This window comes from Taurulus bubalis (genome assembly GCF_910589615.1).
Source record: "Taurulus bubalis genome assembly, chromosome: 2".
In the NCBI taxonomy this organism is placed as follows: Eukaryota; Metazoa; Chordata; class Actinopteri; order Perciformes; family Cottidae; genus Taurulus; species Taurulus bubalis.
The window spans coordinates 35,800,286-35,923,779 of record NC_136590.1 but is presented as its reverse complement, the minus strand read 5'-3'; the positions used below and the strand labels follow the sequence as shown (position 1 = coordinate 35,923,779).

The 123,494-nt window shown below is 40.0% G+C and overlaps 6 protein-coding genes across 7 annotated transcripts; 3 read left to right on the top strand and 3 right to left on the bottom strand.

Moving 5' to 3' along the window:
* Nucleotides 1–42,935: 42,935 nt before the first annotated feature.
* Nucleotides 42,936–50,802, top strand: adad2 (adenosine deaminase domain containing 2; the record flags this gene model as incomplete). Its single annotated transcript, XM_079237880.1, has 10 exons — nucleotides 42,936–43,087; nucleotides 44,329–44,461; nucleotides 44,978–45,107; nucleotides 46,020–46,148; nucleotides 46,716–46,863; nucleotides 47,053–47,223; nucleotides 47,353–47,564; nucleotides 48,506–48,734; nucleotides 50,415–50,547; nucleotides 50,692–50,802. The coding sequence occupies 10 exons, from the start codon at nucleotides 42,936–42,938 to the stop codon at nucleotides 50,800–50,802; spliced, it is 1,548 nt and encodes a 515-aa protein (XP_079094006.1).
* Nucleotides 50,803–52,658: 1,856 nt separating this feature from the next.
* adgrg4b (adhesion G protein-coupled receptor G4b) lies at nucleotides 52,659–65,635 on the bottom strand (the record flags this gene model as incomplete). The annotated part of the gene is made up of 25 exons (XM_079237879.1): nucleotides 52,659–52,795; nucleotides 53,294–53,458; nucleotides 53,633–53,734; nucleotides 54,216–54,417; nucleotides 54,547–54,625; nucleotides 54,967–55,081; nucleotides 55,259–55,527; nucleotides 55,759–55,880; nucleotides 56,807–56,932; nucleotides 57,071–57,217; nucleotides 57,342–57,507; nucleotides 57,582–57,786; nucleotides 58,024–58,124; nucleotides 60,861–60,928; nucleotides 61,015–61,088; nucleotides 61,188–61,352; nucleotides 61,448–61,602; nucleotides 62,111–62,136; nucleotides 62,380–62,428; nucleotides 62,534–62,595; nucleotides 62,850–62,947; nucleotides 63,632–63,901; nucleotides 64,380–64,620; nucleotides 64,713–64,843; nucleotides 65,626–65,635. 25 exons carry the CDS (start codon nucleotides 65,633–65,635, stop codon nucleotides 52,659–52,661), a joined length of 3,285 nt encoding a protein of 1,094 aa, XP_079094005.1.
* A 3,255-nt stretch (nucleotides 65,636–68,890) lies between these two features.
* LOC306750069 (four and a half LIM domains protein 1-like) lies at nucleotides 68,891–81,324 on the bottom strand. The gene is made up of 6 exons (XM_079233459.1): nucleotides 81,249–81,324; nucleotides 71,260–71,440; nucleotides 70,978–71,152; nucleotides 70,523–70,692; nucleotides 70,216–70,402; nucleotides 68,891–70,040 (listed from the first exon to the last, which is right to left on the bottom strand). The coding sequence occupies exons 2-6, from the start codon at nucleotides 71,413–71,415 to the stop codon at nucleotides 69,889–69,891; spliced, it is 840 nt and encodes a 279-aa protein (XP_079089585.1). The 5' UTR covers nucleotides 71,416–71,440; nucleotides 81,249–81,324; the 3' UTR covers nucleotides 68,891–69,888.
* Nucleotides 81,325–84,310: 2,986 nt separating this feature from the next.
* On the bottom strand, nucleotides 84,311–92,306 carry LOC306753161 (sodium/hydrogen exchanger 6-like; the record flags this gene model as incomplete). Its single annotated transcript, XM_079237014.1, has 16 exons — nucleotides 84,311–84,613; nucleotides 84,981–85,086; nucleotides 85,337–85,425; nucleotides 85,559–85,589; nucleotides 85,695–85,848; nucleotides 86,405–86,516; nucleotides 86,881–86,994; nucleotides 87,339–87,427; nucleotides 87,612–87,727; nucleotides 88,053–88,196; nucleotides 89,916–90,021; nucleotides 90,152–90,264; nucleotides 90,401–90,477; nucleotides 90,741–90,818; nucleotides 91,088–91,287; nucleotides 92,030–92,306. 16 exons carry the CDS (start codon nucleotides 92,304–92,306, stop codon nucleotides 84,311–84,313), a joined length of 2,109 nt encoding a protein of 702 aa, XP_079093140.1.
* Nucleotides 92,307–100,498: 8,192 nt separating this feature from the next.
* LOC306753965 (cytokine receptor common subunit gamma-like) lies at nucleotides 100,499–104,073 on the top strand (the record flags this gene model as incomplete). Its single annotated transcript, XM_079237878.1, has 8 exons — nucleotides 100,499–100,562; nucleotides 101,213–101,303; nucleotides 101,500–101,675; nucleotides 101,966–102,099; nucleotides 102,210–102,375; nucleotides 102,594–102,699; nucleotides 103,051–103,111; nucleotides 103,255–104,073. The coding sequence occupies 8 exons, from the start codon at nucleotides 100,499–100,501 to the stop codon at nucleotides 103,456–103,458; spliced, it is 1,002 nt and encodes a 333-aa protein (XP_079094004.1). The 3' UTR covers nucleotides 103,459–104,073.
* A 1,487-nt stretch (nucleotides 104,074–105,560) lies between these two features.
* Nucleotides 105,561–110,883, top strand: LOC306752314 (sorting nexin-12). 2 transcript variants are annotated; one of them, XM_079236064.1, is made up of 5 exons: nucleotides 105,561–105,854; nucleotides 107,295–107,390; nucleotides 107,791–107,915; nucleotides 108,662–108,752; nucleotides 109,998–110,883. In XM_079236064.1, exons 1-5 carry the CDS (start codon nucleotides 105,690–105,692, stop codon nucleotides 110,130–110,132), a joined length of 612 nt encoding a protein of 203 aa, XP_079092190.1. In that variant the 5' UTR covers nucleotides 105,561–105,689; the 3' UTR covers nucleotides 110,133–110,883. The 2 variants fall into 2 exon arrangements, with proteins under 2 accessions (XP_079092190.1, XP_079092189.1); XM_079236063.1 differs by lacking the exon at nucleotides 109,998–110,883 and adding an exon at nucleotides 109,218–109,333.
* The last annotated feature ends 12,611 nt before the right edge of the window (nucleotides 110,884–123,494 follow it).

Sequence of the window (123,494 nt, the reverse complement as noted above, 5' to 3'; positions counted from 1 at the left end):
CTTCGACCTCGGCGACGTCTTTGTCGAGATCCTTTCCTCGGTTTGAAAGCAAGGCGGTGTCCTTGAAAAAAAACAACGAGTGCGTCAGGCAAAATCTTTTCAGCGGCGATTTGATAGCTGACTCGTAACAGTGCAGTCGGTCAGCTCTTTTTTTTCCCTCTCTCGCTCTCTCGCTCTCTCTCTTTCTCTCTCACACTCTCTCTCTCTCTCTTCTCCTGACGTGTCCTGCCTGCTCAATGACACAGCTCTCTATATGCTACCCCTGATCTGGACTGGGTGATCAACGAGCTTTGTTAACGTGGCAATGACTGAAATATATCCGGCCGCGGTTCTCTCACAAGCCTTATTCGATCGGTGTCATTTTTTTTTTGTTTGATTTTCAGGATATTCTCTCGCTAACTGTCTTTCCTACAGAGCCGGCCGATTCCTGTGTGCGCTTCCTTGACTGCCCCTCTCTCCTGAAACCGACCGTGGCCGAATGACAGCGACTGTCAGCGAGAAATCAGCCGAGACACACTTCCGCTTCTAGCACTACCCTCTACGCCGTGGCCACGCCCCCCAAGAACCACACCTCGGTATGTGATTGGTCGGTCGACCGGCAGCTCGCCTGATTTCTACCACATTTAAAGGGCATGCACCAATAATACACCCATGCCAGCCATAAGTACTGCCCACTGAGGTCAGATATGATTTTTTTAAAGAGCGAGAGAAGAACAAAAATCCTCTCGTGAGCACAGCCCTGTCTTTTCAAGATGTAGCCGGTATCAGGTCGTGAGAAAACAGAGAACCCCAACCCCCCTCTTCGAAAGGATGCAATGCCTCCGAAAAAAGAGTATCCTTTGGCCAAGCTTATTGATCATGCTCCTTCATTGGAAATGTGGAAATGAAACAGGAAGGTATGATACATTTTAGCTGTTTTTTAATCTATGTGCTGGACTGAATTATATTCAGAGGTGATATTATATTCAGAGGTGTTATATGTGTTATCTGATATTCAGCCTCTTTCATGCAAATGTGAAGGACAAAGGATTAAAAACACCTATCAATATAATGTTGTCAACACAAAGCTTCAACACCACCTTTAACCATGACCTCAATAATAAACAAATTATAATGTACACATTTTGAACAATGTCAAGAGACAAACAGGACATATGAGCTCGCAAAGATAGATGTTGTGGCAGGACTATAATATTGGATTGCATGAGATTGAAGGACCTCCTCTTGTATTTAAAAATGCTACCCATTTCAACTATTCCCTGCACGCACCATATTCTCTTATATAATAGTGTTAATCTTAATCTCTTCCAGTTCGTGCAGTTTCTGTCCAGTATATCACAACCCATGCGTCTGCTTTTCTCCACTCTGCCAGATGTCTGGCCGTCCAACCCTTTTCCCCTCATCTCATTCCGCCCACACCATTCCCCATGTTTCTTTTTCTCCCTCTCCGTCCTCCTCTGTGTCCTTTTCTCCTGTACGGTCATTATCACTTCGAGGTCATCAAACGGCTTTGACTCTGTCAGTCTTGCTGACCCTCAACTGGCAGTGTTACATGCAGCAGCAAATGGCTATCTAATAAATCTGTCATTTCAAGTCCAGCTGGGAAAGAGTGATACATTAGGGAATCTGTAGTGTTGTGCATTATTTTGTATGTACAGAAAGGATGAGCAGGTGCTGGGAGGTGGGTGATGGCAGGTATTGGCAGGGTTAGGGAGTGACCAGATAAAAGTAATCCGATTAAAAAAATAGATTACAGATGTCTGATAGTAACACATTAAGCGTTCAAACTGGTGAGACCTGTGCAAATATTCTCACAATAGAATTTGGAAGTCTCATTAGTGAATTGGAGTCAATTATTTTGGTATAATTTGATGCTAACAATTATTAAATGCAAGCTCTCTGTGTACCTAAAAGCGAAAAATAAATGTCAAACTCTCCCTACTTTTACGGTTCATTTAATTTTTCAGTTCCTTTTAATTGTAATGTGTGGCACATGTTCTTAATGTCCTGCATTAGAACATATTGAATTTAGAGTTCAGAATATTCTGCCCTCTTTTTCTCTTCTGGAATAACATAATCGGTCCTCTAATATCAAGCAAGGCATCTCTGTCTGTCCGTGTGTTCCTCACATATCTCAAGAACCGTTCATCTGATCTACTTCACACTTGGTGGGTGCATCGCTGGGGACCCAGGGGAATGATGCAATTTAGACATGCAGCACTTTCAATACAAGCGGATAGCCGACAGGAACAGCACCACTCTGCCATTGCAACTCAAATTGTGTACGTTTTTCTCATACTAACTTCTAACACTGATAACGTTACCGCTAGCAAAATACCTCGAGGGCCCGGCCGACTGTGAGTCCCCTGGTTGTCTTTGAAATCGCATACGTAGGGCTACTGCATACTACATAGTTAATCAGAGTGTCCTGCATTAATGAATGATTAAGTATGATTTTACCAGCAGACTGTGCATACCACGGGTTCATAACGTATGCAAAGCAACAATGCCGGTTTCAGGGCACCTGTAGTTCATCTCCCATCTCCGATAACGATTCCTGACAGACGCTATTTGAATAAATTGACCGTATTGGGAATCTAAATGGTTACTTTACTAGTAACTAGTAAAACTATTAATACTGCAATTTTTACTTCAAGTAAAGAGTAAAAGAGGCATTGTCAGCACAATGTACTTACATGTACTTAACGTCTGTTCAAGGTGGAGCTCTCAATGTATAATGCTGGATAATTACATGAATAAATAATGTATCATATATTCATTATTATATACTTTGTGAGTAAAATCCTAATTTGGAATGTAACCAGTCTATCTGTCAGGCAATTATACTACTATGTTTTCTTCTGTAGTAGTTGAGTTGCATTTTTGTGGTTTGGGGGCCTTTTGTATGTTAATTTGGGTTACAATGAGTTAGAACAGGAGCATAATTCAATATTTTTCATATCTAAACATCATAATGAATCTATAACCGTTAGAGCCCAGGTCTGCCTTCTGCCGTCTCATGTAAGGTTCTGCTCCTGAACTAGTGTTTGTCACCAGTGTTTCTGAATGTGAATAGACACAACTTGGTGTATTGTTCAGGACCCAAGGAAGCACAGTGTTTAGTGTAAAGTTCTATAAGAAAGCTGAAAACAGCGGTATCCCTGCATTGCTTTTTAATCAATGTAATAAGTCCAACGCCAGCCAAACACTTGCTTTGTGCAATTCTATTATATATTGTAATTTTCTATCTATGACCTCCACTCCCTTTCCTCATTTTCCAATCTCCATTTTGTTCCACAACCGAAAGTGTTCAAGTGAAATCTTAATCATACGCTGTAGGGCAAGAATCACCAGGAGAAAGGAGTAATGTTTGATGGTTGTAAATGTGCTTCAGCTTTACATTTCTCTTGCGGAGGGTAGAGTATTCCTCTCACAGCGGGGTGGATGTTTAGGCAGCGAGCTCGGCACAGCTGAAGGGTTTCTAGGTTTCTACAGAATAACCGGTCTTACAGGCCGCACTCGGGAGACAACACCCGCTCCTCCTTCTTCCACTTTCTCTGTCTGTCTTTCACTCTCTGTCACATCATTATTAAATTCCCCATGTTCAAAGCAACATAAAAACAAAGCATACATATTTGTTAAATGATTTATGGAATCTATATGTTTACACAGTTTTAGCCCAAAATATTACTGTGTGCAAAGCTACTGAGCAGTGCGATTCATCTACTGTATGAAATAGCTAATAGACAGTTTTTCTGGCAAATGTTTTGTGTGTTCTCGGCCACATCCAAGACTGGATAGGTGCTATGAATAAAACATTGACTCCATTAAAAAATTAATCGCCTTTTACCTTAGGCATAATTATGGTGTAATTCCTCCCTACGTGCATGTGAATGTGTGTGCGTGTGCGTGCGTTTGTGTGAGCACAAGTGCTCATTTGTATGTGTGCACAGAGGTGCTGAGTTCAAATGTGCACATGCTAATTTCATAACTCCAATGTTGATTATTTAGATAATGTTGTTCCCATTTTGAAACAGTGTCCTCCTGCTCTGATGGGAGAGGAAAGTCCTTTCCCTTCAGCATGTTTTCCAAGTTGACATTTGGGAAACAGGGACTTCTTGTACTGCTTTTGGGATAGGGGATAGGGGGAAAATATCACAATTCCATTTTTTAAATTTGATTTAGTGTCAGGACCCAGTGATGTGTACAGAATAAACCTTGCTGTGGAAGACAATGATCTGTGGTCCCACAGTGTGTGAACAATCTAACATAGCCATCTATTTCAGTTCCAATACACCACTATTTATACCTATGCTCGTGACCTATTGTGCTTTTTTATCATTACCAGTAGAATAGAGACTGCATGTGTTGGCATGGGAAACAACATCTTTGTTGTTTCAGAGAGAATAGTGAACTATGGCGGAGGCAGACTTACATAGTAAAGCTATAATTACACGTCTCATATCTATAATAGGTTGTGAACTTTAGTGGCCTAGTCATGTGGTATGAACCTCCCGGTCCCCATTTGGAAAATGATTTTGTATTTGTGTAAATTATGTAGATGTTTGACAGATAGATGGTCTTTGAATGATGTAACGAAGCCTCACGATGTGCTGTCGTAGGGTTGTGTTTGTGTCCTATGAAATATTCAGTGAGTGTTCATGCTGCTAACAAAACGGTGTGGACGTGCTCCTGGGTGACTTTGGGACACAACAAGGACCTCTGGGTAAAGGGCGGAGGTGGGGCAAATATAAAAGAGGAATTTATAAGGATAAAAGAGCTGTGGGACTGATGCAGAATCAAACCATGTGTGTATAAACAAGGATTTTAGTTGCTTTGCATTGATTTTGAACCCAAAGACGACTTGATAGATGTGGCAGAGCCCAATTCTGTTTTTCAATATTTGTACCATAGTCATATTGATTTGGTTACAATAACTTGAAATATAAATACAAACACATCAATGTTCTTCATTTTCTATATTAAAGAGCAACACATCATTCATCCATTCACAGTATTTTGCCCTATTGTTCCCTCCCTGGGGACTCTATACTAATTAAGCCAAAAGGGTCTCTGTTGGTATACGCCACAACGACTGTTTGTAAAAGACACATGGACTGAGAGAGTGAGTGAGTGAATAAGTGTGTGTGTGCGTGTGTGTGTGTGTGTGTGTGTGTGTGTGTGTGTGTGTGTGTGTGTGTGTGTGTGTGTGTGTGTGTGTGTGTGTGTCGCAAAGGCCAGGCTGATTTCATGACTCCACTGGGTACAGACAGGATAATAAATTACAACAGAGCAGCAGCTGGGGGCCTGTGATGTGATTGTCAATGTGTGTGTGTGTGTGTGTGTGTGTGTGTGTGTGTGTGTGTGTGTGTGTGTGTGTGTGTGTGTGTGTGTGTGTGTGTGTGTGTGTGTGTGTGTGTGTGTTTGGGCATACTAGATTGAGAAAATATGTTGTTAAGTGCGTTAACACACATTTCAAAATTCAACATCTTTCACTGCAAAACTGGAAAATCTGCACTTTGACTCATTTTTCATTCCTCATTTGTATCTGCTCATACTGTTCCCATATTAATAACGGAAAATATGTCTTTTTTAAAAAGTGCTTCAAAAATTTATGAAAAAAGAAAAGAAGAGAACATTTAAAGATTAGCATCATTACTATAACTGGCATAGAAAATGAGTACCGGTGGATTACCCGCTTTTGCCCTGGTGGTATTGTGATAATCAAATGAGTGTTGTGCAATATAATGCCAAAAAGTTTCACAAATAAGTGGGACTGAACACAGTGTCGTGGTTTAGTAAACGTGTTCTTGATCCTTGTGGATGAATTGGGTCAACAATGTACTGAGAAGTTATAATTGTGTTTGTGTATCTTTTTTATCTTTCACTCTGTACCTTGAGTGATTCTTGTACTATATGTGGCAGTCTGCAATGTGTGAATTGGTTGTTGCCATGGAAATGTCGAATTTGGGCTACTTGTTTATTCATTCACTGTTGGTGAACTGTTGGTGATTTTTTTTTTAATGAAGAAATAAGAAAAAATATTTAGAAACAAGTATCAGTCTGCCAACGTGTGTGCGTGTGTGTGTGTGTGTGTGTGTGTGTGTGTGTGTTTAGGTGTGTGTGTGTGTGTGTGTGTGTGTGTGTGTGTGTGTGTGTGTGTGTGTGTGTGTGTGTGTGTGTGTGTGTGAGAGTATTAATCAAGAATGTGCACAGATGTGCGTGAAATCAATCGAAGGAGTGGTTTCATTTACCTTCTGGGCACTTCTCCATGGCTGATGAGTCTGGCTGGGTGACCGGCTGAAAGGAGCCAGGACAACAGACGCTGGATGAATGCAGTGGCCAGCTTCATAAGAATCTCCCAATTTGATCATTTTCAATGTTTTCTTTTTAATCACATGATGTTCAGTTCACAGATCAAGTCTCACGATGAGCCGTTTATCCAGAAGTGTTGTAATTTGGATTTGACAATTTGGAGTTTCCTCAAATTTCAAATCCAGCAATTTGGCTTATAACCAAATACTTTCAAAAGTAATGTAATTCCCATCAAATGTACTGTTGAGTGCAATTAGCCAATGTTAGCATGCTAGACTAAGATGGTGAACTTGGTAAACATTAGACCTTCTTCTGATGTTAGCATCGATGGATAGTGAATAATGATGTGTATCAGAGAAATAATTGTAAATATATTTTTGGCAGAAGTTCAGAAATAATTTTTAATTAACTCACTCAATTCTGTATGTGTTCATATATCAGATTATATTTAAGTCAAACTGCCAGTAATGGTTGATTTGGAGCTATTTCGCCACAATGTCTTGAAACTTCTGTAGTTTTTTTCTTTTGCCAAGCAGGAGACATTGTTGCCCTCATATATTCTCCAACTCTCCGACTGGAATTAACAACTCGGCAGCTGACATTCCCACTTGCTGCTAGCCAACTTGTTTGTCAATGTTGCAGCTCCTTCTCTCACTCAAAACAATATGGTTTGTATGGAGGTTAGAGGATGGAGTTGGTTCATGTCGAAAAGTCTGTTTGTTGTCCACTGACCTGCTAGTTGTACACCGACTCTGGCTATGCCTCTTGTAAGGTCTGTCTGCAATGGGTTCATTGTGTGTGTTTGTCTTTCCCTTGTTTTGTCTTTCCTGTGTGTTTGTACACACACACACACACACCACTTCCCACACCACACACACACACACACACACACACACACACACACACACACACACACACACAGTGCTGACAGAGGCTAAAAGAAAGACCAATGGACAGAGGAATGCTGAGTCAAGCAGACCTGAGCCACTCACTGACCCAATAAAGGTACAGAGCATGTGGCCTCATCAATAATGAAAAGTCCTCCTTAAAGCCCTGAAAGTCACTGATATATGTGTGTGTGTGTGTGTGTGTGTGTGTGTGTGTGTGTGTGTGTGTGTGTGTGTGTGTGTGTGTGTGTGTGTGTGTGTGTGTGTCAAGTCAGTCAGTCAGTCAGTCAGTAAACGAAAAAGAAAAATAATGCCTGTTTGAGTCACATTTGCTTATTAAGACATCAGGCTATAGTCCATGTGTCTCGGTGGTCAGGAGAGGGACATGGTTCGGTTTATGGTATTTCCAGATCACTTTAACTGCGAGGTGGAGCTCCATGTGTCTCTTATCAGTCGACACAGCTGTACCTCAGAGGATACTGTGATGTGTGTGTCAGCCAGCAGATGTAGTGAAAGCCAGTCTGAAGGATGTGCAATACTGTGACTATCAGCCGGAGGTTTCCAGACATGAACACACGTAGCTCCCTCCAGCAACTCTGTAATCCCTCAAATCTCCATTCCTTTAACTGTGAACTGAGAATTAAGGAATTGTTGGTCAAAGGCTGAACCTCATTGCATTTTGAATTGCTTTGATCTTAAGTCATCACTTACATTAATTGTGTGTGTTTTGTGTGCATCCAAGTATCTGGGCCAATTTAGTATTTATTGGAAACATATTCTCTTCTTAAAATATATTCTGCATTTTAATTTGTCCAAACACTATTTTAAAGCAGACCAATAATATGTATATAAACATCTTGACATTCTTTAGCGATTGAGCCAGTCGAAGTCCACCGTTTTTGTTTTGCAGGTAAAGTAATGATAGCCTTAATGGTGTTGGTCCTTCAATTGAAAGGGTGTTCAAAAGATTTGACATTTTTGGTATCCTCACAGCTTGGAGAATTTTGTTTTGTTTGGAGATGTTTTCACATGGAATTATGTTCTTTATGTTCACATTCTATGAAGTGCAGTAAATAAGGTGGGCTTAAGTTTGGAGAGTTTTTGAAGTTATGCCTCTCAAGCCACAAGCAGAAATGTCTCAGGGAGGAGAGAGGAGCCGCCACTGAACTCCAAGAGGTTCTTAACTGGCACTGGCACACGGGGCCCACGAGTCGCTGATGAGCTCAGGTGTTTCCACTCAACTGACGACCCTCTGCCACGCCCACCTGAGATACCTGCAAGGAAAGCAGCCACACACACAAAGTAGCAGGCAGACAGGGCAGAGAAGGTCATCCCAGTGAGTTGACTTGCAGGTGGAGTTTTGGGATGAAAACTTGAGGCATAAAGAAGACATATTTCATCAAGGCTATAGTTGAGTGTGAATCTCAGGCCTGCAACGTTTTCATTTAAAAACTGTAAAAACTATTAGAGTATTCTCAATGGACTGGTGTCAACCCAAATTTGTTTTTCCCGAAAAAGACAATATGCCATTTTGGGGATTGGACTGGTTCCCAGACGATCATTGGAGACTCCATAATATCCTGATAATTATTTCACATAGTATTTAACTATTCGTTTAAGGCACCTCACACATAACTACTTTTATTCTACCCCGTCTATTTGTTCTATTAAATAAATGTAATTGCCTGCATGCCCTCTATCGCATGAGGATATCCTATATGTCAGTTTAAGTTTCTGCTATCTATGAAATTATGCAATGCACTACCGATAATATCACTGCTGGTGAATTCACAAATGCATATTGCGGTTATTGCAAGCCTGCTGAGAAATATTAATGTTATGGGTTTTATCAGGTTCATTTGGCATGCTCTTCTATATTAGGAATCAGTGGGAGTTGGGAGCCTTCGAAAAGAATAAGTGATTCCTCCCTGTCCTTGATTTATATTCTTATGTTCAGATACTTCATGATTACTCCTACAGATGTTTCTATCATGTAGTCCCTTTAGACCTAAACACTTTCTCAGCCAAAAGCTAACTGAGGTTACCATAGTCATAGTGTACTGAGGCGTCGTTCTCTTTCATTTTAAACTTTTTTGGGAAAAACAAATGGTTTAAACCACAGTTCAATACATTGTTTTGGCCTGAGCTTGCACCAAAAGGGAAGTACTTAGCTATGCTTTACTGGATGCACATGTGAGGGCAGAGTTACATAACATGACATACTCCATAATTTCTTAATCTCCAGTCAAAAAAATCTGATCTGAAGCAACATCTCAAGACTTTGAGGTTTCAAACAGATCTGAGGACGGACTACGGTAAAGGGAAGGTCACAGATGAACAGGAGGTCACAGGAGTTTGCAGGATTTCACTAATCTGTTTTTTTAATGTCTGGGCAGGTTATGATTGCTGTACGAGCTGCGTTATTAACAAGCAGAAAGACTTTGTGACCTTTCCAGTGAGCGACAATGCAAGAAGGGGTCCTTCAGTAAAGCGATTGATCCCTCCCGCCCTAAACCCTCAGGGCCCCCCAGGATCCGTTGTGTTTATTGACCTCAGCTTGCAGAGTTCACAATCTGACCCATTGGTAGTTAGAGCCATTGATTGGAGTATAACACATAGATTATCAATCTGTTAAAATCACACAGGCTGGGAGCTCAGACAGTCACCAGCCTCTGGGGTCATGGGAGGCACACAGCCATGTGACTGGTCACGGGAGTTGTTTTGCAAACAAAAAAGCATTTTGTGCGCATTCATGCATATCTGTTCATCATACTTTCATAGATATGTGTGCACTGTGTAAACATACATTAATCATGAATATTCTATATACACTGTCTACACACACACCATGCAATCCCTCAAAAGATTCATAACAAACGGTTATACAATATAGGGTATTCTTTGATCATGTGCAGTGCTGCTCCCAGCCTTTTAAAGCAGATAAATGGATGGCGAATATCAAAGTATTCTTTCTTCTCTTACACACTTTACACTTGTTGACATCCTGCGATGGCTCAGGTCATGTCTTTCTGTCTGTCGGACGGTTAACTACCATGTTCAGACCAAAACATCTTGTTTTCAACGGCTGGATGGATTGCCATGAACTGAACTGAGCAGACTTATACTAAAGCTGTATCTGACTTGGTATAGATGCTCTTGCATAAAGGCCCCTGTGTCCCACAGGAATCATTTCCATATAATTTGCTCAATAATTTGGTTAATTAATAAATAACTGTAAAAATAATTACATTCCCAACAATATTTAGTACTAATTAGCAAATGTTAGCATACTAACACACATAATTGGCTCTGTAAAGTTTACGGAGGTGAGTTGTACATCAAATAAGTACATAATAATGCTTTTCACTGGTGCAAAAGGAGAGTTTGGTAGGTGCATTTGGGTATTTACTATGCCACGGCTATTTATCTAGCACTTTATCAAAGGGTTTTACATATATAATACATGCAAAATTATATTATGTATTTGTCATATGCAAACATTTCATATCAGGGTCTTCCGTACTAAATCTTAATTCAATCATACATTCAATGACGAGGGGTCACTTCTCTGTAATGCTGCTTACACAATGACGTGCTAGCATTTTGATCTTTTTCTTTTCACAGTTGTCTGTGTTCGTGCCGTCTGCTGTGACCCAGTCTCTTTGCGTCTCTCTTCCTCTTAGCCAGCAGTAGTGGACAGATGGTAGGATCAAACCCCATCAAACATTTACAACCTCACAGACGCAAGCCTCATCACACTCCCTCCCTGACATCAGAGAGGCTCACCCATACCACCCCCACATGTACATACACACACCTGCCCCAGCCGCAAGCTTGCTATTATTTTCAAGTTAAGAGTTTGATAGTGCTTTGACAGAAGTCTGAGTGGTACAGTAGCTCTTCTTCTCAATGACCAACTCAATGTTTCAGCAAAAAGAATCCTATATGCTCTGCCTTACTTCATCTTAACGCCATACATTTGTTATGTTGGTAAAATTTTGGTCAAGGACTTTCATTATGACATATTGAATTCATCAGACTTTTTTTTACTGCAGCCTTGAGTCCCCCGGGGTCCTGTATCTCAAACAAAAGGAGAAGGACGGTAGAGAGGGAGGGAGGACAAGGATGATGAGTCAAGGGAGAGAGAGAAAGAGAGTAAGAGGAGGAGGAGGTGGAGGAGGAGGATGACTGTGTTGAGGAGGATAGGAAGAGAGAAACACAGATGATTAGCAGACAGGGGAGATAGAGGAGGAGTGGTGAAGGTGGAGGAGGAGGCACGGGAACTAAAATGGATAGCTGCATTGCTGTCATGCTACAATGTCCTTCAGGCTTTCAATGAAACAACAAGCACCCACTGACTGATGACGATAACATGCAGCAAATGCTCTTACACAGAAGAACTCAAGTCGACATGACTTGCAAAACCACAAATGTATGTTCAGCTTCGTAAACATGATTTTCTACATGCGGAGCTGCATGGAATAATGATATTTAGCCTATATACTGTATACATACATTTCACCCATTCCTCTGGTCAGAAAAAGATCATTTAGAAATGCATGTTCAAACAAACATGATGCATACTTACATGGAGACAAACGCATGAGTTAAAATTGTGTAATAATGATCAGTCTGTTTCTGTCCCAACAACCCCACAGAGATTTGGTTGCCAAGTCAACCACAGCCACCTCGATGACAACCGATCATCAGCAGTAGTCAGCTTGTCTTTTCCTCTATTCCATATTCATCTTAATCACTCATGCTGCTTTTCTCATCATTAATTTGTATTTTGCCTCTCTTGCTTTGGGGATCATTACAAGTTGGTATGTTTAAGACACTGACGTTCATTATGAGATTAAACTGCATGCTCAGTCTTCATTGTACCTTTTGTGATCCATCACTCGCCGTTTGGCTTAAACTGCCGAGGAGCTTTCAAGAATCTGTTAAACAATGACTACAGGGTTGAAGAGAACTCCCCAAATGTCAGTAGCACACCGGTCTAACCATGCAGCAAGAACAGCACTGGATGGAGCAGTGAATTAGCACAGTGGCTACAGTTACAAATCAGAAAAAGAGAAAGCTTCAATCTGCAAAGGGCAAAGTTCATGACTGAGTGGTGCACATTGTGAGGCATTTAGCAGATAAAGAGACATATATCTCCCTCATGAGTTGTTGGAGTCCAAAGCAAAGCTAAAATCTCAATGTCATCTTAATCCAACATTTGTGGGATGGGCTGGCGAGTTCAGGTAGCGTGTACACGTGTAGGAACAAGGAAGCAAACCAGGAAGAGAGAAAACCTTCTTGGCCCACGCACTGGATGAGCAACTTTCACTGTAATGAATGTGCGGCATCTTGGAAAACCACTTTTCGCAATCAATCTATGTGTCCAACTGATCATTGGAATACAATAACAGCGAGAGCCACAGTAATTATTGTGGTTCACAAGGAAGCTGTGGTATTGTGGGAATGTCTGCTGACTGATTATTTCACAGGATCTTGACAAGATGCACCATGGCGAAGAAAATCTGCCATAGAATTCAGCACTACTGGAGCGATGCCTAGCTGAGCTTACTGCGGGATAGTAACACATACTACCAAATGAGGGGAGCTTGAAAATCAAACACTAAATCAATGAGGATGTGTGTGGAGATTCTACTCTAAAAATTCCATATGATGTCAGAAATGTTTGATATGTTACACACTTAAGGAGAGACAGGGTATGTTAGCAACCCATCTGTTTTTATTGTGGTAAACAAGGTCAATATATTTAGAGACACTTTTTTTTTTTACAGCAGCCCATCTTAATGATTTAGACCAATAAGGAGAGAGTGTGTTTACACTAAAATCAAAATATAATTAATTGATAATTGATTGCCCTGGAGTCTCCGAAAGTGAACTATTTAAGACATAAAAGGTTTTCCACTGGCAGTAACAAACATTGGTATACAGGCGGGCTGCTGCATGATCTGCAAGTCCCAAGTCATGCATAAACTACAGAGAAAACATTTGCTTGCTCATACTTGCATGGATTCACTCACTCACTGACCCACAGACAGCTTCGCTGTCCATGCTGCTTCTTGTCACACCTTGGTCTATAATAAGCTGTGTGAGTCATGCCATTTTACACAGGCAATTACCCATAATGACTCTGGGCATGCAGGCCACCAGAACGAAGGTGCAGAATAAAACAAAGGTCACGATAACACAATAGCCTTAATGCCAGTCAGTGTGTCATTAGGGACACTGTGCATATTAAGTTCATCTTTAATTTGAGGTCAGTTATAAAGATAGACCAAACAATATCTCTCTTATCACACACACACACACACACACACACACACACACACACACACACACACACACACACACACACACACACACACACACACACACACACACACACACACACACACAAACACCTAGAGCCAGAGCCAGTGATGAGTCTGAAAGCTCTCCTAGTGTTGACAGTGCTTGACTCATTCTGCAGTGTGCCTGCAGTCATTGAGATGCATAGCGAGGTCTAAACAGAGTTGTGCCAAGTTGTAGGCAGCTATTTAACCACCACTAGCACACACACCCACACACACACACACACACACACACACACACACACACACACGCACACACACAACACGCACACATGCAGACATAGATGCAGAGGCAGAGACACAGTCAGGATCACGTGAAAAGGCAATTAACTACATCCCTTAATTTTTTTTAAAGAGGAAGTAATTGAATTGTGTTAGCATGAACATTGCAGAGGTTACTCTTTAATGTTCAGATGTGGCTACTCCCCACTAACATTGGTACACATTAAAGCTAGCAGCTCTGTGATGCTAATGTCACAATGCTAAGATGTTTAGCAAGGTATAATGTCAATAATAGTCTTGTAGTATTAGCACTACAAAGCAATATTCTGCAGGTTTTCTGTGCTGCTGCTTTGAAAAGATAACTGGTGCTGCTCCCGCAAGAAGAGCATCAGTCAAGGTTGGATCAGGAGATGACGAAACAATGCAAAAACCATTCAACACGCTTCTTGAAAGTGCAGGTTAAAAACAAGGCCATGAGGAGCTGTATGAGCTTTGTCAGTGTGAGTCTGCCATCCAAGTTGTTAATGTTATTGTGTTCACCTCTTCAGCTCTAATGTAAACATCTATTAAGTGATTCACCTTTTGGTCAGGACTGAATTACCAACTGAACAACTATTGGATGCATTAGCATGACATTTGGTACAGATATTCATGGTTCCCACGATTAATTTAAAGGAAATGGACATTTTCATCTAATACATTGGTTTGTGACCAACTATTGAAAATATAAAAATACATTCTCATTAACCTCAGCTGTACTTAGTGAGTAATGCTTATTAGCTTATATTAGCGAGCTAACATGCAAAACTATGGCAAACTTGGTAAATATCATGAGGTAGACATCAACATGTACCACTGCCACTGCCAGTGTGTGTATTTGCCACGTGATTGGGATTTGATTCTATTTGTTTTCATTAAAATCAGGCCAGTATTTCCTCCGTAATCCTGCTGGCAAACCAACAAACCAAACAGAAAACATAACCTCCTCTGCAAAGATCATTATCCCTGGTTGGCCATTTCTTTGCTGTAAAAATATTGCTCAAACAGCCCAAAAGAAGAGGACATTTATAAAATGTGTTATTGATCTATATATTTAAATTTCTCTATTGACATCCCTGCCCTCTTGTCACCAGATGCAGTTAGCTAGTCACACCTCAGATGTTGCTGGTAAAGCTGCTGTTGAACTCAGTGAACTCTCTGTGAAACACCACTAATTTAAATCCAACCCGATGTGGCACACATAGAAAGAAAAAGAAAGCGTGGACTCAAACATATATTTAGTTGAAAAGCAGGTGCATTTCGAACCAAAAGCACAAAGCAACACCCTGATCTGTAATCTGTAAAGAGCATTTAGTGGAGCAAAGGTCACAAGGCAGCAGTTTATCTGTATGCATGTTTGGGGGAAGGGTTGGCACGATGAAGGGATGATCAGCTAGCCAGCAGAAGGTGATTTAAACTAATCATTTAGCATATTTACTCAGCAACGTTCTCATAGTGTTTGAATTACACGTCAGAATGTTTAAAGAGGAACAATCATCCACTATGAATATAGTACAAGCATGTATGTTGTTAGTCACCCTGCATGATGTTGCAAAAACTACTAGCCAAAATACCATGGAATTAGTAGGATTATTTAGGATATTCATGATCCCCAGAGGATGGATTTAAATGTATAGTGAGATCTGACCTTTCATGTCATTGAGTCACGTCATGTTCTTTCCTCTCGCATCATTCTTCGGACACACCACCAGTCAGTATGTTGTTTGTTTAATCCAATAGTTAGCCGATATATTATGGGTGATGGTCATTCCAGCTTCTATCAGGGCCGTAGAAGCTATTACATAGATTCAATACATTAAAGGCAGTGGTTTAAAATGATAACTCATTCTAAGAAGGGATCCTTTATTTTTTTTTTAAAAACTGAGATGTTGATTGTAGGTGACTTTCTTGTGATTAGTATTTGCATTTTAATTTGCATATGTCCCTTCCTTCTGGGCATTCACTTGAGCTTTGCCAATACATTTTTTTTTAAATGGTATATTCGCTGTTGTGTGTTTTGCACAAGAGCATTTGAGGAAGACACAAACTGCTATTGCATCAGTGTGAAGGAATTACCTTTTTTTTCTCACTGTGTCCAAAATTATTCAGTCAATTACCATTCATCTCTGCATGCAAACCTCACAGCAGAGAAGACATCCAACTCTCTTTTTTTTTTAAGAAAAAGGATAATCACCTGATCCTGCTGTTATAATTGGGGTCAAGGAGAACTCATCATTTATGAAGAAATATCCCCATTCTCATCCCTTTCTCTGCCTTAGCCTCTCCATTTACTTCATCATCTTCTGGGGAGGGTGTCATGGCACCCGGAAAAAAACTGTGACCTTGCTGTTCCACTCCAATTGATATCCAATTGTGTGTGTGTGTGTGTGTGTGTGTGTGTGTGTGTGTGTGTGTGTGTGTGTGTGTGTGTGTGTGTGTGCGTGTGTGTGTGTGTGTCGTCATCTAAAAAGGCCTCATAGGAGATTTTTGTCCCACATAGGGCACCTGACAGAAATGTCTCCCTAATAACTAGACCACAGACGCCATACACATTCACACTTGCACAAAATGAATACACAGACACCTGAGGGCAGAAACAAAGGGAGGAAGAGGTCTGTATCAGAGAGAGAGAACTGCATTGTCAGTATAAATCCAGCCTCATTTTCTGGAAAGCTCTACAGTAATTCCTCAATGAAAGGGAAACTGCAGCGTCACTCCAAACAGGGATGCCATTTTGTTTCAGAGGCAGTGCAGCACGAGAGCATCAGGACTCGTGTGTTGTACACATGCAGGTTTGTCTCAGCCTGTCCGTCTCTCTCATTGTTGAGTTTCGCTCTGACAATTTGACCATTTTGTGCATGTTTGCATACTGTTTTTGTTATCTTTGTCTCAAACATGCATTTTTCTGTCACACCCGCTCTTATCTTTACCGCACTCTCTCTCTTTATTCTCAGTTTTTGGTGTCCTGATGCCATCAGATAAAATTACGAGATTACCATGACAACATGAGAAAGAGAAGTTGGGGTTATTTCTGAGGCCACGCAAACTTCATGACACTGATGAATCATCAAGAGAAGCAGGACCAGTAGCTCCTGCTTATCCAGTATGCATGTATGCATGTTGTTTACATGGTAAACTATAGGAGTTGAGCTGCTACAGTCATTTCTAATGTAAATTATGTCAGGATGGTGTTTTCAGTATTCATGGTCTTTATCTGCATGATGTTGACACACAACACTGCTCAATGGCACCTTGTTTGCGGTTGTCAAGGGAGGGTAGAGCACCAGTTCAATTTCCTCCCGCAGATTTTCAGTAAAGCTCGACTGCATTTCCCTCTTTAACCTTCACAAACACCTTCCTCATCTTCACACCCCGTACCTGACTGGTTTTCTTTCACCTTTCTTCCTCCTTCTATTGTTCTCCACCTACTGCTGTGACCTGTTCCATTTCCTTTCGTATTCCTCCTCCTGTTCATCACCACCATTACTCAGCCCTTCGCCTTTCTGTCTACTGTGGCGGTGGTTTCCCAAATGCAGTCCTCCATTTTCGCACCCACAGCCTCGCCATAGCAACAGAAGTGACTGTGTGACTGCCTGCATATCAAGAAAGGGAAAAGACGGAGGAGAAGAGAAGAGAGGAAAGGAGAGGAGGAGAGGGATGAGTTGCAGTTACATTTGTCTGCTTAAAGAAAGATAGTGAGGGGAAACGCCACGCATTGCTCTCCAAAAAGATAAGTAGGTCAGTCCTAATCTGGGGTTGAGTTTAGCATATAAATAAATAATGAAGTCAGCTTCACAGTAAAAACACCAACTAGGTGGAAAACACTCTAAATATGAAAGCCCACAGAATTGCATTATGCAACCTATCCTCACACACGTTTCAACTACTTGGTTAAGTTTGAGAAAACACAGTGATTTGTTACGTAAAATAACTGTTTGTTCCGTGACTTACGTAGGTGACGTTTCTTAAGTATGTAAGTTACGTAGCAGGACTAAGATAAAGTCAGTCAACGTTGACTTTTGGTTTTACACGAGTCACAAAGAGTGGTATCTTGAGTGAAATAACTGTGTGTTTGACTCCTCCATCCACCACGACCTTTGTCTTTCTTTAAACGACATCATCTGACTTCCTTATCGGCAGCTCTGCATTTCTTGGCTCACAATTACATGGGTTATATATAAATTACAGCGCATTACTTATCAAAGCTAAAAGTACAGACAGTGAATGAGAACAGCCTGCACTCTGATACACATGGTTACCTGGTTCACATCACCGTAAAGCATCATAGTGATGAATGGTCAGTTGGACGTGGAGTGATAGAGGCAGATGTGGCCTGAAGAAGCTGGCAGTAAGACAGCTGAGATACAGTAGATAATGAGAAGGTAATCAGTAGCAAATTGTGTGTGTGTGTGTGTCTGTGTGTCTGTGTGTGTGTAGGTGTGTGTGTGTGTGTGTGTGTGTGTGCGTGTAAGAGAGAGAGAGAGAGAGAGAGAGAGAGAGAGAGAGAGAGAGAGAGAGAGAGTGCCTGGACCTTGTTGGGGAGAAGGGCCTGTTGGAGATATGAGGTGCATTAGACAGATGGGGCATGTGATAGGTCACATCTGGTGATGGGTGGAGAAGAGGACAAAACAAAGGGTGGTTAGATTTTATTTGCCTTTCTGTTCTTTTCAGGGGGGAAACTATTCATACATACACACTATATATGTTAACACTAGGATAAGAGGGAAACAGCTAGCCTAGCTCTGTCCGACATTAAAAACAATACACATACTGTAATGTAATGTAATGTACCAGCACCTTGAAAGCTGAATAATTTATACAATGTATATCATGTTTTTTTTCTTTCATAAACAGAAATTCAAAAACATGCTTACCTAGTGAGTTAGTTAGATCTCACTCTCAGACAGAAAATGCATACACTTGAACTGTTCCTTAAATACAAATATACAAACTGAGAGAAGAGCTTGAGGCCATTTCCTTCACTCTCTGCCCCCAAGCAGTCCAACTTCCATCTGCGCATGGTGCCAACAATGTCTTCTGCTTTTGGGTGTTGTATCTGTCCTTTTCTACCCAAAAACCTTTGTACTTATCGTTTGTAGACAGTTCAACCAAACCACCTATGGCAGTTCAAATATATGTACCCTTTTCATGAACTTTCAAGGTAGTTTTTTTCCCAGGCACTTGTCTTGACCCTGGTGTCAATGCACAGCTTTGTTTAATAACCTGCATCTTGTTCTAAGGAACAACACTTGACCCTGTGCTGATATGTGGGACACCACTGTGCCGCCTGACACACTTCTTTGTCACCATCAAACTGCACTGATTGGATCTATTTTCCTTTGCCCTAATAGGGTGATATAAAGCCATCTTTCATTTCTCTGTAAGCTGAAAAGGGACAGATGGAACAAAGACTGCAGTGGACTCAGCCATCATCTTCCCTGCTGGCATCAGGCTCTAGTTTCCTAATCTCGCTTTGCAGTGGCTCAGTCGTTTTGTTTACCCCATTCACACTGAAATTTCAATCACCAGGTATATGTTGGTATTGACCCTGAATGTATAGGTTGTCTCCTGGAACACTTGTGCATGGAAAAAAAGTGCTAGTCTGCATAACCTCCACCTCAATGGTGTTTGTGCTTTTACATGCAATTCAACAACTTGTGCATTTAAACAACAAAGAAGTGGTCCAACTCTTGTTATTTTGTCCTTTGTCCTGCCTACAACGGAAGTGAAAATGTTTTAGCACATAAGTAGCTCAGTCTTAGATGACAAACATCAACTGCTATTTAAAGAGCAGCGCTAATGAAGTAAGTTCTCTTGCACAGAGTCGGGAACAGCTGGTGATGTTACTGTTATGATGGTGACAGCGCAGAATGTATTGGGTATTTGTGTTATAATACCATCATCAGTCAATCATATTATTGTGTAACAAGCTTATTGTTTCAATCTATAGCAGTAATACAATAAACATTATGTCATATAGTTGGGTGAAAAGATTTGATTCCAGACCAACAGAGTAAAAATCAGGACAGAGACAGTTTAAGAAGAATGCAAATATTGTTAAGCTGCATCATCATACTGATATTAATTATAGCCAGTTAAGTTAAAAATCAAAAGGGGAACTGAAATAAACTAAAAGGGGGTGACCTATATTCTGACAAAATGTTACTTGGAAATGATTTTTAAAACCTGAGATTTCACACATTTTGGGGAACTCTTCCACTTGTGGCTCTACATTATAAAACCATTGAGAACGCGTGGACTGGTTTGGGTTTTCCCGGTGCGATGGATAAATGCACCGGATCACACGCTGGCTGCAATGGGTGATCTGATTTCCCAGGACAATGGGTGACCTCACCATGTGATTGAACACCAACACTGGTATCTCTGGTTACCGTCGTCGTAGCAACAAACGCTAATGCTGCATGTCCTGATCTGTGTTGATGATGACAGCCTGGTTTGGACAGTTAATCCCTCCTATCAGCAGAATCTTCCTTTTTTGGGCTTTCCATTAACTCTCCCAACCCCTCATCCTCCTCTCTTCATCTGTTTCTAAACCTACATCACTGCTTTATTTTTCACAAAAAATAAGGATGATAGCAGCGATATTGTCTTTTTCGGCTAGGCTTATTAAAATATGCTTAAAGGTGAAACAAAACAAATACTGAACACATCTTTGCTGCCAGTACCAGCAGGGTGGTTTTTATCATCTCTGCCGATTCCTCCCATGGGCTGTGACAATGCTTTCTTTACATTGTGTAAAACTGCAAAACAGTAGTTCATGCTACTGAAATGAGCACCAAAAGCAGAAAGCAGATCAAAGATCCACACACAGAACAGGTCTGGTGATATTTTATATTTGTCATTGTCAACTAATCTCATGAAAAGATCAGAACCATCAATACATTGATCTGCTAACACGTATTGTCAACCGTTACACTGTGTTTCTTCATTACTAGGAACATGGGCACTGTTCTGAGGTGATCCACACACACCGTCCTGCTGCCGTAAATACTCACAAATCATGACTAATGCACCAAATCCACTGCTGGTATTAGTCTCCTCAATAAGTGCACTATTTACTCCTGTTGGAAAGTAAAAACACATTTGCTAAAAACCACAGTGCCCTCAATTAATGTTGTGATGTAAAAAACATGTTTTGTACATGCATACAAATATACATGTATGGATGTGTCCTGTATGTGCATGAACATGTGATGTTTATGTGTAGATGTATGTCTATATATATATATATATATATATATATATATATATATATATATATATATATATATATATATATATATATTGCAGTTACAATGCAATATAATGCAGAAAAGAAAAGTTTGCCTGTTTGAGGCAATTATTAGGCCATTCAAAAATAATAGTATGTATTTGTGACTTGTTTTTATTTATTTATCTCTTCAGTAGCAACCAATTTGCTTCAGGCTGAGTTGCACAGACAGCTGGTTTTGGTCTTTTAATGGGATCTGTTGACAATAAGAAAAATATAGAATATCAACAGACTAAACCAATAACAGCAGCACTACAACACTCTCTGATACACCCCAAACGGACAAAAGGTGCCTTTATAAAAGATAAATCTACTGTAACGTAACAACGTTTCAAAAGCCAGCGGATCTGATCTGTCTGGACTTCAGCATAGCAGCGCTTAGTCTCTGATTTGCAGTAGGATGACAAACCAAAACAAAGTGTCAATCTGTTGGCAACTAAGATTAAATATCAGAGGATCAGCAAAGTCATTGTGACTCATCGCCGTGATGAATATCTGAACCAAATTTGATGCCAATCCATCGAGATGTTATATATTTCACAGGATAGATGTAGACCTGCCAATCAACAGACATTGCCACCCCTATGGAGCACTACTGCTAGTGTGGCTTTACATTCAGGGAAATGCGTGTATAAAACAAAGCCCCCATGGCTTTCATCACGTTGAGTGTCTTTTCCTGCTGCACTCTGTCACCTCAGAGTAAGTTTCATAAGAGCTTGACGGTAGACTGCGCTGTGTGGTCTGACCGAGCACAGCTGCTCTTTATGATCTCCTGTTGTTATTCCTGCCCCATTAGGACACCAGAGAGCAGCTGAGTGAAACAACAAAGGATCACACGCTGGATGTGTGAATACTGGAAGATCACCAGATCAACTTAAAAGGTGGTACTGTGCCGGTCTTGTACTTAGAGCTTGTTGTGCTGCCCTGAAGTGGAAAAAACACCCACAAAAGTAGTAAAACTAGCAGCTCAACCACACAAATGTATGTTAAAAACATATGTATAGCTTTGCTATGCAACATGTAATTGGATATTTTCATTCTTCTTAGTGAGAAAAGAGCAAAACATTTTGGAAAACACAGTCCACAGTAAAACCCTGATAAGAAGAATCCTAATGCGTTATAACACACCTTTAACAATTGCAGGCCTCAGCGTGTTATTCTATCGATCGACCTCTTTCTGTCCCTCTCTTCGCTCCTATCATATACTGTGACTCAGAGATGTTGTTTTCACAGACACCTGTGACCTTCCCTCCTCTCCTTTCACTTGCCTCCTCCTCCTCTTCTTTTCGGTCGCTCTTGGCCTCTGACATTCTGCCCACCTCCTTCATCTCTCTGCAGCCATTTTCCCCTCCGCCTCTTCTCTCTGGACATTGTAGTTGAAGTCCGACAAGAGCAAAGAGATAAAGCCGGCAGATACTCGGACAGAGAAACGGGCAGAAGGGCGATCTGCTTCTGAGACGCATACAGAGGTGTGTATAGTTCAAGATACATCACATTTGTCCAAAGAAAATCATTATCTGTTTTTTTTTTAAACTCATTCAAACTTCAGACAGGCAGTGCAAAAGGGAAATAATTACCCTTCAACAAAAGACTATAGCACACCTCAAAATGATTATTTTGCACTATATGTCTTGAAATATCCAGATCTTTAGGTCAGGATGCTTTGTTTTGATTACAGTGTGTGTGACAATATCATGGGTCTCAATTTCTGGTCTGATCAAGTCAATTCAATTTGATATCTATAGCCCAACATGTCAAAAATAGTCTCAAAGGGCTTCGGTGTACCTCTCCTTAGAAACTCAATTTGGATAAAGTAAGGAATAAGATCTCAAATGCACCCAAATGCCTATTCTATTGATGTTGATGTCTATGACTGTTACTTACAACTCAGGGAAATCGATTTGTTGGTATCTTTAAATTGCAAAAGATAAGAATTGCGATGCTTGTGTGAATCATTTTTTTTTCTCTCTCTCGCTCTCTCATTCCTGCCAGTTTGTCACACACGCTTTCTGTGATACATCTGTAGACTCCAAGCCCTAAACTAAGATAACCCTGATGACACCACTGTGATAATGTGCTGTAGTGTTTTGTCGTCATCCTTGTTGCAGTCTGCTTAGCACACTGTGCCACAGTGTGGGATTACGCTTTCAGTCATGCACTGGAGGAAGTTGATTAGCAACTGCTTGGATACGTCGTGTATTTTTAGCTTCCTGAGGTAGTTTCAGGACTGATGGGCTTCACACATAATTTAAAGGGTATTAGTAATCCATGAAAAAGTACTTGATGATGTGTACTCGAGAACTTACAACTGCAAAGCCATTGAGACAAGAATCTCTTGAATCTCCCTTGAATTTGGAATTATTGTGTCCGATGATTCATTATCGTTCCACGTCCGTCAGATTGGGTCCTTTTTAGGCCGATTTAATGCAAACTGATCCGGCATAAAGTTAACCCAGGTTTTTATTTGAGTCTATCGGTTTTGCATTTTTATCCAAATATTTAAAAAAATATATAAATATTTCATCATAAACTTCCCCATGACATTTTATTTAACACGGAATTACACTGTCACGCCTCGTACTTCCTGTCAGGCAAACAGCAAAGAGACCAGTCACACAGAAGCACACTTACAGTCCTGTTTCCGTGAGCACACTCACACACACACACACACACACACACACACACACACACTCACTCACACACACACACACACTCACACACTCTCACACACTCACACACACACACACACACACACACACACACACACACACACACACACACACACACACACACACACACACACACTCACTCACACACACACACACACACTCACACGCTCACACACACACACACACACACACATACTCACACACACACACACACACACACACACACACACACACACACACACACACACACACACACACAGGATTGTTGTGTGAAGCAGTTCACCAGGCCTCAAGCAGCAGCACATGGTGAGCCCATGTGACCTTATCCATGTGACCATCTCTCTCTCTCTCTCTCTCTCTCTCTCTCTCTCTCTCTCTCTCTCTCTCTCTCTCTCTCTCCCTCTCTGGGGCACATCTGCAGCATTACAGGCTTGAGGATACAGAACATCTGATAAACACATATGACACACATGTACTGTATAGTGCTGTAAACGCAACACATATACAGTTCTGCTAATAGGGACATGTGGCTCACAAATACACAGAAAACCCCCATGGGAGATCACTCTGATAAACATTGACGTGAGCTGTGCACACACATGTACGCTTCGTTGGCCAGAGATTCCAGTGACACTGATCACATAACCAACTGTCACTCAGTCAAAGGAGACTGAACTCCGCAAAGACAGCTCATAAGGCGTTGTCTTGGAAACAAGCCAAATGACCATCTGTAAACACGTTTTAACAAGATAATTATTGTCCTCCTAAACAAGCCAAACGTCATAATGTTTCATCTCCACTCCACCAGCCAGGTGCGACAGGGAACTTCACAGTTGTGTTAAAAACACAGGGGCAGAGCCATTGTAGCAAATTGCAGAAATACATTCCAGTCATGAAGATTCCAGTCAAACAAGCCTGAATGCTAATTGTTAGGGAACACAGTTATCACCTGTAACGTGAGGTTGTGAAATGTTGCTATATTTAGTCGTGTTAAATCATGTGTGAAAGAAGCTATAATTAAGAAGAATGGTGGATAACCAAAGAAAAAGGAACAAAAAGTCCCAGTTTATTTCTTATCTTAGAGAAATGTAGCAATAATAGCTTATATGGGATAATGTTCATGAACACACTTTTTGAGATGTTTTCAGGTTTCTAATCCTTTTGTGACATTTATTCCAATCGAGCACATTTTGTATCTGCATTGTCTGGAGAGAGCCAAAGTCATGAGATCATGTCAGGCCGGCCTCTGTTTCACGAGCTTCTGTAACTCTGCCGTCTTCTCACATTTCTCTTTCGTCGGTCTCTTCGAAAAATGTAAATGTCGTCCTGGGATTTACTTTTCAAATTCTAATACAAATTGGCATCAACCAAAGCAGTCTCCCTGACCACCTAAGGGCAGCTCAGATACTCTTTTAAGACTAGCCTAAAAACCTTTTTATTATTATTATTTTTACCTTGTGTTGATTCATTGTTAGCTATTATTTTATTTTATTTTTTATTATGGGTGGCTTTAACTATATTTTAACAATGTTTTAATTTGTTTTACTATGCATTGGCTCTGTGGCACTCTGAGTTTCTTTTGAAAGAAAAGTGTGTTTAAAAATGAAATGTATTATTATTTATTAGAAACCATTTACTTGTTCAAGGTTTTAGGCAAAAGTTCACTAAAACGTCAAATGTCTTTGTCTTTCCTGTAGTATTTATCAATCCAGAGTGTTTTGGTGTAGGTTGCAGATTGTTGGAGATATTGGGCGTAGGGATGTCTGCATTCTCTATAATGGAACTAGATGGCACTCTGCTTCTAGTGCTTAGAGCGACAGTTAAAATATATTTGGAAAACTCAACAGTAGTTGAGAAAGAAACAGCAATTTCCTGAAATCATGACCCTGTTACTTAAGATAACTCACAGACCTTGTTTTGAGCAGTTTCATGAAGGAACTATCTCCTTTGACAACCGTATCACCATGCAGAGGGAAGTGTATGCACTTTAACGACAACAGCTCCCATGAAAACAATGGGTACCAGTGTGGGTTAATTTGTCACAATATTATCTGCTCAATCTTTTGCTGCTCCAGACACCACTCACCTGAGAACTATGCTGTTTCCTGCTCCTACTGTTTGTATAGCATTTGACAAGCCCCACGCCCTGCACCCCAGTACTCACCTGGAGGCTCTGTAGGAGTTATTATCACCACTCCCTGCTGGGCTCAACTTGGAGCATCCTTGTGGGGAGTGATGAGGTCAGAGCCTCAATACTAAATATCAGTGCTGTATATATTCTTCAGTCACGTAATCTTCTATTTCATGCCAGCTGGCTAACTGAACTGTTTGCTGTCTGTACCCCCAGAAAATGAATCTCCCTGTTCCTTCCACAGTGCACCGTGGTTAATGCAATGAAAACATAATAATAATAATACCCGCTGATTTGAGTTTAAAAGTTTAGAAAAATAGGCCATACCTCACGCCTACACAGAGGTAAGGTAACATATAATATTAAAATTGTCTCCAAGCTACTCTAGCCTTCACTTATTTTATTTGTCAGTTTAATTGAAATCCATGTGTAAATAATGCAATTTTTTTACAATATATGGGAAAGGCCTTAAGTCAGGAGGCAGCACACAGTTAGTCTATATAGATCACACTTACCACATACCACATGACAGGGTGTAGCTGCAGAGAGTGTGTGTGTGTGTGTGTGTGTGTGTGTGTGTGTGTGTGTGTGTGTGTGTGTGTGTGTGTGTGTGTGTGTGCACTGTGTTTGTGAGGATCCTCTGTGCACTTATAGAGCATGTGAAGAATGAAAGAAAGGGATCTCTGCTTATCTCAGGACCTCAGGGTCTCCTCGTCCCCAGACCCTTTTCTGCCTCTGCTCGCTTCCACAATGATGTGTTAGAGTGTGTTTGTGTGAGTCAAAGGAGATCTACCTAGGGCTTGTCCTCGAAACAACTGTAAAGGCTGACATGTGCCCTGTATGGATAATGTAATTTGCTGCATATGTATGTGGATTAGCAGTTTAGCAGAGGGACGGGTGTAGGATGTAAGAAGGGAGAAGGTCAAGAAAGAGGGAAAGGAGAGTAAATGAAGGATGACAAAATGGCAGGATAGAAGAAGGAAGCTACAGCTCTAGCCATGTGTCCTGACCAGCAAGACTTAATTGACTGAGACAGCTCACTTCCAGTAATTCAGCTGATGAAGCGTTTCACTCTCAGGACTGCTGGCTGGACACAAACAAACTCACGAGCAGAGCAGGGCAGCACAGCAACGGAGACGAAGATAAGGGAGCAGAGAGAGGGGGATGCACGGTGTTTTGTTAACACGTCGACCCACAATCAGCCCCCTCTACACACACACACACACACGCCACCATCACGACAACTGAGGGGAGACAAAGTGCTGATAGTGCTGTTCCCATTCCAGGGTTGGTGAAGACACATGCATGGCTGGCTGGAGCTGTGAAGATAATGTGGAATGCTCGGCAGTAGACAGTCCTCCTGGTGGTGCATAGGAATGTTGTCTGACCCTGTTGGGTCTACATTTTTTTAAGACTAACACAGTCTGAGCTCTTTCAACTTGATTCAAATGATCTAATCTAGTATGTAGCCGGTGCAAATCCAGCCTAACATGTCCAACAATCAGCCCAAATCAGCTCAGTCCAGCCCAGCCTCAACCCAACCAAATTCAGGCATCAGCAGCAGTATGCAGGCAGATTATAGACCTGTGCTTTCCTGTGAAGGCAGCCCTGCACTTCTCAACCCTCCCCTCCTCCCCTGGAGGCTCTCCCAATCCCTGCCTCGTTCTCAGCCTGGCTGCCGCATGTGCATGTGTGCCATAAATAGCATCAGCGAGGCTACAGAGGGAGATCTGTAGATGAGAGACTCATGGCCCTAAGATTACACCTTCTACCGCAGTCTCCCTTGCAGCCAAAATCTACTCCAATGTTTTGGATTATTCACTGATTGAGGCGAAGGAAAGGAAAGAGAAACGAAGGGTGTAGAATAGGAGGGTAGTGGAGAGGACAAAATAGGATTAGAAATCCCCTATCATATCTGGGACTGGTTTTCTGGTGAGGTTTCCCAAGCTTCTTGATAGATATGACACTGATATTTCATCATTGCACACTACAGTAGATTAGATTTCTGTCCTTAAATCCCTTTTCATACTTGAGCATGAAATGTCTCTGGTATTAGTTGGAAAGCAATAATCTTCCTCTGTGTGAAAGCTACATTGGACAGATTCATGAAACAAAGCGAGAGAGGAGAAAGAGAGGGAGGTGATAGAGGGATTGGCAGAGGAAGGTGTGTCTGCTTTAACCTTGTTGTTCTGATGGAGGTCTGTATGAGTGAGTTAGTGAGCAAACATTATAAAGTGCATTTAGATTTGTGCAAAGGACTCTTTGTTTTAGCCAGGCAGGATATATTATTGCTGGCTGATATCATTCTAAAGAGTTGAATGCACAGTTATATGACCTATGAGTGGAGGAATGAAATGAATGAATGAAATAAAGTAAGAGTAAGATAAGTACAGTCTACAGTACTGATGTAAGCAGGTTTAATGTGTCCCATGTTCAGCTTCACCGTCTTAGCTTCGCTTGTTAGAATCCTAACATTTCAAAGTTCAGTACTAAACACTGAGGCTGATGGGAATGTCATTGGCTTTGTAGGTTGTAGGTCAACGTATTGCATAAATACACATGTTAAATGCTATACAAATACAAAAGACCTAACCCAAACAGAACGACTCCTTCATATTAGATCAAATGTTACATGGAGGCTACATTTATCAGAACGACACAAACATTTTGGATCTACGGTAGCACAAAGGTGTACAGCAGATATAGATATTCAATTCAATTTTTTTTTTGTGAAGCCCCAAAACACAAAGGCTTTACAGTCTTTACCTCCCCCCCCCCCCTTAAATATTACATAAAAGGCTCTGGAAGACATTCTTCAAATCTAGCTGGCGACCCTAATTTGAACCAACTGTGGGACCCGGCCTGGTCTTTGGGGGTGACTGCAGAGACAAAACGTCAGGGGATTCATTAGAAGCATGAATGTCTGCCCAACATTACACGGCAATGCATATAGATGTCATAATATTTGAGTATATTTAGAGTTAGTGTGGCTCTGGCACTAAAAAATTATTAAATATTACTAACATCATTTTTTTTTTCTGCCAAAATTGCTATCTCTCTCAACAGTGATGCAACAACTGGGGGAAAATGCTGCTATGCTGTATATAAACAGTAACATAACAGCTATCCAAATAAACAGTGACACAATCTTCACACAGATATATGTGTCTGGAATCAGTCTTTACATCGCATTACCACCATAATAAGTATATGTTTATATATCTATATTATCAGCCATATATATCACCCTCTTCTTACTTAATATCTTCTCTATTGGGACTTTTTGGACTCTACTACAATACTAGTGGGTGCCTAATACATTGAAAGTCAAAGCATTTGGATAGTTGACACATTTAGAGATTGCATTCAATACTACATGCGTCATCCTAAATTAAAATGTGTTATTATTTAATATGATAATTATAAACACAACTGACAAAGACGTTGCAGGGCCAAATCTGTCACTCAAGGCCCATTGATCTCAAGTAATGAAACAGTGGAAGAGACCACCACAAGGCCATTGTGTCATAGTAATCACAAGGAAGGATAGCTCAATTAAATGGGAGGCGAAAGGGAGCAGTTTGGAAGTAGAGTGGAAGATACATTTTCATCCGGGAGTATTGGCTTTATTGTTAAAAAGTTCTGGTTATACACTCTAGATTTCAGAACTTCTATTCATATGTAACCTGTCTGTAATGTTTCAACATTGGAATGGAATGCAATGACGATATCATTAATAGATTGAACAATGTATCTACTTATTCTTTTTGCCTACCTCTCACTTTAGCTTTGGATTTTAATGGAAATTAAAATGACCTTGAAGGGTACGAAGGCAGAGGTCAGTGAATCACAAGGCCAAATACAAAAGAAATAAATGTGGCAAAGAGAACAGTGTTTAAAACTGCTAAATTATGTTAATAACTATTTTTTTTAGAGTAGCAGCACTGGAAAACTGTTTTATATCCAAATATCTAAAAGGCAGAGCCTGGGGCACAGATTGCACCATCTAGACCTCCGAGCAACAGAAAACAGTGATATGGTCTGATGAGGTCTTTGAAACTCTCATTTGGAGAATACCAAATCAGTCAGCCCACCACGTTTGCTGCAACAAGATGGTGGATCTGAACCAATATGGCAGAAATCTCATGAGAGTCATTAGCTCCAGTGATTGCTCTGCATGGGAGTAGAGGGAATATGAGGCTTTATTACACGAGCAACAGATTCTATTATCATGCAAATACTGTTTCCTCACAATGTTTGCATATTCAAAGTGTCCCATGTGTACACCTTGGATGCCCTCCCAGTTCACCTCAGTTCATCGCTGCACGTTTATTATGAATACTGCAAGACAAAGTGAGGTTAGTTCTTCAGTCCCCGTATCTCTCTCAATACTGTACGAGGGGAAAATCAATTGAAGGCACTCTGAAGACGAAATACAGCTTCATTTTTCCCCAGGGACATGAAATCTACATAGTGGTATGGGCAATGTCAGTCAGTCCAGACTAAAAAATTCTAACAACTGGATTTCCATGAAATTTGAGACGGACAATTATAGTTGCAATTACAGTTATAGAGGATACATCTTTATGACTTTGGTGAACCCCTGACTTTTCTTCATAGCGCCTTCCTGAGGTAAAAGATGTACTTGTTCAATACCTTTGGTGAATGCTAGTACTGTATACTACTGTATGTATTTATTTGTTGTCATTGTGAGCATGTTAGCATGCAGATGTTAGCTTGAATTATTGCCGTCTCTAAGTACAGACTCACAAAGCTGCTAGCATGGCTGTCGACGCTTGTTAATTATTACAGAGTCGACATGAGAAATGTGACGCCTACGTCAATCAGACAATCTTTGTATTTAGCAGTCATTTTTCAAAAGTTGCCACCGGGCGGATTTTTTTCTGTCAAATGCTTGTCCAGAGCAATCCATGTACTAAAATATTATTTCATGAAGAAGTAAAACCACTTCTGGTTCACAGTGTGAATTGTGTATATACGCAACTACAGAATGCCAAAAAGAATACACTGCTGTGGGTAATTGATGTTGTTTTACGTCCCAATTTCCTGAAATGTTTTAAAAACTGTATACAGTTAAATGATGAAACCTGATGCAGATTTAAGTATCAGGTCATGTCGCCTGACAGAGATTAAAACACGTGACTGAATGAGGCACTAATATCACATCGTTTGAAATTAAAAACTTTATTATGTAAATGTCCCAGCAACTTGCACAAAAACAAAATCTACCATAAATCAGGTATTCAACATTTTTGAAGATTAGCATTTTATCATAATTATATTACTTTTCTGCGGCAATCCAGTTAATGTGATTAAAAAGATAAACATGAGTTGATTTCGCCCTGTTGCTAAACACATCTTTAGCTGTGAAATTGGGCCAAAGGCAGGGACATATACACCACCATGCAGCACAATAATTAACCTCAGAGAAGACAATGTTCTGAGCCAGATCTTTATTCAAACTCTGAACTGGTGAATACAAATACATGGCACACTCAAAGGGTACCCTTTACATCGGTTTACACATGCAATGCAGTAGGAATAGATCTGTGTGATAACTAGGCTTCACAGACTTGCAACATGTCAGACAGAAGCTATGTGACAGTAGAGGGAGACACATAAGTGGGCACAGCGGGAGTTTGTCAGACGATCCAAGGCAGGGATTGAAGGAAGAAGAGATCCTGACACTCAAGGGGGCAGAAAGAAAACAGGGAGGTAGGATGGCAGACAACATATTGGTCTCCCCTCATTACATTGTCACTATGAGCGCCCAATCTGGGACTAGTTGGCATAAATACAGCCTGATCCCACCGTGAATGCGTGTGTTTGCATATGTGTGTGTGTGTGTGTGTGTGTGTGTGTGTGTGTGTGTGTGTGTGTGTGTGTGTGTGTGTGTGTGTGTAGGCTAAATGACTTTGTCCTAGTGAAACCAGGCCATGGCAACATCTCCTTTGGGAAAATAGGCAGAGCTTAGGTCTGGATTCATATTAAACCAAGGATTACACTAATATAAAGCCACCGGGTTGGGCAGTGGAGTGCGTGTTTCTGTCCATACAGTATCTCTCTGTGTGCGGCCATGAGTCTGCCGTACACACGCATGGATGGTTGCTCATATGTGCTTTTGTCCATGCTGGTGGTGCACATATGTGCATGCGTAGTGCATCCACTGTATGGGTGGGTGACCGGGCCACGTCCAGCCATGCTAATGCATGTGTGTGTCAGAGCATCGTGCTGTTGCTGAGGGAGGCTGCCATTTGTTTGCCCTTGGCCCGCAGAGGACGATCGGCTGCCAAGGACCGGCTCAGTGGAGTGGTGGAAAAGAGGCATGGAGGAGAAGAGGACGAGATTGAAATGAGGATAAGAAGGATGACGGGACATTTCTTTTATGAGGCTTTCATTTAGGTGAACTGAAATTAAAGAGCCAGTTCACCTAAATTACAAAAAATCATTCTCATTTACCTCTAATGGTCAATAAACTAATCCAATTTGGTTTTATGTAGAAGAAAGTCCCAAGAGGAATTCTACATTTCACAAACCAAACTAACGATACACATGACAACATCTCTCAAATTCAAATGTTTCAAATTAAACCAATCTCTGTGGCAGATATAACCAGACTCTTGTTTAGAGATCTAACTAAAGGTGGCTGCCAGTTATTGTAATTATTTGAAAATAAAATGGAGAAGATTTTAAGCTATTGTAATGTGCACAGAGACAATAACAAACACTGAATAATGACATTCTTAGTTTACTGTCCTTGGGTGTTCACAGAAAAATATTTTAAATTAAAAACAGAAAAGAAAGGAGAACACAAACAGAGACACAAAAAATACAAATAAATTAGATTGGCACAAAAAATTATATTATAAAAATACAGAGAGAAAGACAATGAGGGGAAGAGTAATACCAAAGGCCGCATTCATAAAAAGGGAGGACAGGAAATAGGAAAGGACAAAGGGAAAGAAAATAGGATGGAACAAAAGAAACAAAGACACACAAACATAAACACACAAAAAGTGGTACAGACCATGATCACTTATTCATTCAGACCTGGAGAGAGAGCTGGATAGATCAGGTTGCCTAATGACTAATACACACACACACACACACACACACACACACACACACACACACACACACACACACACACACACACACCCACAAACACCCACAGGCAGTGAGTCCCACAGGCCAAGGCTCGCCAACTCAATTGAATTACTGTTATCGTACACCCAGGACTGAGACTGGGACCCTGTCTGCCCACTAACCACACCCTCTTCGTTTGCCCTGCACTGGAGGACACACACACACACACACACGCACACACACACACACACACACACACACACACACACACACACACACACACACACACACACACACACACACACAACCAAATACCAGTACTATATCCACTCCTCACTCACACAGGCTCCATCCACATCACTACTGAAATGACCCACCACAGGCCTGGTCCCATTATAGCCATCATTTACAGTCAGTATCGATTACTGCTCTGGCTGCAGCTCTCACATGCACATATGAAGACATGAACGAAAAAGGAACACATATTTGAATAGACATGCAAGTTTATGTATTCACATGCATACTGCACAAATACACATATACACACATGTGCTCACATGCTCATAGAGTACACACTTACACATACACTCCCAAGATGTTAGATCTCAGTGTATTGATTTCTACCGGGAATGGAAATCACTCCTCTAGATTACACTGCTCTATTTGCTCCCACCCGTCTGTTCTTTTTGTTTTCCTACTGACGCATGTTGTTTCATTGTTCAAACTAAATAGAAATAAGCAGATGAATAGCCTGATGAATGATGAAGATCAATGAGAAGAAATACAAAACAAAAGCCCCACTTAACAGACACGGAGTAAAAACTCCAATGAATGGGGAATTAAAGCGCAGCCAGAGAAGCTAAATTGGAAGTACTGTGGGTTTGGTGTTGCATAGAAATGCACTTGTCGGTACTAGAATACCGTCCACACAAACGTCACCAATTCAAAAAAAATAAAAGCATCCAACACTAAAAATCTGATAATGAAAACCCATACAAAGTGTGTGGATTTCTCTTTATTTATATATTTATAGAAATATGTATATCAAAGTGAGAACAACAACAAAGGTCAAATTAATCGGTGATAAGGGAATCTACTGTACAGTATTTATGGAGGAATCGTGGGATTGCATTGTGGCGATATGTGTAACATCTCCGTAATTTCCATAACTCGATGCCAGAGACGAGAGCGGCTGGCCGGGGACCAACTGTGCCACGTAAATGAAGGCTAGTGGCCTGCTTACTGTGGTAGGAGAGAGAGAGAGAGAGAGAGAGGGAAGAGGAAGAGAGGCAGAAGGATGAAAGACAGAAATATAGGGAGAAAGAGGGAGAGAAAAATATGGGCATAGAGAAAGACAGAGCAAGAAAGAGGGTAGGAAGAGGGAGAGATTTAGAGGGCTGATGTTGCTGCCATGGTAACCGGCGTCACCTTGGAGAGGAACAGAACCGCTCAGGGGAAAGACCCAGTGTGCACACACACACACACACACACACACACACACACACACACACACACACACACACACACACACACACACACACACGCCAAACTCATCAAACAATCACTTATTCATTTCTGTTTAATCGACAGCCCTATTTTTGGACGTGAAGTCTTGGTTGAATGCGTGAATTCTTGCTGGGTTTCACATCCGTAGGTGCAGTGCCGTCCGTGCAGTGATGCCCCGCTGGCCATTGATGTTTAATTGATAGGTTTGAGCCAGGGCAATGTCTTATGGATGCCCTTGCCTCCATGACTCTCTTCATCGACTGCTCTTTTGTGCACTATGAGAATTCCCAAAGCCCAATATCGACCAGCTTCTGTTTCATATGGATTTTATACTATGGTCGCGTATATTTTTTAAACACCAAATATCCTTGAGTTTAACCTCAGTGCAGTGCCTGCGCTTGGAAAGCCACTATATGCGTACTGTACACCATACTGTACGCATTCCTAGCCATCTGAATATGCATACTGCATATCCCCTGCTGTGGAGTTCCCATCCCCCCACATTTCATCCGAAGAGTAATGTGAGTCTGTTCTGCATATGCGTGGAAGATTTCCCCCATTCTGTAATGTTATATTCCATTCTATTAATTGTATGGGCATATAATTAGATGTTTGATTAGCTGTGCCTTCTATTAACTAAGTATCATATTGCTCTCTTCCCTTCTGATTGTAATGCCATCGGGTGAGACAAAGATCAGTCTCAGTGATGGCAAAACCACTTTACATGTTACACGGAGCACTATCCTGTCACGCATCATATACTGCATGCAGTATATGTACAGGGAAGTATCTGTAAAAAAAAACAAAAGGCATCTATGCTCAACATCTAGGGCAGCAACTAATGATTATATTCTTTATGAATTCATATGCCGACTATCTTTTACAATTAGTCGATTATTTAATTTAGATACTAATTAAAAATGTCCATGATGGCTTCAGAGAGCCCAAATTGATATCTGCAAATTGTTTGTTTTGTCTAACCAATGGTTCAAAAATACATAAATATAACGTATCCGATTATCAATAATACAAACAGAGTGAAAAGAGCAAATCCTCACATTTGAGAAGCTGGAACCAGGCATTATTCAGATTAGTTTTTCTTGTAAATTACTTTACTTTCACATTTTCTTTAAATCAACTAACATTGTACTGTAAATGTAAGCGTCTTTGAGCATTTAGAAAAGCACTATATAAATTAAAAGTATTATTATTATTATTATTATTATTATTATTATTATTATTATTAAATGAACCTGCATGTCCTCTGTGTAGAATGGTGCAGTAGTTTCAAAGCACCAAATTCCTTTCAGATGCCCTTTTTGCTATTTATAGCACATCATGGGCCAGATGCAATGGGTGTAACAAGGACACATAGCAAGTAGAGAAGATGAAGACAGTGATGCTTCAGGACAAGGCCTGAAATATATGCCTGTTATACAGTATGTGGAGACGGGGCTGGATGGGATGAACACAGAACAAGATTAGCCTGTAATGCTGGACTAAATGCTCAGATCATATAAGCTTTGTTTACTTCCCCATCTAAATTTAGCTTGTGAGCGTGCCAGTTAGCGCTAAACACAAAGTACAGCTGAGGCTGACAGGAATTAGATTTGAAGATATTTGAGACAAAACTATGGTGTTAGATGAAAAGTCTGGTGATCAATACAATCTTTAGAATTCATCCTGCCTGTCTCCCCAAAACGTCATGACAATCCAATCCCACAGTTTTTGAGGTAGGTTTCTTTTTTTTGTTTTACTCAATGTGGCACTACAGTAAAAGTGAGAGCATGTCCAACGTCAATGGATTACAAAATGTCCTGACAATCCATCCAATACTGTCGCTGTTGAGATATTTCAGTCTCGACCAAAGTGGTGGACTGACCAACAGATCGCCATTACCGCCCCAGAGCCGTGCTGCAAGCGTGGCTAAAAGCTGGCAAGGTGCCCTCTCAGGTTGGCACAACCTGCGAGCACATAGGTCCATGTTTGTTACCTATCTTAACAGAAAGACCCAGCTTGGACTGGCAACAGGGAATACAGGTGATGAACAAAGTATCTAGTGTTTTAAGTGTCACATCATTTGTTGTTTACTGGGAATACAGACAAACACCTTTGTACTTTTCCTTAATTGAGATGGCAACAGAGTGGGCTGGTTTTTATCTCAAGCACATAATGTTGTTTCATAAGTGGGAGTCACTTCACCCTTTAATTTGATTCCTGGATTCCTGGCAGTGTCTCTGGTCAGTAATGTGTTGGTCCTACCTACACAGACGCATCTATCATCTTAAATGTGATAAAACAAGGTCAGCATCTGTTGACCATATGCTTTGTGGGGAGTATTGGGATCATGGGATAGGTATCTACACACCTCTCCTGCAATATTGATTCCATTAAGGCACTTAAAAGGCACATGCATAGAGTCTTAACCGTGGTGGCCATCATGTCTGTGATATGTAAACCTCATACCTCCATTTACATGTGTTTGCTTAAACTGAAAGGGTTAAGAAAGTTCCGCAATCTCTCCAATTGATGAAACCTCATTATTTAATGCCCAAAATGTTTTATCATCAAGAACAATTAATCATGTCCATTCCTCATAGATCCTACAAAAAAAGTACATTTTGGAGATAAGAGGTTTCTCCTGGCACGGATTATATGTAAAATGATACACTATGACTTGCAACCGGATATTCTGCTAATGCACAGATCATATAGTTTACTGCACGGGCTCCTGCATATCTGATGTCAGTTCTTACTCTCTCATGTCTGCCCTGTAACTGCAGCTGAAAGCAAAGATACATTTAGCAAACATGTTTTGTGTAACATATAATGTGTGCATATTCTCACCCTTCCTTCTTATTCTCTAAGGTATATTTTCTACAACATTCTCTGCAAATGTGCGCTTTGCCGGCTGTCATCTGTTCCCCTTTTGCACCAGTTATTTCCCCGTTTGAAGGTATGCAGAATGTGTTTGCAATTTGTAAAGACTGTGATGTGGCTAATGAATGGGAGAGATGCTGTAGTTGACAAATAAATGGCTTGAGCATAAGGAGAGGAGTTGGAGGAGACAAGGATTGGAAAGGAAGTGAAAGGTGTATTTGAGAGGAAAGAAGAGTAGGATGGAAAAGTAAAAAAATGAGGGGGAGGTAGGGGGAGGTCAACAGAAGGAGAAGCAGATGCTTGTGCCGCGGATGCCTGTGTGTGAATAATTATCCTGATGAGAATCACCGAGAGCGACACGATAATGCAAAGGATTTGGGGAATACCGCACGACACCGGGGAAAAAAGGCAGACAAAGGATGATTACGTTTTATATAAACATAATGTGGGGGAGTGTGTTTTATGGTATGTGGGTTAGGCACCTACTGTTTCTCCCTCCTCGTCATACATGGCGTGAGAAAGTGGAGCCTCCCTCTCATCTTTTAAAGATGCATGAAGCAGCAGCTACTGAGAGTCAGGCTGAGGCTGTAAAGGAGAGAAAGATAGGAGAAGCACTGAGCACCATCGACATGTAACAAACCTAAAGCTTCCAATAAACTTTCAACCCTTCAGAAAAAAGACGAGTGGAAGGACAACTAAACTAAGTGCATAATAATTGTTTTGTCTCCCTCTACCCTGATTAAATGTAGATGCCAGCCCAGTGTCAGGGATAGCTTTCTGTTTCTAGTGTAGCTGATATTTGGACCGCTGTGTGCATCCTAATATCAGTAGCTGACACCTTTTTGAGATTCTGCCCGACACAGTTGGATGGCAGCACATCAAAAACGGACTCAACACCAGTCTCTTTCTTCATGCACTGGTGAAAGAGCTTGATCTGTGTCTCTCTACAATCCACTGCTTTTCCTGAGATTAAAAGACAACACCTGTCTAGTTTTATACACACAGTCACAAACCACCTCCAGACAAAAAAGTTTACCACCATCCTCTTTGTTTCGGGAGTTAGCATGCTAACATTTTCTAATGAGCACTAAAGTACAGTTGAGACTGCTGGAGTAGCCCTAGTGATGACCTAATGATGGTGCTAAATAAAACATTGAGGGATCATCAAAGTTTTTACAAATCAGCCTGACGGGGATATGAATGTGGGTACCAATTTTTATAGCATTCCATGCAACACTTGGCGAGACATTTCGAACAAGACCATAGGAAAAGTCTGGGAATCATTAAAGTCATCAGGATAAACATAATAACCAAAGTGTGGGGGATGTTGCAATAATCCAGCAAGTATGTTGAGCTTCCATCACATTTCCACTATCTTTTTAGAAATATTATTATGCTGCTCTTACAGGCACTCTGAAGAACCATGAATTGGAAATCAATTGTGGCCATTTTTCTTTCTTTTTTTTTAAGTTTTCTACATAGGATGTCACATTTTATCATTATCTAGATTATTTCATTATGTGGAATATCCTCTTGTTGTCCTATGATGTTTGATAAAAGTCCTAAATAGTAACTTAATTAATGAATTCATAACTGGCCAATCCTTTCATATCCTTGGAAATTATATTTTTTTGATTAGCAATATTATCCAGTACAATTGCAATACTATGAAGAAAAAGGAGGATAGTTTCAGGAGAAAGCAGTCATTCTCTCTGTTCCCTCTCATGCCCGATGCTGCTGATTTGTAGGTCATGTGTGAGTTTTAGAAATAAACCAAGAGAGTGAGTGAGCGAAGGACTTTTACCCTCTAGTGGTGAGCCTGGGGAAAGGACTGTCAAATACATTTAGGGAAAAAATATGAATGTCCAATTATCCCTGTTCAGTTGTGCATGGAGGCAGTGACCCAGTTGAAAATCAGTTTTAGATTTCCAAATTTCATATTTTATTCACCAGCAAGTCTGATACAGTCACTCGAGAATGAGAAGCTTCTGCTGGACAAGTATGTCAAAGTTGTGTTTTCAGAATAAAAGGAGCAGACCAAATCGATTGCAGCTGCACATAATGCATTACAAAGATGTTAGCGACGTAGAAATGGTACCCTCTTAAGAACAGCGATTCATAAAAAATCTCAAAAGGCTTATATGCTTTTAAAATGTTCACCAAGCATGACTTTCAGATATTCATGACATCTCTGTGCAGTTACTTGTGCCATACATAATAAAACATATACATTCGGATTCATCCTGTATACAGTCTCGCCTACTGCGTATATATTTACATTTCAGTATGAATAATGAATACACACACACACACACACACACACACAAACTTATATCCAAGTAATAAATTAAAGAAGACATTTTGTCTTCAAAAACAAATCCATAAAATATCTCACTACATTTGACAGGTATATGTCAAATATGCCTATATTTATAGGCCAAAAGGGAAAGAACAATATTGATGGGTACAATGGTATAATATTCATAATTTAATCAATACAGATATTTCTACCATCCTTGAAATAAATCCTGACTGAAAAATATATTTCAGTTATTTACTCTTTAGACCAAAAGCTAAAATGAAAGGGTCCTCTGCATATACTTAAGTGTGCGGATATCTATTCGACCAGTTATTTACTCTGCAAAATCTAAAATAAATCTTGATTTCATATGCAAATGCTGCTAATGTTGCCAAACTAACATTGTAACAGCTGTTGCATTGGGTATTTTGTCATATAATGACAGTCTTTTATGTACAGCATAACCACAGTAAACACACAATATGGAACACACTGCAGCAGCTGCACGTGCTGGACACCAGAGGGAAAATCTAGTTGGTCGAAATTCAGGTTTTCATTTCCAGTGTTAATTTGCATAAATTAATACATCGCAGTGTTATTTATCCCTGACAGTCCTGCATCAATACCAACGTTCAACAACTGCTTCTTTTTTTTAAAGATAAACACAAACACATGCAAGCACACCAACACTATCACACGTTCACACATATGCACTCAATGACATATGTTTAGAAGAATTGGCAATGGGCTCAATATTTCACAGTTTTGGCTGTCCATGTTCCAATACAAAAACTGTGACAGTGTATTTGGGAAACACTGTCCCTGAGCAGAAAATGTTTTTTATTGAGCTGATTTCTTTTCTGCAAAAAAAAGGGAGAAAAAACAGGGAAATCTCTCAGCCTGTGAGAAAGCATGTGGGTGTGAAAGCAAAAAAGTGGAAGAAAGAATGATATAGATAGGGAGAGAATAGGGAATATAAAGAGACAAAGAGAGGGGAGAAAAGGGAGGGAATAAGTGTTATTTAAAATGAAGATGATACATGGGATAGTTTTCCATTGCACCTGAGCAGGCTCTCTTGAGATGGGAGGAACTTAACATTTCAGAGTCTAATGTGAAACACAGACACACTGTGACACACACACACACACACACACACACACACACACACACACACACACACACACACACACACACACACACACACACACACACACACACACATATACTGTATATATGCTCACATGAAAGCTTCATGTGGCTCATGAGAGACCGATATGAAGGTTTTCTCTTGAGGTGAAGAGAATGGAAATAGAGTTCATTCTAGAGCTGCACAATGATCAGGGGAACATTTACTCTACTGCAAATAATGCCACTTATCGGTAGCTTAGTAAAAGTGTGTGCGTGTGTGTGATTTATAACTGCAAACTCATTTCATCATGGGAGCTTTTCAGCACATGGATTTGGTGTTTATATTGGTATGAGTGTGTATGTGTGGGCTGCACTACAGATTTAAAATTCATAGAAATCACCAAACCATTCTGTACCCATTTGCTTATTTATGCCATCTATACATAAAACATGACTGACCCGCTCTTTCGTTTCCTCCCATTTCCCACATTCAATCTAAATTCCAAACCCAAAAGGTGACATCCACACATATCTCACTGTGTAAATAGAGATTTGAAACTATTATATTTACCCAACCAACATGAGCAGACGTCCCCTGATTTCATCATGTGTATTTTGAGTTGATGCCTCAGTTGCAGTATTTGTCTAATTGACAGTCCTTTTACAAATACCATGTAAGTGCATTATTCACTACACATCCAAAAGATTATAGACACATACTTTTGGTCTGAGCTTTAACCAGCCCTTTAGTTCCAATTTAGGGAAATGTAAACGCCTTTAGCATACAGTGATATTTTGTGATATCTTAAACTGTGGCAGCAGATCCAATCAGTGCCCGACCAAAGTCCAAAAACTGGTCCAATGTCTCAATAGAAAAGGTTATTCCAGCATAATGTTAATGCCCGTGGTTTAGAAATAACATATTCAACAATCACAGCTAAGGTTGTTGTTGTAAGAGTCAAGATGGAACTATTAGGCTGCAGATGTGTTAATATCATCGTATAAACACGCAGCTTATTGCAGAAGCACCAGATGTATCGAAACGTCCTTTCTATTCCCTCCTCCACTTGACCTGTGACCTCCGAGGCTGCCGGCGTCACCTCCCCACGACCTGGAACCAGACACGTGGACGTTAGCTCGTCCCACTCGGCTCGGAGGGTCGCCTGAAGGTAAACTTGGACCGATATGTACAATGTATTTGTTTGTTTGTTTTTCTCGGACTGGAGGCGTTAACTGTTGGAGCAGGAATGGCGTCGACGAAGTCCGCCATGTTTGTTTCGTTTGGATCAGCAAGCTAACGGTCACGTTAGCTTCGTTGCTAACTAGGTGTCGCATTTAATGTCGTCCAACTTTGCTGACTGCGTTAAATGTATTAAACTAACGTTATATAACATTACACTCATATTGGGCATATTACAGGTTATTTTGTGACCGGCTAAGCTTTTTCGATTAGGCTGGTTTAAAGTTAACAATGGCACAAAGTACTGAGGAAAAACAATAATGTTCGTGCTAATTACAGTTATAAACCCAGTGTCCCACCTGTCCTATTATCTAAATAGACTATTTATGAATAATACAAATCGTCATGATTGAGAAGCTGGACACTAAAAGAGGCTAGACACATGTTTCATTAAATAGCCTTACAGGAAACACTTATTGAAACTAAACATGTTGTTTATTGTGTTGAATTCTCTATAACTGTAAAATTGCAGAAACATAATTTGAGTGTATATTATCTCTTTCATCTGACATCCGTTTATAAATAAAAATATGCATAAATAAGAAAGGCTCGTTTCAGTTCACCCAGTTGTTGTATGGAATCAGTTTGGTCAAATCCAAAAATTATCAAATTATCTGGCAATTGTGGAGTTTGAAGTTGTTTTGAAAATGATCTATTTCAGATTTGTAAAGATTTTTTTAAGTTGCATGTTTTTTCTGTTGTAATGTAATTTATGTATGTAAACAATGTTAGGCGTGTGGATTATTTTAAGTATTCTTGTGATTGTGTTACATTTGGCCTTTTGACACAGTTTAAAGCTGTAACCCAAACATATATAAAATATATATTTTTGTCTACAGGCTTTATGAAAATCATGGCGGATCAGGAAGGATTGAAGTACAGTCCAAACAAGACTGCTGCTTGTTTTCAGTGTCTTCCAGACTTTGACTCAAGTTTGCACCTTCGCCATCCTCGGGTACAGCTGACAGACGACGTGTCGGTTTATCGTGGTGCTGCTGGACTGAGGTAAGGAAAAAAATTGGCAGTGTTAGGTAAAGTAAGGCAAGCTTTATTTATTGTACATGTTCTACCCAGGGGGATGCACAATGTGTTTTACATGACGATTAGGAATAAAAATAAGAGGTGTAACGAGAAAAGACAACAAGAAAAACTAGAGTGAGATGCCTCCAAAAGGACTTATAGGTCATAGTCGATCAGACGTTGGATAAAGAAAAGGAAGGAAAATGTCAAAAATCGTGGTTGGCACTGGCAAGCATGGTGATAAATGCAGTGATATTACCATTTTGGGCATGAAGCAACGTTCCGTTTATTTTTTTATGTAAAGAAATAAATACATATATACAGTATATAAGATATTATAACATTCTGGTACCATCCTGGTTTCCCAATTTTTCAGAGCATGCCTTGATGTTTGAGCACATGTCAATAGTGACACATTAACCTTGTTTTTAAATATGACTCACTTTTGTATTTGGTCTGACTTGACCCTGTTTCACTTCACGTTTTCAGGAGTGCCCTCAGGAGTGCATGATTTAACCAAGCTGTCATCAGTAATTTAACTTTTGTTTTGTTGTGGCTGCTTGTTACTACGGTTTCAGATGGGGCCGGTAAGGAGCCTGTTGGCGAGTGTGTCCAAATTGGGCAAACAAACACTGTCAGTTCCTGTAGCTCATTAATGAGAGTACCCATAGTCACAGGAGACAATCCAGTAGCTCATCTGGTTGTGACACATGTCAAATTCAAATTGGTTTGAATCTTTGGTCCCTTAGTCATCTTGTTTCTCTCTTTTGTTTTTTTCCTTTTCTGTCAGCTATAACATTGGAAACCAAAAAACTACCTTGAATTACAGATCAAAATATCCCCAAAAAGTTTTTCATCTGAAACATAAAAGAAGCAGTGTGATCTCATGTGTGAGTCCACAGGCTATTCCTTCACACTTCCACTTACTACTCACGACATGCAAGTAAGGAAAAGGGTTTATGAGGCAATCGTGAGCCTTGTAATGATGCTTTGCTCTTGAGCCTCACCCTCTTTCCAACGCAGCCAAAATCTGTTCAGAACTGTAGCTGCTATTGATTGAAAATATGTTAGCAGCCATATTTCATTTTAAATATTATCTAACTGTTGAGCCAGCGTTGTGATATTTTGGGATGTGCAAATGTTCGTTTACAATCATTTAGACATTTTGAAGGATGAGCTGCTATATTTAATATTACATCTTTTCTTGTTTTATGTTATCACCATAGGAAGGATCTCCATGCTTCCGTAGACCCTGAGCTCCTACTTTCCGAAAAAGGTTGCGGACCCAGAATTGAGAGTGCTTTTATCCCCAAACTCAAAGATAAACTTGATTCTGGAGACACCCAATTGGGAGATGAGGTAGATAAATAGAAAGAGTCAATGTCAGGGTTCTCCATATTTTTGGGGATGTTGCATAGCAAAGACCAAATGTCAAATGTAATGGGTTATTGTCCAGACTTTCATCCATTTATTTAATCTAAAAAAATGAGATCATCAGCTGTCACACTGGGGGGAAACTTTATATGAAACATTTATATGCAATTCTTTGCTGTGATGTGGAAGTTGTCCTTCACAGACGACCTAAAATGTTGTGGGAATAAATGACGGTATTTGGCCATATTTGAAAATTGGACATGAAAGTGAAATCTCGACATCTGTGATAGTTAACAGCAGATCACTTGACTGGCAAATATAGCAAAGCTTGAAAGTTGACCTTTATTATCCAGCTAACTGGAGGGCTTCAAAACCATCTGCCACTTTGTTATCTAAACTATGAACAACAGGAATACATTCTCAACATTAATCGCACATTTAGATGGTGGGTCTAGTCTGTTCACATGTGCGAAACCATCAGAATGATTTAGTTTTTTTCAGGATGAAGACTTTGATGATGACCACGGTGCCCTGTCTTCCCGTGGCACGTCGCCCGCTGCAATCATACTCTCGGATGAAGAGCTCATCCTGGACCAGATCAAGGACCTCAAGAATCCAGACAAGACTGACGGTGCAGAAGTAGTAGTCCCACTGTGTGATGTCAGCATTCATGATCGAATCATAATCTGGCTCCCTGTTGCAGCTAACATCTAAGATGTTGTCTCTGGTGCTGGTGTAGCCTCCAGGGCCGTGAAGAACTGCTCCTCCCTCAAAGCCACAGTAAAACTAACAAGCACCCCCTCCTCTGGACTATTCTCTTTCTGGTTACTCCGAGGACCCAGTTGTGACTTGTTTTGGTCGAGGTTCTTCTCTCTCCTGAAGTCAGGACAGCAGAGTCATTACACATCTTTCTACATAGACTAAAATTCATCTCTTCAGACACCTCATGCTACCACTACAAACAAAAAAAAAGGTTTTGTGGTCCAGTGGAGACTGAAAGCACTTATTGTAAGGTGCTTTGGACAATAGTGTCTTCAAAAGAACTACAGTCATTGTAACTAGATGTTTACTAAGTATGTCTGCTTCATTCATAATACTGGGCCAGGCCCACTGCTACATTTAAGAGAAAAATAAAAGCTGTAGCATAAGGCAGAAACAATTAAAATACAATTCTGTTATTGCATTTATGATAGTATATCTTTATGTACTGAAGTATACACTATATTGTAACAGTGCGAAGCAACAGCCTATAATAAATCCCAATTTTTTAAGTCTGTACCACTTTACTGACATTTGACTTTGCGATAGAAGTAAGAAAAGGTGAAAAAACTCTTTTAGACAAAACGAAAAGGTCACACATCTTAAGTCAATCAACTAGCCAGCACACTGAGTTAGTAGTATCTTATGAACATGCTTAAGGCGAGCAATACTTCTCATCACTTGCATCTAAAAGGGTTTCCAGAACAGCACTAACATGGTGATGTCCAAAATACATTCTATCCCTTGTACATCGCTGTCTTTTGGTTTTATTTTTGTCTTCCAGTTTGGAGAACTGACTGGCACAGGAAGTCTATGTCAGCAGTAAGTAGTGAGAAGTTTGACAGGCTCCTGAAGATGTGTCCTGATTTCTACGGCTGCAAGAGCCACATGGCAGCATTTGTCTTGATAAGAGGTATGTTAGTGTAATACAGATTGGATTTTTATTATATTAATATCTTTACTTTCTACTTTTTAAAATGTCTGCCTATGGTAGAGCACAAACTTTACTGCTTTATGTAAGATTTGATTGCCTGTATTAAAAATAGATACTGCATCGAAGAGTATAGAATGATATTTTGTACAACAGTTTCAGATTTTTTTAATAGGAGACCTTGTGTCTCCTATGAGGTTAGATTTGCAAAGCATTGCCATATATATACTATCTATATTACAGTATTGTAGATGAGACATTTCTGTTTATGTTCGTCTACTAACAGAATGTTGCTTCACACTCAGAATAGTAACATAATGTATCACCATGCTTGCCAGTGCCAGCCACGATTTTGACATTTTAATGCCGGAGAGCTGTTATTTCTTTCTATCTATTCAACATCTGATCGACTGACCTACGAGTCCTTTTGGAGGCATTGCTTGCTTCTTTTATATTCAATTGAAGCTTTTAAAATATATTATTAAACATGTGTCATCGCTTTTTCACCTCATTGTTAAATGCCCATCACACACATTTTTCCTCCTCAAGTGTTGGATACAGCAGATGGTCCGTGTGAGCATTACAAGGTGGTGGCTTTGGGAGCTGGCCATTCATGCTGCAGCAAGTGGCTTTGCTACAATGGAACAATGGTCCATGACTGCCATGCCATCATCATCGCCAGGCGGGCTCTCAAAAGGTACAAAACTGCTAATTTACAAAATATTAATAAAAAATACTAATATAATGTATAGATATTGCTTTTTCTTCAGTCATGACGTGCCTTTCCCCCTCTTGTTAGAGCAGGCAGACTGGATCAGCCGTTGATGGTGCTTCTACTGCATTGAACGTGCCGGTGTGAAAGTTGTATTTTCTGGCTTATGTTCAGGTTTCTGTACAAGCAGCTTCTGCTGTTCTTTGATGCTGACCCAAAGGCCAGGAAGAACTGTGTTTTTGAGAGTAGTGCAGACAGCCACCAGCTTCAGCTCAAACCCAAGACCAGTCTGCATCTCTACACCAATCAGTGTCCTGAAGGAGCAGCGAAGAACTTCTCCTTCAAGTAATGTTATTCCCCTCTTTGTGCTTTGTTGATAGCGATATATCCTACAAATGTTGTGAAACATGTTATCATTATTAGCCTATTAATAATCTTCCTGAAGATGATAATAATACGTTCTGTCCTCTTTAGGGACCCTGTGAATATGTCAACCGCTGTGAAGCTGCGGTATCATGCCAAGGGCCTGCTGGTCCCTGTAGCCAGCCTTGACCCGAGTCTGTGGGGGGCCAAAGTCTGCTGCATGTCTGGTAGTGACAAATTGTGCCGCTGGACTGTCACTGGGGTGCAGGGAGCATTACTCAGCCACTTCATCCAGCCGCTTTACATCAGCAGCATGGTTCTAGGTAAAGGTGCTCCTTTCTATCTGGCATAATGTCTCCACACGGCTCGCAACATGGTGATGGCTGAACTACAATGTTAACAGTGTTTACCTGGAGGAAGGGGGTTCCGCGGTGAGGGGCTCACATGCAGTAAGATGCATTAAGTAGCATGCAAGGCCGGCCGGCCGGCTGGTTTTGTCATCGAAGCACAGAGTCGCTCAAATTACAACACACACACACAGAAGGAGAGTGATTTCATTTTACTCAGGATGACATAACTCCACTATATCTTTACATTACAAATAGTCCTTTGATGCTATGTTAATGCTCTGAATATCGTATACTAAGCAATTATTAAACATTTTAGGAAATGCGCTTATTTTATTATTTTGGCGAGAGTTATATAAGAAGACTCGTATGCTAAATGTGAAGTTACAGCCAGAAGCTGCCTGCTCTCAGCTGAGGAATTGTTCAGAAAGTACCTCCTGAAACCTTTTCCCATGTGATATAACGGAGGTGTTCGTAGACAGATTGTACCTTTGGACAAAGGCAGAGTGGCTGTTTCTCCAGTCTTTATGCTAAGCAAATTGGCTGCTGGCTGTAGCTTCATGTTTAGCATGCAGACATGAGGCTAGAATCCATGTCTTCATCTAACTCTTGGCAAGAAAGGAAATAAGCATATTTTCCAAAATTACATTTTAAAGTTAAATCTTTTTTTAATTTGAAACTTTAACTTTAGGTGGAGGTTGCACTAGAGTTATCATACGTTGGTGTAAAGCCTGGTATCTAACATTTAACACATGTTGTATTTCCAATGCTGTCATACAAGTGAGATGTTTTTGAAGTTGTACTAGCTGAAATGGAATTTTTCATCTTAAAGGATTTATTTTCAATATGTTATTTTAGACAGATTCATTTATTTCAACTGTTTGTAAATTACTGAGATGTCATTGTTGTTTATTTAGGAGGCCAAGAGCTCTTAAATGAGGAAGTGTCTGATATCGCTAACATGCGTCTCGGGGATGGATGGGAAGACTTTCTGCCGCCGTCCTACAGAAAACACAACATCTTCTTTCTCTGTGGCGACTACGTGGGGCCTGTTGTGACCTCGCATGACGATCTCAGCATCAACTGGTGCCTCGGAGACAAGGACGTTGAAGTTCTAGACAGTGGCAAGGGCTTCGTCATTGATGGGTAGGATACAAACGCACGCACAATAAATCCATCTCCAGCGCTTTGTCTTTCTGCAAACTGCATGATGTTCAAATTTCACTAACTTGTCCCTGCTTCAGAATGTGGGACCTTTTTATATAATGTCCTGTACGAGTCTAGACCTGACTAAGGCTTACTTCAGTTACACTCCTGCAGCCAGTTCCAGGGATGGAACTGCTGGCAGTGCCCGATGCAGTGTGCTTGTTTGACAGTCTCAGTGACGCCTGGGGCTCCTGCCATGTCTCGGTTTGGAAGCTGCAGACAACTGCTGATGTCCAGTAGCTAGAGTGTCACACAGACGTGGCTCTCACTGGAGGCTGTGTTGTCCTTGGGCAGAGATTACAGCCAGAAATAGATTGTGCGATCCTGCTTGGCGCTCGCAGTGTTGCTGCGTATTTCAGCTTCTGTCCTGCAGCCTGAACTATTCATTTTATGGGCGAAATTGTGTTTTAAAGTGTCAGGATGAGCTTCGTGGGACGTTTCGCACAATAACCTATAAATAGGCAATGAAAAAGAGGCTCCGTGGAAAAAGAAGAGAATGCCTTTAAGGGCAAGAATACAGGACATCAAGCGTGTAGGGGGAGGTGAAGAGAAAGTGAAAGGATGGAAGGAACAACTACTGAAAAGAACATACAAATTATAGTGTGAAACCCAAAAGAGAAGCTTCTTCTGTCATTGAGACTTCTTTAATTTAGTGATGTAAAAGTAGCATGCCAATTAATCCGAGCTTCTTTTAGCTATGGTTTTCTTTCCTGAAGCATGTAATTGCTTCTTAAGAGCCTTGACTTGCACCCAAATCTCTTGAATTCTGCGTTGTAGAATACATTATATGTGGAATAAATTGTTTAGGAGTGAGGAATATAATGGGCATGTCATGGAGCACTAATGATTTGACATCAGTCACCCCGCACAGCCATCTGCTAATGCCGGCTTCTATCGATGCTGTCATACTCGATACCACGCCAAATTTTCACACTGGCATCTCACTACTGGTCTGCTCTTCAGGGATCCACTCTAGGGTTTCCCTCAGGAGTAGCAGTGGTAAGTGCTGCCTGTGGGAAACCCTGCCTTCTCTCAGCCAGACCACACTTTACATTTTTCCTGTGAAGGCACATAAGAATTGTCTTGCCAAACACTTTACTTTTTATTTTGTAATACTCAGCCCAGCTAAACCCCTGAAGCGGAGACTGCATCCTCCAAAATAGTGTTGGAGGTGGACAGTGTTACGAGCAAGGCACTAAATGCAGTGCATGAACACACATTTTACATTTACAGTTTTAATCTTACGAGTGGATGCTTGAAGAGGCACCAGCCTCCCCTCAGTGCTGCGAATTAACTGGCAAGCTTCTGCATGAATCATTGGTGAAGGAGTGTGTGTTACACGTACTACAAAGCACAAAGGGCTTGACTTGCTTGGTGCACCGATAATAACCACAACAGCTTTTTGGATGTATTTGTCTCTTATATTGCCACTGGCTGCAACGTACTGTCAAATTGTGTCTGTAGCTCATATCTCAACAATATGGGATGCAAATAGTGCAGGATTCAAGAATCTCTAAAAACAGGCTTTGTTATGAGGTTGGATAATATATAACACAGTGTATGAAAGACGATTGATGCAAGTATAGGGAAGCATTCATTGGACTTTGTTTTTTTTCCCAGCTCTCCATCTGTGAGTGGGCCGGGCTTCTCCAGCAGACTTTGCAAGAGAGCCCTCTACAGCTACTTCCTCCAAGTTGCACAGCTCGGTGGGCATGGCTATCTGCTGGAGCTTCCCACCTACCACAGCATCAAGGTGTGTGTGTGTGTGTGTGTGTGTGTGTGTGTGTGTGTGTGTGTGTGTGTGTGTGTGCGTGTGCTATGGTTACATCAGCAACTTTGCATCATCGCAGTTATTAGATAAAATGATGCCTGAAGTTGTAAATGGTTTGTTTTATAGGTGGAAGCCGTCGTCTACCAGACGGTCAAAGATCTGGTCAAGCAACGCTTTCTGAGCAACCAGGCGGGTGCCTGGGATTCCAAAAAGCTGGTGGACTGCTTCAGCGCTTGAATGTGCTCTCGATAACATTACATGAAGACGTTTAAGTTCCTCTTGAGAGTTTGTTTCCTGCTGTTCGCTCTATACTTCATGTTTAACCTTTTAACAGTAAGTTTAGTTCTGTTTATGTATAATGCTGCTCTTTTCAGTTTGTGTAGGTGTTTGAGAAAAATAAACGAGACCCTACTGTTGTGCACCGCAGTGAAGTAGTCAGTTTGAATGGTTTGTGGGTGGAAAAACATGGCTTATAGGCCCACATTTGTCTCTTGAATTGAGCTACATTATCACCCATTATCACATTTGTGTTCATGTGCCAACCAATCAGGAGCTGAATAACCAAAGTTTCAACTTCCCTGATCTCCTCTCTAGTTTTTATTGCACTTTTTAAGATTTTTTTTTTCAAGTAATGAATCCTGTGCGCAAAATAAATAGCATCTCAGTATAATTGAATCCAATGTAACTCCTTAAAGTCTCCTTTAACTCCTGAGTCCTCCCCATGCCAAATGCTGGTGTAACATTTAAAATGTAATATAAATGAATTAAAATGCAATAAAAATCATTTATCTATGATCATTTGAAAGCACATGGTATTTTGTATCAATCATAAGCCGGGTTTTACACATTTTGCTTTTTTCATTATAAAGTAAATATTGATTGCACAGCGTCATTACGATAAACACATGACACCATCAGCATTTAGATTGGTTCCCTAGAAGCCCAGCTTTCACTCTGCATTTCTATCTGCCACCTGGTAAGATCTCCCGAGACAATTAAGGCTTGGTTTACCGCACAGAGCTGCTGCCGAGTGTCTTTGTGACAATAATACCACTTGGAACAGCTCGGCTTGCTATCGACACTTTAATGATTTAGTATATTAGTTCAACTGAAACTGGTGCAATCTTCGAACTATGACAGTTCAGAAAATGTAAATGTTTCTTAAATTAACTCTACATCACTGTCTCTTAGCTTTAAGTTTCTTTTAACTTGTCTCGTTCTGTGTTTTCTGTTTGTAACTACGTGTTTGTTATGCTGCTGCCTGTCTTGGCCCTTTTTAAAAAGAGATTTGTAATCTCAATGGGACTTCCTGGTTAAATGAAGGTTTAAATACAAATAACTAAATGGCCTCTTGGTTGGCATTACACTGTGCAGGTGTCACGGTCATATAGTCAATACTGAAACACCAGCAAAGGATATCCACATAAATAATATCTGTCAAACTTTATGGGGGGAGAAGTTCATGGATTCCAGTTATGTCTCTACGATGCTACCGATCAAAGCCAGTGGTATATTTTAAACGGACTATTTTGGGCCATCACATGTGTATCATTACAAAGGTGTCGGCATTAACATGAAGTCAGCAGTCACGCTCACGATGGTGTGATCCTCTCATCTCATTCAAGGGATTAAGGAAAGACTGGATCATAATTTCTTAGCGAAACACATCTTATAAAATACACTTTCGGTCACAAATCAAAGTGAAACGGGAACACGGCGAGCCTTGCATCATCTTAATTTAAAATGTGTATTTCCTCATACAAACCGTGGTACCACAGTCCATTGTCACCATGGCTCCACTCACCAGTTGCTTGGCAACCAACTCCTCCTTGGAACGGATGCAACTACTCATGTCTAAGTAATTACAGGCTCTTTTACAATATTTAGCAAAAACACTAAACAATAGAATTGCATGGTAAAATTATCTAATGAAGCTGGAATACAATATAATTCATTTCATATATCTTTATTGAAATACAATATATGTTAATGCTGCTTTTTTTCTTTTTGTTTTCAAGATTTCATGACAGTTTCTGGGATTTGCATGTCTGCATGTGTCTGTATGCAAATGCTTGTGTCTGGTCCTGTGTGTTTCATCTTTGTTCTTGCTGGCCAAGCAAGTGACTGTTCCATCCGGGTGTCGGGGTCGTCCCCCTCTGGGGAGCCAGAGCTTCTGGACCTGAGGAGCGTCTCTGGGCACGAGGGAGAGCCAGGGAATTCACAAATAGGCCTAAAAGATAATCCGCAAACAAATCAGATGTGAAAAACAGACGTTTTCTCATGTGTGGTTTGAGAATGCGTGCTTCAATTTAAATTGAACTGTCAGGTGGTAAAGGAAACCTTTAAGAAATAACAACTATGTCCTTTTATGCTCAATTGCCACAGCTTTCATGTAATTATTTAACGCCAGTGCAGCCTCATTAATAAATGCAGTGACCTTCACAGTGATTCTGGCAGCCGAGGGACTGTTATGTCTGACTAAAACTGTGATCATTATTATTTCATATGAATCTTAACGAGATGAATTATAACATTTGATTGAAACTTTAAATGTCTTAATAATAGAGTCGAATTAAGTTTAATCTTAAAATTAAATTTAAAAAATGGCAGTTTATCTCTCATTTTGGCTCATCAGTGTGCTAAAATGTTATCAGTGTTGATAGACGGATGGTTTTGAATACAGTACGGATGTGTGCTGCTCTGGAGTGACGATGCTTTGCTTCCCTACCCAGGCCTGGTCTCTTGCAGGATGAGTTTCTCTGGCTCGAGTCGGAGGAAGCTGATGTGCTGTCTGTGGAGCTGGACTTGACTGAGCAGACCGACGGTACGAGTGCTTTTGGAGGATTGGATTTGGGTTTGGCTGTAAATCCAACTGATGCAGAGTTGCTCCACTCTGGACAACAACACAGATAACAGAAATCAAGTTCAGGGTCGCCTGCGTTGTAATCGATTAATCTCATGAGGGTAATTCTGCTTTCACAAACAGTGGTGACAAAATATACCTTCAAGTCACCATAAAAGTAGCTTGAGTGATCAAATCTCATCATACAATGTGTGGCTGCCATACCAGAATACTCTTCAAGTCGGAGACGGCCTAAGCAGAGGTGAATCCTCCACTGTTTCCGGACATTTTCCTTCATCAGGCAGTGGAAGAGGAAGATGAAAAGTCCTGGAATACAAAACAAGCGTGGCATGCGGTGATGAGCTTTGAAGAACAAGATTGGACCTGGATTTGTTTAATTTTTTGTCCTTCAGCAGTTATTTATAAAGTTCACTTGAGCGAGGCTTTTCTGTCCCAGAAGTAAAAATTGGCGGGCTTTTGTTGCGTCACTCTCAGATAAAAAAGAAAGCAATATAACAAAGACCAGTCGAGGTAAAGGTAGCGGAGAAATAGTTGCATCATTCAGCCGGATTCCCTTTTTTTTATCTGGTTTCTTTTTAAGTGGAATGTTGAGGAAAACTGCATTTGAGGTTCGCAAACCGTCACTCAATAATTTATATAGCAGTACATCACTCATACATGTCACTTCAGGACACATCTGTTTGTACAAATGGTCCCTACATGAAGCACATTCGCTCTGATTACATATTTAGTATATTATCCAGCATGGCTTTCGCTGAACATATCGGAGCAAGAAAGAAGCTACAACCTTGAAGGGTGTTGAGTCCAGCAAAAAGGTAGAGCAGAAATACTCTGGCTGGTCCCCAGGTAAAGAATCCAACAGTCCATGTTAGTCCTAGTAACAAGGTGAGGCTGGCAACTCCCTTCAGGTCCTGCATGAGTCCGCTGCGGGTCCCAGCCGGGCTATTGTCTCGCATGTGGCGAATCTGGATCAGTACCACCACAAAAACCTGAAAGAAGATTCAAAAGAAGGCTATTTGAAGTTAAATTACATGGAATCAATTATACAACACAATAATTGTAGTTATTCCTTCTTAAAAGAAAGGTAATTAGGAGAATACTCTATGAAAATGATTTACCGCGATGTTGAAGAGAAAGACCAGCACCGCATAGGCAACGACAGACACGTAAAATGTCACATCGTCCTGAAGCCAACAGCTGAGGGAACAATAGTTTGAATGAGAAAAGCGTTAGTAACGAGGAGGTCTTAAACTTTTCACAACCACATTTGAAAAGATTTCATGTCACATGACTTTCAGTTTGGCACTTCCACATGTAAGACCAGCTTGATCGGGCAGCTGAAAACATGAATAATCATGTGTATAATGTAATAGTATATATGTAAATATAATATATAACATATTACTCATTGAAAAACACACAGGCAAGTTTCAAGTTGAACTGCCGGGCACAGGGTTTGTACTGCTGATTGAAACCCGTGTCTTCAAATAAGCCTCACGACAAATGGAAAAAGGAATACAAGATGAAGCAAAGCTCACAAGTTGTCCGAGGTGTCCAAAGGCTGCAGGCTATGCTGAGCATCAGTGCAGAGGTGACTGCCATAGGCCTCTCTGTCCACGATGAGCACCAGGATGCAGATGACCAGAGGAATCCCTGGAGAAACAGTTCAAACACTGTCATAGCAAATTGTTTTCGTGACAGGGTTATGATTATTGACCAACAAGTTGGAAACATTGAGGCGAGGCTCATGAAAAACGTTTAAGTCAGCAGCAACGTCCTGTTAGAGGAGTTTGAATGCAACACTAAAAGTGGGTTAAGCACGTGACTAACCCCATCCCAGGGCACAGAACTTGAGGATGTAAGAGGGCACGTAGACGTTGAAGACCTTGACGAGTGCAAAGTACATGTTGACAGCCTCTAACCCCATCCAGGTGAATGACGCCAGGAGGAAGTAGTGCAGCGCGGAAGCTACAGCCACACAGAGGCCATATACGCCCCAGGAGGACAGCCAGGAGTTGACCAGAAACACAAGGTTCAAGCCCAGCAGGGCCAGGGAGAGGTTGATGAGGATCTGAGAGGGGTAGTCTCGACGAAGCTTTCTGAGAAGCAGAGGGGAGGAAAATCCAAGCGCTCATGTGGTTGTACTTCAATTAAATGGTTGTTGTTTTGCAATTAAGGACAGATTTCAGTATGGACCAAATGTATCTGCATTTAGTGTTGACATGACCTTGAAGACCTATCAACAGGTTACCAGTCTGCATGTAAACACAGTCGCTGTACAACAAGTAGGAAACAATTGTAAAATAGCAACTCGGTGGTCGGAGTCTCACTCGAAGGTGGTGTAGGTGAGAACGGTGACTCCTAAGAACACCGATGAGACTCCACATCCAGCGTAGGTGATGATGGTCAGGATCTTCTCATTAGCTGCGTCCACCTGAGTCCTGGAGACATCCTAGACACACACGACACAGAGTTGCAAGAACAGGTGTACTTATTTCCCAATGTGCCCCAAATAACTCTCACAGACACAGATAGCACAACTCCTGTCCTTACAGGGTTACCAAGGACAGGGATTACCACTCAAATAACAAGCTGACTCTAGCACCAGTGTGTGTAAATGTGATGCAAAATTAAAGTGCCAATTTCAGTAACAGGGGTTTTGAGCTGTGATATTTTTGCAATTTCAGAACATGTTACAATGCAAATCTGTCAAAATTATATAGCTGTTTAATTATTTATTAGATATACCGTATGTGAATGTTTTATATCACTATACTCAAGGTTGTGCTTAATTTCAAAGCAATATGGCTTTTCCATTTATGAAAACATCAGAGAAAAGGAGGCATGTCTCACAAAGACGTGGTCTAATCAAAAATAATGAATTGGGTCAGACTGAGCTTGAAAGGAGTTCATTTATATGTATTGTGCTTTGATCTCCCTCTGCTGGTGAATTTGAGTTGAACCACTTGGCCAGAGCTGCGTACTGCAGTCTCTCTAAGGGTCGAAAATAATCAAATGCAGACCAGAAGAACTCCGAAATGCGTGAGATGATCACAGAGACACGTGGTGTAGTCCGAGCTGCTGTTGTATGTTCTGCAGCCGTAATCATCCCAGCCTCCCTGTCCGTCTGGGGGAAGACGCAGACGTTTAATATCACACAGCTCATCCAGCGATAGAAGTGATCATTGAGAGCAGGACCTACTGTTTTTATTGAAGTTCCAGTACACACACTGCACGTTCTTCTGAAGCTTCAACAGAGATGGAAATGAAAAGCTGCTGTTAACCAAACCCATTCATTCATCATATCAGCAGCAGTGTAAGCAGCAATGGTATGTCCTTCAGCAGTTAGTCATATGTTAAAAGGAGAGCTGAGCCTACTCTATTGGGTGTCAGATGGTGGAGCGTGACTTTGACATCTTCATCCAGGTCTTTGATTGGGGAGCTGGCGTTGGTCACACTGGCTGACACCACAAAGGTGTTGAGGTTCTGCCCCGTTTGGCTGCTCTGAAAATAATAATAACACAATGCATGCGCAAGTTTGCTTTTCTAAATATAACCATGTGTATGATTAAAACACCAATGTTTCAAATAAATATTCAGATTGAATTGCATGTTTTTCCGTTTCCTTTCACAGATCCATACCTTGAAGAGCATTGGGATGCCGAAGAACTGGAACTTGACCCTCGCCGTGCTCTGGTTGGAGCTGTTCTGTGGGAAGCTGTGCTGCAGGGCCGATGGCAGGGAGATGAACGCCACCGTGCCGTTGAAGGGATACTCGTTGATGAATATCTACAGCATAAAGTTGTAAAAAAAAGTCTTAATTCCCTCTTAAACTCAGACTCAGTCTGCATTAATGAACAATAACAATGTGATAGAGGACATGGTTAGCTGTTGTTATTGTGACTTCACTGACCTCAGGTTTTGTTCCTGCGCGGTTGGATGACACCCCGAATGTCAAATTGCTAAACTGTCCAGGCTTTACATCCACCACCGACATAGCAATGGCAGGAGCAACCAGGGTGAAGGAGCCCTGGTAGCCCATCATCGTGTCCCCTACCGCATCTGTTATGTTTAGGATACTGGAGGGGAAGACAGAGGAGGGTGAACGAATGAGTAACAGAAAAGATCCATTTCCCCAGTTTCCCATCCTTACGTGTTGGTAAAAGGTAGCAGGTCGCTGTCAGATTCCAGGATGTCAGAGATGGTGTTGATTAGAGCTTGGCCCAGGTTGGGTGTGACCCAACTTGGGTTGACAACATCCTGCAGCTTGTTGAGGACTGTGAGCAGCTCCTGGTAGTTGAGTCTGGAGTGGTTTCTCAGTAAACCCTCAATCATCTCCACCACGTCCAGGGCATTTTCTGCAGATAAATGATACAACTGGTTGTGTGTGTTTTTTTCCAGCACCATCATGGGATACGTCCTGACCACTGATTTGTTGTTATGGGAATTTATATGTGCAGGTATGAACTAGGCAACACTGTAACATACAGTGGTGGGCATACATCAGTGATGTCATAATGGATTTGGGGGCTTTTTATGATTAAACTTTAAACCCACGTAAGACTGACAAAGGAAGTAAAAGGTGTGTAACAGACCAGCAGTGACTTGGACATGATCCAGATCAGGGATGGTTTCCACCACCAGGTGGCAGTCTTCCAGGGTTGGAGCCATCCAGTGGGTGCTGAGGCACAGTTTACTGTCAGGTAAGCAGGTGGTGAGAGGACAGAGGGAGAGGGCCTCAGAAACAATGTTTTGCAAAATGTTTATTTTCTCATCTTGTATTTATCTTACAAGCGATGCATCTACTTTATTTGTAGTTGGAATATTTCTTGCTTTTGCAGAAAATGCATCCTGTAGACAGAGCTCAGACACCAGGGAGGTGTCTGTCCCGGGCAATCGCCCATCAATTAACTCCAATCATCCCACCTCTCGATTAATGATTTTACAGCACAGCCTCCTACAGGTCATGAGCAGCCATCAGAAAACAGTGTCACACTGTGTCAACACACAGTGTCTTGAACACAGTGACAAAGTCGAATCCAAATATATATACCAACGGATGTAATCAATACCCAATTAGGTCTTTATTTATTCATGTGCTAAATTCATGTTGCCAGTGTCAACCAGCTAGATACACATACTCTTTTCTCCGCATGACGAATGATGAATTGTTTGCAGGTGATGATTTCAGTGATAATAGTTAGCAGCAAGACAGGATGCAATCAATATGTTAACATACTGTAGAGCTAGAAAAAAAATCTGGCAGCTGTAAACATCAGAAAATGTCACTTTACCAGTGTATTTAATGTGTATTTCATAATGTTGTAAGCTTTCTAAGGTAAGAGGCAAGTATTAATATTTACAGTTGACAAAGAAAAAAAGAGTAATCTTGAAAAAATAAACAATTTTGGCCTAAACATCAGTGATACATGAGGATTCAGCAGACAACTCAAAATCACATTTCGTATTGAGCACTTTAAGTAAAATGTCAGATATGTTACAGTGCTTCTATTCAGCTGAAATTGTAATGAGGAATGCAAAAAGAAAAGAAGTAAATTAACTCCATTAAATGTCAATCACAATTTATCAGAGCCCAAAGTGGTGCTTCTTTTGTGCAATTAACAGTCATCAAAACAAAAAATATTAAATGTCTAATGACCAAACACACAAAAGTAGCATTTCTTCACATTTGAGGAGTAATACTTACAATACAATAACCATTTATTACAATGAAATAACACTCTATTCAAGCACCCTGGACTGCTGCATTTGTCTTATTTGATTTTCGTCCACAAACCAAAGACATCCCAGTCAGGTATACTAGTAGTAATGGTTGATGTCAAATTGTGCACTTGTTGTCGGTGTGAATATGTGAAGCACCTGTAACTATAATTTAGCAGGCAGTTATCCAAAATGAAGAAATAAACTGTCTGTGCACTCACCAGAGGCGAGTGGCGTAGCGCTGAGGGTTTTTTGGGCACGGCTGAGTTGCATTTTTCCCTCCTGAAGTGTTGGGCCACTCAAACAGTCCTTTCCGTGTCTGGTGTGTGTGTGCGTCACACTTTAATATCACTAAAACAGGGTGAGAGGGTGTAGAAATAGAGAAGGACAACCTGATGTGTTTTGTCACTTAATAGAACTTAACATCAGTTGTTAAAAGTCCTATTTATTCAGTTTTACATTTTTATTCTGTGAAATCTTTCATTGAATTTGAACCATCCTCACATATTCGGCGTATCTGTATGTCCTCAGTTTCTATGGAGATGTATCCGTTGTTATAAGGCGTCAGCAGTCGGTCTCGTATCTGTTCTTCCATTTCCTGTGTGTCTGACATCATGACCCGAACCTGGAAAATACAGCTCTCCCTGCAATCAGAAAAATAGTCAGTTATGGATTGCAAAGAACTCCATATGAGTTGCTCATAAAATAGCTTTTCAGGCAATAGAAGTTTTTTTAAATGAATATATTTGATGTATTTAATTTGAACGTCACAAATGAGGGTGCAGTGTGAAAAAGTAAATGTGTCTTCTAAGCAGCCCTGGTACTGTTTAATTTCCTAATTGTGCGTCTCCCATACATTCATATCTCCTCAGCTTAATTTGTTCGTAACATAAGTGAAATTGTATCGAGCTTTATGATCCATACCTTGAAACTCTGGGCACGAACACCTGGAAAAAATAAAAAATATTGACACAGCTTTATAGCTGGAGGGAAATAATGAATACATTCAAGACAGAACGTACAAGAGTTAAACCGAATAACAAATCTGCCTCTTAATCCAGTGGAATATATGCAGTTTGCCACATTTTATTAATTCATTTCATTGTCTAGTTAGATTTTAGTCAGCTGAGATAGTATTCAACAATTTAACTTCTCAACATTTGTGAATATGTGATGGTTTTACTGGAAAGGTTTTTACACCTTTAACCAGAATAAAAGTAAATTCTGCAGCAAAACACTGATTAGCTTTAAATAGCATGAAAAGGTTGAATGTTGAAGGAATAGTTTGACATTTTTGCACCCTTGCAGACAGTTAGAAGACTCAATTTATACCGCTCTCATTTCTTTACGTTAACGGTGGAGCTAGAGCCGGTAAGATGATTAGCTTAGCTTAGTTTAGCATAAAGACTAGAAGCAGGGGAAACTGCTAGCCTGCTAACGCCAACGTTGTCCAGTTTGCCTTCCAGCTCCATTTCACAGCGCTAATCATGCTGACATTGTGAAAATTGCATATATTCCAAGTTTCCTTTGTATCGTCAGAGGTTTTTTTCAATGTTTACTTACTCTGTCAGATGGAGAGAGGTTTGACAGCAGTTTAGAATGATGTCTGGAAGTGAGATCAGTCACTAATTAAAAATGTTCACGTTGAGATCAATCTGTGTGATATTTCTGCAAAAGGATGGTGCGTTGAGGGTGTGGCAACATACTGTACCTTCGAGCTTTGGGGAGAAGCTGGAGGTCAAGCACTATCATTATGTCGTCAGGTAGACTGGAGTTGAGCTGCGGAGGATCAGAGGCCACATTGAAGACACATCTTAAGTTATAGTCCTAAAATGTAAAGAGCTATTCTGTTCTGTCAGACATACCCAGGTGGAAATAATCTTTCCTGGGTCACAGTCTCCCGTTATGGAAACATTCACCGTAACCTCAAAAAAACGCTCTGCAGAGGGCATCCAGACAAAATAAGATAAAATCCTTTAATAATCCAAACAAAAATGTGACCGAGAGCATTTCTGTGACTGTAAATGATCAGACTGACCGGAGATATTAGCAGGTTTTGTCGTCAAGGTGGTGGCTAAGGCCACATTGGTGGAGGCACTTGTGATGGTGCTAGTGGTGGTGATGGATGTTGTGGTTTTAAATGTGGGGGTTGTGACTGCCACCACATCAGTTGGACTGATGGTGACAGCAGCGGAGAAACTTTCTAGAAACAGAGGGAAAAAATCATTGTAAACCAGAATTAGTTTTTCTACAAACCAACACACAGATGCATCGTGAGAAGTGAGGAGTACTTCCTACCAACAGGTGTGGTGTGGATGCTGGCCGTATTAGGCAGCAGACGAAGCTGACCACTGGGGTGAAGGTAGATGTTACTAAGGCGCGTGCACATCTCATTTTGCACATCTGCCACATCCAAGCTGGGAATAACGCTCACATGAACCAGGCAGTCAAACCTACAGGGGAGAGTTGGTGTTTTTACTGTCCGCTGCTGCTGTGGTTTAGTCATATTTTGGCTTGTGACCCCTTAAGAGCACTCTATTTGTTGAGGCCTTAATGTGGATATGCTTCATGTCCATTTTAACCAAAGAGTTTTTGTTTTTTTTTAAACCATGTTTAGTTGTCATTTCCTACATAACATAAATATATTTTTTCGTGATCAGCCGTCCTCTTTAGTTTACATTTTGAATTACTGTAATCAGTGTATCTCAGAAGAGTCATGGGAATATAAATGGGATGAATTTAAAATACGAAGCTTCGCCAATGTAGATTAATGCCAAAAAACAACATATTTACCAATAAATATTTGCATATAGATACATTTTATAATGAAAGGAATATCGTTTGAGCTAGAGATTGATCCCGCACCCTAGAGTTGACCATCTCATTGCCCTGCCAAAATCAGATTTTATTGTATTTCGAAAAACTGAAATTGAGTATACCAGTAAACCTGAACCATGTTACCTCTTAGTATGGGGAGTCCACTGCACCTGGAGAATAAAAGACACAGAGCCTGAGAAATACTGCGTTTGTTGTAGGTTAATACCAACATCAATGTTTGAGTTAAACCAATCTGATAACAATGTGTTGGCCAACATTGGTTGACTAACTAGTGTATGAGACAATAGTGCACAGAATATTACTTTACAGCAATTTCTTTTTGCTTATCTGTCAACATGTAATGTGCATGACTACAGCTGCTACTTGACTCGGTCAGCCTCTAATGTACTTACCAGCCTGCCTTCATGTGATGTTTTTACAAGGCTGTCTTCTTTACTGGATCTGCGTAAGAGATCAGAGAAACGCAGTATTCGTATGTCCCATTAGTTCTGTATTGCAAAATACATCGAGTCAACGTCCATGTTGTAAACCCCAATCTTCTCTTACCTGGTTACTTCAAACACAGACACTCTGTATAAATAGATGCTGGAGGGCAGAATAGTTCTGAGCTGCAGGAACAACAAACAGCCGAGAGCAGTTAACACCAGTGAGATTTACTGTGGATGCACAAAATGACACCCGTACAATATAACAGTCCTATCTTTACAGATACAGAGCCATGCTGAAGTGACAGCTAGGGGAAAAATGTTTCAGTGTTTCAATGTTTCAGTAACATGTAGAACATTTTTGGGTGAGTTTTTACTATAAAATAGGCAATATCTGTGCTTTTTTTGATATTATTTATTTGTTTCTTTTCTTTCACCCATTTGTGTGCGATGTCTCTGGCCGTGTAGAGCTCGGTGTCGTTCCCATCGAAGCGATTGATGTCAAACATCAGTCTCACTTCGTAAATGGACCATTCTGCCAAACAGCCAAAGGAAATATAAAACACTATTAAGGACGAGTTAATAGGTAAAGAACAAGTAGAGGACATAAAAACACAGTCACACTTGCAACATGGAAACAAAACAAAATTACATTTCAAGTATGGTAAAGAAGTCTTGATAACTTTTATCTTCTATCAATCAAAGGCTTTTTAATTTATTCTTACAATAGTTTTGTCTTTGTTTTATTCTAAAACCCTTTGACCCTTGATGCAAACAAATGTTAACATGAAGTGTTAAAGTGAACAGCAGGTTCCAGCTTTGCAGAAAGAGAAGAACAACCTCTGACAGCTGTATGATTAATGCTCCTAATTGTCATGTTATTGATCACAGAATGGTTTCTATGTTTACTGAACTGATAAAGAGACAGGGGGGGGTCAATATTTATTCTGAGGGCTGAGGACACACAGTAAACTGAAGACAGCCGCGGAGGCAACCATTAAGGTTGGAAAAGCTGTAAAACACTTGATGAAACTGACGGACCATTTACTGCCTAAAAGTGAATCACTGACTGGTGTATCAACACTGTGGGAAAGAGAGAAAATATTTAACTTGTTGAGACTTGCAGGTGCTGGAGGGTTGATCAAATTTGAAAGAAAGCGTATAAATAATCAGAGAAAACTTATTCCAGTTAAATAAATGACGTTTTCCATCGGCTCACCACACTGCAGACTGGAGTCATGGAGCGGAGCACAGGTCTGACAGTCCCAGTAGTTTCTCTCCCACTTCACCAGGTCCCCCTCTGTACAATTCAGTGATGTCACTTCCTGTTTGCTCCTTTCTCGGCCCCAGAGCCGAAATAGAGAGAATTTGGCCACCGGAGCGGGATGTGGAATATTAGTCCCGTTGATCAGGCGGTGTGATGCACCCAGAGTAAGCGTTCCATTGGGGGTCAGTTTGCAGCTCGATTGGGCAATGGAGGGAGTCGTATCTACACCGGGAGCGAGGAGAGGAGGAAGCAGCAAAAAATTTAGCCAAAGGACCTCAGTGTAGAAACTCTCCAATTATCATTCATATGGCAATGAAATGGCAACACATTCTGATACTCAAAATGGTTACAAATGGTACATGATACCCTATCCTTTACTAAACTGCATGGATCCAATACACCAGATGGTTTCCAGTTCCGATACTAACCTTATTAAGCATTAAAGGGATTTGGACCCGACATGACCAGTCCACCTCAAATACAGTGTCTTTCTCAATGTCATTGTACATGTACCCGTTCTGATCTCCAGCAGCACAAGCACATAAAACATATAAAACAAGTATGGTAGCAGACCATTACCAGAATAGAAAACATAGTTGTGAGAAATAGAAATGCATAAATACAGGCCTCAACATGTTAAAACACATCAATAACAGCCCCCTAAATGGAAACGTGTGACTCCGTTACTTGCTTGACCCACCTGCCGTGATGTTCACCAGGTTGCCATCGACGTACAGGGCCGGCCGGCCTTCAGTGTTTGTCCAGGTCAGGCACAGCGAGTACCACTGTGACAGACGGAGGTTGATCTTCGCCGTGGTCCACTCGGTCCCAAACAGCCAGACCACTAACTGGTCCCTGTTTCCACCCAAGCCCAGCTCAGCACACTGAACCTCAGGATGAGTGTACATGAAGGCAGTCCATGGTGTGGAGTCCTCAATGCTCTAGATGTGGTTGATTAATATCATACATGATTCATAAAGACTTGAACTGTGCAGTCCTTGTGGCAATTACTTGGACAGTTTATCATCAATACCTTGAACTTCATGTTGAAGCAGATCGTGAGCTCCTGCAGGGCGGGGATGGACACCTGAGGCTTCAGCCTCCACTGGCCGCATCCGGTGAAGGTGAAGTCAGCGACCTCCCCCCATAGACTGAGCCGAGGGCCTGAGACACAGACGATACACAGTAAATCATTAACGTACAGCACATAGGAGTTAATGTCTTGTTTCTGAAGCTGCTTTTTCTACATCTCCAAGTCAACTGCTGGCGGTTGGAGTTGCATTGTGGGTAACGTAGAACGTGTAGAATGAAAAAGATAATTTTTTCTTATATTACTGTTGACGTACACAGCTGACTTGATTGGATAGACAACTGTGACGTGTAAAGTCCATCACATCTGTATGTAGGGAAATCTCAATTTATAAAATGTTAATCAAAATAGTGCTGGAACCAATGATTATTTTGATAACTCGTTAACTACCTTTATGATTAATGACCTCTCATTTAGCTTTTATCAGAAAACTGTGAAAAATGCCCAAATTTGACAGATCCCACTGAAATCTTCCAATTGCTTGTTTTGTCAGATCTAAGAAACTATAACCCATGCACAGAAATGTAATTTACATAATGAAACTGGAAACAACATGTCGAGCTTGAGCTTCTATTGGCTACAAGCTTTTGACTTATCATCTATAACTAAGAGATCATATATGTAAGTGCCTCGCCGTGTAGTGTTTAACTACCGCACTGTTTGCTTTAGATATTCCTGACTTATTTACAATGAATAGTGACTTTCTCACAGATGCACTTTTTGTAATCTAAAAGATAAACACTTATCGTAGAACGAGAAAATGTCTCCCATCATTAGTAGTCCCCAGTTTCACGTATTTTGACTCAATACATCACATTTATTCAGCCGACACTTTTATTTAAGTGACTCGAGGTACCTGACTCCATCGTGGTCGAACCGCTCAGCAGAGACAAAGTGACGAACACATGCAGGATATTTTGAAGAAAAATCATCATAATTCTGAAAACAGAGTAGGTTTATTTCATTAAAAAAAAAATCAGTTCGAAGAATCTTTTGGTGTTAACTGAAAAAAACAAGCTCTACAATAAATACTATGTAAGAATGATGGTTTTAATGTCTTGAAAGACGTGAAAAAGTGCTTACCTGCATTAATAAAGATATCTAAAGGTAAATCCTGGTCCAGACTCTCAATACCAGCAATACTGCAAACAACTTCAAAGTGGACAGAGCATGAGATGAACCACACACCTGTCTCTGCAAACACGGATGGCATGACCGAGTGGGGGAGGAGGGAGGACAGAAAGAAATGGGTATGTGTTGAATATCATCTTAACAGTCAGTTAAAGTTTTACATTTTTTTTAATTTTTTAACACCAAGAGGACGACAAAACAGTGAGATACAAGCCAGCAAAACATCATATATTCAGGGTATTGAAGATAGGTGTGTGTTTGTGTGTGCTTATTATTTAATCTAAAAAAGGCACAAAGTATAGATGAGGGCAGATTTATATGTATTGTGCGTATGTGTGTTTCCATGTATGCATCTACGTGGGTTTCAATTGGATTTCAGACCAAAAAAGACAAAAATGTGAATATTAATAGAATGGATGGGGTCATGTTTGTAAAAACATAGTGAAGGATGACCAGATGGAGTGCTGTTCTGTTGTATTGTAAATAATGGAGGAGGTTAGATTTCCCATTGAAATGTATTCTATCATTAGGTTTCTCCAGTGTGTGATATGTATGTTATTCCTTCATTTCCAGTTCATGAGGATAGTTTTCTTGGCGATAGTTAGAGCCACAAGGAGTGCGGTTTGTTTTGCTCAGGTTTATTGTTGAAATGTCTCCTAAGCAAAGAGAAGGGGATAATGGGACGAGCCAGCCCAGGAAGACAGACAGTGACTCAGTTATTTTTTTCCAAAAGTGTTGAACTGGTGTGCAGTGCAGGTGGTGTGAATGTAGCGATCCGGACTATTTTGAGTGCAATGTGGACAGATGCCGGACGTGAATCCCATTTTAAACATTTTTTGCCCAGTATAGTGAATTCTGTGAAGTATTTTATATTGTATTAGTTGTTAATTTGCATTTTTAGTCATGAAGTGGATGTTATTGCAGATTTGGATCCAGAAGTCAGCATCAGGAGTGATGGATAAGTCTAATTCCCATATTCTTGACGGTATGGATGATGTTTTGTCAGACTCTGTTATTATTCTACATTTGAGATTAACTTTTTTGAGGAGGTGATATTCATTAATTGTGAGGTTGCGGTAGGTACAGAAATTGAGACAGAAATGGGTATGGGTTGAATATCATCTTAACAGTCAGTTAAACTTTAACAAAAGTAATTGACTTCCTCAAAGACATCATAGCTTTGTCAAGCACATACTGCTTTCTGCCAACACTCCTGGACATGTCAAGCTAAATCACTTCATAAAGCTCACATAAAAATCGTATAGCGTCGTTTAGTACATGGAACTTGTCTTTATATTTATTTCTCTCTTTACAGGCTGTAAAAAAAGTGTTAATACGCAGTATATTTTAACCTGTTCCCGTTTTCACAAAGACAACTTTATATATTTTGTGTTTAAGGCAGTATTTTGCAGTTTGTAGTATGTCAGGACCCTTTAAAATCAATATTAAATATAGTAACCCAAACCAAAGAGGTTTGGTTGGTGGACAGGCTGCTATATTTTTTACTGATCTTAAATATTCTAGAAACGTTGTTCAGGGTGCCGTTCATTTCCCGGATCTGATAAATGTGAGGTCCTCTCCAAAGAGTGTCATTGGATCAGATACAAGTGCATGTGAGCTACTTCTCTTAGCTAAGGAAGGTCATGACCTACTGATGGAAATGTATTAGTGACCAGTATGTGGACCCAATAGCTCTGTTGCTCAGTTTTACAGCAACATCAAACTACTTTTATTAATATGTTGTTACTTAAATAATCAGAATCAGCATTAAGTGTGTGCACATACAATGAATATGACGTATCTAAATGTACATGCACAGATATAGACATACGGCTAAAAACAGGCAACAACGCCCAACAATCATTTGATTATAAACCATCTTCAAAATGTAAGCGTAGCTGTGCTCTCCATGCTTCAGTCTTATTATACAATAACTCATATCAACTCCGACCACAGTGTTCACACACAGCACAGTGCTGTATAATTCTTTAGATCAAAGTGCTGACTGATGAGGGGATTTTGTCAGAAAGGTGAAGACACTGGCAGCAGAGTTATAATAGAACAGGTTAGACGTTGAATGTTAATGACAGTAATAGTAATGAAGGTGAAAATGGGTAAGAATAAACCAACTGTCTCTTCATTGTTTTTATTGTCATTATTTATTGCTTCGTGTTCAACATATGCTCACTCTTCCACGTAGGAATGTTTGGTTCTGAAATGACACAAACATAACAAGTAAATACACAATGTATATATTGAAAAAACTAGGTTGCAAATTAACCATGAACATTAAATATTTAAAAAAAACAATTGTTTTTGTATTCAAACAAAACCGTAGCTTCATGCTTGACCACCAGTTCGCTCAGAAGTGAAGTGAAGTTATGTTGTTCAAACTTCTTCTATAATTTTAGACCAGTCTATTTTAGATTAAATAATAAGCACACACGCACACACAAACACACACGGACCACCAGTCTAGCGCATTTGTTTAACCGGAAGAGGCCTTCCCTCCTCACTGCACGGCCAAACCCATTTATTTGCCAAACGCGTCGTACTCACCAGCAGTCAGCTCCTCCTGCTGTCCACAAGGTGCCTCAACCTCCGGGCCGTTTGGTACGCGCTACCTGGCTATATGTTTCTGTACCTGATGTTAACTATCTATGTAAGAGAAGGAAACACCATCTTTATTGAGATTTGTAGTAAAGCTTTTTGTTCTGTAAACAGGCTCTAGAAAAAGTGTGTTGCTACACTTCCTTCTTTACAGGGAAACCCACAGCATTTACAAATACATATTTAACTAACTGAGTTCCAAGTTCCTATTTTCACACAGACAGCTTTATACAAATGGTCTTGTCCCATTTATAATTATATCTTTATCTAATTGTAACATAGTAATACTGCCAAATAATGTGCAACATATTTAGCAGTTTGTTGCATGGTAACATGGACCCTTAAAATACATTTGAAATAAATAAAAACAAATACAATACTCAGTTTTGTATACAGTTTATTCCATTTTAGCAACACAGTAAATTGAATATATTCCGATCTCATATTTCAATTTTCCCTTTTTTAGAAGGGAGAATGGTTATAAAAAGTGCTAAAAAGTTGATTTTCTCAAAACATACAATAAGCATAGCAATCCCTTGAAAAGTACTGAACAATTAGAAATATGATGTAATTTAATGATTATTAAAAAATCTTTATTTAAAAACACCATTTATCGTTTTTTTTGGTCAGAGGAAAGTATCACCCTTCAAAAATAGAAAAAATAAGTAGACATTAAAGCATTGACATAAGCCGTTGATTTAGCTAAAAGATGAAAAATACAAATAAATGAATTTTGTAAACACATGATATTCTTGCTTTCTGCTAACACGTTAGCATACACTGTGTTGAACTCGTAAAGAAATCTGTGTTGCGAAGGAAAACGTGACATTTGTCAAAATAAAAATGTTTCATCTGACTTGTAGACTCATGTGCAGCATCATTAGATCTCTTTTTAGTATTTCAGGTCTGCAATGCATTCATCTGCTGCTCATTTATTTCAGCTGTAGGTGGCCGATCCGGTTTACTTCCCAGCTAAACAGGAGGAGTTGTTTCTTCAAAACACTTTGTTTATACTTTTTTTAAATGTGTTTTTTTATTATTATATTGTACGTGATCCAAGCCTCCAACAGGAAACCACACTCAGCGACATACTATTTATCTTTTAGGGACTATCAGGACAAAGCTGGTCAATACCATCGCTCAGCACCGTGTATGTTTTAGTGTTAGCATCAAAGCAAATGATCAACAGTGGACACAAATAACATTTGGGACACAATATTTCATCACTTTGTGGGTAATCTCCCAAAACGTCCCTTTAGTAATGAAGAGAATATTGAAATGGAGACTCTGACTTTTATGTAAAAAATAAAGAAACAAAAAAACATGATGACGATATACTGTATAAACCACTGTTAAAAAAGGACCAACCTCTTCAGCTTTACTTATTGCTGCAGTCGGAGCAGAGGATGTCTTTTCCCTTGGCTACGAAGCTCTTGTTGGACAGACTGAGGGAGCATCTCTTGCAGTTGAAGCAGTATTCATGCCAGGAGCTGCCCTCATATTTCACCACGTTCACTCCTTTACCAAAACCTGAGAGGAGAGAAGGGAACAGTTTGAACTTATTCCAACCAATTAATTTCATTCTTCCTATATAACATTTGAGAAAAAAAATCCACATCTGCAGATTAAAGCTGCTGAATGTTTCCCTGTGTGACGTCATCTGCATTTTTTGTCAACATAATCTGCAGTTTAATTTGAAATGAACCTGTGATGGGGTTTTGGCAGCCGCTGCATTTCTTCGCCACGGAGGTCTTGTAGCAGTCGACACAGAAGACCTGGTCCTGGTGGTTGGTGAAACTGGTCCCTGCCAGAGGTTTTGAGCAGGAGCTGCAAACAAAACAGTGGCTATGCCACGGCTGGTCCTGGTAGTTCACTCCTCCAGAGGTTATAGCCTGGAGACAGATGGAAGAGAGGAGCTAAAGTATGAATATTGATTATTGTTGTTGTTGTTCTTATACCTGTTGCCTTTAGGAATAATGATACATGTCTGTTTCCTGTTTGAGAAGTATGACCTTTTTGCAGCAGACGCAGTGTTTAGCGAACTTCTTGTCATAGCAGGGGCTGCAGTAAACGTCACTTCCTTTGGAGAGGAAACTCAGCGATCCGATTGGTCGTTTACAGGTGAAACAGGTGAAGCATTCGTCGTGCCACGAGTTCCCTTTGTACTCCACACTCTCCGTACCTGCAGAACACAAGAGAAACAGGCAGTTAGGAAGTAAAAGCTGCTTTGTTATAATTACAGTTATCGGGTTAATAATCATGTATGTACTTATATGTTTTGATGAATTTGTAAGTTCACTTCTTTTGAAAACTATATTTCCTTCATAATAACTCTTAAATCTTTGATTAGAATCCCCAAAGTCAGTTAACATATTGGCCAGTTTCTTCAAAAGTGCTTTTGAAATGCTTTTTGCTTTTCTTCTAATCTAACAGGACAAAATCAAGGTGTGCAGATCATCCGTCTTACCAGCCGGTATGGCTTTATAGCAGCCGTGGCAGCGTGGCGCATCCTCTCTGGAGCAGCACTTCCCGCACATGATCCGGTCGTCTTTGGTGCTGAAGGGCTCCTTGGCCAGAGGCTTATAACACTTTGCACAACGGAAACACTCCTCATGCCAGTACCGGCCCTTATGACTGAGCTCCTGATGGAGGAAGGGAGTTTAATGAGACGGAAAATAAAAAGCGACAGATCTGATAAGAAATGCATTCGTAAAAAACTCAATTGCAAGCTGATAACACACACACGCACCTTTGATTCCACAGGGATGGGTCGATGGCACTCGGCGCAGGAGTTGGCGCAGAACTTGGTGTGGCAGCGGACGCACACGGGCCTTCCTTCGTTGCGGACGAATTTCTTCCCCCCGAGGTCCTCTCGGCAGTAGAAACAGTGCGGGCTGTCCGCCATCGTCACTCCAAAGGGACACTCACAGCTAAAACACATAAACAAATGGTATTTTTGTTTCAGTTTGTCTAACCAAATTCAAAAGTTTCACATCTTTCCCACAACAGTGTTTGAAGAAGGCGACTTAAAGCCACCACATAGAGGTGCTGTTGATCCACTCTGGAGGACTTTTCATTAAACAAACCATATTTCCTGCTGCATGTTGCTGATTAGATGCCTTTTCATTGTGACCCAATGAACAGTGCCGCTGAAATATTTGTTTTGTGTAAAAGCATAGCAACTGGGTGTACATATCTGTGTTGCTGTGTGTTCACCTGTGTGTTTGTGCTTAGCCTTCATGTCAGAGAGCGTATGTGTGTGATGTGTGATATGATCTTATCGCTGATAATAAAAAAAAAGTAAAAACTTGGACAACAAAGGTCAATGGCTGATTTGAGAAGCGGGCAAACAACACAAGTTTGAATCCTGTAATCTGATGATGTAACTTAAAATCATATTTCAGATTCTGACTTTTTGCATTCACAAAGTAACTAATTTGCTCACAAAGTTGACTTGTTAAATTTATATTTAAAAAAATATGGTTTACATTTAAAAAACAGTTTTAACAGAAGTTCCTGAAACATCTACTGTGGGTGTTTTTCAGTGAAAATTATTTAAAAACTAAAAATGACTTAATTATCACATGAAACTACTACTTATGTTGTACTCTATTTACCATAACCTGCTACATGCATATGACTCAATCTGATGATATTTCGGATAACTGAAAGAAAAAAAAAGAGTGTATCAAACCCAAATCCAGTAGTGTAGTCTAATTATTAACGTTACACAAACACACAGGTCTGTTGTACTTTTGCTATTATAGTGTTTTCATTTTATGATACTTCACACAATTTTTGGAGGGAAATATCGCACATTTGACTTTATTTTGTTTCATGGTTAGCAGTTTAAAATTTAAGTTTTGAACTAAAACAAATGATAAATCATACAACATGTTGCGTTGTTCTGAATGAAATAAACTACCCAACAGTGTATAAAGTTGCTCAAATTAGCTCCAACTCAACAAACTACTACATTAAAATACTGCTTACAAATAAATGCATCAATATTGTTTCAACAACATAATATACAATAATATCACATTCACATTTTTCTGTATAATGCGCACTTTAACGTTCGGTACCTCTCGTAAATGTTGCTTATATGACTTCTGTAACTTGTAAAGGAGTATATTTGTACACTGTGTTCTTGGTAGTTTTACTGAAGCAAAGGGTCTGAATGCTCATTGCTGTCCACCTTCAACTGAAATTAAGTTCAAAAAGTATATCGCACCTGATTATTAAATTCTAACTACAGCACGTCTGCAGCATCCTTGTCTCACTGATTTATCACACAATATATTCCAAAAATCTCTCTCCCTAAAATACAACACTCATAAACTTCCTAAACATAGAACCAAAATCACTACGTTGATGACCGAAAGAGTGCTGATTACAGGGTCTGGACTTCTGATGGTAAATGATGCGAGACGCGACGGTAAAATCACAGCTACATAAAAGGCCCCGAATGTGGATGAAGAGATGGCTGGAGTCAGTCCACTCCATTATTTCCCACATCTAGTTCATGCTGGCTGACCGCGAGGAATTCTCCTAAACTGCTGCAAAGAGCTGTGTGTGTGTGTGTGTGTGTGTGTGTGTGTGTGTGTGTGTGTGTGTGTGTGTGTGTGTGTGTGTGTGTGTGCGTGTGTGTGCGTGTGTGTGTGTGCGTGCGTGCTTAAGAGAGAGGTGAATACATGAAGGAATGCCTGGTATGACTAATGTGGTGAGATGTGGAACGTTGACAACTCTTTGACAGAGCTTACACACACACACACACACACACACACACACACACACACACGGACCGCTCCCTTGTAGACCAACAAAACCACAAACTATAGCGTTCACCTCCTGGTTGGAGCGGCATGTCAGCACAGATTCATGAGGAAGTTCTGGTTTTGGCAGAGGAGTGACGTTACCACGAGTTTAGGCTGCGTACACACACGCTCAAATCCTCCCTTTTCTTCTGACTTTATTTCAACTCTCAGCAGAAAAACACAGATGGACGATTCCTTTTCATAGTCGAGGGCCGACAGATATGGGCTCGTTGATGGTGATACGCTTTTGGTGAAATCATGGTGGTCTTGATCCGTCACAGGTGGACAGAGTCCTGTAACATGATCTTTGGGTCCGGGACTTGTACTGCAAGTTGTTCTAGTTATAGATCCCACCACTGAAACGTGTTATTTTAAAACCATGATTTGTTATGCCAAAGTTTTTGGTTAAAAATAGGTTTATTTTTTAGGATAAGTCTGAGTAAAGATGATGATGGTGGGTAACTGAAATTAGAGTCATGACCTCCATATTTGTCCGAGCAGTCTCTCCTTTTTTTGGATCATGAACAGCTATTATACAACATACTGTCTGCCCTGCCAATATCCAATGTCTGAAGGGCTCTTTTTTCTGTAGTTTCAAACAAGAAGAAATACTGGAAATTGGTTTTAAAATAAACCCAGAAGGAAAACATCAATCAAATTTATAACAAGGTCAAGCCAGTCCAGGCTGGCTCTGTGTGGCGGCACTTGGCCGCTTCAGCAATGGACAACAATACTAACATGCTGGTATTAAGCATGATCATGTTTAGCATGTTAGCTTTCGCTGAGGGTAAGACATGTCATTAGCTTTGCAGCTATATCAGTATTAATCAAAGTACTGAAAGTATCGGACAAATCTAAATGTTGACCAGATGATAAATGAAAAGTCAGTTAAAGTTGTTACAGTTCATCCTGAGGAGGACGTTAATGTGTCGACCAGATTTCATCCGTCAGTACAACAAATACATGGATGCACAACAATTCATGGCAATCAACAGTTGAGATGTTTTAGTCTGGAAGTGGCTAGCCAAAAATAGAATTTGCAGTCCAAACATTCTGTCATTAAATTATGTGTTTTTGATTTACTCAGTGCGACTCTGAGGTTTTCTTCCCATTTTTCTCTTCACTTACTAGTCGAGGCACATGCTGACCAGTACTCATCAGATGACTTTACCGATGACGTCACTGTATACAATGAGCTGTTGTGACCTCTAGGATAATCACACTCTGATGAAACTTTACAAGCACAAACTAGAGATCTGGAACATTAGAGGATGTATGGCGTTACTAGATATATTGGCAATAACAGGGTTTCTGAGCAGTTTCCAGAACAGAAGTGCTTGCAATCCAATCGTTGATCAATGTAATTTTTGCAAAAATCTCTAGATGTCAAAAACCTTCCTCTTGTGGTATTCTGATGTATGACCTTCTTATACACCGACTATGTTTATGACTACAACAACTTGACTTACGCTGCTGAGTTGTCTCTCAAATAAATCTGCAGATTCCCAGCTTTCAAATATACTTATTATGTAGCAAACGCTGTTTTGTGACCCAGAGTCTGTTTGCCAACTATGTGGCTGAGGTTAAAGGTGCTGCTGTTAAACACGTTGATTAAATAACTTTTTTTGTGGTGTTGTCTCCTCAAGAGACAATAAAGCTACAAACTGACACAGACCTCATGTTGAGTGGACATCCTTCATCCTTTCAGTGAGCTGTCACTTCATTACTTATTAATGGAAAATCAGCGGCTGGTTTATTTGTTGGCTGGGAGAGGCGACTCATTCATCTTCACTGGAGGACAGCCAGTCCAGCCAACCAAAGCTAAGGTCTGCTATTTACCTGTTATCTTCACTTCCTGCCTCTCCTTAAACTAATAAAGATTAATTAATGTATGATTTTCTTTCCCTCCCCCTCTTATTCTTCCTGGCAAACTTGGTCCTGTGTGACACCGTGTGAGGAGACCACAGCTACCACTTACTATGTGGCTCTGAAAGGCTGCAGAGAAGGCAATAATAATAATAACACTTGGCTACCAGCATTATGGAAATGTTATCTGATGGCAGGCAAACAATGGCTGAAAGGAAGCGAGCCAGTATCCACACAGGTCTGGAGAAAAATAATCAGGTTTCACTGACGTCAGACGACTCTGAGGACAGTGTCTCTGCATGTCTTTACTTTGTTTTCCTGCAATAAATGTTCTGGCTGTGTCATGGCATGAAAGAACGTATACATAATTTTATTGTATCTGCCAATACAAAACTCTCTTGTTTGATTGCCATGGAAACAGTTAAATGGGGAAATTAAGCCGTGTCACGCAGTTGCAGTGCCAAGGACAACTTTAAATCTGTTCGTAAAGTGACATCATGGGGACTCGAAACCCATATAAATTAAACATAGATTTATATGGTTAGGACTTGGCTTTTGGTTTACTTTACTTACTTGAGGAGAGGCATCTAGTGGTTATGGTTCAAGGATAAGACTGGTGTCATATATAATAATTGCAGTCTGCAGCTACTTGATATTTAAAACCACCACAATGATTTAGTTTAAAACTCTTCACTTATTATTCCTTCTTCTATTGTCTGTGCTCTCTCTGTCACACCTCTGTTAAGCTTTCCGCCACCTGACTGCAACAATTAGCTCTGCGGTTGGAGGTCTGTGGTGTAAAAATAAAACACAGCGAGGTGACATCATGCCATGTGGACAGGAGGAAAATCTTGCACACAGTTTATAACACATGGGGATGATGAAGACCAAAATAAGTGAAAATAAAGTAACAACAGAGCAAGAGAGAGAGAGAGAGAGTGTGTGTGTGTGTGTGTGTGTGTGTGTGTGTGTGTGTGTGTGTGTGTGTGTGTGTGTGTGTGTGTGTGTGTGTGTGTGTGTGTGTGTGTGTGTGTGTGTGTGTGTGCTGGCATGAGCTTATCGCTGAAGAATGTAACGGAAAACTGAGAAACAGGAAGTCTCCATCAGAATGGTGAAGTTGGCACAATTCAGCCACACACACACACACACATACACACACACACACACACACACACACACACACACACACACACACACACACAGACACACACACACACTCAGACACATAATTCTCTCACGTACTGACTGTTTACATTAACATCTCATTAAAACTACAGATTCACTGCCCTGTCTGAACTCATGTTACATTCAGTCTGAGCTGCAGGTGATCTTTGACTTGTGTGGCAGCCGGTAGAAAATCTCTCAATGGGACTTCCTGGTGGTTTAAAAATAGATTATAGTTGGAACTCTGAATGTTCAAAATACTCATTTTAAATTCATCCACACCTGAGCTGTTTAATGCCTTAAATGTTTCTTCAACTTGTCTTCTCTTCATCGACATTTCCTCCTATCATAACTGCAGTGTAGATTCTAAATTAGGAATAAATAAGGTTAAAAAAAGGTCACTCATTGTTTAAATGTCATGTTGTGGTGGTTGGGAAAGAACTGACCTTTACATTGTTTAAGTCTAACGTGTTGTGGTTGTCACTTAATAATGGTCTTGAAATGATTATGTTGAGAAATCCTGTTCCTTTAATGGCTTATACTTAAATAAACCAAAACATTAGCAGTGAACTGTGAACGCATTATTGAGCTGTTTTTGTCTCACAAAGCAAGCCAAATAAAAACTAAATTGGGGTCACAACCAACCGATTTTCTCAATTTAATATAATAAAAAAAATGGTGAAAACATTTTCAGAGCTCAAGGTGACGTGGTCACCCTGCTTGTTACGTCTCTCCAACAGTCCCAAAACCTAAGGAAGATAATCACTTTCCAAACATAGAAGGCTTGAAAATGACTTAACGATTGATTGACTAACACACTTGATGCTTATACTTTTCTTTCCTTTGACTAATCAATACCACTAGTGCATTATTGCTGCAGATATAAATACAATTTTGACTTTTTTGCCTTTCAGAAATCTGCAGCAATGTTCAACTATCTTACAAAACTTAATCCACTGTAGAACAGGAAGAGATGCATCAAAGTGAACCAACAATATTCTTTTCGCTTGACTTTGCTCTCCACCAACTCCTGAGGGTTATATCTGTCTCTTTAGCTGCCAAATGCTCCACTATGTATCAGAGGCTTTCCCCTGAAAACAATACAGGGGACACAGTAAGAGTGAAGCAAACAGTAAAGTAGGCACCTTTAAATCATAAAGATGCTTAAAAAGGTCAGAGGGAGTGTCCTTTGATCCATCATTAACATGGGAATACGGATAAGAGCAGCTTTAAAGACCACTGCATCTCCCATTATGGCCCAACCACAGCAACATCACACTGGGAGCATTCCCACCTTCTGTTCCAGTCGTGCCATCTCAAAAATAAACACACAATATCAGTATTTGAAACTGAGCAGCGAGTTCAGATAAAATTTGTACTCCCCATCAGCCGACAAAGAAAGATAATAGTTTTCTTTGGCTCCGGTGAGGCACATTCCAGACCGTGGAATAGAGCCGATACAACAGATCTGAGCGAGAGCGAGAAGGAGAAACGCAGCATTTCTCACTACACCAGCACAGACAGGATGGTTTTACCAGAAGCTGCTGTTTTGCTGTACTTCAATCTCTCTTCATCTGAGTGAAACGCTCTTTCTGTTTCTGCACTCATATTCTGTTCTTGCCTAGATTCAGTAACTGAGATGTATTTGAGAACAGAGCAGCTGACAAAACAGGACCCCTCAGCAGCAGCAATGTGGCCAATTTCCATGCCCATGAGTATCTATGACATTTTGTGTGTGTGTGTGTGTGTGTGTGTGTGTGTGTGTGTGTGTGTGTGTGTGCTCCCCACATTGGCTCCTCGTCAGTCCTGTTGGAGCAATACTGAAGGTCCAAAGCTACATTTAATGCTAAAATGACCTAATGGGACATTTGAGCCCTCAGTTCTGTCTTAAGTGCTTGTTTGCTTCCAAACTCTCCCTTCATAAATCTCCAACCAACCAAATCCCTGCAAATCTCAGTTTATAACCATTTTCCTAGATTCCAACCCTAACATCAGAGACCACACAAATCCCTGACTTGAACTGAACCATTTCTAAACGAGTGCCAAACATGACCATTTAGAAATAATATACAAACACTTCCATTCAGGAGATCGAGCATTAGATCATTTACCATCAATTTAACCGTTAAATCACGAGGCTGAACCAACTCCCAGATGGGTGCCAGATAAAAAGGAAAAACCAACGTAGACGAGTGTCTTAGTAGGGCCACCACAAGTCTCCAGAACAACGTCAATATTTCTGATTTTACAAGTCTCAACTTTACAACTCTGAAGGGATGAAACTGCCTTCTCACAAAAGCTATTCACACCTTTGCTGTTTGATGACGGCGGTGGAGAGCGGTGTCTGACATGTAGCTCAAAAATCTCCCATAGACGTTCGTTTAGCTTGATATCTGGTGACTGAAGACATACCATGAATGATTATTTTCATACCTCGAGTGAGGAAACATCTGTATTTGTTAAGTTTCTCCACTCCTTTAAAATGTTCGCCCATCTGTTACTATTTATAAGATTAAAGACATAGTTTGTTAGCTGACAGGAAATATGTCTCTTGTTGAGTGTCAGAGGACAAGATGGATTCCATCCTCATGCCTGTGCGTTAAATATGAGCTACAGTCAGGAGATTGTTAGCTTAGCTCAGCAGACTGGAAACAGCTAGCCGGGCTCAGTGGAAAGGCAACAACATTTGCCTACAGTACCATTTCTAAAGCTCATAAACTTGTGATATTTTGTTTGCTTAATCCTTTTAAAAACGAAAGTGTAAAGGTTGTGGTTTTACGAGTCGCCTCTGGTTGCCTGGCAAGATCTGGATGGCGACAAGACTCCAGAAAGTCACTGCTCCAAGCCAAGAAAAATGCATGTTTTACACTTTTGTATTGATGAAACAAATGAGATATAATATATACAATATATTTCAATGTTTATCTTAAGATGTGCTATTTTTTTGTTGCCTTTGTACAAAGTCATGATTTGTTTGTGGATGCAGAGCATCCTGTTTATTGGACAGATATAAGTGTGGTATCAATACAATAACTATAAAATAATATGTTTTATCTCCCAAAAATGAAAAACCTTTTTCTAACATATCATAACATCTAATCATTTAATTGGCAGCTGATGCCAATTTTTCTCGTAGATGTCCTTGGGCGGCTTCGATATCGATAGCTTTGCCTCCTTCCACAAAATAACACAAAAGCTTTCAGAAACACTGATTAATATCAGTGCATTCAAACACATCACAACAGGCTTTACTGGCCGCGGGTAAAAAATAACACTCTGCCAAGGTAACCTGTCAAAACGTATTTAACCTTCATGTTGTTGGAGCAAAAAACTGCTGAACTGCATTAAAAAAAACTCTATTAAAAACATGGTGTGTACCATTGGGGATAAATGAACAGAAAAACATAGCGTCTGAATTCACATTCTATCCTATTTTTGTCACGACAGGAAAAACACAGTTACCGTGACATGTCAGACAAATTGCTAAAAGTCTTACGAGCCTGTGGTGTATTTTACGGGACTGAGCTCATAGTAATTTCTTAAACATGCAGGCACCATCTTGGTGTGTGTGTGTGTGTGTGTGTGTGTGTGTGTGTGTGTGTGTGTGTGTGAGTGTGTGTGTGTGTGTGTGTGTGTGTGTGTGTGTGTGTCAGGCAGAAAAAGGTCAGTCACACATATGGGTCTTGGTTTACTTACTTTCTGTGTGTTTATCCATGTGTGATAGTGCATGCTGTTGGAAGTTACTGTAATACTGCAAGTACTTCCATATGACTGTTAAAATCAGCAACATTTATCCAAACGTTTACCCCAGTTGCAACATCCGTAACACGATGTTTCCTTCTGTAATCTTACTGGAAAATGTCTCCTTCCCCTTTTAGTCTTGTTTGTTCAGGTTCATTTAACAGACAAATTAGTTTTAGTAGAGTTTTCTACATCATAAGGGTTGCAGTCACACACTCTCCTGTTACTCCCTGTGTGTAAAACAGAAATAGTTTTATCACATAAAGATCCTGAATTTACTTTACAACCACTTGCAGAGTAATGACAACTGGTGGAGCCAACACTGAAGCCAAATGCATCACTTATGCACGCGCGCGCGCGCGCACACACACACACACACACACACACACACACACACACACACACACACACACACACACACAAGACAATGAAAAATAGCAGTAGCCTACAGGAATTTTAATTGACCTCTGTGATGCATTTTTTAGCCTCAGTGGTTCCATCACACTGAGAGAAAAAAGACTTCCTAACTGGAAACAGATTTCAGGAGCAGCCCAGGCTTCCACAAGTCAGCATGTAACCGTAACTCTCTCTCTCTCTCTCTCTCTCTCTCTCTCTCTCTCTCTCTCTCTCTCTCTCTCTCTCTCTCTCTCTCACACACTCACTCTCTCACACACACACACACACACACACACACACACACACACACACACACACACACACACACACACACACACACACACACACATTTACATAGACAGACAGCTAACGCCCCAGACGGACTTTAAGGTCTTGTTTCCTCTCTGGACATCAAACTGCCTGCAATTGAAATATGTACGAAATCCTAAAATGTGTGACAGATGAAGAGAGTTACATGCCAGGCGGCTGCACATGTGTGAGCGGGACACACTGTATATGTGGCCACACATTAAAAACAATAACTTTTATAACGGTCACATAATTAACAATGCACTAATAAAAGATAGTCAAAGTGCGGCGCGCGTGTTGGCAACCTTTCCATCACCTAACTCTCCAAGTGCAAACTACCAAACAGCACTGCAAGCAGCCAAACTGGTTTAAATGTCAGAACAAGTTTCAGAAGACGGAGGCTTGGTGAGCCTGCGTCCAGACTGTGGACAGTAAATACACTTACCGGGTTCAGGGTGATGACTGCGGCGCTCGCGGACCTGTGCGGAGGCAGCGGGTGTCGGCTTTAACCCGAGACCCTCGCGCGAATAAGTACTGCCATCTGCGGCTGCGTCAAGCTGGACGCAGAACAACCGAGACTAGAAACGGGATGCCGTGCCTTCAAATTAAGAGCATCTGCTCGAGTCATCAAAATAAAAGTGAATGTGACGTTCACTCACAGCAGCTTTTTGAGAAGATGTCAGAACGCGCTGAAAAGACGCTGGCCTCGTTATACTCGCTGGTGTGTGTAATAATGCCATTTTTACCAGTTTATATATGTTGCCACTTGCCAGTATAATTTGAGTAAAGAAAATAGAGCGTGAATATTCATCTTTGACTTTGGAAATAGTTGGCCTGCAACAAGAAACAATATGAACTCAATGGCCACCAATCCTCATCAGCCGATAGGTTTTCTGCATTGTCATGAGGCTCTTTGTGAAGAGAACATTGCACTGCAGTATCAATACGAAAAGTACGTATTTGTTTTAAAGAATGAATGATGAAATGTATGTCAAATAAATAAAAAGCGAGATTCTTTAAGCCTTAATGGCATAAAGACAAAAAACAACTGCATAATCTGAAAGAGAAAACACTTGACATTTGCAAGAATTGTTTTTATTATCTTCAGGGAGGCTACAATTGCAGATATCAGACTGAGACACTGTTGTTAAAGCAGGACTACACAGGGAACAATCTTTTGAATCAGAGATTATTTCCCCCTCAAAAGTTCACATTTTAAAAACATTCACGTATAGACTTTGCAGGTGTACCTTTCACAAGTACAACGGTCACTAAGCATTTCTACAGACAGTAGAAACGTAAACATTTTCAGATTTTTTTGTTTTAGTTGCTGTGCGGTTGCTATTTTAAGATGACAAATGTTTCTTCAAACTTCCCATATAAACATAGTATGTTTTTTTACGGTTCAATAACATTTAAACAACAAATGAAAATATACCGTACTGATATAAATAATGTAAATTCACTCGTCCTCTGGATAATTATGCAGAATCTCAAACCTCTTCTTAAGAATAACATTTATATTAAAAAGACAACTCGTGTGCAGGTTGACACAGTTAAACGCACTTTTGAACATTTTAAAATGGGATTTCTTTCAGGTATGAATTTCTACCTCAGTCATTAAAATCAACCAGCAGAAAACAGCACAAACAAGGGTTAACTAGGGAGATGAAATATCTCTCACTGAGGTGGGAGCAGAATATACAGTTTTGATTGCCAAACAAGGAACGAAAAACACTGCATTGGTAAAAAGTCAGCGGCATCCTCCTGTCTTTTTCTTGATTTTAGAATATGAGGCTTCTTGTTGAATTCATTTGGAATACATATTCCATCATTTTTCTCTACAATAAATATCAGTGATATGTATTTCCCATTAATGAAAGTACAACATTTTAGTGTGCACTCTTTTGGGATCTCCACCTACTGGCCTAATTATACTGGGAGCACAATATTCAACATCAGTCAAAGGGTTTTGTGTCATAAGAACCAAGAAAGATAATTTTACTGCACATTAGCAAATCAAAATATGTACAAAATCTACATTAAATAATTGAATTTCTGAATAGGCACTTTAAGTCAAAACAGTTCAGTCAGCCCTCAGTCATCTTTGATGATACGACGTCACAAAGAAAACGGCAGTTCCTTGTCTTTTTTTAAAAGAAGATGAAATTAGATGAAAACAGAATATCCAGGAACAGACATGAGCCCTGATAACTACATTAGTAGATTTGGACAATATCATTCTGACATCATACACACAAACTTATAAAATACACACAGAGGGAAGCTATAGTTTTCAATAAAGTAGAAGGATCTGCTACAGAACAGGAAGGAGAGACTTTAACACCCACGGTAAAGAACACACTCCTCGGGTGAATATCCACCTCCCTCATGACTTCCTTCCTGTACGATGTCGCTCGTGTGGGAAGAGTTGTAGTGCTTTGTTAGGGAAAAGGTGCGTAACAGCCTTTCACCAGCGAGCAGCCCTATTTTCAAACCGAGCAAGATAATCATTAATCAAGTCACAAAACAATAAATAAATAATAAATAAACAAAATAAATCATTATATAAATAGATATTTTTTGTTAAATAAATAAATGAATAAGTAAAAAGACTGATCAGGAAAAAAAGAAACAGGCAGTGCAGTTTGACTTTTTCGGGCCGAATGGTATGTTCTTATAATCCTGTTGCACATTTTTGTTTCTATCAAAATTCAAAACTACTAATACTGCTTCCATTAGAGGCGTCAATGTCCTTATCTAGTAGCTCCCAACTCGACCAATCACCTTCTCTACATATGAACTTTGAGAGGGAGACAAACATACCGGACACTTACCAGTATAGTCTGTGGACAGATGAGTAACATTAGTAATGTGGGTGTCGTGTGACTATTCTTTAACACCACTGAATGTTAGTAAGTGCCTGTAAAATGTGTTAAATGAGACTTAGGTTATCTCACAAATACTTGTAGGAAGCTAGACACATACAGGTCCTGTGGTCTGGAGCAACTTCACCACAAAGAAAAGGGCAAACTGCATATGTACCATTTAGAGCTCTCCCCATAAAGTCAAAAGGTGTTGGGGCTTTTATAGAGAACAGCACTGGCATATCACCACAGTAGTACCAACGTAGGAGCAAATACAGCCCCATTTCTTTAAGCTTCCCCAAATGTGCCTCTTCTAAGTATCCTTTAGACTTGAGTTGCACTTGATTTACAGTATCTTACATGTAGTGCATTCACAATCAAGATGACAGTAATCCACCTAAATTAGTTAAATCAAGCACTCCTGAAGTCTGTCACCAAACTGGGCCTATTTTAAAACCATTTTAGAGAGCTGGTCTTATCCACATGGCCACTTACGTGAAGCAGTTTGTTTTACAATAACAAATCCAAACAAATAAGCTAACAGATGCCATTTTCTTGTGAAATCCAATGAGATGATTTGTGTTTTTTTTTTTTTTTTAAGCTGAAAACCACAAACTGCATCCTGATAGTGTAAACCTTCTTACAGTCTGTGCCTGCGAGGTTCAGAGCGCGGCGGGGAGGGGGGCGGGGGCAGGGTGACGGTGGTCGGGGGCTCCACCGGGTCATCCATGGGCAGGACCAGGCGGGTGCCCCTGATAGCCACTTCATGTTCCGCTAAGGCGAGCTCGTGATCCAGACCTTCATCGGACGCCCTTTCGCCGGAGGAGTGGTTGATGGTGCGGCCGGATGCGTCCATGCTGACGGTGATGTCGGCATACATGGAGCTCACGCTGGCATCATTCAGGATGAAGTCCGAATCATCGTCGTGGAGCCGGCCTTCGTTCTGGAGATTACAAAGAGAAACGGAAAATATGTAAAGCAAGAAAAGCAAGGGAATAAAAAGATGACGATGAATACAACCACAGAAGAAGGAGAGAAGACATGAAAAAACTGCAACTTCAAATTACAGCGGAATACAAATTTCAACAAACAAGTTTATGACCCGTTAGGATTCCTAAATAATTCTTTAAATACATGGACAAACACTAATAACTGTGTTTCAAAGGTCATTCTTTTATGTTTTAAATATCAAAGTAAATGACACTATTAAATCAGTAAATATCCATGTATTTTAGATGGTCCAGAAGTTACTGAATGCATCTTTAACAAGTGCCACTTTAACTGTAATACGTTATGCTGTGTGTCCAAACCTCATAGGCCTGTGGGCTGGTGAGGCACCGGGCCAGCGGTCCACAACAAGTAGGCATCGTAGCAGTGAGAGGAGGGCCGCTGTGCGTCAGGAGGGGCTTCAGGTAGCTGGAGAAAAAACTTGTGTCAAGGACTATTAACAGTTTTTACAACACCTACTTTCAGTTAAAACAATGTAATTGTTTAACAATCTAACCATCATCAGTGACTTATCTGTGAACCCGCTGTCCAGAAAGATGATGTTACTGGTGTATATTTCTTCCAGTTTGGAAAGAGCACCCCCTGGTGTCCAAAGCTGAATCAATCATCCACACCTCTGACGGGAGGATCTGTAAATAGGTGATGGCTCAAAGGATACTTGTGGTCGAAGTTATACCAGATCCTGAAGGGCCAGGCGCTCTCATGTTTGGTGTTCCTCCGCTGGGACCCATCCAACACCGCTGAAGTCTGTTCAGCAAAACATTTAGTTGTTTCACCACTTAAACATTTCTACTTACATTTAGGGATATCAACTTGACAAAGCAAGCACAATACATACATTTTCAAAAACAAATGAGTTCAATCTGTGTGAATTACTTACAGAGTGGTCTTGATCAGAGTCCACACCCACCCTGAAAGAGAAAAGGCAGCAGCAGTGACTTTGACAGAGAAACATTTGATGGACGGAGTGAAACACACAGAGAAACAAATTCAAGCAAACAGATGCACAGCCTTACGGTATGCTCATGAAGGACAGCATGGGCGTGGTGCCTCCTCCACAGACCCAGACAGTGAAGAAGACGATTAGGAGTGTAGTTGAAAACATCATCTGGCGGGCATAAGTCGCCGTGTCTCTGATTGAAAGAGCAAAGGTCATCGCCCCACGCAGTCCTGGAAGGGACGAATAACAAGACAGTGCGAGGTTGAGAAACTGTGTGTGTTTCACTAAAAGACAGCGTGGGCGAGACGTTGAGTGAGGCTTTGAGCATTATTTCATTTATCATTAACCCAAGAAAAGCCACAACATACTGTGTATTTAACTTAATGTTGCTGTACATTTTTTACTAACCACTGCACATTAGTTGGCAAGATCAACAACCACAGTGTGTTGGTGCAGGTGTTGTTTCTCTCAGTGCTGTTGGTATGGAAACAATTATGTGCACTGGCATGTAGGGGACTTCCATTATTAGCTAGTTTCAAATGGAAATGTCAACTGATGTAAGAGTTACTGTATCTACGTAGGTGTTGTTGGTCTAGAAGGAGACTGTCTTCACACAAAAATATCAAGGCTAACATGTTTTTAACAACAGGGTTTAATCATCCTTTCCACTGATTTAATGGAACTAGGTTCCAGCTATAAAGTAGTTTATTAATTTTGTTCCAAGCCTGAGAAACTTAGAATGCTTTCCTAGTTGACGTCGGAGACTTTACTGTCACAGCTCTGTACCTGCAAACATCATGACGTGCTGAAATTTGGATCCAATTTTGTTCTTGCGGCCCAGGTTGAGCAGGAAGGACAAAGGGTAGATGTTGGCAGCCCTGCCCAGAAACACTGCCACCTGCACAAGGAAGGTCAAGGACACAACACACAATGACACAGCAGGGGCAGCTAGGATGGAACATAATCGTGGGTAGATGGCAGTTTCAAAAAGCATTGAGTAATCAGTCTTTTACATGTTGCTGTTATTCTTGGGCTCCTTCAATCACTGAAACCGTCTTTAAAACACACATACTGTACGAATATACTATTATCAGCATTGGCAGTTGTTATTCATAACTGACAATAGTCTATTACAGATTTATTTTAAAGTATGAAATCAAAACATTTACGGGAGTGGTTATGTGCAACAACAATCATCTCCAGATAACTAATCGTCTCTGGAGCATCCGGGAAGCACGGACAGCGATCAGCGTAAAGGATACAAAGGCTCCGACGATGAACATAGGGTTGAAGACGTGTGACTGGAAGGAGAAGAGAGTCAGACCCATGTAGGAGAAGATGAAGTTCTCTGCCAGGAAGTTCAGAAGCTCAAACAACTGATGGGGAAGAGACAAACAATCATTGCAAACCAACTGCATAAAACTAAAACCGAGAAGTCCGCATTGCATTCACGGATGCAAGGTGCCATGGGAAAAGGGTCTCGTAAACTTTGCATGCATTCCCTTTAGTCGTGAGATGATTCGTGATGGGATTAGTGCCAAATGTTACCTGTATTGTCTAATTTACAGAGAAAAATGTTATTACATTGGTAATTTAAAAATATTCTTGCACCATAAAATCATCCTTAATGATCGGACTAAAAACAGAGACGGAACCAGAATGGAGGTAAGATTTACATAAATTGAGTAAGAGTGACTAAAGATATGTGATTGTACATCACCTGTTTGGTTCTGTCCTGAGAGTCAGGGGAGAGATTGTTGAAGGTGTAGTGAGCCTGAGTAATCCCACAAAACAGCACAGCCACGACGCCTGAATAAAAACAAACATACACAGGTGTCACTTCATAATCCCTCAAAACCCATTGAATTATACTTCACTGGAGGGCGTCAAAACTATTTAAAATCAGCATTACTTTCATGAAATGTGAATCTAAGAGCAGCTAAAGTTATAGTGAAATGTATTACAAGTTTCTTTAGAAGTCAGAATTGTGTACCTGTGAACCCGCAGGCCTCGGCTAGTAGGAAGGTGCTCCAGGACATGAGGAAGAAGAGAGCTGTTTCCAGCAAGGGGAAGTCCCTCAGCTTAGTGAACTTGGTGACGTGAAGAAGACTGAAAGTCAAGGAGCCAAACAAGAGGTAGCCCATACACAGTCGACCTGCAGTGTACAAATGGAAATGAGGGAAGTAAGACTTCGCTGTGGAAACTGTATAAGTAATTCTCTTCTATCTTATTGTGCATGGACACAATCCAGGCTACTCCTACTGGAACAACAACAACAGCTTTTGTGGTTGAAGCTGCCCATACAATGATTAAACAGAAGCATCTTAAATGAGTAAGTAAACCCTCTAGTGTTATTCTATTGCTGCCTATCTACCTATGCATATAAATGCATATAAAAGTTAATTATGTTATGGTGAGCAACGGGTGAAAGGATATGAGAGCCGTCATGAATCCAGTGACCACCCCAAGAGCAAAAGATCCACTAAAGACGCCAAGGAAGACGCCGAAGGATTTCAATATGGCCATGGCCTCAAAGCTGTGGCTGTTGTCTCCTGAAGGCTGGTACGCCCCAATGGAGCTGAAGGGCAGATAGACAAGAGTATACGAGCAAATAAAAACATTGACGTGGAAAAAGGAAATAGGCAATTACTAAGAATCCAGACAGGGGACCTGGTTACATGTTAACCACATGCTCTCATAAAGAAACAAAACAGATATTGCAAAGTCAGGCATCAAATCAAACCTGCAGCAACCCAAATCCAATAATGGTCGATATCATCAGCCTGGTGTTTATCTGATTTTGTATAGATTTAGAAGATTTTGTTTTCCCCTGAAAAAAGGCAGCACAAGACTTAAAACACACGGACTGGAGTTGGGTTACACAGTCACAAAAAGGGAGGAAGTTAGGATCTTGCATGCTTAATTCCAACTGGATCTTGGATCTCTCAAAACCATTCCAATATCCAATTGATATCCAATAAGAGTATTAATAAGTAGAACAAACTTATTGTTGGAATTAATTGTAATATTTTTTATAATACATTATGAACATACTTATAATGCATTACAAAAAAATGGGTCAGTGAGTAATCAGCAAATATGAAGTATTATGATACCTGACCTTATGAGGCATAATAAAATGCTCTATAATGTGTTATTGTTCTAAAGCATTATGAATATGTAGGAGTGCTTATAACTATAATTTTGCAGCGCTATAAGCCGATTATAATGCAGTATAACTATGTTTCTAATGCATTTTAGACAAGGGTTGGCAAACAGTGTTAAGGTGCTAGCCATGAAGAGTGGTGCCCAAATGACATCAAAACCAACAACGTAAATCAGTAGCGCTAATATTCAGCAATAATAAGCATGTTATACTCTAAAAAGCATAGCGAAAAAGTGACAAATCAGACAAAGAATGGATATGAAAGGGTAGCAGGGGAGAGCAGTGATCATCCTGGTTGGTGGTTCAAGGCTACATTCTAAGTAAAGAATATGCATCACAGCGACCGAGTTGAGATGATCAGGTTCTAACCCTATAACTCTGGCAGCACAAGCACTCAAACAGCGCACCCACCCACCCACCGGGGAGTGAATGTCTGGTTTTCTCCCAGCCATTCCTCCTCTCCCTCTGGCCAGACTGGGCCATCATCACCTGGGGAGCGCACAGCTCCAGCCCCCCGTCTACCCTGCTTCTCCAAGCGGAGGAGAACGCTGCATACATACGTACAGGTAGGCGGTGAATGACACGGACAGGTGAAGGAAGGCAAGCAGTGAAATGACAGGGACTGATGTTAGTATAAGTGTCCATTTATATACAATGTACAACACATAAAGCTGAAGACTCACAACAGTGCAGGTCGTTAACACAGAACTAGAAATTGAGAGGATAGGTTCACATTTAAGTCTATCTCAAAGCAATACTTACATGCTAATGGGAATGTATTTATCCTGTCCATGCCAATATTTAATTCAAATGCAATTCTAATTCAAGTGATGATTATTTAAATCCACAGTCATCGTTCTGTGTAAAACTAAATGTAAAACTTCGTCTGAACCTAGACAGACAAAACAAACTGTATAAATATCTTTCAAAGTCACAGCTTTTTAGTTTAGTTACAGGCAACTAATAACTCTTGAAATGTGCATATTGTTTTGAGACAGACTTACAAAAATGTTAAACTATCTTTTAATGTGAAACTACTGTTGCTGTGCTGAAATAGAAGTGGACAATACTGTTGTTGCTGCGTGGGCTGTGTGTGTATATATCTGCAGTGTGTAATTAATTAATGCTTACGAAGAGAGTACGATGGCCACAGCATCATTGAGGACACTCTCGCCAAAGAGTAAAGCATACAGGTCCACATCTACTTTTAGCTCATTGAAGATAGCCAGCACCGTCACTGAGGCACAGAGGAGAAAATAAAAAATACACTTCAGAGTATAAGACACACAAATACTGTAAAGCAGGACAGGAGCGCAAGAAAGCGTCAAACAGAAAGACTATCTAATGGCTAATATGGCACTACCTACCTGGGTCTGTTGCTGAAACAATGGCCCCAAAGAAGAGGCAGTCAGTAAAGTAGAAATCTCCCCCAAGCTGGCCCACAACTTTCATGAAGGACACTAAGCCATACATGATCAGCCTAGGAGGAAAGAAGAATGTGTACAAGTCAAGACACTGGCTCTGATTGCCCATTCAACAAGCTGATCAATTACAACTACTCCGTTACTCTATTTCAGTCTGAACGTATGTATTCCAGAGATTAACAAATAACCTACCCAATAACAAAGCAGGAGATAACTGTTCCTATGAAAGCATAGGCCAGGATGGAGCCGATGTTTCTGAAGAAATGTCTCTGGGAAAGACAAGGTCACAGATGTATTAAAACAGAGGCTGTCTAGTACCAGTAGTTAGGCTGGGGCCATATAGACAAATATCACAATGATCATAAAGAAGTATCTCAATATGTTTGCAAGTGTGTATGTGGAAAAACAATCATCGAAAAATAACAAAGGACTAATAATAAAAAGTAAACCGCATCTTCTAAAGGTCTCATTTGTGAACAATCTGAATCTTTAAATTACATAATTAGTGTGTCATAACTCCAAGTCCTCTCACCCTTTTCAGACTGTAGCCGGCATGGAAGATGATTGGAGGCAGCAAAATGTTGAAAAACACTTCGGGGTCAAAGGTCACCTGAAGACAGACAGTAAGTTAGCAACCAATTGCATCGGTTTGTGTATAAAAACTAGTAAATTAAGATAATTTGACAGCCAGGATTTTTATCGACAGAGATTATGCTTAGATATATGTCAAGGTTTGCAGAAGCGGTTTATTACACTACAAGACATATTTTCTCCCATTTGGCACCTGCCATCTGGTACTTTCATACCAGAGGGGCACACACACAAAACAAACTACCACTTGCCCCCTCCACTAAATCCCCCATGTGTTCACCCCCTTGCCTTTCTCAGCATCTCATCGTCCTGCACTTGGTGACCTTTGCCCCGGCTGACTTCCCCCTTCAGAGTGTACTCGTAGAATCGCCCACTGACGTTGACCAGCAGAGTAGCGGGACTGGCGTTGACGGCACAACCGAGGATCACGTCACTTGTGTTCTGGGGCACATGGACGCCAAAACGCAGGATCACACCCACCAGCACGCCTTCAAGGAAAAAGAGGGAGAGGAGAGAGGGAGTGAAGCAAAAGCAGTTAGCCAGGGATCTGTAGTAAATGATAATAGCAATAATCTTCTTTATTTATATACAGTGGCATTGATCAAAAACACATGTCTGCTTCACAGAAATTAAAAAGAAATGTCTTTAAAAGAGTTTTGCAGGAGGACAATGGTGTTGTTAGTGTGATTCTTTGTTCTATTTAAAAAAAACTGTTTTTAATTATGTGGCTGTGCCAAAGACTTGAATTAGAATCGGGTCTTACAATAAACAAACAATAACCGCGACAAGTGAATTATAGGTATTCATTGAGAAAAGAGATGATCTAGTCAACCAATTCAAAGCTGCTCCTCACTGCGTACTAAAAATGACTTGTCGTCTAATTAGACAAAGGGGTGAGTAGCTTTTTTCCAGCTGTTTTGTCTTATATTTACTTAACAATTACCTGAGTTATTAGAGAGGTGACAGACCACAAACTCGAATAAAAAGACAACAAAATGTCAAATTCCACACCCCAATGTGGTTTAAGTAACTATTGTGGACAGTGGATACTGGACACATAGTATTCCTATTAAATGCGAACACCTGTGCTTATACATAATATCGCCCATGTATCTTCTCCCCTGTATCTTGACATCGGACAATAATAACAATAATAATGGGATTTAGCCAGCTCGCGGAGGTCCACTGATCAGCTGATCGATAGATTGACGTGACCCTCAGAGGTCTTACCGTAAATCATGGCGAGTCCCGTTTCGTGCAGGAACCTAAATCTCCGGTGTTTGAACAACCATATAGTTAAAATGGTGAGCGTGAGGAGCATGATGAATATGAGCAGATTGGCGCTGTCCTGTCGGTGGCTTTCCTCCGCCAGCCTCTCAGTGGCGACGTTGTCCATCGCGTTGCTCTCGCCTTGGCTCCCGACGAGCAACAATGTCAACAGAAAAGACAACAACTGAAGCGCCTTCGACGGTTTAACACCAAGAAGGCTTCTCGGTGTGAATCTCATTGTGGTTTTCTGTGAAACGGTTACATTTGCCGTTGAATTAGTAACGGGTTTTATGGGAAACTATAGTGCTAAGAGGAGAAACGGCCAAATGACGGCTTCTTCCGCAGCCGTTATCAAAACATTGTAACTTCCGGTTCTTCAGAATAAAAGTCAGCCCACGACTACGCGTAGTTATTACACAAAACAGCGACCCCTTTCGCTCTTTACAGGTTGACCTTAGTTACACAGGCAAACGTTGCACGAATTAAATAATTAACAAACAAACTGAAACAAAATACAACTAATACGAATTAAACTCCATCAAAATAGTTACATTTCGAAATTTAATAAATAACGATGATGATAATTAAAGAGAAACTGAAATCTATTTTGTTGTATGTTATATATTGTGTAACTTAAATATACATTATGTAATTGTTACACCGAAAGATCATACTGAGCGCAGTGGTGAACTGTATTGTGTGTATAATATATTATACATATATATATATATATATATATATATATATATATATATATATATATATATATATATATATATGTATATATATGTAAATATATATACATACTTTATTGATGAGAATGTACAATATGACATACAAGGATCAAAGAACAAGTATTCAAATTGTTTGTGTATGTGTTACACTGTTTTCTTCTGGTCTGAAGCATCAGGTTTCCTATTTAACACATATTTAGCACATTTAGTAACAGAAGGTCAAAAACGTATGTTTGGCCAGTTACATAGAACAGTTTATTTAATGTATTGTGCCTAATGTGCATTAGAGACACTTTTTAGCAGCTTTTGAAATATTGTAATACAGCTAATAAACAAAAAATGACGTGAAATTAAGTTATACACGTTGTAATTATGAATCAGTGTTCTGTGATTGCACAATTCAATTCAATTGAGTTTATTTTATATAGCCCAACATCACAAATACAAGTTTGCCTCGGAGGGCTTTACAATCTGTACACATAACATCCCTGTCCCGGGACCTCACATCGGATCAGGAAAAACTCCCCCAATCAAGAAAGTAAAAACTCTTTCACAGGGAAAAAAAGGGGAAGAAACCTGAGGGAGAGCAACAGAGGAGGATCCCTCTCCCCAGATGGACAGAAGCAATAGATGTCATTTGGCCAGAATGAATAACGTAACGGAGTTACAGCACATTCAATAAATATGACAGAAATTATTCATATAATGAGTAGTAGGCATGGTCCATGATCCAGATAGCCACGATCCATTAAGCAGAAAGAGGTAGAGAGGAGGGGCATCAGCAGGGCCATGGCAGTAGGCAGGACCGGTTCCAGGCCAGTTGCATCAGCAGGGCCATGGCAGCAGGCAGGACCGGTTCCAGGCCAGTTGCATCAGCAGGGCCATGGTTACATCAGCAGGGCTAGGCAGCCACAAATTCATGGAAAAAGAAAGTGGAGTTAGTAATGTGCATTGAAGAGACAATCATTTATCCAGAAAGAGAGAAAGAAGAGGTGAAGAGGAGAGGAGGAGTGAAAGAGGAAGAGAAGGAGAGGAGGAGCTCAGTGTATCCTAAGATGTCCCCCAGCAGTCTAGGCCTATAGCAGCATATCTAGAGGCTGGACCAGGGCAAACCTGAGCCAGCCCTAACTATAAGCCTGAAACAGCCCTAACTATAAGCGCTATCAAAGAGGAAAGTCTTAAGTCTACTCTTAAATGAGGTGACCGTGCCTGCCCCCCGGACTGAAAGTGGAAACTGATTTCACAGAAGAGGAGCCCGATAACTGAAAGCTCTAGCCCCCAACCTACTTTTTAACACTCTGGGAACCACAAGTAACCCTGCATTCAGTGAGCGTAATGCTCTAGTGGGGTAATATGGCACTATAAGGTCCTTAAGATATGATGGTGCATCACCAGTTAAGGCTTTGTAGGTAAGGAGAAGGATTTTAAATATGATTCTCGATGTTACAGGAAGCCAGTGGAGAGCAGCTAGTACAGGAGTAATGTGATCTCTCTTCCGCGTCCTCGTTAGTACACGAGCTGCAGCATTCTGGATCAATTGGAAAGATCCAAGGGATTTACCGGTGCAGCCTGATAATACGGAGTTACAGTAATCCAGTCTTGAGGTAACAAATGCGAGGATCAATGTTTCTGCATCGCTTTGAGACAGGATGTGCCGGATCTTTGAGATGTTCCGTAGGTGAAAAAAGGCGGTCCTTGAGATCTGTTTCACGAGGGAGCCAAAGGACAGGTCCTGGTCAAAAATAACTCAGGTAGGGTAGGGGAGGGGACGAAGTGCTTCATTTGAACAAGACCTTGCTCCTGTTGATTTACACATTGACCCTTCTCTCTGTATCTGTACTGATCTGTACTGTTCTGTACCTCTGTACTATTGATTGACAAGAATGGAACCACATCACAGGGAGGAGGGGTAGGGGCTTCTGAGAGTGTATTAAAGCTTCAGCTATAGTGTTAAACTGAGCCAGAACGTCTACCTCCTCACATGGTTGAAACCTTCTGAACCATTCAGCCGAATGTGCCATGACTCCTGTCTGTACTATGGCTCATGTGTGATGACTTGTAACCTCGTTATATTCTTTTATATCTTTTCTTGTAATAAATTGTCCAAAGACTAACTTGCTAAAAGTACTGTTGATTTCTCACAAGGAAAGAATTAATTTCCACCACACTATGAACTTCTGAAAGTATGTTATACCACTTTTTCTTTTGTGCATTTATCTGGGGTGCAATCCCTTTCCTTACACGATCATGGTGTAGAACTCAATTCTCCTTATATCATTTCTCTAATGTACCTAGAAGTATGATAAATACGAGTCCTGGTATTTAAAAGTAGAAAATCACTCGAAAAAACCTAACCACCACACTTTGCTTTATATGTCAATGTCTACATTGTAATTTCTCAACAGGTTTCAGACGGAAAAAAGTAAATAATTGAGTGAGTGCCCCACCTATTTGTCCGAGAACAATACGAACACTGGATGCAACCTGCCCTATCGGGACTTCCAGAGGTTCTACATGTTCAACACCAAGTTGGTGCATGGCAAACAGACATCTCAGAGGGAGCATTATCTTAAAACAAAAGGCATGCTTATTCACTGGGGTGCAACACAACATGCAGAGGTAATATTCAATACAGTAAATCAATTAATGAATGAGAAAACATTACAGTTGATGGATGCAGCAGAACTGTAACACAAATGCATAATCTTCTTTTAGGAAAGTAGTATGTTATTTAAACATAAAACAGGAGAAAAAAGAATGGAATTAAAGAAAATGAAGAGGGCGAAAATAGATTGGCTGCCCTAGCACCTTGTCATCACATTATGTATTCTGTATCATTCAATGGTCTGTGTCTGTGTCTCCAGTCAAGTTAAATCCACCAACTAACGTGACTGTCAGGAATGGATCCGACTCCAACCTGTGGCTCAACTGGAGCCAGATAAAGTATCAAACAACATCCTCCAGACAGACAGCAATTGTCTGGTGGGAAGGAGGACACTGCGAGGAGGGGGAGGGGGGAAGGGCAAACATTTCAATAATAATTGTTGATGTATAAAACTCATGTTGAACTATTTTTGATGGTCAGACCTCCGAACCATCTGTGGTGACGAGCTGTCCATTCAATTGAATTATTCCAAGTTTCTGTTTAATAAATGCTTAAAGACATTTAACTGTGTCACATCGCATTTGTTTTCTCTAAAGGAGATTGATAAGGTTAATTAATTTCCATTACAAGGAGCATGATGAATATGAGCAGATTGGCGCTGTCCTGTCGGTGGCTTTCCTCCGCCAGCCTCTCACTGGCGACGTTGTCCATCGCGTTGCTCTCGCCTTGGCTCCCGACGAGCAACAATGTCAACAGAAAAGACAACAACTGAAGCGCCTTCGACGGTTTAACACCAAGAAGGCTTCTCGGTGTGAATCCCATTGTGGTTTCTGTGAAACGGTTACATTTGCCGTTACATTACATTTCATTTAGCTGACGCTTTTATCCAAAGCGATTTACAATAAGTGCAATTCCACCATGAGTACAAACTCAAAACAACAAGAATCAATAAAGTACAATTGCAATAAAGTTAAACTACAAAGTGCTATCAGTAAGTGCCACTACGGCGCTGCCTTCCTTATTCAAGGTGTAGTCGAAAAAGATGTGTTTTTAGTTTGCGACGGAAAATGTAGAGACTTTCTGCTGTCCTGATGTCAATGGGGAGCTCATTCCACCATTGAGGAGCCAGGACAGCAAACAGTCGTGACTTTGTTGAGTGTTTAGCTCGCAGTGACGGAGCTACAAGCCGATTGGCAGAAGCCGAGCAGAGTGAATTAGTAACGGGTTTGATGGGAAACTATAGTGCTGAGACGAGAACCGGCCAAATGACGGCTTCTTCCGCAGCCGTTATCAAAACATTGTAACTTCCGGTTCTTCAGAATAAAAGTCAGTCCACGACTACGCGTAGTTATGACACAAAACAGCGACCCCTTTCGCTCTTTACAGGTTGACGTTTGTTACACAGGCTAACGTTGAACACATTAAATAACACAAACAAACTGACAAAAACAACTAATACCAATTAAACTGCATCAAAATAGGTACAATTTCGAGATTGAATAAATAATGATGATGATAATTAAAGAGAAACTCAAATTTATTTTGCTGAAATTATTTTAATACCTATAGTTATGTTATATGTTTTGTAACAACTTAAATATACATTATGTAATTGTTACACCGAAAAATTATACTGAGTTCAATTCAATTTTCAATTCAATTCAATTCAATTCAGTTTATTTTATATAGCCCAACATCACAAATACAAGTTTGCCTCGGAGGGCTTTACAATCTGTACACATGACATACCTGTCCCGGGACCTCACATCGGATCAGGAAAAACTCCCCCAATAAAGATAGTAAAAACCCTTTCACATGGAAAAAAGGGGAAGAAACCTGAGGTAGAACAACAGAGGAGGATCCCTCTCCCCGGATAGACAGAAGCAATAGATGTCATGTGGCCAGAATGAATAACGTAACAGAGTTACAGCACATTCAATGAATGTGACAGAAACTATTCATATAATGAGTAGTAGGCATTGTCCATGATCCAGATAGCCACGATCCATTAAGCAGAAGGAGGTAGAGAAGAGGGGCATCCCAGGGGCAGTGGGAGGGGAAAGCAGGGCCATGGCAGGAGGCAGGCCTGGTTCCAGGCCGGTTCCATCAGCAGGGCCATGGCAGTAGGCAGGACCGGCTCCAGGCCAGTTGCATCAGCAGGGCCATGGTTGCATCAGCAGGGCAACCAGGCTTTCTGGTCTGTCATGTACGAAGTCGATGACAGACCAAAAAGCAGAAGCAGAGTTGTAGTCTTACACCCTTCTCTGCATTCCCTGCATTTTCTTTAGGGCAGCTGCCCACCTTTAACTCTATAGAGACTGTGTCTGTCCCACGGCCACTTAAATTAATTAAATTAAAAGTAACCAAAAGAGGAGTTATAGAAAATCACCTCATAAAGGTTAACACCACTAATGCAACAGTGCAACATGATAGGATAATTAAATGTGGACTCCTAAATATTAGATCTTTGTCTTCTAAAGCTGTATTAGTAAATTAATTAATATCAGATAATGATATTAATGTGTTGTGTCTTACTGAAACCTGGCTGAGACATGAGGAATATGTCAGCCTAAATGAATCTACTCCTCCAAGTCATGTTAATATGCACATTCCTCGAGGCACCGGCCGAGGAGGTGGAGTAGCTGACATTTTTGACATTTTTGACTGAGTGCAGTGGTGAACTGTATTGTGTGTATAATATAAGGCGGTTGTCCATGTTTTTATATATATATATATTTATATATATATATATATTTATATATATATATATATATATATATATTTATATATATATATATATATATATATATATATATATATATATATATATATATATATATATATATATATATATATATATATGTTATTGATGAGAATGCACAATATGACATACAAGGATCAAAGAACAAGTATTTACATTGTTTGTGTATGTTTTAATCAGTTTACAATAGTAAATAAGAAAATAACAGGAAAGTAAAGCAAACAAACAAACAACATCACAAACTTAAATGAAAGATGTATCTGTCCCACTTTTGTCAAAGAGGGCGTTCCTTTTTTAATGTTCATGTGTTTAGAGTCTGTATAAACAAGCTTCCACAATTTATCATTCAAGTTTCAATGCAAGTCGCATCTGCAGGAAAAAGTAATGAAGTAAGCTTGCTTATTGGTCTAATCACCTAATCATCACACACAGGCCCTCCTTCACACACACATTAAGAATCATGTTCACAATCAAGGGTTGCAAAGATCAATATCTTCCAAGGTCTCATATTTTTTTTGTTTTGTTCTGAATATCCTGCTTTGGAAAGTTGATACTTTTACTCAATAAATCAAAGTACATATTTACTTCACTTTATCAAGTATGTGTGCAGTTACAGTTAACACAACCGGCAAAAGTAAATTAGACCACAAAGGACATATTTCAGGAACAGTGACTCCTTTGCTTTCAGTGTACTGTATATAAGAAGAAGAAACATGGGAAGTGACAGACAAGAAACCCTGTTCGATTCGCTGGAAAATAGCTGAGAAAAGCTTCTTTACAAAAAGTTAATCAGATGTGAGAGTTGAGTGCTTGTATGGATACGCATACATCAAAATAAATGTGTTTTTATGTAAAATAAAAGGTAGTCCACATGTCTTTAATTATTAAAGAGGATTTAGCAGTTTGCATGTGTGTTGTTGTACATTCTGCAGATGTAGGTATAACTTTTCAATCTGTATTTCTCAAACAGTTTCCTCTGACAGGAAACGAAACCCACACAACTCAACTTTGGAACAGCACAACCAAAAAGAGTGAAACTTATCTGGTATCACATGACTTTGTCATGCACAAAGTGTGTTATAAATTGCTTGTGTTAAAAAGGCAGACATGATTCTATACAGATGTGCTGTCCATGTCACCAATTTTACTTGAATTCAAGACTGTGTTGTGCACATTTTGATTTGATTCTGTCATAAACAAAATACAAATAATACAAAAAACAGCAAGGTTTCATCAGAAACAATATATAATATGCAATATATAATAATATATATATAAGCACAAAGATATGAAAAGCATGTGGATTTGTCTTACTTTGTCTTTCTTTTGCTAAGAAATGATCATGATTCATGGTTTAAAATTAAATTAGCCCAAAAATGTATGTGCTTTTTGACAGCTAACCAAAACCTTGTATAAGTGTTGTCACGATATATCCTCACTTTAATATCTTCAAGCTAAATGCGCAACACAGAAATGTGTAAATCCAATAGATTATAGAGTAATTTATAATAGGGCTACAAAGTATTAGCTATAGTTTTAAATCATTATTTACTGTGGCTTAACGCTTTATCAGCATTATATTGCCAGTAACTGGTGCCCTATACTTCCATGTCATCTCACTGTATTCAACACTCTCCCCTAGGTTTTGAGATATTAATCTCTTAGATTTCTTTCACCCCCATCTTTCTAGCAACCTGCTCCCCTTCTTCTACCGACACTGCTCTCTTCTGATCTGAAGCATCAGGTTTCCTATTTAACACATATTTACCACATTTAGTAACAGAAGGTCAAAAACGTATGTTTGGCCATTTACACAGAACAGTTTATTTAATGTATTGTGTGTCTAATGTGTATTAGAGACACTTTTTTGCAGCTTTTGAAAAATTGTAGTACAGCTAATAAACAAAAAATGACGTGAAATGAAGTTATAACTGTTTTAAGAATCTGTGTTCTGTGATTGCACAATGAAATTGTCATTTTCTGTTTACCTTTTTAGCAAATTGCCACTGCATGCATTTTGACAGAAAAGGATATGATTTTCAAAAACACGATGAGCTGTACAACTGTTGAAATACCTTTTATTGGGAATATTGTAGTAGCCCTATACTGTAATTTATTTTTAAATGATCTCTGTGTTACTTTACATTACAGCCATACAACAGAAGGCCGAGCTGCCATCTTGATCTTATACAAATAAGTAAACAGCTTCCGCTGACAGGAAACAAAACGTCAGGTCAGGAGCAGCAAACACAAATACGCAACACATCGACACTGCGATCTAGAAGTAGACGGGCGCAGATGCTGAGAGCATCCTGTTTCTGTGTGTCACGATGCCAACGAGGCTGCTTCTGCTTCTCTGTCTGACAGGACATGTGTTTGCCAGAGAACCACCTGGTAAGAACATTTCAAATACAAAATGTAACTATAGTTGAATTGGGATATTAATAATAACTGTTTTTTTGGATGGGTCTGAGCAGTTACTGGATTTGCTTAAGGACTTCTGGCATAATCAACATTTGACAAACATAATGTGAAGCTGCTTTCTTGTTTCAATGTTATATCGAGTATGATTATGTTAATGATATTTTTTTTTAAATGTATGAGTGATCACATTTTTTATAACAATCCTAAAAATAAAATCTAATTTAGAACAGTGGGAACAGCAGAATATGAATAGAAATATGATTAAGCCTTAATCTCGTAAATAAGCAATCACTTCTATAGTCAAATTAAAATGTCGGTTTATGATAAAGTTTTACTTCCTTGATCAAGCACATTTTGTGTAAATTCCCTTTGACGTCATTGTGCTGCCATTTCCTCATTGTGTGTGTGTGTGTGTGTGTGTGTGTGTGTGTGTGTGTATGTGTGTGTGTGTGTGTGTGTGTGTGTGTGTGTGTGTGTGTGTGTGTGTGTGTGTGTGTGATTGGTCTGCCATTGGTCTATTGCTGTTTGTATATATATATATATAGTAGTTTCTGAGTGTGTAATCCTAGGATTTTGGGTTTCTGTTCATCTCTGTCTCAACCCACTTGTGTCTCTGACAGATGTAGACTGTTTGGTGATGTATCTGAAATATGTCCACTGTTCCTGGAATAAGCAGGGGGCTCCAGAAGTCAATTACACCTTCTACGGCTGGTTCGTAATTCGTGACAGCAACTCTCACAAAATAAAACACATTTTGCTTCGTCATCTAAAATGAACAAACTGCAAAGAGTAAAATGATGTATGATAAATATGAGTCCTGGTATGCAAAAGTAGAAAATCACTCCAAAAAACGTAACCACCACACTTTGCTTTGTATGTCAATGTCTAAATTGTGATTTCTCAACAGGTTCCAGACAGAAAAAAGTAAAGAATTTAATGAGTGCCCCACCTATTTGTCCGAGAACAATACGAACACTGGATGCAACCTGCCCTATACGGACTCCCAGAGGTTCCACATATTCAACACCAAGCTGGTGCATGGCAAACAGACATCTCAGAGGGAGCATTATCTTAAAACAAAAGGTATGCTTATTCACTGGGGTGCAACACAACATGCAGAGGTAATATTCAATACAGTAAATCAATTAATGAATGAGAAAACATTACAGTTGATGGATGCAGCAGAACTGTAACACAAATGCATAATCTTCTTTCAGGAAAGGAAAAACAATTATGCTATTTAAACATAAAAACAGGAGAAAAAAGAATGGAATTAAAGAAAATGAAGAGGGCGAAAATATATTGGCTGCCCTAGCACTAGTCATCACAGTATGTATTCTGTATCATTCAATGGTCTGTGTCTGTGTCTCCAGTCAAGTTAAATCCACCAACTAACGTGACTGTCAGGAATGGATCCGACTCCAACCTGTGGCTCAACTGGAGCCAGATAAAGTATCGCTGTGTGGAGAGTGAGGTTCGCTACAGGGTCAACAACAGGAATTGGGCGGTAGGCAGTTTAAAGGATACAATCTCCCATCCTTCTTTTGTATTCTTCGTTTTGTTACATTGTCTTCAGTTTGCCCATCTCTTTTCTCAACTTCATCTTACTGTGCACAGACTTATCAAGTCCGTATTGGGGAGCAGAAGTACTGCGTCAATTTGCCCTCCAGCAGTTCCCGATATGAACTGCAAGTGAGGAGCAGATTTGGGGAGGCCTGTGGAAAGTCTTCTTTCTGGAGTAACTGGAGTGAGCCTGTGGTCTGGGGATCCAACAACAGCACAGGTACAACCGCAAAATGTCTGCTGCAAAAAAGATCAATATAAAGTAGCTTGAAGTAGCTGAAAGAATGGTGTAGTCAAAAAAAATCCATCAGGATAGTTAACAATGTGGGATATCACAAACACAAAAATAGGTATATAATAATACAACTTTGCTATTTTTGCACAAAGCGAAGGTACATTATGAAACAAGAACAATCCACATCTCTCTCCCGCTCACAGACACCAATCAAAAGACAAGTCCGATGTCTGTGTGGACCCCAGTGCTGTACGTGGTGGGTGCTTTCATCCTCATCCTACTGGTCATGATGCTGCTGCACCATGAGAGGTGGGTCCCTTGTCATGTTTAAATGATGGTAGTTTTATGACTACAGTGTACTACAGAGTACCACCAATGTGCATACTTATTTCCTCAGTTTTTTCATTAATTTTATTAAATAATTGTCAATATTTACCCAATAAAATGGTTGTATTGTTATAGTGCTGTAAAAAAGTTAATTGTTTAGAACAACAGTACGTATTAACAGTAAGTTATAACGGGAATGAAATTCCCATTTGGTAATGCACTTTTTTTTATCATTTGACATGTAAAGGCATTTGTATTCAGTATCTTTTTTACAAAAGTAATGTAATGAGCTTTCATCATGTGAGTAAAAATTAGCCAATACCTCCCGTACAGAATCAGAATCATCTTCATCCCTGTGGTTCCCAAGCCATCCCCGAAACTTCACAACATCGAGGTGAGTAGCATCCAGAGATTTTTTTATTCACAAATTAATAGAACTATAGACCAAAACACTGCGGCCTTTGAAAGACATGTACAAGACAGGCATCATGTGAGGCGACAGCAAAACAAGTGATACATCCCTTCTCTTCTTTAAAGGATTGGTTTCAATACCCCAAAGGCCTGAAAGGGAGTTTTAACTACAATGAGCGTCCCTGTCTTGTCCGTGAGTACTGCCACGTCTCCCAGTCCGACAGTGAGGACTGCTCCGTCTTCATCCCTGTGAACGAATCGGAACTGTCCACCTCCTGCTCCTCCTCCACCTCCACAGTCCTGACTGAGGAGGAGATGGTTTCTGTTTAGGAGGCATCTCAGTCAAAAATTACTGCTAAGATCAGACAATTGGTAAAGGATCCTTTGTCACCCTCATAAAAAGCAAACAAAAATCAGTTTAAGGAGCTTAAGCAATTGAGTAAATTAAAGCTATTAATGTTTCTGAATGCCAACAACCTAATGCAGCAGTTATAGTAAACCACTTCATTTTTACATCACTTTTCATTTGTGATACACAGTTCAAAGGTTCCTCTTGAAAACGTGTTTCTGGGTATAAATATATATCAAGTACTTGTCAACCACTTTGAAGCGACAACATTTACTGTACAGCAGAGTTTTCTCTTTCTCCATTAGAGGTATGTGCATTTCCCCTCAGAGGAGAACACATTGAAGTTCCCCTCACATATCAGAAAAAATGACATTTAGAACTTCTACTTCCTCTAACCCCTTATAGTCTCTGATTTAAAGCATGGCTGGCAGTTAACATCAGTAAGTCATAAAAACGTCAGCACAGTTATTCCTAAAACATAAACTTTATTATTAGAGGCACATATTTCACATGACTAGACTTCATCAGTGTGTCATTTATGTACCATGTTTCTTAAAAACAAAAACCCAACTTCACCATGATGATAACATGAATGTAACTTCAGCAGAGGAGGAGGATGAGGAGGAGGAGGAGGAAAAGCCACACTAACAATCATTAAATGAGCCTCTGTATCAGCAGAGCAGACTTCCTTCCTGGGGACACTTACAGGATGATAAAATAGTCAAATCACTGACGTCACTTCAGTTTTTGCCTCAGTCAGGTATTTTTGTCTTTATCTGCAACTTGCAAGTTTTATTCTTCTGCCTAAATTGAGTTTAGCAACATAGTTTTAATGTGCATTGATATGTGTGTATCTTTTCATATATTTAACCTTTTATAAGACATTATGTAATGAAACAAATATGGCTACATCCCAAAATAGACTAGTCTATAGTTTATAGACTAGTACTGCACTAGGAATGTGATACCAACTTTATAGACTTACTGCCAAGTTTTAAATAGTATTACTCTCATGTGACCTTGACTCTCTTCTGTTTGCTTTCAGAGTTATGACATAGATGTACTATCCCAATGTTATGTTATATTACTATCACAATTTATTCAAGTACTGCCAAATAAACACAATATGTAATGGCCAAGAAGGCAGCATTCATTGTTTACTCATTCAGCCAGTCAAATTACTTTCTAATAAGGTATCATTGATAACTGGTTTAGAAGTTGTAGCTTATGAACTATTGGCATTATTAATGGTTAAAAATCATCACTTACTAATCTGCAAATTGGGGTTGTCGAGTCTGGAAATCTCTTTACACCTACAACACAAAATCTCTTTACAATTTAAAATACTGGATGTTATATCATAAATATCCTTTTTTATTGACTTATTAAATGCAGACTTGATGGGTATTAGAAAGTGAAAACCCTTTAGCGTCTATTAATGGATTATTATATTTATAACGGCATTGTATACCATATTGAAGGATGAAATGCTAGCCTAAGTGAGTTTTCACAAACTGGCAACCCAAAATGTGTTCTTATTAAGGCCTTGAAATGGGTTAATACAACATAAGTGAATAACTCATTATCCATTAGAAAAGCCACTGTGTAATTAAACCCGCAGTAAACGATGGCTCATTAGAAAGTGGCAACACAACATTACAACAAGATGGTTGCTATAAAACAATAGTTTCAACCGAGCGTCATCAATTTCATATTCCTATAAATGTGTATGTTAAATATCAATATATTTTTGAATGTACTTTTTGAGTGTAACCTAACGTTTGCATTGTAGGGGTTGTGTCCTACATCCAGTGTTCTACGCATGCTTTCCGTCATGACCTGTTTTGTTTAATAAATATATCCTCACATGTCTATTCACGTCCACATTTTTGTTGCACTGCTGCAATGAGTGATATTAGAGCAGCCTACTTAATTCTGCCCTGCACAGTATCTCACTGTCCACCAGGGGGCGTGCGGAGAGAGTTCCGGAGTAAGGAACCGAGTCTACGCATTTTTCTGATTCATGACGGGAAGGGCGCAGGGCAAGTGGCCCCGCAAGAAGAGAGCGGAACGAGTCAGCTAACGCTACTTCCCTAGCTGAACCGATCAGCTATCGCAATCAATTGATGTCTTCAGATGAGATTTAAGATATCGCCGTGCATTTAGTTGGTTTGATTCGCCGTTGGTCGTCCAAAAATCCCCACCCGACACAATGACAGACCCTGCGGTGGCCGACACTCGCCGGTTGAATTCCAAGCCCCAGGACCTGACGGACGCGTACGGCCCCCCCAGCAATTACCTGGAGATAGACGTCAGTGATCCACAGACCGTAGGAGTTGGACGGAACCGTTACACAAATTACGAAGTCCGCATGCGGGTAAGTGTTCAACCCACAAGCCAATACATACCCGGTGGTGCAGTGGTGGCTTTTATTCGCCACGCTAGCTGACAAATACAGCGTTGTTGCGAGCTAGTTAGCACGTCGACCCAGCGACCGGGCTGTGGCGTTGACGGTTGGCTGCTGGAAGGAGGTCAAGATGGCGCTCCAGTAAAAATCAAGGACCGGGGATTGTGTGGGGCCTGCGAGAGCCTTTGAGGTGTAACTTTAGTGAGCGAGGCTGTAGAAGTTTCGCGAACACACCCAGGACTGTTACAGACTGTTGTATATCTGCCGGGACAGCGTAGACGGTGTTTAGCTTTCTGTTTGTCGACGACAACATAAACACACATACTTTAATTAAACCGATATTACTTCTGTCCGGTGAACGTGTGAGAAGAGTCACGTTAAGCTAGCTGTTCACGTTACACGTAGACCTGTAAAATAACGTTACTATAAAACCCATCGAAAAGAGAAATGTCGGCAGTTTTATAGAAACGGGATAAATGACATGCAGGGAAGTTTGTGACTCAAATTAAGTTGTATTTATCGGGCGTTATTCTCATGCTAATGATAACCGTAGTTATTGGGTAACCCTATAGTAAGAGGAGTAACGACAGTGAGTTTAACTTCTTCCTGAAGTAAACAGGAGTTGAGCTTGCAAGAGTGAGTTACACAACCGCTGACACTGCTAAATGTAAAAGAACATATGTCCAGGAAGCCGATGCTATCGTGTCATCATTGTGACTCAATGTTGGTAAGTCTTATTAGAATGAAGTGAGACATACTTACTGAAAATGAATTAATCACACACGCACTCTTTTCAATCGTGTAAACTTTTCAGCATTCTGTGAAACAGTTTTGCTTGGCGGGCATCTTTAGTTATATTTCAAGTAAACACATGAAACAAAGTAAAAAATCACTAACGTTTTATGCACAAGCCATTCATTGAAATTCCTACTAAGTACAGATAACAGTTTTTAAAAAAAAAATTTTTATAGTTGATCACCATTTTCCAATGTGAGAATTTGTAGCTTTTTTTCCCTCTTCCTTTTTAAATGATTGTACATTGATTTTCTTTGGGTTTTGCACTGTTGGTAGGACAGTTTTCTTTAGGAATTTGACATTTCTCCCTTTTGCTCACACTAAATGATTAATCAATTGCCCATGAAGTAATCTATATTGAAAATTAATCATGCGTTGCAGCTCCAGATACAACTGAAGAGTTATACATAGAGAATAAACTGCTTTCTCATGTCAAACTAGCGTACTAATCTAGTTGTTTGCATTCATGCCATTAATTATGCCAAATGATGGTGGTAAGAGAATATTGCTTTTGCCAAACATTTGTGCCTCCCAGCACTCATCCAAATAACTTTATTTAATATAAATCAAGGGCTGTTTTTTTCTCCTTCTTCTAATTCTGCTTCCTTTTTTTAGACAAACCTTCCCATTTTCAAACTGAAGGAATCCTGTGTGAGAAGAAGATACAGTGACTTTGAGTGGTTAAAGATTGAGCTGGAAAGAGACAGTAAGGTGAGTGAGCAATTATGTGTTTCAGTCTAAACAGATTACGCAGGCTGGCTGTTGCAAACTGGTAGTTACAATGATGTAATAAATGATGATGTTTAGGTTGTTGGGTGGGAAAATATCCCTTTTTATAGATCAAAGTAAAGAGTATGATTAGGATGTAGTTTTTTCTTCTGTGTTGATGGAGACGTTTTGTGATGTCCTCCTTGTTAAATGTGTTGAATTTGTTCACATGCCTCTGCATTGCCATTCTAAATACGTTTATTACTTAGCTGGAACTCAAATATAGCATGCAGCTGTCTGCAATTTTGACTTTCCAGCAAAGTGAGTGGGAACTTTGAATTTAATATTTTGGTGCATGTTTGTCATTTTTCCTATTATTTGTGCTGATCCCTGACACCTTCAGATTGTAGTACCATCTCTGCCGGGCAAAGCCCTGAAGAGACAGTTGCCATTCCGCGGCGATGGGGGCCTTTTTGACGAGTCCTTCGTTGAGGAGCGGCGATCGGGCCTCGAGCAGTTCATCAACAGGTCAGTAAGTTCAGCCCTAGATTACAATGAACACACTTTGTACTCTCAGATGTAAATCAATCAAATGTATTTGTCACCTAAGATGTGTCAACCAGCTTCATTCACCAAGCTGTCAGGAAGCTGAACTCTACCTCACCACTCCCACATCTAGACTCATGTCTGCTGCTAAACTGTCTGACCGCTGCTATTAATGCACACTTATATAGTTTCCTACTTTAAACTGTTTTCACTTTCTTAACTGTTTGCACTATGTTTATATGTTTTTGCACTACTTTATGTTGTTTATAGGTTATATGTTTATTTTTTGCTTTTTTAACTGTTTTGCACTACTTACTTTGTCAGACAGTAGAGAAACATAATTTCAGGTCCTCTGTATGTTTGCACAAATGGAAGAAGTGACAATAAAACTGACTTTGACTTCATGTGGAAAATAATGGCTGGTTGACAAAGGAGCTACAATAATTGATTGTATGCAATGATTCAATCTTCTAAAGCTTGTCTCAATGCTGTTATTCTGTAAAATCTCTCGGCCACAAAATGTGTCGGCCGAAACTGAAATTCACACGTTATTATAAGTGAAATCAGTCAATGCCAAAAATGTTCAGCCCGGCCCAACACAACACTTAACCTAATCCGTTTTTGAGCGTCAATTAACTAATCCACAATTGTATCTCACCAGTCTCCATGAAACGTACTTAAAATTTGTTAATTTTGTCTATTGACCGTTTGTGTGTATATTTCTACAGAATTGCAGGTCATCCTTTGGCCCAGAACGAGCGCTGTCTTCACATGTTTCTGCAAGACGAAAGCATTGACCGCCACTACATTCCAGGAAAAGTATGAGACTAACTAGGGTTACTAAGGGAGGTGGGGGCCTTTTTCTTCCCACTCATCTTCTCGTAATCTCTCCTTTCTGCTTTATCTGTGCCTCTTTCTTCTTTCTTTCTTTCTTTCTTTCTCACACTCTGGGTATTCCATTGTATAATTCATATTAACTTTATCTTATCTATTGACTATACATCATGACATGTTGATAGTGACTCAAAAAATCTCCACTGTGCACACCATAAGGACTGCACCCCCCAGTATTCAGGATTTTATCATGAAGATTTGACACTTAATCACAATTTCCAAGCTTAAATATTGTGTTCGATACATTCAGTCCCTGATCAAGGTCATATATCAGGGTCATATATATTCATGATTGTATATAATGTGAATAATGTCTAAATATGGAACTAATGTTATATTCCTGTAAATGGAAGTTCTGATCCTGTTTTGTTCTTTGTTTTGTTTTTCTAGGTATGAATGAAGTAAGTTTGCTTTATTTGATCCTGTCTCAAGAGCTTTCTGGAAGTTAAAGGTGGCTGCATGGGCACTGTAAAGACCAAAGGCGATAGTTCACAAAAACTTAAGTAGAACAGTTATAATACCATTTATAAACGATCACAGAGATCTGACTGCAAACTGTCCCTCTGTGCTGCAAAGGAAAGGCTGTTCTGCAAGCCAGTTTTGCCTTACCCATTATCAAGCATGAAACAAATGAATTGGGAAATCTCATTTGCAGTTGAGAGGTTTTAATTGGTAATGAGCGTACAAGAGTGATTCAGCTGTTTCTTTAAAACTGGCTTTCAGAAGTTCCTCACTCCACCAGTATGAGGCCACTACTAGTGTTTTGAGTTATGTGAACTATTGTTTCCTGGGGATAAGTACTGTACATCAGCACTGACTAGCTCTTTGTGAAACATCTCTCAAACTAATCCTGATACAATGTCATTGCCAACCGCACTAATCATTGACTGCATTTGCATGCTTTCTCTGCATTATATTTGTCTCGTGTCACCCCGCAATTTTGTTTACATGCCTGTGATCATCTTATTGTTCAGTTCAGATCTTTATTTCCCTTAATTCTACAGACATGGATATGTGTGATATTTCTTTCTGTGATTAGTATTATAATGTGCCATTGCATTAGTCAGTGCATCAGTAGATTTTGAGATTCACAGCAATGACCAAATCCATATAAGCTTGAACATGTCTATTATTTCTCATGTCTGTCTCTTTCTCTCTCTTATTGCAAAGACAATACAGACCGCTGCACCTGCCCCATGTACATTTATTTCGACATCACGTCATTATATAGCTGGTGGAAATGTCAGAACTGATAAGTATCAACAGTGTTGGAAAAACACAACTATTGCTCCTGGACAAAACTAAGAGATCCAATGTATAAATTGTTTGATGTTGTGTCTTTCTTCAGTCATTCCACATACAATATGTACATTATTTTTCATTCAGTAATCAGTGAAAAAGAAAACATGTTTCCATATAACCTTTTTGTCATAGCTATATATATATATATTTTTTTTTTTTTACAATTGATTATGTTTTCTGAATGTCTTTTTTAAATTGCTTTAATCAAGTTTAAAATGAGGGTAATTTTCTGCTTGGATTAATGTCTTCTTTTGCTAGCGGAGATGTGATTTTGACGATAGCCCTCCAAAGTCAAGCAACATGTAGCATCATGAAAAAGACAGTAACATTTCATTCCAGTCAATATTTCCCCAGAGTTTTATGTTCTGAACATGCTCTTAGACAGGATTGATTCATGATTAATTGTTTTAGCGCTGCTGTTACGTCATCATGCCTACACTCTGGTTGTGTGTTGTCAAATCAGCTATTGGGAATGTTAAGTTGGGTAAAAAAAACTATATCTAAGCACTGTGACAAGAGGTTCATTATATGAACAATATTTCATTGTTTAAAGGCGTAATCAGCATCTGGTTTAATGATCAGAAATAAGGCTTTATTCTGCATTTACTTTATTTAGGCTTTATTCTGCATATTTTTTCTTCTCATTTTTTATTGTGATGTGTATTAATACATGTTATCATTGCAGTTCCACTATTGGTGACGAGGAACTTCCTTGTTAATTCTGTCCTCCAATTAAATTCCCTGCTGCCTGCTGTTTCATGTCTACATGTGTCTTTTCAGTTTTAAAGAGGAGAAATAGAATCCGTAAAACTCGCCTTCCAGTCTGTGATTAGTGTCACACTGAGAAGCAGTGAGACGGATCAGGGTCACGGGAGCTGGAAGAATGACGGCAGATTGGCAAAGGACCTAATTTAACACGGAAGTGGGAAAAGAGCATGACGAGGTTGAAAACCCTAGGGCACAAATATTGGATGAAGATCCTCTTGGCAAACTTTTGACCACTTAAGATACTTGTTAAACATTGTTTGAAACTGTCAAACTGTAGTGTTTACTTTTGGACTGGTAAAAAAAACACCCTCTACACAACAACCTGTACTGAACACAAAACTGGTATAGGTTATTTTCTTTTCTAAATTTGCTCAAGAATTCACCTAAGCAAAAAGTCAAATTTCTCAACAGGCAGAGACACACCCGTTTTCACTGTTAGCTGGCGAGGTTCCCTTGGATGAAGAGACACAATGTTGTCACAAAAGAGTGACGTGGCAGACAATCTGTGCCAGTTAAGCTCCTAAAATGAAGTGAGGATATATGACCATGAATACATTAAATCTGGATTCATGATGGCAGGCAGTGATGGGTGAGAGTAGCAGAATATTCATTATATATTTATAATTATTGCTAACAGTTGCATGACACATATACAGCCCTTTTTTTTTTTTTTATATATATATATATGTATATCATTTATATATATATATATATATATATATATATATATATATATATATATATATATATATATATCATTTATATTTTGTTTGGGTGAAGTTGAGGTTTTTTCATTTCTTTTAGAAGAACCTCCTTAGACTGTTTTTCAACTATCAGAAGTTGTTTTGAATATATCTCAATGGACCTTGTCATGTGCTGCACCAAAGCTCACATTAATAAAGCCGTAATACCGTGACAGATCTGTTTTCTTCGGTGAAGTGCATCTTAATGAACCATAACACAACTGCAAACTGGTTTTATGTAACTGTTAAAGAGCTGAAACTGCAGGTTAACTTTTATTGTTGACTATTTTGAATAATTAATTGACTAATTGCTTCAGTCAATTTGTTCTCACTTCTGGCTTTTCAAATATGAGGATTTGATTCACTTTCTTTGTCAAAAAATTGTAAACTGAATAACCTTTTGGACTGTTGGTCAGATAAAATAAGCAATTTTTTATCTTATATTACAGATTTGTATTACTTTTGTTTTTTGTTTCTATTGTATATATCTTTGTGACTTTGTTTTGAAAGGTGCTTTAAATAAATAAAGTTGTTATCATAATTGAAGAAATACAGTATATCTGGCAGGAGGGTACAGATTGTGGCTTTTCAGTCTTTTTGGTTCACTAAACATGGATCGTGAAGTCCTCTAATCTTTTTATCGTTGTAGCTCGCCTCCAGGAAATACAGGGATTAACAGGGGAAGAGGAATTCTGGCCACAGGTGGATTCAGGTTCTCCCAGAATAGTGATCTTTTGATGTAGACCTTCACCTGCAGGCAATCAAAACTGACTGTAACTGGACACAACTGTAGCATGTAAGGGTGAAAAAAAATGAATATTAAACTGCTCATATTGTTTGGTACCTGTGGTGCACTAAACTATGCAGGGTTCCCTGTAAGGAAACATGGGAAAAGTTAGGTTTATTTACACATCCCTAAAGGATTGATCTGGAGAGCTGTACAAACCTTACCGTTTTCAGAATGTGCAATGACAGGGAAACATTTGGAGGTGTTGTTGATCGTATACCATGTTTTACTTGTCTGGCTCACGTATATGAAATTGGGTCGGGCCCTATATGAACAAACATGAACAAACATTAGTTTAACTGGAAATCTCCAGCAGCCGAGGAGGGATCCCTCGACAAGGATGACACAAGCATGTAATGTGTGCGTGCGTATGAGTAGACAGAAGTAGAAGTAGAAAAGGGTATTTCATATTTTTTTGGGGATGCACACACCGACCCTGACCTTCCTCATCAGTGAGAACCGTGACCTACAAAACCTGTGAGCTTTGAAGTGCTGGCCCTGTCCCGAGTAATGACAGTGGGCAGACAGGACGGGCAGAGTGGGCCAAGGCAGAGATTAGGTGGTGTTTGGTTAACGGTTCTAACAGTGGAGCCCAGTGTGCAGCCATGACGCCTCTTGTGTTTGCAGAGACACCCAGTTGGATTAGCTTGATAAAGTGGAAGTAAATTAAAAGAGCACCCCAAAGCAGTGTGACTGGGCAAGTACAAAAGGGGAAACGAGTGGCTACTAGAGTCGTCAGACAGAGTTTGATGGATGGACACGGGGAAGATGCAATTCACAATTATTATTTATTTTTCTATTTTTTCTTTCAACTAATTTTGAACTAAATAAAAAAATATTCCAGCCTTTCCCAGGAACAGAAACAATAAAGAAACAGAAGTCCAAACCTTTACATGTAAGAAGGAAACAATCACCAACAACAATTGAACAGTATAAAAAAGACAGCATTTCAATGACTTGGTGTGTACGTGACTTTGCGATTCATTCTCATGCCAAAAAGCCCCTAATTTTAGTTTTTTGTTATATCTTGTTAACTCAAACTTTATGAGACAGATACTTCACACTGCTGACTACTTTCTGATATGAAGTCACTGCAGTAAGTTAATATGCCATAAGTCAAATTAACCTCTAGGCCACAGTTAAAATGTTGTGTTCCTTCACAGAGACAGCCGCCCTGGGGTTTCCGGCTACACAGCCCACGAAGACCTTTTTATTATTTGGCAGGTACTTTGTGGTAATGTTATGTATTGCAAATGGAATATGCAACACTAAAGCACCATATTAGCTAAAGGGTTAGAACTTTACTGCAATTTCTGTTTTATTACCCGTCTTGTCTATTTGCATCTATCTGTAGATTTTTCCACGAGATCACTCATTTCCACATTTTAGCGTCTTGCAACTGACTGAATTACACTCATGAAACTCTGAATGACTTTTACAATAATATGACACAATCATCTGGTTTCCGCAGCCATCTGCGCAAAACTTGTGAGGTGAAATACTCTGGAAAAACAAATGTGTCAGCTCATGTGTTAACTCATGTTCTGTGACCTCTGTCCAGGGCCCTGATCTCTGCAGGGTTCATGTGAGTTTGATATTCCACAGTTCAGGTAGGTGAACAAATGCTACGACCAAGTTAAGAGTTATGATACATTACTAACCTATATTTCCTACATGGATAATGATATATTGATGGCAGACAAATACATGTAAAATACATGGTAGTATTAACATCATATAGCTACAATGTAGAGTTTAAAGAGCCAGTCCGCTACAGAATATATGTAGAAAAAGATGAGATTGACAACCTTAAACTACTTGAAAGGAAAGATTGTTTGTCTCCCAGGGCTGTGTGCACAGCCCCTTCCTGTTCACGCCGTATACACCCACGACTGCGACCCCAAACATGAAGAGAACTCAGTTGTGAAGTTTGTAGATGAGGCGGCCGTCATCGGCCGGATCACAAACAACAATGAGACTTCATATAGAGAGGAAATCAGCAACAGCGTGGTACTTAGAGAACAACCTACTACTCAACGTCAGTAAAACCAAGGAGCTGATTGTTGATTTCAGAAAAAAAAGGAGGCTTAGACCCCTGTCATCGTCAATGGAGCGGAGGTGGAGCAAGTTATCAGATTTACATTCCTGGGAATCCGCATCTCAAACAGCCTGACGTGGTCCGCACACATCTCCATCCTGGTGAAGAAAGCACATAAACGACTGTATTTCTTAAGGACACTTAACAAGGCAGAACAAGCGTTCAATCCCAAGTCAAAATGAAAATTGGAACATTGACATTTTAATATGAAACTGTCAAATACAGTAAACTAAATATACCTTGTGGTGAGATGTTTTGTCTACAATGTTTTAGGTATGGTATTCTATTGACAAGAAACTGTGATGATGTATTTTGTATTAAAGCGTGGGTAAGTAACATCAGAGAAACCAGCTAGAGCAAGGGTCGGGAACCTTTTTGACTGGGAGAGCCATAAAGGCCAAATATTTCTAAATATATTTCACTGAGGCCATATATTTTTTTTAACGTATAATAAATTAAATATGTCTTACTTTTAATGCGACTTCTGGTACTGCATGGTTTTGCTGATGGCCATGTAGTCTGGTTCATACGTGGTGAGGTTGAGCACTTTGCGGGTGCTTTGAGATGACAGCAAATGCATCAATATGTATACAAGGTTGATATTTATTCAATATCCTTTATAATGGCTGGACTTTGGGAACATTTTAATGATGGTGTTTTACCAGTCAGTTTAGTTGAACTTCAATAAGGGGAGGTTATGACTGGTTCACTGGTTATGACTGATAATGATATATATAAAAAATAAAAGTATCAAAGGTGTTTAGTAATTTCTCAGCAGGTACAACATTTAAAGAAAAATGCTAATGCAGTGCTTAACAATAATTATAGGTATATTCAATTGACATGGTGTCATTTTTCCTAAAGGTAGCCTATATAAGCAATTTAATAACTTCATATTTAAATATGTCTGAAAGTTTCATCTTACCTGTGTCAATTTGGACTATTTCATCTAGCCACTCATGTTTGAACGTTAGGCAGACCTTTTTCTGGGGCACCTGCTCTGCCTTTCTTTTCGCCATGGTAGCCTATAACTGCTGGAGCAGGGCCCGCCAAGAGTAGCCTAAACAGCGCCGGAAGAATGTGCGCGGTCTGAAAAATCTATTGCGTGGCCACTTCGACTGGCCTGCGCACGCGCGCAGTTTAGAGGGAACACTGCCTGTGACCCGTGAAATTTATCTTCAAAACTAGTATTTTAAAATCAGTTCCAAACTGATTTTTTTTTTTCAACTCTAAATTGTCTGGGAGCCATATGCCGTCACCGGATGAGCCATGTATGGCTCGCGAGCCATAGGTTCCCGACCGCTGAGCTAGAGTAAACTAGTTTAAAAAAAAAAATCTTAACAAAAGCTCCAAAAGTCTCAAAACTGAGGAAGTCGCCAAGTCAGCAACATTGAGTTATGTGTTGCTGGGTGCTGCTGGGTGTTTGATGCCTCACCCAAAAAATTATAGTTATTAACATTTACGTAGCATAATGACCTTCAACAACAATCAATCTCGAGTACTAGAAGCTATCAATGACTATCAGACAGGGCCAAACATGTTTTCATTGTTAGCTGGCCAGGTTCCCTTGGATGAAGGGAAAAAATGTTGTCACAAAAAAGTGATGTGGCAGACCATCTGTGCCAGTAAATGCTCCTAAAATGAAGTGAGGACCTGAATATAAAAAAACTCTGCATTTTTTTGTCAGAGCATTTGATTTATTAATTGCTGTCAGGATGTAATGAGGATTTCAACAAATATAACAAACAATACTTCCAAAATAAATGACCCAACCTAGCTATACGTTTATTTTGCCACTCTAAAATGTCCCACTCCACACATATTCTGATTTAGTGATACTTGAAATAAATGTTTGCTTACATAAAGTGATTACAGAAAAATATAAAATACGGAAAAATATATATATTTTTGATTTATGCTGATAAATGCTATAATTCAACTCTGATGCCACACAGAGTTTATGTTGCATCAGACTAAATTATTTTGAAGGACGTCATTTACATGTATGATGTCACAATATGTCATCATACACAGGCCAGATTTTGAGATGGGATTTTGTATGATGAAGGAAGCTTCAGTCAGTGAGTGACACAATAAAATGTGCAAAATGTGTGTTTTGAACCTTCAACATTCCCAGGTCACCAAGTGCAAATGCACATGAAAGACATAGTTTTGGTTTCCCTCCTTTTCTTTTAATCTGCAGAACAAAGCTACAGCGGATATAGTGTGTAGACTGGAGTAGAGCCTGGCTGTACAGAGCTCTCAAAGGGGGAGGACCCTGACGCGAGGATTCCATATATGGGCATTCCTACTTCGGAAAAAGCACGCGCACACAAAGTCTCTCTCGCGTGTACTTATTTTCTGTACCTCAAACACTTGTTTTACTTTTGTCTTATGTGCTTTGTCGTTCAAGCTTACATATATGGATCATATCACTTCACCTTTATCAGAAACGTAGATATTGATATATTTATAAATTCTTACGTCTGTATTTCCATTCAAGAGCGGAAAGCTCCGCCCCCCGGTTGCGTCAGTTTGTTTGTACACACCCCGCCCCCCTCCCGGTGGATCAAAAGCACACACAAGCTCAACAGAGCGGGATATTTCATCATTGACCACTCTGTACCTTCACCACTATCACCCAGAAGACATTAAAGGTAATGCCCTTCATCATGTGTCATTCATACAATTTAAAAATAATAATTATTTCATCTTGTGAAGACATTTTCGTAGAATAATTAATGTACCCAGACTTGCTAGTTGTCTGATGCAATCCTCCCTCGTGTGTTATCAATTGTATTGGCGCACTCGTGTTTACAACTATCACAACGTGCCTCACAAGCCGAGCGGCTAACGCACATTTCCAGTTAATTCACAGCAGTTGACGTTTTTTGAGGTGGCATGTTTTGTCATTTGAGCGGGGAATCAACTGCCAGTCGGATGTGCGGACGGCACCCCGCAATGGAGTAGAACTAGTAGTACTTTTGTGGGGAGACGTACAACTTTTAGAAACAGAGATTAAACGAACGACTAGACACGTTTCCATGTTATCCTTCGGGGTTTGCATTCAATGTTTTGGTCCTAGACGGTGAGCGCCCTCCGTCTGTAGGGGTGCGACCAAAGCGTGGGTGACCGAAATGCGGCGTTCAAAGACCCCACAAAAGCCGCTGAATTTCTAGGAACTCACTGAATTATCGTGAAACAAAACGGACCAGGTTTTAAGACATAACTCTGGCAGCTGCTCCAACATGGACCCGTTACTGTTAGTGGTCTGCTATCCGCGTCCACTATGATCTTGTACCAGACAAACTTCACGAGCACCAGTTTTGTCTGTACATTGGGCAACTACGATGTTTCCGTAAGCCACGAAGGCAATTTTTGCACCACGCGAGAACCGACGGAGCCACGTAGCTAGCTGGTCTCTTATTCCCCGACTGGCCAGACAGATGGGAAGGTGAACATCGCCCCGTATATTTGACACTGCCCGGAGTAAGGTTAGTTTAAGTGTACGTTCATTTTAGCTTTCACAGTTGCCTTGATGCCAAACCTTCCGATTGTCGTCACAGTGCGTCCTCCTTCCGGGTAAAGTTCACTAGCATCTTGTCTGTGTCCTGGGTGTTCCCATGCGTGGGGTTGCATCAGCCGATTTAAAGCCACTCCAGTAATTACAAATGTAGTGTTATCATTGTGGTAGTGAACACGCGTGTAGAGAGTCGCGATGTGTAATGTGATCCCAACCTGCTGAGCCGTGGGCAGGTGGATTAATGGGAGTGGAGACGTTGTTGGACTAACGAGGTAGCAACATGCAAGTTACTTTCTTGTAATCAGTGGTTCCAGCTCAGTGCAGTAAAGGACAAACTCCTAAAACTCAAAAGGAGGCTGATATTTTCAGGTTTTTGTCATTGCCAGATCGTTAATTTCTTTATTATTGACAATGTACGTATTACTGATAGGTAACAACCCCAGACATCCCAGGGCATTTACATTTTTTAACAAGTTAAAACATGTCAGATTGTTTTTATTGGTGTGTCCTGAGAACTGTATCATCATCGTTTACAACATGAACCGGAAACGATGTTCTATTAGAACATCGTTTCCAGTTCATGTTGTCACATTATGATTTGTTATTATTATTATTATTATTATTATTATTATTAGAACAGTTCTAATAATAAAATAAAAAAGTAATGCAGTCAAACACAAAACACAAGCATTCTACATTGAAGGATGTCATTTCTTTTTCAAGAGGTATTGATCCAAAGTTATGGTTGTTTTAGAGCGGTTGAATTGTTGTTTAACTTGATGTTGACTTACTTAAATGTGGCACCCAGTTTCTAACTAGTCAAGCGCATAATTAAATGCTTGGATGGAAAAATTACACGGCACTGCTGTCATGTTTTTCTGCATACGTGGCTTAATTTTTTCTGATCTGGGTAATTTAGTAGACTCATCTCGGCATTCTTAGAAATCCAGCTGATAGGTTATCATTTCTTATAGTGTGCAGATTACTTATGTTCTTGTGGCACTTCATGTTAATGGTTTTGACACTGGTCGGCATGGGAAAGTGAACAGATCCTTAGTTTAGCACATTCCACCTCACAGCACGGAGCAGTTTTTGACAGGAGTGCTTTTTCAGCCAGGTGACTTGTAAGGGTCGTTCAGTTCAGTCTCAGTGGTCACACATATTTTAGTTTGCACACATACACACACACACACACCGGACACAGGCTTAATGTGAATCTAAAGAGTATCTTGTACAAACACACTTCTGGCTCAAAAGAAATAGTGTTCATAACTTCAAAAGCCTGGAAAACCATTGTTTGTGTGTGTGCGCGTGAGATGTCTGAGAATGGGTCAGTGGGTCTGTGCAGCCGGTCATGATGCAGCGTACCTTTCAGGGCTACAAGTTTACATTAACCTCTTTCAATGGATGTCAGCCCCACAGGGTACTTAACATGTTGTTCCCTTTGTTCAGCTGCTGGCCCCACACATTAACAGACAGTTGTTTTGACACCAGGAATATTATTATTATTATTATTATTATTATTATTATTATTAGGGATAGACTGGGACAGGATTTTCCGTAAATCTAAACGTTAGACTGGAATTCCGTGCACACGTTGAGAATACATAATATATAATTATGATTTCAATCAAATTGTAATACAGTAGCCTAATTGTTTGATTGAAATGTGAAGTAATGCGTATCGGCACTGTGCAATAAATGCTACATAGATTAAATGTTGCAACACATTTATTATATTTTGAGGTAATACACACATTGTCTTAGGAAAGCAATGCTTCTAAAGGGCAAGGCAAGTTTATCTTATCTGCAAATACTATACTTTGACAACTACTACAACTACCACTGACATGACTAACCATTAACAAGTTGTTAAAGATGGACCACAACAATGATTTACTTGCTTAAGTTTGCCTCATAAAGTAACTCCACTGTCCTGGAAGCGGAGATATACTTTATACTCGGAGCAGAATCTAAGACATACTTGTGATTATTCTACTTCGGAGCAATTGCCCCCCAAAAAACATACCTCTTATTTTTATCCATAAATGGTGTGCGACGGAGAAGCTTCAAAGTCAACGCTGTACTGAGTCTGGCGCTAAATATGCAGTGATACCGGATAACTTGGTTTGAGTGCTGAGAAGGCAGAGGGACGCATCAGTCTCTTCAGAGGACAGGCAGTAAAGAGAATAAGTGAAACACTGATCCAGAAAGAAAGACCAGGCTGACTGTGTGGTTGTTCACCTGGATCAGAGGTTAGGCCTAAATGCCTTTTCACACTTATTAAATGTGGGACTCTAAAATGGAGGGAGGAGGGAAGGGGGTCAAATAATGACTCAAGCTTTTCACAGTCTATTTTTGTGGTGCTATCAAGTTTTTTCATATCACGTGTCAAGTTAAAAGCCCAAGTTAGTGCTGCTTCAGGAACAACATGCTCGCTCCACTTTTCCACATGAAGCCGTTGTCATTGGTTATGCTTGAACTTCTGTTGCGTTTTCCCACACTTTGGGGGAAGTTCCAGGAGGTGCGTCTCATCTTGGTGTCATTTTAAGCTCACGGGACTTTCAGGTAGTGGGGGGGGGGGAGGAGATGGAGGTCAGTTTCTACAAAGTTTCTTTGTATGTTGCACAGTTTAAAAAAAGGAAGCAAAAAAAAAGTCTTTCAGCTGTAGATCATGTTATGGTCTAATTTAGGCCTGTTTGTCATAGCACACAGGATAAAAGCTCTCACAATGTTTCAGTACAATGACAATATTCTATTAATATCATAAAAACAACATATCCTATTTATCAAAGCTCCTCGAGTCTTACCATTTTCAAAAGAGAATATCCTGCCTCGTACAGTGTTGAGAGAAAAAAGAAAGACGATGTCAAACAATGAAATACAAACAACAAAGAGAGCAGCCAACAATAAACATTCAGCCCTCTGAAGACTGATGGGAAACTGGTACATGGTGGATATTCTCCCACTCCTCTTGGTGTGACATTCCAGTGGCATTTTCCACTCACACACCAGGAACTGAGATCTGAGAGTGTCAATGTTGTGTCAGTAAACATTTATTACTAAACTACCATGCGCAGCTGGCTGTGATCTCCTCAGGGGGTTCGAACCCACTCCGTCCACACCTTCGCTAAGCAGGACAAAAAGGATTGACTGACCGTAGCTGTGAAGCTGTAAAAACCCTCAAACATGATATTGGGACAAATAAAAATCTTTTCTTTCTTGTCCGCAGATACCTTACGGTTTTACAAAGGTGGACCTCCTTGTTCTATGACCTCACGTAAGGGTGGTCTCATTAAGGCGATGCTCGAGCTCCCTCTACCCGAGTCGATGCCTCTTTCACGTCAGCTAGTTTCTAATCTCTTCCTTGTGGTTTTCACGAGGGTGCCCGTTTGTGTGTGTGTGTGTGTGTGTGTGTGTGGGGCAGATTTACTGTATGCCAGTTTGCACTGCGCTGTGTCTCACGAATGTGCAGTCTGTGAGCTCTACTGCGTAACAACCAACATGAAGAAAAAAATAGTGTGTTACTTACTGCAGCCATCTTCAGTTCGTTGATTTGTTACGTTGACCTGTTTCCCACAGCATTTTTTTTTGAGTATCAATCTGGTGCACTTGTAGAGCAAAATTAAGAGACTGATCTATGAAGAACTTTGTGCTCTTGTGAACAATTTTGTGCTCTTGTTCTAGAAAGTAAAATGCAATCCGGTACATTTAGTTTACTGGAGAACTGTACTTAAGTAAAGAATAAGTACCTCAAAATTACACTTGAGTATTTTGACACTGCACCACGTCTAAGAGAGAAATGTTGTATTTTTAAAAATGTATTTGACTATCAGTCACTAGTTTCAGATTATTAATACACAATGTATATCAACAAATTAACTGAATTAACTGATGTGTTGCAAAGTAGTTACTTAGTACTTAGTATATAGCCTAATTTATTAAGTATATCAAGTTTTTCAAATTGGCTCCACCTTAACCAACAGAACCAATAAAGTGATTAACACAATACGTCAATAACCTGTGAATATATTATGTCAAATGGGCCATTTAGAATGCAGAACTTTTGACTTGTAACGAAGTAGTTTTACACGGTGCTATAGTAAATAATTTGATCATTAAAAGATTAGTTGGACCTGTTGTGAAAAAAATGTATGTGACTCATTCTGAAACCATGGCAGGACAAAATAGACTTTGGCGGGCTGCCACATTCTAGGTAATAGATAGGAAACAGTGTTGTACCCTTGTTTAATTTATGTAACCCCACAACTAGAGTATATTCAACCTTCTTTCATTTTTTTACTAACTAAAAGTATTTTTTTGTTGGAGGACTATGACCAACGATCAGGCCAGCAGTGCTCCGGTTCCAACAGGCTTCTGGAATAATGGTACTGTTAGTTGACTTGGCATTGCTACAACTGCTGCCACAGCCTCTAAGAGGATTATCTGGAGAAGAAACAAACCTGCTAACCTCATTATAGCTTGTTGCTGCTCCTCCTTCTATTGCAACGAAACACATGGCTTTATTGTGAATGCCACCTTAGGCAAACAACAACACAGCTATATGGTTGTATCACCAGATGATAAATGCAATTTCTGCTACATATAGTAGCATTGTCAAATATCTAATAATTATACATCGCAAAATGGAAAATTTCCTTGAGCCACAAGGTTCTTTTACTGCTGTTTTGTTTTATTCTAGGCAGCTCAATCTCTTGTCTCGAGTAAAAACTGAAACTCCTTTTTTTTTTAAAGGGTGATTTTAACTGACCACATGGTTGTGCAGAAATTAAAATATGTAATATATATGTCATGTATGTTATCAAGTATGTGATCAGTTTGTTTACTTCTCACTTTCTCCAGCATCATATTTGCCTTTATCTCTCCCTGTCGATTGACCAATAGATAGATAGCCCAAAATGTATGAAGTCAACTTTATTCTGTGACATTTTTTTTTAACCCTGTAAAATTAAACCTCCCTCTAAAAATACACTGAGCCAGCATGGCTCCTGCTTTCTGTCTAAGGAAATTGTTTACTATGAAATTCACTGAATATACTCTGAATTCTTTTTCATTTATTTAATCTCAATGAATCACTCAGCAGGAGCATTTGCGTAAAGGAGTACATTGCCCAATCTTAGTGGAGCATTTAATCAAGGTAGAGTGACCTAACATGTGTAACCTGTTTAAGCACCAGGACAAAAGAAAATGTTATGTAACACTTGCAGATAAAAATGTTCCATACAACATCTACAAATCCAAACGTAAGTCTATAGTAGTATGTAACTTCAACTGTTGTATGTACTGTAATCTGCAATGTAAGATAATTAAATATAGCGTAGTGTCCATTGACGGATATAACTTTGAACCGCCTCCAAAGAAAAACATTGCATCTGTGTTAGTCATATGTTTTCTGTCCTTGAGCTGTTCTCGTGCGTGTATGTGT

Bases quoted from the DNA above. Each gene is read 5' to 3' on its own strand.
- LOC306752314 (XM_079236064.1), top strand. From the start codon at position 105,690: ATGACAGACCCTGCGGTGGCCGACACTCGCCGGTTGAATTCCAAGCCC. The intron at 105,855-107,294 runs GTAAGTGTTCAA...TCCTTTTTTTAG, and splicing joins ATTACGAAGTCCGCATGCGG to ACAAACCTTCCCATTTTCAA. The intron at 107,916-108,661 runs GTCAGTAAGTTC...ATATTTCTACAG, and splicing joins CTCGAGCAGTTCATCAACAG to AATTGCAGGTCATCCTTTGG.
- LOC306750069 (XM_079233459.1), bottom strand. From the start codon at position 71,415: ATGGCGGACAGCCCGCACTGTTTCTACTGCCGAGAGGACCTCGGGGGG. The intron at 71,153-71,259 runs GTGCGTGTGTGT...TTCCTCCATCAG, and splicing joins CCATCCCTGTGGAATCAAAG to GAGCTCAGTCATAAGGGCCG. The intron at 70,403-70,522 runs GTCATACTTCTC...ATCTGTCTCCAG, and splicing joins ACTGCGTCTGCTGCAAAAAG to GCTATAACCTCTGGAGGAGT.